A 130,536-nucleotide genomic window follows, 5' to 3' on the forward strand; every position below is an offset into this window, starting at 1 on the left:
GACTGATAACAGTGCATAACAGATAGGTGAGCTATTCCTGCAAGATCTACCACACGTTACTGAGTTCATGGCATCCTCTAAAGGGTTACAAATGTAGTTACAGTTGAGCAGTGTACTGTATCACCATCCAGCACTTTATACTGTGTAAACTGATCCCCGGTGGTTTAACTGGATGGGATTCCCGCCCCACCAGCCTCTTTAATGTGCGTTGTCAGTAGGTTCCAGCAGCACCGCGTGGACACTCCCATATGAAAACAGAATGATCAGGTGGGATAGGTAATTTAAGGATGAAGCCTTTGTGTGTATCCTTGAAAAATACCCTGCAGCAATTTTCTGTGATTTCCTTTAATATTCAGCTCTGAAGGCTACTAATCCAGTCTTGACATTTCGGAAAAGTACTCAAGCAATAATCAACCTTTTCTCTGCAAAACGCATCCATGGTTGGAAAAGCTTATATACAGATCTTCTCTGCAACCCAAGAACGCGTTTGTGAGAGAGGAGGATTTACAGTCAAGTTATGCAAATGATATTCGTATATGATTTTTGCAAGTATTTTGTTAAAATATCTGGTGAATTCTTAGCTTTTTCTCCTTCTTGTTTGAACCCGGCTATTACTACTTGAATTCTGCAAACTGGAGCAGTGGAAGTTTTATTACAGGTGGCCCATAAACAGAGTACTCCTGCAGCGGGTTGTGAATAAAGATGGCAATTGTGTAATGAAGCAATTTGTCACTGACTGCTAAAAGGCCAGAAGTTAAATGAATGGCTGACAAAGTAAGCGTAACTAGTGGACATGTTACTTAGCAAATTCTTGTAGCTGATATCAGGTCCACGTTTGCCTTACGTAAGGGGAACCCCTCTTCATTTCTCGTAAGTGTCACTCATTTCTGATGTGAGAGGGAGGATCTGGTCCTTGAAACAGAACAGATCTGCTAGTGAGCCTAATATTAAGAATAATAAAACTGGAGGAAATGAAGTGATACTGAAGGAAAGCAGAAGACCTAAAGTTATGCAAAATTTTTCCTTGCATTGTTCCTTGTTACCCTTTTTGGTTTATTTACTTTGTGAAAGCATTAGCTGCCATGCACTGTAGCCTTGCATAGGTAAGAGGGAGCCACTTTCTGTCCTTCCATGGGACTCGCTGGAGTGCTGCTGGAGAGAGACAAGTAGGTGCAGAGTGAGACGAGCTCATGTTGTCCTGCTCATTTCCAGGGAATGGAGTTTCACAGGGAATCTTACTATTTGTGCTGATTTGCTCATGGAGGTTTTTCACAGACTGCCAGGTTTTGTCTCAGCCCTTGAATTCTGGGCAGTTGTCTCCAGAAATAGTGTGTGAGGTTTGCTCATTGTGGTCTTACGACTTGTGCTAATCTGGTGTTTTCTGGGTTTTGTTTTTCTCTCTCCCTCTTTATTTAGATGAGAGATCCTTGGAGCAGCAAAATTTTTCCTTTTTCTCAATGGACTCAAAGGTGCACCAAAGCATATCAGGCAGCAGGACACAAATGGCCTTACTAAAAAGTACTTTGGAGTCCCAAGAAAATAATTTCCTTCAAACTGTTCTATCATCAGTTACCACTCCCTTTGATGTGACTTTATTTAACCAAGAAGAAGTGGTCAGGATTTCAGAAGGGAGAAGTACGCCACTGGTAGATGTCTCCGTAACAAGCAATGAGGCATTCCTAAGTGACGATGAATTTATAAGCTCATTTCCAAAGGCACAGTGGACTCCTCCACTGAAGTCTTTTGCAGTTTTAACAGATCATCACTCAGTTAATACAGTAGAGCCACCAAGAGAAACGTTAGAAACTGCGTTTCTAACATCTTCATTATCTGTCCTTTTTTCACCATATGATATCTCAAAAACAGCACAGCAAAAGACTCCGTTAAGCGCTGTCCCTGAACGCAGTAACACACTTACAGAATCAAAGCCTTTTGTACCAGATAGTGAAATGCTAACTGCAAGTAGAGACTTGCTGTTGTACCCTCCAAATACAGCTATTTATTTCACTTCCATTCCTTCAGAGGCGGGAGTTGCAGTGCAGGAAAACATAAATGCAAGTTTAACAGCTCTGCCTTTTGGGGCTGCTTCAGAAGGGTCGCCTCTTCATCTCAAGCTGCTGGATGAAAATAGCCGTGTGACCCCAGATGCCACAGCACAACGTGCAGACCCGTATGGTGACATTTACGCCTACGCGAGTATCAGAGCAGCAGAAACTCTCAGTCTAAGGACCTATCCCACTCCAAGCATTCCCTGGGCTACGCTGGCTTCAGCAGCCAGTGCTGAGCCTGCTTTGTTTCCTATTAGTCTTCCACTTGCATCTTTCCCGCTTCACTCAGCTGCCATTTCCACAGACTCTAATACAGTTCTTAATGCCAGTCTGTTTACGCATGAATTCTCCAGTACAGCACCAAATTTGCCTGCCGGTTCAGAAATATTAAGTCAATCAGAGCTTGTCAGTGAGCTCACGAGTCCAGTGCCTTTCAGGAGATCATACAGTTCTTGTTTGTATTGTGACTCAGTTTCACTTCTGCCAGAAGCAGGCTTTTCCACAGAACATGATGTGGGCTCAGGCGATTATGTTGAAACTTTGTCCATCAAAGCCTCTGAAGTACAAGGCATAACTCCATTTACAACTATAATTACTGATGGGTATGAATTAGAGGAGCCTCCACCTGAGATTTTTGATACTTCTTTTCCATCAAGACCAGTTGTTTCATTTTCTTCAAGATTCGCAGAAATGCCCGATTCAAGCGTGTTTTTATTAAGCGCTATGGTCACTCTCCTTAACAACAGAACACCTACAACAATTTCTCCTTCTTCCCATCAGCTCCCTGGAGGAGCATCGCTGAACATCTCTGTTGCCCAGTTTTCCCTCCCTGTTCTGGAAACAGTTTCGTTGACACCAAGCACTCGTGTAGAACTTCCTGATGCCACCACCGTTCTGTTTGACTCTACCCTCATGCCGAGTGAGCCGGTAGCATCGTTTGCAGTCAGTCGTACGACTTTGCTGGAGTTGCCAGAATTAATGCCATCAGAATCTGTGGTTTTGCTTGACAAGACATCTACAAGGGAAGAACCATCTTTAAATATTTCAGATTTTCCATCCAAACTTCCATCAACACCATTTCTTATTGAACCTAGCTACTTGTCTTTATCATCGGCCATACTAAATTCTTACTCTGTCATGCGAAGGGATTTATCAACACTCTTACCTCAGACCTTGTTGACTGGCACATCGGTACTTTCTGAGGATGTTTCCAGCTGGGAGTTAGCCACCGCTGTCAGCTCTGCCACTGACGCCGAGGTTTCTCACTTCCCTCTTGGTCAAACATCATACTTTTATTCAAATGCATCCTCTCCTCCAGGTGCACATGTTCCTGAAATAACGCTGTCACCAGATTTTCACTCTGAGTCGTCTGTGTTTCTGGAAGCACCCTCAGTATTGCCAGCAGGCTCTGAAGTTGTGTTTACCTCAGCTGTTACAGGAGCTACCTCTCAGTTGGAGCCTTCACTCTCCGCCTCTCGCTCCGTGGTTCCTACCCTGGTGCTGCCTGCTTCTGACACCCAGTCTGTTACCAGCAGCGTCTTGCTCAATGAAACAAATCTGATCTCTTTGTTTACTACCTTTCCGGCAACTCCTGTCTTAAATGTATCTTCATCTCTGCTCTCAACTGCTCCGGCTTCTGATGAGGATATTGGTGCTACAGTTAACCCCACGCTGCTTTTAACGTCTTGCAGCGAGGGCAGTGCCCACACAGCTCTTCCTCCCGCAGACCCTGACAACCTGACGTCACGTGCTGACGCCAGCAGCGTGATGCCCTTTCCTACAGCATCTCTGTCTGCGACCGCGTCGTTTGCTCCCACGCAATTTCCTCCGACTTCTAGCCCTCCCACTGGCCATGAAGTTCCAGCAGGAAGCAGTGTGACTGCTGATGCATCGGCTGCTCCCACCACTGTCCCCACGACCACTGCCACCAGTGCCACGGGCAGCCGTGACATGACTGCTGCAGGCAGCCTGGCGACGTTCTCCACCCCTCTGGCGACCACTACTCCATCTGAATCTGTGGTCATAACCTCTGCCGTGACCACTACCAGGCAACCCTACGTCTGCGACATCACGGTTCCCGATGCTTACTTAGTCACTGCGGGTAAGATATTCCTAATATTTTTATTTTGTTTTCCAGAACCCAGTGTAATGTGACCCCCTAGCTAAATTGCAGGTGTTGAATTAGCTGAGTGAACCTTTCAAAGAACTATGGTGTAAATTTAGACAAACAGCTGTAAAAGCATTGATTTATCATTTACTCTTGAAAATAATAGAACTCACTTGAACAAAGTCCGTTGTGATAGTGCTTTACACTGCACAGAGAATGAAATTGTCTTCTACAAGTGCTGATGCGTATATACAAGTATACTGAATTAGAGGTTGCTTTATCATTTCATGGGTTGTAAATGAATGTTACTGTCATGGTACTGTTCTGCCAAACTATTAAATGTTCTAATTGAGTAAGTTTCTCCTTTCAGTTGTTGCTGCTGTTTGTAAAAAAACCTGCATGTGAGGTAATGTTGTAATATGAAAGAGGAGAGTTGGTTTAAAAAACATTTGGGTTTTGTTACCATTTTTGTAATTTTACTGTACTAGCTTATGTTTTTATTTTCCCTCCTCCCGTACTTACTTCAATTGGATTTGGTGTGTTTGTAACCAGAAAAAGTGACGTTAGTGTGTTTCAAAATTAATTGTCTCAGCATCTGTATTTGCTTTTTTGGTGTTTTCCTACCTCTTCCTAGCTTGTTAACAAAACAATACCAGCGAACTAATCCAGGGCAGCTGCAGAAGTGCTGCATGTTCTGTGGTAAGCAACACATTTTGCCCTTAAGATTTACTTGTAATATGTAAAGCAGAATGAGCATAATCTCATCCTTCCGATATGAAGGTGAGCTGACTATGCTGGTGATGAGGAAGATTCTTTTTAACCTGTAATTTGAGTAGTTTTGTAGGCAAGTTACTGATGGAAAGTAAATGCAGGATGACAACACGACACTTTTCAGTTGTTTCCTTGACCATAGTCACAGTCTCAAGTGTGACTGTAACAGACATGACATCCATAGGGATGTGGGATTTTTAAAGCAGTTTCTTACTCGGTGGATATCTCTTTCAGTAATCAATGTCAGGTTTGTTTACTTTTATTTAAAAGAAAAGTAGATGCATATTTTCTGTGGCTTTTTTCTGACCTCATCTGCATTCCATGCGTTGCCTACAAAACTTTAACTGCGTTATGACAGCAGGCTCGTTGTGCACAGGTCAGACTGAATGTGCTTCGACTTTCAGATCCAATTTGAATGCCTCAGTGGCTCTTTAGAAGATTCTTTTACTAGAATGTTAAAGGCATTATGTATGGAAAAACAAAACAAGAGAGAGAAAGTAAACCTCAAGTTCCTCGAACTGTATGTACAGTCACTTTTTAGGATACAGTCATACCTTTACCCGTTTCCTTGTCCATCATCTTATCCGTTTGATGCAGTTGATCTCATTGCCTGCTTTTTCATGCATTGCACAATTGAAAATGCAGCTTTGCACCAAAGCCCGGGAGATGAAGCTAAAAAGTATTTACTGACTGACATTAATTTCCAGTGCTGGCCCGAAGAGCTGTTCTACAAAATGTCAGTGAATCCATCAGAGAAGTGCTCAGAGTTCAGTTCAGGCGATCAGTAGAGCTAGAGGTAAGTGGTATGAAATGTGTACAAGTACTCTTTGATCAATATAATACAACAGCGGCTTTAGTTCACAGGCTACAACAGTGATTTAAAAACAACCCATGTGGTACTATATCAGAGAGAGGTTTATTCTAACTTAAGTGTTAGTCATGGGTTTTTTTTTTAACGTGAATATGACATCAGCTTTTTTACTTTTAGAATGTCACCATTTTGTAGGACAGACCTTTCTTGGTTTTGCCAGAGGTGAGCAAGCAGTGCCCAACTTCTACTGCTCACCTCCTTTGGCTGGTGAATTGAAACTGAACTGAAAAGCTTTTACCCTTCAAAACACCTATGAAAAACTTTTGTTTCTTCTGCTAGCTGATTATATACTTAGCACCTTAAACAAAACAAAACCTTCTGCACAGCCTTGTGCTATTTTATGTTGTGAGGCCGTCGGCACTTGCAGGGGAAGTGGTGGAATCCCAAATGCAGGATTTGGCAGATGAAAAAGGCAGGGGGGGGAAAAATCAGGTGTGCAATGGTAAGATGTTATTTTTAAGCCTTCAGATAGGTGTGACTCCTGTCCTTCCCTGACTCACAGGGCTAGGAGTTGCTGCGCTCTTGGTTTTTTTTGAAAGCTTCCTCTGCTTTGATGTTCAAGGAATCCTCTTTGAACAATATTTCAGTGTTGTTTCCTAACCTTAAAGTGAGTGGCTGGTTGAGATGAGGTTTAAAGGCTCTATTCCCCCCCTCCATCTCAAACCCTCTGTCTGAGAGAAGACTGTAGAGGTAGTTTGGAGGTACCTTTGTTGTATAATCAGATATTTCAACACTGAGGGCAAAACGAAATGTTTTAATGGAATTGCTGGTATAGGTGCAGGTTCAGCTGCACTTGCAATTTTTCATGTCTGCGTTCATCCAGTTGTGATAGCCCAGCACCACGTTATCTTACTTTTTTGAGTCTATGATCTCATTTTCCTTATGAAGTTTACTCAAGTAGCAGTTTGAATTTTGAACATAGCTTGAGTTTCTCCATGCACAAAATCCGTTGGTGCCTCTAACTTCTGCTTGCCGATCTGTGTGGGGAAGCGGTGTTTTGACAGCTCCTACCACAATCACTGCACTCAGTAGTTAAACCACTCCTGTCTGATGTTTGAGAATATACCTCTCTACTACCCAGTCAAGATAGGAGTGTTACGAATTTCTGCCACACTTCAGCCACAGTGAGCTGCCGCTATAAATTATGATTAGTTTAGGTCCTTTTAGCAATACCTGCCCATAAGTTTTTTTAGGTTTTTTTTGTAAGAAAGAGATTTTTCTTCTGGTTTGTGAATTACACCTTCAGATTGTGCAAACTGGCATAGTCAAGTAGAAGTCAAAAGTTCATGATGATAGAACTACCCTAATTTTCAGTGACCTTATATACCTCAATAATATGGAAGCACTTACCCTCTTAATAGTAACAGCAGTAAGACAAAATCTATTGCTAAATATTTGAAGGTTGATTGGAGCCAACGTTTGATATCTTGCTTCTTTATATTTTTGCCTTTTAAATTCCTTCCTTTCATGCCCACTATTGCCTTGTAAAGCTCTCAATAGGATATTTTGGCCCTAAGGCTGCTCAGAAGCAACTGTTTTTATAAATAAATAGCAGTCCAGCTTCATTCTTTGCAAATTCTTTTTTATCAAAAAGAGCAAACATCTCTGTGGAATCAGTTATGCTTATTTTATGCTAGAATGCTGCTATTGTATGCGTTTTCTTTGTGATGCCTTGGGTGTGGGTTTTGCACTAAAAATAATGACTAGCAAATGTCTTCATCTCTTAACGGTGAAGTACTAACAAAACTGTTATTTTAAATGAAGAGCTGTCTATAGTATCAGCATGTTTAATGGTGATGTAATGCAAAATTTTAAACAGAATTTGTCTATATTGCTAAACTTAATTAATCAAACAGACCTGACTTTTGCTAGTCAAGAGTACCCAGGAACCCTGTGTAGATTTGCAAGTTATGGTAAAGCAGTGCACTTCTCTAAGCTGCTTTTTTACTGTGTCTCCTACTACAGTTCACAGATGTTGTTCCCTTGCTGTGATGTAGTGCGCAGTAAATGAGGAGACAGTCTTGTTAAATTTAACTTAGTAATAATGTATGCTTTAAAAATAAAATCCATGGCAACAATGGATATAACTGCCGCTCACTTTAAGTACAAACCAAGTTTAACACTGAAAGGAGAATGAAAACTTTTTTTTCCCCCAGCTTTTTCAGTTGAAACTTTGATCTCTGCTTATTATTTCAAATATTCTGAGTTGTTGAAGTGGGGGAAAAAAAAAAAAGGAGGCAGGCTTGAATCCTGCCTAATGGAGAAAACTTTTGTCAATTTTTTCCTAGCAAAAGTCCTTACAGCAAAGTGAGAATAACCTAAAATTTTAAAGTTCTTTCCAGTTGGTCTTAATGTATTGCATCTGCAAAAGAGTAAGACCCTATTGTTTGAATAAGAGTAATTTTTGTCAACTTTCTCTAACGTAAACCTTCTGACACTTGGGTAAGATCTGTTATACAATGTTCCCTTGACTTAGCTTTGTTGCACTGGGGTGTGAAATAAAGTAGTGTTGGCAGTGACTTGCTGCCAGGACCCCTGGTGCCATTAAGTTCATGCCAACAGGAAAAAGCTTTTTGACAGCCTCATTTGTGCTTGGAAATTTTATCATGCAGTATAATGTATACCTCAGCTGCTTTGTTGCTGTATTTAATGTGGGTTTTGGGGCCTGTCCTTAGCCTGGTGGTTTCTATAATCCAAAATTAGTAAACCTCTGCCTTCAAAGTGAGATCAGTTCCGTGTCAGGCAGTTAAATACTTCTTTCAAAGATGCCACCTTGTGGACTTGCACTGGCTTCATCACTACCCACTGCTGCTGAAATTCTGGCTGGTACTGTTCAGGTGTGTCAAACTGGTGAGAGAATTGTTGCCTTAGGATCCTAGTGTGTGTAGAAGTAGCAGCTTTGTGTCATTTTTAAGACCTGTGAGCCTTTGTAGCTCATCTTCAGGAAGTTAAATGCTGTCTGCAGGCTCTTTACAGGATGCTTAATAAGGTGGTGGAGAGGAAATCGGTTGTTTATGCTTTCTGCCAGATGTTTACACAGCATAATACAGTAGAGCGTAGGCATGGATTAGATTGTAGCAAAGGTGCATCTTACCAAATATTTTAGCGGACAATAATCAATATCAAATGCTTAGGGAAGATAATAAGGGACAGAGTAAACATACAATGGTGTTTTCCCCAAATACTCTTCTAGCCTCTAGTAAATCGAGGCTTGAAAACTTTCTGTACTAGAAGCGCTCTCTCTTGTAGGTAGTTTTGAATGAGATAGGTTGTGTCCTGGAAATAGCAGAGTTGGATTAGCCGTCGCACTTGGAGAAGCAATAGCTTAACTTGAGGTGGTGTAAGGGTTCTCTGCTCCTACAGAAGGTTTCTGCTTTTGCTGTGGGAATGGCTCCAAAGTGCACATGGAGTTTTGTGTGCTTCTCCAGCTTTCTGGCCCAAAGTGTTAAGATAAGAAATTTGTACTTGTTTAATATAAGAAATTTGTGCTTGTTTACTTTAATAGGTGGCACTCTAAAATGTGGTGGTTCAGCTAGCCAATTCGTTAGCATCTAACTGTCCTGGCAGTAGAGGTGAAACAGCCAAGAGGGGGTTGGATGGATGGCTGCGTTTGTGAACCGTTAGAGCTGCATCAAGAGGAGCTATTCTCATTCTTGAATCAAGAGTCATGAGCTGTGCTCATCTATCCTAGACAACTTTGCAAACTCCTCTGTGAATTAGACAGCATCATGCTGGCATGGCTACATTATTTCTGTCATCTGAATTAGGTTGTAGAGAGCTAACACTAGACAACCCTGCAGTATCTGAAGCAGAAATAGCTATTGTTTTGTCCTGTAGTGATTCTAATCTACCTACCTCAAAATTACACTTCGAAGGTTTTTTTTTAAATTTCCATTCTTCTGGAGTTGCTGTAGCTCTTCTGCTGCAGTGAAGCACAGTGTTAGCTGTTAAGATGAAAAAGTCTGTAAAACTTCAGGGGGTGTTCAGGGTAGGCTGCTTTCATTGCATCTGTGGTGCACTGCAACAGGTCAGAGATGGAGACAGCCAAGTTAGTTGTTATCAGAGGCTTGCTTTCTTTGAAATACCTAACTCTAGTGCATAAGTACATGCTGGCTGCACTAGGCCTCTCTTCCCTAGCATATATTGCTTTAGAAATCACCAGCAAATTGTCACTGAGATTTGTAATTCTAATTCCTCTTTTTCTTGCCTCTTAAGTCGTCTCCTTCGCAAGTAATGGGCAACTTTCTTTTGTCATGTCTTACCCATTATAACTGCTGTTTCCATTTGACAAACTGAAGCTGCAGAGATCATTTCATCCTGAGATAAAAGGATAAAATTTCAGATAAGAGGAACTGAAGAGAGCTGTGCATATTATTCATATCAAACCAATTTGAGTTCTGTGGGTCTAAATCCATTTAAAATAAAAGCTGGATGCTGCATATATTTGTGGGCTAAGAAGGAAGAAAGGAATAATGAGCAGCATAGATTTTTTTTTTTTTTTTTTTTCCCTTCTGCTACTGAGGTTGTTTCTTCTGGTGAAGATAATCTCTTTGAAATGCATGGTTTTTAGAGGACAGGAAAGAGCTGCTTGCTGTCTCATCTAAACAGCAAATGCCATCACTTTACATTGTTGCAGAAATACCAGTAAGGAACATGCGGGTCACAATTTAAGTAGCACTGTGCTTTTCTATAAGGCTGATCCTGAAGTTGAGGATATCTAACATATCCCTTTACCAGCACAAAGCCTGCAAGGTGCTAGCATCTCTTCATCTAAGAGGTGCACATTTTTCAGAACCTTTGAGTCTCTGGTTTAGATTATTTATTTACTTGTGAGGCCATCATGTTGGACGTCTCAAAATATTTTAGTGTGACTGCCTTAGGCAAATAAAGCAAACTGGAGGAGTAAACCAAAGAGGAAAAAAATAATGCTAGGGAAACAGATGTCTTTGATATTGAGAGAGTTTCTCTGAAGGAGAGAAGACACTGCAATATGTTTAAATAAATAAAAGCCTTCAGTTTGTTTTTACTTAGGTGACAGAGAAATGGTGGATAAGAGTGTCTGCTTGGAAACATTCACCTAGGTTTATATTTAACTTACAATCTCATTTCTTTTACACGATGACTAAGGCTCCTCAGGGTTTTTAAGAAGACGCAAAGTCAGGAGACGACTTGGAAGAGGAAAATTGTATTTGTGGTAACTGCTGAAATAAGCAGATAGAAGCGTTCTCTGGAAGAAAGCGTTCTTGAATGTGAAAATTGTATCCATAAAACACAGGTCATGTGTATTTTGCTTCTTGCATATCACATGTGAATGGTATAGGATGTATGCGCTATGCAGTATATGACTAAAGTGCAAAAGCTATGCAGGCAGTTCAGTAAGTAAACAGCAATTTTGTATGGGATCTCTTATGTACTGCAAGGCAAGGCAGGCAAGCAGCTACTGTCCTGGGATGTAATAAATCAAAAAGTATTGAGATTGGTGTGTTACACTGAAGACATTCTGGTAGGTGCACCTAGCACAGGGGAGTTGACTCTGATGCACTGCAGCACAGGCTGCAAGGCACAACACTATCAGAGTGTTTATGCTTCTGCTCTCTCTTTGAAAAATAAAGGTTGCATTTTCCTACCTCTTGATGATGTGGCTTTGAAATGCGTGAGACTATGTAGGTCAAAAGCGTTGCCAAATTTCACATTGAAGATTTTTTTTTAAATTTCTTTTTCTTTTTTTGTAGGTTTATAAAATTTCCCCCAGATTTGCTTTCTTGGTGACGTCAGGTCCTTTTGTTTACACGGCAGTAGCTGTCATAAATGTGCTTGTGAACAGCAGTCTTTTTCGTGGTGAGGCCCCCATGATCCTCTCACTGCATCCTTCTTTCACTGTGCCAGATAACAGATTCCAAGTTCAGACAGGTGAGTTCTTCCTGACGCGAAGAGGAGGAAATGTAGCTTTGTATTGATTCACACTTCTTCACTTGTGATTAAGTACGCAAGGTCAAGTCAAAATCCTGCGTTCTACTGCTGTGAATCTTAATTCTTGCTTGTTAGTGAAATACTTGCCAGATCTGTGGTTGAGAGATGATAAATTGTAAACAGTTAACCCTATAATTTCATGATTTTTTTCAGGAAAATTTTTTTGGCACGTTGCAAAGTAGGTGTGCTCTTTTTCTTGCTTCGAAAGGTGAGAAGAGAAAAAAGTTTCTGTGAAACATTTACTCATAAAATCACAGTGCAGCTACTTTATAATGCTTGAGTCAAGTTTCAAATTATGTTTACCTTAAATACTACTTTTTAGAATTCTCATAATGTAAGGGGATTGGTGAGCAGGAGGATCGATTGCTCGTGTATAATGTGAGCAGGTGAATTGCTCATGTATTCAGCTTTCCATGGCTGCTGTATGGCAGCAGTTTATGTGAAGTCTGTGACTACTAATAATCTAAAGAAAATATTACCCATGTGATAGATTTTAAGAGTCAGTGGTATCATTTAAAATCTTCTTCAGGCACTATTTGCATACATTGACTGCGTAATGAGGTAGTGACAAGGATTGAGTATATAGGCAGAGAGTTAATGAATGTCAAACATGGTGCTTTTTTTCAGGTATGTTTCATGTGTTGTTTCTGCTCTGTTAATAACTGTATGGTAAGACATGACTACTTTAATTGTGCAGGTGTAATGTCTTTTTCCATTGCTTAATGTGGTTATATAGATAGACAGTAGACATATTTTCTGTTCTTGAACCTTGTATAACATTGCTATTAGGGTCTGTAATTTAATCATAGCATTTCTTTGGGTAAGACTACATCAGGAAATCCACGGATGTGCATGTAGTTAAGGTCTGTGTGCCTGCTCACATTCCTCTGCACTCACTCTTCCTCTCCTGTGCTCTTTCTTTCTCTTCTGTGAAAGACTTCAAGGTGTATGTATCTAGATTTAAAAGATTGTGTGCTAATTAAGTGTTTTGAAAGTGTTAGACTGACACTAATGTGTATTAATGGCCCCGATATGTGGTCTTCTAGACAAGCTAAATATTTCAGTCTACAAGAAAGAGAGATTTGTTGCTTTTTTCCTTAAGATTTTCATTGATCTGTTGGGTACTAAGGATTTCAATGTGGCTGATTCAGCGTTCCAGTCCTGAAAATTAGCCACATGTATGTTGTAAAGGTCTTCCAGTATGCAAGAGGAAACAGTGGGTATTTTGTCACTAATATCTTTTGGTAATCTAATTACTGCTGCGGTAGATATTAATGAGTAGAGAATTTAGTGCACCAACACAAAATGTATTTCTACTGTATTTTTACCCAGTGTTTCACTGAATATGTCCTGAATTCCATGAAAAAGTGATAGCCCTGTGGATTCTCTTAATTTTGTTCTCTCTCATGGAAGTACTTGTCTGTAGGAATAACGTGTACCCTTTGCCTTCAGTGCTTCAGTTTGTGCCTCGGAATGTGGATGTTGGGTTCTGCAACTTTAGCCGGCGCATTGAGAAAGGGCTGACAATGGCATTCATGGAAGTGAGCAAACACCAAGAGTTCTACAACTTCACTGTGCAGGTAAGAAGATTAGCATGTTTTGTGTCTGTCCCTTTTTCTCCTCACCTTTGGTGGTCCTGTGTTTCATCCAGCCAGTTAAACGAGTTAGGTGTTCACTGGCTACCACTTGCCATCTAGATCATGTAGAACTATGAGGCTTTGTCATGAAGTCAGGATTTTTTCCCCCTATAAAATAATCCAGCACCACATATCCCTCTGGTTTCAAGACTTTTGTAAAAATGATCCAAGATGATGATTTATATCCAAAAGCATGATTGAATATAATAGAGTTTATACTTTTTCATATAAAGGCTGCCCCAACCCTTATCAAAGTCATTCCCATCAGATTTTACTATTACAGAGTAGGATGTGGTTAGAATATTTTTCTTGGAAGACAACTTTCAGGTCTCATTGCCACTCAGGGGATCCAATTAGGGAATTATAGGACTTAAATGCACTCTGCCATTATGTGAGTAAACAATGCTAGTTACTTCTGAATTCTAGAAATACTTACAGCAGTATATGATGTCCGTGGCAGCTGCTACTGGAACTTCACATACGAAATGTATTGCATATGTGCTGGGAACTGAATCACATAGCAGAGCTTAAAACTCCCTGGAAAGTCAGTAATTCAACTTAATGAGACCAACTCCCTCTTCTGTCTGAATTCTTAAATTTAATCTAGCTTTATTGTAACACCAAAATTAGTAAAAATTTTGTCATGTTATTTAACTGGCACCATAAATGCTCATCTGTGGTACCCTAAAATAAAATCATAGCAGGAAAAATGGCATAAACTTCACAGTACCTAAAGTACTATATAGTATATATAGTAAAGTGCTCAGAACTGTACAACTGAATGACACAATGTGACTGGATAGACTAAAGACCAAACACACAAAACTATTTCTTGAACTATAGCTTAGCAAACTTTTATTTAAAATACTTCCTTACTGTCTGGAAGAGGTTTGTCTACATGAACGCAGTTGCTGTGTACATTGGTGCCAAAATAAGGCTTCTAACCAGTGGTACGGTCTGGGCGTGCATGGTGCAGGAGGTTTTGACCAAGAGAACATCCATTTTCAGAAGGTTTCTTTAACGTGGGTCTCTTCCTGTCTGTTCCACAGTTTGGTATTCATCTAAGATTTCTTTATCAGTAGGTTTATTTTGCTGACTGTCTCTCTAGGTGGGTTTTTTCATCACTTTCTGGACTGTAGCTTTCAGATCATTTTGGATTATGATTGACCTTAAAGGTTAACTCTTAGAAGAGGAATTCACATGTAACTTTGCCTCTTCTGAGACTCAGCAGGCTGAAGGAATCTGGAATAGATGTTCCTCTGTTTTGATGTGAGCTGCCCCTTCTTCATGTTAGGAAAAAAAAATTCTGTCAATGAAGGAATGGAAATGCCAGTGATTTGGTTTTGCTGACCCTGCTTCAATCTTGTCTTTTCAGATACTGAATATAACTCTGAGCAGGCCTGGGCTAGCATTTCGGCAAGGCCCTGTGAGCATTGTTTTTGCCGTCCGAGATAAATACGGTTTTCTAAATGGGTCTGAAGTCAGTGAGCAGCTAAGAAACTTGTCAGTGGTGGAATTCAGCTTCTATCTGGGCTTTCCTGTGCAGCAAATTGCTGAACGTGAGTACTTCCTGTTTGCCAAGAGTGCAAAATACTTTTTTTTAGTATTTTTTCCTCTCTACAATTTTAAAGTAATTTTGTGCATAAGTGGTAATGCAGCTTAAAGTATCTAACCTGTATCATGAATTCTGCAGAGCAAATCCATGCCCCTCTCTGCTCACATACTGCATATCAGTGTTACAGCAACTTGTTGCTTTTGTCATCATCCTTTCCTTTCGCGCTGGGCCAGTTGTGCTTAACCCTGGCTTCATTGGTCTATTGGTCCTAGTCCAGATTAAAAAAAAAAAAAAAGTCGCTTTGATCAATATTGCTGTGAAGTGCAATCCAAGGTGTGTGTGGTGATTTCTACAGGGGCCTTTACTGCTTCTCAGCAGGGTTTACTACCTGGGACTTTGCATGGCATTTAACTGTGGCTCTGACTTCTAGAAAGCCTGGGACACTGGCAACATAAGCTTATATTTGCCCATATAGTCTGTCTGGGTTATCTGTTAGTCAGCAGCAGTGCTTTTTTGAGTACGCTATTATCTTTTAAGGTATTACCTTTTAAGCATATCTCTCGCTTCTTATGTACAACTTGTACTGCAAGTCATCTTTTCCAGTCCGTGGCCATCCTAAACTTAGATTAATGGGAACTGCCTGCATAGCAGAGTTTTCTTGACACTCAGCCTTGACAACTTATGTTTAGTTAGATTTTTCAAATGACCTCAGTCTCATAAATAAGCCAAGTTTCTAAACTCAGCAATTAACCTTGTACACTAATGGGTTGTTCATGACAGAAATGACTCATGAATGTAAGCAAGATCATGAGAGAACAGTACTTGCCTTTCCCCCCTGGTGGGTGTTACTGCTAACTCAGTCCATTTAATTCCCCTTTTCTCCTATCTCACTGTGCTTTCCAATGCAGATTTTTAATTTTCTGAGTTATTTTTGTGAGCTGTGTAGGTGCATAACATCTAACACAGTGATTCTTGCTATACGGTTAAACGTCTAGTGGAAAATCAGGTCTAATGGCAGCTGCTGTTCATTATACAGCTGTGCAATAGTATGTCAGTGAAGATACTGTAAAGAGAGTGATTGTCAACAGAAGTTGTTCTCTACAGCACCTTTAAATCCATGTAAGATGACTGCACAGTGTTCCCAATGACTAGAAGTACTTTAAACGTACTAATTTTTTGAAACTTTGTTTTCATTTTCCAGCATTTTTGAACCCTCTGCTCCCATAGTCAATTAAAAAATGTATGAGATGGTTGTTCTTTAAACATCTCTGCTCTTACTCGGTCTCACACAGACTGTATCTGTGCAGTGGTAGCTGTATTTAATTGAGCCAGGACCAAAAGCCTTGAGAATTCCTATCCATAGAAGACTAGCATTTCTTTTGTTCCTTGTGAGGCCACAGGACTTCTCAGGTTGCGGGCCGTGGTTTTTATCTCTCACTGAATTCAAATTAAATGTTGCTCTTGCCTCTGTTGCTTGAAAGACATTTCTCTACTCTGCATAGTCTCTTTTGCACTTTTGCCCTAGAGTTTATTACTTTTAGTCTCTTGGGTAGTATTTTCGGTGTCGTGGGGCTTTTCTTTCCTGTGATGTATGCACATCTGGTCCTACAGTTTTTAGTTTTGTCCACATATTCTGGAGTGATACTTGTAGTGAATTTGCAGGTTGCCCTTTGCTGAGAATCCATCTTCTGGATTGTGCAATGGAGCTACAGTGCAATTAAACGATAACAGAATTTCTACGAAGGCAGATATATCCTGAAAGACAAGCTGGTCATAGGGGAAAAACATTCCTAGTAAACATGCATGTACACTGTTCTCCTTATTTTCCTTTCCTGATGGTACTTAGGAAATTTGACTGCAATTTCTTCAGTGCTGATAGCAGGAGCTCTCCCTGTGTTATCTGCGTGCTCGTAGTGCCTGGCCAGTGGGGCTGGTTCCTGGCCAATGCCAGTGGAGCTCTGTGACAGCTCACATGTTCATGAGAAAGCCATGCAAGGTAGAATGAGTGAGGAGGTCAGGCAGTGCCTTTGGAAAAAGGTCTCACTAGGATTTCTCCTCTTTTCCTGACTGCTCTGAGGATTTGCAATGAAGTCATGTAGTTGTTGACTGTTACGGCCTGGCAAATTTAGCCTCTGTTAGTACAATGGCATGTCCCAGCCTGTGGGTGAGATACTTCTATAACTTCGTTTCCGAAGCTTCAGGAATTGTTTGTTCCTGTTGGCAATCCTACACAAACATGCCAACAGTGTGGTAATTTAATTCCTGCAAATTCCAGCACAGGCCTCTAGACTTCAAACGCAAAATAATTATTCTTCCTTCCCTCAAATCCACCAAATCTTCCAAACGCTACTGAACCTCGAATCCTCAAATCCTCAATCCTCCCTTAGTGTAGGAAGGTAGAGTATCTCATCCGTGGTAACTAAGACCGTCATGATACACACTTCATTCCCAGACTCTCATATTTGGAGCTCTTGAAAAATGCCATTGCTTTGGTGCACATCCCCAGTAGCAGGAATGATGGCAGTCAAACAAGCTAGGTATACACCCTCCAATGACACCACCTAACTGCTGCCATAGTTTATTGAATGAATGTTGCCAACAGAGCAGAGCACTTGCCTTGGAGATCTCAGCCAGAGTTTGGTGGTGTGGTGTCTCTTAGTTTGTTTGACAGAGAAATTTTGAAGACTACCTTCAAATTTGTCTAGACAGAATTTTCAAAACTTTTAATTTTGAATTAAAATAAATAAAATAAAATACATGCAATAAATCAAATTAGAATAAGTATATTAAATTTCAATTTAGTAATTCAGAATTTTTAAGAAAGATGAGATCTTCCCAAAGTTTGCAATGTAGAAAACATGAGTTTTTGGTGGATATGGTGCCCTAAATCAAGGAGTATCTTGTCAGCATTTGACTTGCATGTGCTAGAGGAACTCATATTTACTGTAGATTGAGCCCGCTGCAGGACAGCTCATTTTGATTTGAACTTGTCTAGTTTGGTCTCAATAGTGTTTTGGCACATTTGTAGTCACTGTTTTGGAACACCAGACATGGTGCCATTTGATAAGTCAGCAAAGTGGGAACACAATTTCTCAGCTTGTTAGAGCTATGGGTCCGTCTGTCAGCAAGCACAAAAACGAATGTAGCTCATACGCTTTTATAAACGAGGCAACCACGCTCGGTTATTTTTAGCTGTTTCTACAGTTTCTTGCACTGTTGCTGTGACTGTATTTTGAGCCAAAGGATTTTAGATCTTCAGTATTCAGAGCCAGAAATCATGTCCAAAGGCTCAGCAGCATTGGGCAGATCCTTCTTGAGACATCTTATTCAGCAGACTGTTGAGGACAACCAACAGCCAGATCCTGAAAGCTACTTTGGCAGGAAGATGCCTAAATGTCTTTGTTTTCTAGGCCTTGAACTCTGCTTTCATGCTGTTCCTCGGTCTACAGAGGAGTCGTAGCAGGGAAGGTGTTGTCAAGATCTTCCTTAGATAGATAGCTGCTTTGGTCTTTGCAAATTGATATGCAACCCGCTGCTTTTCAATTTTTGGATGTTTATATATTTACATATAAATAATTTACGTATGATATTGTTTACATGTAAATTGTTTATATGTAAATATGAAATGTTCCTTGCCGTACTGTTCTATGCCGTTTGTGCCTTAGTTATCAGGCATGGTAACAGTTAATACTCTTGGTGGTGAATTTTTTTTCCCTCTAGGGACGCTGTTTATGATTTTGTAAGTTTTATAGTCTGCATCTGAAGAAAAAGAACTGATTTGTAGGTGAGCTGAGCTGTCAGAGGATTGAAGTTGATTTGTACTGAGCAAAAGCTACTTGCGTAATATCACTGTATCCCAACGCTGTTACGTGAAGTGAGACCTTGCCTTTGATATCCCGAATATGACCCTTGTTTGAAGGAATGTATTTGCTCCCTGCTGCTTGCTAACTTCACATTGCCTTTCACACACAGCCCTTTCACTGGATTTTTCACATAACTAATATGTACTGTTTATACTTTTAACTGTGTGGGTTATCCCTGTGCAGTACGTCATTAACAACAGGAATTTTTTGTCAGCTTTTTCCACTCATTGAGTCAAGGTCAGTAGTGTGAAAGTTGTTAGTTTGACCGAATGGACTGTTCTGTGCAGGGATAGGGCTGTTGGAGTGGTCAAGCCTGGAAACTTACAGCTTTTTTCTTTCCCTCACAGACTTCTAGGTGTCTTCAGCAACATGCTTATTTTCACATGTTCAGTTTACACCTTCCTGCACGCTTATTTTGTGTTGTCCAACTTACAACTCACGTTTTAGATCGTAAACTGGTTAGATGGTCATGAACTACATGTCAGCAGAAAGAAAACCAAGTCTAGTCACAGTTTTTGGGTGCTAGTTTATTAAAAACAATAGGAAAGAATATATTTGATATCTCTTTATGGCTGGAAGATTTCTGTGAGGGACAGGCAAAGGCTAGCTGTGGACTAGGTGAGGAATATCGGCCTTCATGAACTTAGCCCGAAGAAATCTCTTTGGTTTTATTATGGCTTTAAATAGAGAGAGTTGCCTTGGAACTTGCTTTTTTTTTTAGTGCCATAAGTAGCACTTTGATGGGTGGCATCTATTTCAGATATCTTGGAGATGTTGTGAGGCCAATAGCATAATATAAAATCATGTGATACAGTCCAAAGACTGCAAAAATATCTGGCAATTTTTACCTGGGTGGATTTTGGATCAGACTTTTAACAGATACAGTGTGTTACTATTGCCTGCACCCCAATATTTGCATGGAATCTTATTTTTCAGTTGATGCTTTCTCATTCCAAATACTGCATTCCCTCCATGCTTTCTGTTACTGTTCCTCCATTTATCAGAAATAAGAACAATCAGTATGGTACCAGTTCTGTCCTGCATGGTCCCACACGTCTCTGTATGAGAGAGAGGGTCAGAGAGATCCTTGTTGGAGCATCTGGCGAAGGCCTGTTGCCCGAGTGGTGTGCTTCAGACTGTTGTCAAGAGGTTTCTGGGTGACCAGGTGACCCTTCGCCTTTTCAGTCAGCATTGAATCAATGCTGTTACGTGGTGTGGTGCTTCAGGGCTGCGTGTTAGAATCTTCTAACGATAGCATCTACTTCATTAATGCATCTATAGTCATTAGCAGACCAGCTGCAATCTAACTAATAATTGCATTTTGTCTATCCAACTTCCCCCTCAGAATAACAATCAGTTTGTGCTGGTTTTAATCATTAAATCTTGCAAATATGATCTTGCTGCAGTGCTGAGACTCCAGCTGAGCTCAGGATCTGGCCACATGTGTGTTGGTGAGACACTTGAGTGACCTATGGAATAAGAGTTGGAGCCTGGATTTTCTGACTTCTGAGCATGGTCTCAGTTGCAGAAGAGTCCATCATTTCATGCATTCTTCGTCGGGTTTTAGAACCCAATGATCACAGCACTTCTTCCTTTTCAAGGTCAAGTTTTTCTGCTCAAGTTGTTTTATTTTTAAATTTCATTAATTCCGTGAAAAGTTTAAGTGAATAGTCATCCAGCAATTTGCATGAATTAAATCATTTTCAAGTACTAATTAGAAAAAGTGCGAAGAGCACATTAAGTATTGAGGCAAAACATGATTTTAGTTTAAAAGAAGAAAAAACTCACAACTGCCAGCAGTTCAAAGTTTTATGGCCATTGGAAGGTTTTTGATTTTCTTACCTCGGTCTTTCCATGCTTTGGAAAAACAACAGATGCAGTTCAGTTTATGCTTTTTTGTTCAGGTTGTATTTCTAAATTGAAGTAAACAATTGCATGACCAGAGTAAATAGAACTCCAACCTAAAAGCTACGATCAGAAGAATTGTGTAGCAGGATGCCAAAAATAAATGTGTTTGTTTAAATGGACTGTGAGGTGCTTTTTGTGTGTCCGAGAGTTTTGGAAATTTAATGCATCCTGGTCAGTGTATAGAGGGACGATGTTTCCTGTTCAGAATAAAGGACCATATTCTGATACCCTTCGGAATAGTAAGTCAAAAAGTACCTCCCACGTGGTTCTCTTGAAGCTAGCGGTGCTATTATTGAGATAAAGGTGGAATAACAAAACTTTCTTTTTTTTTCCCATAGGACTATTTATAAATCTAGGAAAATAAAAGGTACGATGTAACTAGTAATTCTTTTGCTCTTGCCGTAACAAAAAATTCATAAGTTTTTTACGGGGCAAAAAGAATCAGTTTTTAGGTATACTGACAGAGGTCAGCTACTCTACAAATTATTGCATAATTAAATTAGAAAAATGGTAATTTTCTGTTTCTCTGAAACATGCAATAGTGGCAAACTATTCTACAGCTGAAGACAGGACATCTTTGCTCTAAATTGATCTAGCATGGACCAGGTCATTTAATTGTTATGTGCTGCATTCTTTCTATCCATGAAATGGTTTAAAAATTAACCTTTGTATAATGCTTAGCAAACTGCATCTGGATTAAATATTTTGAGAAAGTTACGACCCTTCCTTTTTCTTACTGCCATAGTGAAGCTTAAGACTTCCCTTAAGGAAACTGTTGGCCCAGCCCCCGTCTTCACTTCTTTCCCAACATGTCTTTACTGCTCTCCAGTGGAAACCTTGGGAAAAATCTTATCCCTACTGAAGTCAGTGGAAATAGACTTTATTTACTTCACTGGGGCAAGGATTTCACTCTAGAGCAGAGCTTTTTTGGAAGAATTGAGAAATTAAGAAAGCTTGGAGCCACGAAGCCAAACACAAAAGCCATGAGATTTGTGTACAGCAATGTTTCTACATGCATTTATTTGCAATTTTTGTAAAAAAAAAAAAAAAGTTATCAAGGTGGTGTTTTTTAAATGCTTCCCCCTGCACAAGTCTGGAACACAAATCAGATATATTTAGTTTTCTGCTTTACATTTAGTGTTTCCGTGTAGCTTCTGCTTCAGAGAAGGTCTTATTTTCATTCTAAGATACTCATGAGTTGCCTCATTGCCCTTTGAGCAAAACATCTGATCCTGCAGCTAGCTCAGCGAGAGTCACAATTCACAGTGAACTTTTAAATTTCTAGGAGCAATGACCTTGGTACAGCAGCTTGAAATCTTTCAGGTAATAAATCTAACTGCTTCAGTTAGCTTCTTTTTGTTCAGAGGCGAACTCGGGAGTGTATGTTCGGAGCACTTTCCTTACCGTTGTGTCTGCATGGCCTCAGGAGTAGCAATATGTCTGTGTAAATAAGATGCTTACTGACAGTATAAATTATGAAGTGGCTTCTTTTCTTGTGTATGTTGTTGAGAATACTGTTCTTACGGATGTTTTTCCTCCATTCTGTTTTTCCCTCAGCCTTTCATTATCCTAAGCTTAATGTGTCTCAGTTGATGAAATCTTCCTGGGTGAGAACAGGTACGTACAGTCTCTGTGAGTAAGAAGGAGCGCAATTTTTTTTGTTAGCAGGATAACTAGCCTAGGTAAATATCGATAGCTTAGGGGTGCCGCATTTTTATGAGGTAATAACGTGCCTGAGCTGAATAAATTCTAAAACCAAAGGCCTAGTGACCTGGAATATCTGGGAAATGTAATTCCCGGGTCTAGAGTGAACTACTGCAAGTCCTTGATAATGTGCACAAAGTAATTTTTGTCTATAAAGCAGTTCATTCTTAGTGAGGCAACTTACACTGTCAGGCGTAAAGTGTCTATTCTGTATGCTGTCAATATACCACACTGTTTTTTAGGTTTTTATTTTACTTTAAGTGAAAATTAAAATTTTATTTTTGTGGCACTTTCTACCAAAATGTGCCAGGAATAAAACAGAATGAAAATAGATACATTCCAAGTACATGAAGGAGTTTCGTCGCATTTCATTGATCTCTTCTGATTCATTCACAGCAGATCGCTCCCACCCAAGACTTCTGGATGTTTTATTCTATAATTCACAGATATGGTTGAGCTGTCACATTCAGGTGCTCAAAGGCTGTTGAGGTTGCCTGCACGCTAGAGGTCCTACCTGCTTCTTTTAAGCAGAAAGCCTGAACGGTGACCAGGCTATGCCTAGCAAACTTGCTGTTAAGGTGCAGATGCCCCACTGGATACACTTTTGTCTTCCCACAACTTTTCCACCTGTAGTTCTCCAGTAGTATAGACTTACTCTTTTTTCAGGTAACTCTGTCTCTACTCACCAGTGACCCAGTTTACTTTCTAAGCAGGAAACCAAGTTGCAGCCTAATCTCCTGAAACCCACACAGTTTGTTTTAGAGAAGAAAAATGAAGAATTTCAGATCCTGTTCAGTAACGTGAGAGAAGCTACATGTGTATCCCACATCCAATGTCATCCTTCCTTAGAGATTCATGTTGGCTTTTTTGGTCACACCCCCACACTCTCTTGCTCAGCCTTAGGTTTGCTTTGTCCGTTGTTGCTGGAAGTTTCCTTAGATCCTGCAGTAAGAAGAGGTTCTTCCAGCTCTGAAATCATGTCCCCTTGGGTTTTTCTAAGCTTCCAGACTGTAAGATTTTGAAAGCCAATTGCAGCACCTTTTTTGCTGTAGAGGATTTTTTTGTAATCCCCGTTCTTGCAGGCAGCCTGGGAAGAGCTAGCAGACTTTGGCTGGGTCAGTACTTTTAGTCTGTATATTGTATTGTAAGGGTAATGACTCATGACATAGGAAAATGAGAGAATTTATGCACATAAAGATGAGGTTTTTAATATTAGATTACCCAGATATATGTGCATATAATCCAGTAGTCATAAAACGTTGGGATATGCAGCGTTCTCTGTAGCTGTCCCTCTCAGTTGTAGAATACAGTTCATGCTATTAAGCATAATTCATTGATACTGAAATTCAATACACAGGCAAGAACGTTCTTCTACTTGCTGTATATAATAGCCTTAGGCCACTGTCTATTTATTTTGCCATTTAATTCTGAGATACTTAGTTTGTGATTGAATTTAGAAGGCAGATGCTGTTGATCTCTGTGAAGAATCATGAAAATGTTTCCTTTTTCTGACATCTGCAGTGAAAATTTTTTAATGGAAAAAGTGGTTTTAGTATTTTTGTTCTAAAAATTAAAACAATTAAAATTATATTTAATTCATTTTATCTAATTGGATGGCTTTTTATTAAGCACCATACTTTAAAAAAAAAAAACATGAAAACACTTACTGAAAAAGGGACTTTTAAAAAATATAAACCATTTAGTGGAGAGCCTTAGGATTGAAAACAGAATTATTTTACTGCAGTCAGGGGTGAGTTGGTTTACTATCCTTTAGGGTTGTTTAATTAGGTCATTTGAATGACTATTGCTCCATTCACTCCACTTCTCTTTTACTGGATGCCATCTTGTTAGTGAAGTTCCACACTTTTTTCATGTTTCCCATGTGTTGTTCCTCAGGGATTCCTCTCAGCATTAGCTGCCCCAGTGACCCGGAGTACCTGGGGTTGGGAAGTGAAGTGGGCAGGGCTACTAACCAGTTTTTTTGTGCTATGATAAAGATTGTTAATCTTTATCTTATCTAGGGAAGATGCACTTGGAAGTTCATGTGCTGCTGGTCTCCTATTTTTTCTCCTTGATTCTGAACCCTTGCCTTGCCCATCTCCACCTCTCTATCACTTCTGAACACAACATTTTGACTGAAAGTAGCTGCAGCAGACAATTTGGACTGAATTTTCTTTTATTTGTTTTTAAACAATCAATTGAATGCTCATAAGTTTATGGGTTTTTAGAATTGAAACTGTTTCTTCAGTATCCTGGGTCTGTCTAGACTGGCTGAGATTCCAAAAATGCCCTCTGCCCTAATTTTTTTTTTTAATTTATTTCTTTTAACCTTTTCCCACCCAATGTCTTCCTTTCCAACATGTAGCCTCCGGATGAACTGGGCAGTATTCCGATATGAATACAGCTGCTCTTGAATTGTCTGTGAGATGTCACAGGGTGACTTAAAGCTTGTAATTGAAGTTGCAGAAGAGACACTGAAAACTTTTACTAATTCATTTGTGTTCTTGGGTTACTTTCTCTGCAATGTAGTTCTCTTGGGTGTCGTCGACCAGCGAATTCAGGAGGAAGTGTTTCAGGCTGAGATGGAGCGGAAACTTGCTCACCTGTTAAACGAGGCTTTGGCCAGAGGGCGGATATGGAGACGAGCCAGTTTTGCAGGCAGCAACGTTGTGCAGGTATTAAGAGCTGAAAGTCAGAGGAAGAAATAAAGGGGAATAAATTATTAAGTTAATATTTTCTAGGTTTTGAGTTGAGAAAGATAACTCAAAAGCATGTATCACATTTAGCTAGATGCTTGTGTTTTGCACCGAAAATATGGTTCTTTTGGATACCTTGTCGTATTTTAAACTAAACATAACAAATGGAAACAGCTGAATATTTTAAGTGGCTACAAAAAAATTCCAATGACTTCTTAAAAACTACATTGAAAATTATTTTACCAACATCCTATTTTAAAAAAATGCTATCTTGTCTGACTTACCTGAGGTGCCTAGCAAAAGGAGACGGGATGGTCATCTGAGTCAAAAAAAGTACTCTGCTGGAACAGCTACTTCACAGTTCTCTGTGGTGTTTTGGTGGTGGTGTAGAAATATGAAATAGAATCATGTGCAGCTTGATGCAGCAGTAGAGTAGTATATTCTATCCCTTAACTCCCTATTTGTCACAGTACTCCTGGTCACAGGAATGGCATTCAAGTAAGAATGATTAATCATGTCAAATTTTGCACACGTGGCAGCTTCTGCTATCTGGATTCCAGTGCTGCTTTATAGTTTTGTCACAGGTGGAATTATTCACATAGTGTCCAGGAAGACTTGGATATTTAATTTTAAGTTTTAAATTCTCACATGTGATCGTTCTAGTCAGTTCAACAAACTGAAAGCCAAAATACTTCTTAGTGACTAACCTTCTCAAAAATTACTTTTTCCAGCTAATTCATCGACAGTTGGTTTACTTCACAGATGCCCTTCTAGTAGTTCAGACCTATTATCTTTATTTAATTTAATCCTACAGTTTCTGCTACCACTTACATGTTCAGATGTTGGGATTTTCTTACTTTTGTTTTCCTGTCTCAGAAACATCTGTTTCAGTAATAGAGATTTTATTTTGTTTTTCTTTTGTGCAGCTTTGAATTGCTGTAAATAGATGCCTGCTTCAGATCTTCTATTCCCAACACCTCTTATTGCACTTTGTTCTTTATGCCTCAGGTCGCCCTTTTGCATATAAATTAAACAAATATTCCTTATGTTGCTAGCAAAGATACCAAAGCCTACAAAATGTGTACGTGTAGATTACGGTTTTATTATTTTACATAATAAAACTCAGGTAATTTATTTTTGCATGCACAAAATTACAAGCAGGTCCTTTCTAGCTAAAGAATAGTATTTCGGAAAGTGAAAATAAAGCGTTTTTCTTACGACTTTGTGTTACTTACTGGGACATAAGATGAGGTCTGCGTCTTATGTTCCAAACAGCAGTGCTGCTTATTTATGCCACTTAATTAGTGCAAAGAGTCTGCAAACTGCTGTCTCTGGGCATTGGAGGATTCTCTTAGTTACGGTCAACACATCCATACCATCCCACATAACACAGGGCTTCTCAGCTGCTCACAGCCGACGCTGTTAGGTAGGGTTAGCACTGTAATAAATGAGATGTGGAAGAAGGAAGGCTGAGGAGATACCTTGCTGCTAGGTGTCTGTGATAGGTGTCCTGCCTTCCTGCACGAGAAGGGTAGGTACCATCAGGCACTATAGCTTCTTGGTAGCTTGCTTTGACAGGTCGTTCAGCTGTGTGGTAGGTGAGACAGCCTTAGAGGCTGTTGTGTGCAGCTGGAGTGATGCACCTGGTAGTGGGCTTCTGAGTGGAGGACAATTTCTTTCAAGGGTGCTCCTCTGTCATTTGAGGATCTGGTCCATAGTCATTTGCAATAAACCTTTCAGTTTTACTGTTGCTAATTCTATTCCTCATAGCCAAGTTTATAAGCTGTGTTTGAAGTGTGTTGTATATATGCATCTGTTTGTGTCTTCAGGGAGAGCTATTAATGTTCTTTGTGCTTTATATTCAAATTTTCCCGTATATATTTCTTGCACACAAACCAGTGACAATGGAAGTAAGAAGAACAGAAGCTGCCAGTAACACCAAAGTGTTAGATACATTTATTAGCAGGACATGCATATATCCCTGAAAGACTAGACACACATTTCACTTGTGCTGAGCCCCTATAGACTGGAGTTTTTCCTGAGGTGAAAGATATTTATAGTGTATTGAAATGTGACATTTCTAAGCTCTGTGGAAAATCAGGACTGTGGGTCAGAAGGTGAAGCAATTAGTGAGTGTTACTGCAGGCATATTAGTTTCCTTTCACATACTAAGAAAATAGAAGTGATACCTTGTGAGGCTTAGATTTCATTTCTAAAGGCATGTGTTAGGATCTAAGAATGCTAAAAATTACTCTTTAAATCTAGACACTTTGAATAAGAACTTTGGAACTACCTAGGGTGCCTGAATAGCATGGTTTCCCCTCCTGTTTGCCTCTCTGTGCTGTTAACAGGTGGCACTCCATGATAAAAGGAAAAAAAAAGCCTATAACCATTATGTACAAAAAAAACTCTGAAGCCTCACACCTGACTGTTTTACATGAGATAGTTCCATTCATTTTTGTGTAACGCTCATATTAGTGTTTCACAGAGCAAGTCATATATGTTTTGAATACGTATCTGCTGTTGCTGCAAATTTAAGACACGTTTAATGCAGTTTGCATTGCATCTGCAGAGGCTAGGCCCTGTGCTATGTTTTGTCAATAGTTTGCCATAATAACTCAATTCTCATTAATTTTTTTGAGGAATTAAATGACTTAATTGTAGTTTAAAAATACACCAGGAGCCAATACAAAAATAATTAATTTTCCTTCATTTCAGCGTGCGTGATCTTTTGAACCTAATAGAAAGCAAAACGGTGATTCTACTAAGCGACAAAAAGAACGATGTTCTGATTTAAAGAGCACGTTAGGCAGCACTGCAGTTGCAATGTGTGTGAGAAAGCAGTAGCTATGAGGGGACATAATGACGGAATTGAGCTTTTCATTAAGGCAGATGTTCGTTCTCTGGGTTTTCTACCGACAGCTTATGTGTCTCTCCCGAGTGTGTAATCTTGAGTAAAGGCCCAGTCTTGTTGGGAGTTTTTAGGTTTTTTAAATAGAGCCTTTGGGGACTGCTGCTGTTTCACCTTCTCCTCAGAGGAAAAAATTTTGCCCTTCTGATGGCCGCCCCGGGCAGAGACTGGCCCCTCCGTCAGGTTGCCGGCAGCCTGTTCCTACCTCTGTTTTGTCAAGCCAGTTGCTTGTCTGGCCAAGCCTCTGCAAGCTAGAAGAGAAAATTTCCTTAACATTGCCTTCAGCACCCTGGCCCTCTCAGTTCACTTACCCGGTCTCCCCAGCTCAGCGCGAGGAGGGCCCGCCGAAGCGGGTAAGTGTTTGGTGCTATGACAAGCGCTGCCCTGTCCAGCCCCCGCCGGAACACTTCGGGAGGAAGCTGGCGGCCCGCAAGCTGCACCGCCATTTCCCGTCCTGACGGGTTCCTGTGAGCTTCCTCAGATCCAGGGCAGGTTACGTGCAACGCCTGCTTCACCTGTTTTATGTTGCGTTGTCTGCTGAACCGTTCAGACTACAGTACAGCTTGATTGAATTGCCTGGACACTAAAATCCTACTTCTAATAAGACAGAAAGCAGAATCTTTTTTTATTTTTTTTTTTTTTCCTAGGGGATGAACGTAGTGAAAACAGAAAAATAATCTTCATACATACATTTTGGAGATTGCATGCCTGCGTGCTTGCTTGTTTCTAAGTAATGCTCGTGCCTTCGAAACCCTGAAGCAGTTCACCCGGGGATTCCTTACTCCTGACGGGGCTGCTGCCTGGGACATCCCACTGGCTGACTGACACTCTGCAAATGCCTTGCGAGCTTGCCCACCACCTGGATTTCCCCACTTTAAATTATGAACTAGATTTGGTTACCAAGGCAACTCTGTTCACTGACCTATAATATTCTCTTGAAAACACTTTTTAAATTAAATTTACTGACACCTGAACACAGTTAAGCCTTTACTCTGTGGAGGTTAAATGTGCATCTAGTATCAACAAAGATGGTATCATTTATGTACACAGAAGTTGAATTAGTCTTTTCTTCTTTTTCTTTCTTTTTTTTCATTTCCTGCCTCCCATGTATTGAAATTCTTGTATCTCCTCCTCCCTATGTCATCCCTCACTGCCAAAGTATAAATGCAAAATGCTTAAATGCTTTCTTACACATGGGCTGCATGGCTGGATGCCTGGAAAGTACCATTTCTGCCTCTGCTTGCATTCTTAGCAGTTTCAAGGATAGAGACACTTCTGTAAAATATGAGACAAAATCAATCTGAAGCTGCACAGTATAATTTGGAGCAGAATGGCACAACTTAGTATACAGAAACTGTGTAAAAATTGGCACAGTGGCGGTGTACCTTAATTTTATAAACAGACTTAAAAACAGTTCAGATCCAGTGTGCCATTTTCTGTGTTGCAGCAAATCCGGAGATCAGTTTAAAATAAAAAAAAGTTTTTTAGTGAACCAGTGTGTCAGAGATGAAAACTGAAGTACAGATACTGTCACAATTCCAGAGTCTACATGCAAGTCCAGTTGTGTCTCATAGTCACGTCAAGCATACCCTGCTCAGCCGTCAGCTTTCCCAGAATAGAAATCCATAACCATCTCCCCTTGGATTTGAAATTTTGTCTGCAGCTTCCCTCAGTATGGTGTGAGTGCTCATAAAATACTGTGTATTCAGAAAGAATTATTTCAGATAAAACTTCTCCTAAAACAGTGAGCTTAGTTGATCAATACCAGCCTGCATTTCCACCCTCCACTGAATTTCTTCGTGCTCATTCCCGTGTTCTCTGTACGGCGCCAAAATAGCTCCAGCTACTTCTTCCTGTGTCGCCTCTGAGTGTTCCTCAGCATAGGGAGCCATACATTGTCGTTTTTAATTCTGTGTTAAAATTGATTGTTTCAGTTGTGGCAACTTGCACTGGAATCTGTCCCCTTCCCCTCCGCCCTTTCTAAAGGCAGCTGTGGAGAAGTTTCTTTTTTAACCCATTCAGCCAGTTTCTGACTGTTACCCTGTGTGTATAACACACATATAATTATAGTACTTTCTGAGTACCCCACAAATCCATAAAATGTATGACGATTCAATTTAAGAATCTTCTAAATTTCTTTGATTCCGTAGCTTTGTTACACACAGAGAGGTTTCATAAAATTAAGCGAAGAACCCATTGGCTTTCAGTCCCGTGTGGCCTTTCCACTCCCTCGCTCTCCATGCGAGTTAAGTGCTACTTAGGAAGGGTTTATCCGTGCTGAAGGCAGATACGAGCCCGTACGCCCTGCTGCTCTGCGCACCGAGGCCAGGCCGTCGTGAAGGCAGCCCAGCTGAAGCAGAAATACAAAGCTGGGGACATTTGTTAACTAATGATATTTCTGGGTTCTGTGAAACCAGATTCAGCCTTACAGCTGCTGAATATGTGTGTTGAAACCTTATTTATTGATACTCTTTTGTTACCTTCAGTCAGGGATTGGTTGCCCCTTAGCTGGTAGAAGAATGAATAGCATTCAGGATGAGAAGCGGCATTGGTTAATGGCTCCTGTTAGCAGGTCTTGCTGTGTTTCAGAAATTTGCACATTTTTCTGCTCTATTTGTAGGCGTTCTGTTTCTGACATCAAATGTGACTGACGTTGAACATTATTCTTTGCTTTCTGTTGATTTGGCCTAGAAGATTGTCATGACAATTGTGCTTTCTCTTTTTTCCTTTCTTCTTCTTTTCTTTTTTTAAATTTATTTTTATTATTTTTATTATTATTATTATTATTATTATTATTATTATTATTATTATTATTATTATTATATACAATATACCTTGCTGTATATAATATATATATTGTGCTATATACCACTCCTGGGAAATGCTTTTTTAGGACATGTTGAGTTGATGTCCCCAAAGACCATTATCCTTGTTGAGCTAGAACATTGCACTACTTTCCTTCAACATGATTGTTTTATTGGAAACTAGGAAAGAAAAAGGTATAAAGCTTTGCTTTTGTAAGCCTCAGACATGCAAACATTTGTGTGTTTGCTTTACTTTAAGCCTATGGGCAGTATTTGAGATTCTAATTTATTAAATACGTACTTCACAGTAAAAGATAATTCTGAAGGAAGCTAAATATATTGCTCTATTTGTAGCAATTCCTTCCAGAGGAACTATTTGTTTGGCCTAATTCTAGGTTGAGCTCACCATTACATGTAAATGGTTAAACAGAGGAGAGTTATTATAAAGATTTAATTTTACAGGAATTCAAAAATGCAATGTAGATGTTTGGTGGTTAGAGAGTATCTACAGGGCTTCCTCATAGCATGCATTCTTTTGATTATTAACATCTTTAGAAGTAGGTAGGAAGAATTGCTTCCCACAGCGTCAAATACATTCCTTCCTGAGGAAAGGTGGATGAAGGTGGCTGTGCAGGTGCTCTCACTGAGGAAGAGCAAACAGTTCTATTTGAAGCTAACAGAATATTTGCCTGTGTAGCTGCTTAACATTTGGAAAAACTGGAACAGAGGTGTGTGTTATGAATAACAAAGCAAAGTCAAAGTAGGTATTTAGAGAAGGAAAAGTGCAATCACACTAATCTCCTCAGTAGCTCCTACTAACCGATGAATGCTAAAGGTAGTAGAGGCTGCCAGGGTGGCGTGCTGTTGGTATCTTTAGAGTGAAAGCAGTTCTCTTACTTCAATACTGGATCTGTATGTTGTCATGAAACAAATAGGAAAAAAAAATGGAAACTTCAGGTTTGCCATAAAAATGTATTATACAAGGGAACGCTTCCCTGGCAGTTTTCCTTTCAGTTACGAAATAGATATTGCTGTAAATTTCCCAGGGTCCTGCAGCACTTCAGTAGTGCCTGTGTAATTAGACACCAATATATTATTCCAGTGACGTTTTCTTCCCCTGGAAGACTTCCGCTCAGAATCTTCTGTGTAAGTACTAGGGGAAAATATCTTGAATTTTAGTTCAGAAGCAAATTATTATTACTGAATATTAGCTCTGTGTGTCTATGCTTGTCAATGTTGACTTAAGCTCTTCTCAGATGAGAGAACTAGCCTGTGTGTGTGTTGCCTTTGCTGCATACTGCGTTTTGGAGCGCTGCACACAGCACGGCTTCCCATCAGACTTCTCTGGATATTGGCAATTTCCAAACTGTACCAGTTCACAGCAGTTACATGGTTAGTATAATATCATATTCTTTGGTGTCACAGGTAGAGGGATTTTCTTTAACAGCAATTGTATTTCTACATCATAATACAAGGCGGAATCTTTTTTATGCAATAGGGATTGCACAGAGTGACAATTAAGACAGACACTGATGCCATCTTGGCAAAGCTGTTCCAAATGTCCAGGCCCTGTGAAGGGAAGGGGGAGTGAGGGTGAGGACTGAAAGACCAAATGTATGGGAGCCCCAAATAAATACAACTTAAAATGTAAAAGCTTTCCAATTTCTTCTCAGATTGTGAACGTGTCACGGTTAGTTGGTGTTGATAACCCTGTGGAGCTGATCTATTTTGTGGAGGACCAAGATGGAGAGAGACTCAGTGCTCTGAAGTGCTCAGACCTGATGAACAGAGTTGATATCCAGCGGGCTGCAATCATCCTCGGATACCGCATTGAAGGCACCGTTGCACAGCGTAAGCCACCCTGATGCCAGCAGAGGGAGGCAGGAAGGGTGACATTAGCTTTGGAGATGATGGCACTGCACAGTGCCCCCTGTTGCAGTGTTTTGTTCTTGGGATGCTGCAATTCTGACACTCCTGAGGAAATAGCAGTCTTGCAGTGACCTGTGTGGTGTTGCGTTGCTTCTTGAAGACTCTGCTGAGCTTGGAATTGCAACAGGGTCTTGAAGTGCAAGCCTCGCTGCATTCACTTTAGTGCTTGTGCTAGAAAAATAGTGTGCTAGCTAGATACCTTTTTGCCGTTTTCATCTCTTTGTGCTAGTCCAGTATTTCTGTACAGCTTATCTTGCCCAGGAGCTTGCACAAAACTCACGATTATGGGATGGGAGGGCATCAGAGTGAAATGGGTGTTTCCTTTAACTGAGTAATGGAAGTGAAGTTTAACCCAAGTCACTATTTTTTGTTTGTCTGAATTATCGTTTCTGTGAGTGAAAGATGTAGGCTAATGCTAGTTGGGGCATTTTGGAGGGTATAAGCGAAAAGAAACAGTTTATTTCCTTCATTGAATATTATTGACCTTATTTTTATTTGTTTTTCCGTCACTAATCTATAAGTAATGTAATCTTTTAATAAAGATAATATAAAAGTAATGTGATCTTTTACTAGATACACATCAGAATAAATATGACAGGTCATATAAAGTCATATAATGACTTTATTCAGGAAGCTTGGTATATAAGTAATTTGCAGTAAGGAGTGAGACAGAAGACCTACTCAAAATTTCATGTTACAATTAGGAAAGAAACTTGAAAATATTTTAAAATAGTAACAGACTTGTATATGATCTACGAAATACCTCACTGATACAAATGTTTACCTTTTCTGTTTTCTGTGCAATATGGAGGCACGAGTTACATTGTACCACTGGGTATTTTGCCAATAGAACTGGCACATGTCTGATTTTTAAAATTCTCTGCAGAAAGAAAACAAAGAAAATAGTAATAATGGGACCATCTGGATGTGTTTCTACATTTTGTCCCTCATTAAAATGGTAGTTTAAAGATAGGTCAGTAGCTCATATACGTCTGCTTAATATCTGTTAATGGACTGTAATACTGGTTAGACAGAAATGCAAAAAAGCTGCAAGAATAAATTCCCTTTACAAAACATGGTAAGTGCTGAACAAACTTCATGAAGTGTTTGTAGCTTATTCTGCATGTTGAAACTTTGGCACATCATTAGAAAGTTCTTTTAAGAGGCATGGAATAGTAGCATTTTTTTAAGTGTTTCTTCTTGTTGGAAGAAACTAGATTAAAAAAAGGTTATTTTTATAACAGAAAATGTAATGTCATAAATGAGCTGTCAGATGTATAAAATATAAGAATTACAATATTTTTCTTTTAATCTCCAGGTTCATCATTAGAATGGCTATTAATAAAAATGATATATAAAAATAAGATTGCCTAGAGATACTGTTTTTAACGTGAAAACGTAATTTTAAGAAAGTGCATCAGTTTGACTAGAAATGTATTACTGCTGTGGTTTTTAGTCCCACACATAACCACTATGCAAAATAGAGCAAATGAAAGTTTTGTTGATTCTTGCAGTTCACTTTTTACATGCATGACTGGTTTGATTACACTTTTCAGTAGTTTTTTCTTTTGTTTGGGGCTAAAGGATCTTACACACTGACAATGAAACAGAAAAAGGAAACACAGTAATAAAAAATGCTGAACCATACACCTTGGGGAGAAGGGTCTTACTGATTTCAAATTGACTGTGGTTATTGGTAGGGAAGGTAACAAAATACATAATGTGTAACTAAAGAGAAGAGGCAGCTGATAATACTGCTTAAAGCAGGATACAGGCAATAAGGTTGGAAAGTCCTTCTCACCTTTGTTAGTGGTAAGTCATTTTTCTGGACCCGTTTCACTATGTCAGCTCAGTTTTGGGTTACAGAATGATGTGGCAGAAGTGTATTTTCATTAGTAATTTAAGCACAGGTCTTCAGAAGGTGGGCCAGGACAGTCGATCATCTGCCCCATGCTTCCTGAGCATGACATACATTAACTTATAAGTGGTATGACATTTCCTGTGATGTGTGGCTGGTTTCTGATAAATTCTTTAACTACCATTTACAAGAACATAAAATTCGTAACCTTGAAGTGTCCTCATTCAAAAATACATAACCACATAAAATTGCTGTCTGCCTTTTAACTTCACAGCTGTGGAGAAGCTGAAGGAGTCCACCTCAGAGTCACAGAATAGCAACCTATGGATTATTGTTGGTGTGGCAGTCCCAGTTGCTGTGGTGCTCCTGATCGTTATTATTTTATACTGGAAACTTTGTCGAACAGACAAACTGGAGTTTCAGCCAGACACGATGAGCAACATTCAGCAGCGACAGAAGGTAAAAGGGGAAGCTGTGCTGAGAGGAGCTTGAGTATTCTGAGCATAAATGAATGTGAGAGTCTAGGGAACACCTAGCGTCCTTAAATAGCATGTGGAAACACAGTTTCAGAGCCTTCCAGTTTAAAAAAGAAAAGAAAAAGGAAAAAAGTCAAATGATATTTGAAGTGAAGAATCCCATAGCGTTTTATTTGTTCTCCTAGGTATATGATACTGCATTAGATAGATACATCTTTCTGAAATGTGGACACTGAGGCTGAAAGGAACCTTTCTTTATCGTTTCATTTTCTGAATAAGAGGAAATATACTGAGTGTTTAATAACTGATCTTGTTTTCTGCAGAGGGCTGAATTTTTCCTTGGAGATCTTCTGCTATAAACTAATTTGACAGCTAAACCGCACCATCCGTTATACCTCATGCTGGAACTAGAATTTGCTAGAGCCTGTTCTTGCTGCTCCACATTCTGCCAGGGCTCTTGTGTTGCTGTTGTGAGAGCCTGTTGCAGGACTAGAACTTTAACTGGTGGATCTGCATGAAACTGCATGGGTGAGCGTGTTGGCTGGAGTGTTGAAGGACTGGGTTAGGATGGTGAGAAATTCAGTAGTCTGTCTCTTTCCTGCCCAAGACTGTAAATTAAAAAATATGTGGTCTAGGATTTTCACAAAGGATGTATTCAGACAAAAGAGTGGAGAAGTGACTAAAGGGTTACAAATCCTACTTTTCCCTTTTACAACTGAAGAGAACTAGTCTGTGTGTCAGAGATGCTTGTTACTGACTATACCTTCAGAGGCATTATTAAAGGCAAAATAATCTGCCTGTGTTAATCCTCTGGTACTGTAGTCATGTTCTTGTACTGTCACCTCATGTTCAGTCATACAGTTTTTTCCGTAACAAGTCTTGTCTGTACACCATGCTCTCTTTCAAGATAATTAATGACGTGAAAGATGAGAGAAGCAGAAAGTGGTTGTACTTCCAAAGCAGCCAGAACAAATCAATAGTAACTTCCACTTGTCTTGAAACTGCAGATTGAGTGTCAGAATCGAGGTCGGCAGCAAGTGGTACCCTTTGATGAACTTCCCCCCCGGTACCTTGTTTCACCTGTGCTGTGGTAATACATAACACAGAAGTTCCCCACAGTAGTTTCAGCTAATTTGAGAAGGGTCATACAAAAAAGGCAAGAGGGGATCATTACCTTTGGTACACTATTTCATCACGTACATTTTCAGTACCGCTCTGCTGTCGCAAGCTTTTTGTAACAAAGCAGTTGGGTTGGCTTGACTGTAAGGCCAGAAACATCTTTCATAGTTCTACTTTCTTTTGGGAAAATGGCTCTGTTGGTTTTCTCCACTGCTTCCGTAGTATTCTTCATTTTAATCATTCGTGAGTCAGAAGCCTTGAACTTGTTTGTATGCAAGTCTCATTTCAGTTCACCTAGGGAGCCTGTCACTTTGCCTTCTTTAGGGAAGTCACTGTAAGCAAATTAGAAAGAACCAGTAAGGACTAGTCCAATCCTTGTGCCAGTGGATGTCTCATACATTAATACTAAATGAGGTAAAGCAATAAAAAGTGTCTTAAATTTTTATCACTTAGCACATTAACAACTGGCAGAACCTACTTTGAAAACCATTTTCCTCCTTTGCCCAAGATCCAGAACAAACGTAGTACTCTGACTTCCTTAGTAGCAGCCTGTCTTTGGGCTTTCTTCATGTCTTCAAACAGTGGGTTGGAATTCCAGGTCAAAATAGGGCATATTTAACAAGCACTGAAGACCCCCACACAGTCACAACAGAGTACAGATGATTAGGTCCTGCCCTTCCAAATTGTTGGTGTTTTTTATACTTTTTATTATAGTAAGTGCAAAGAAATGATCAAAGGAGTGAAATCACGTCGTCAGGGATTTAGGTCTGTAAATAAACTCAATTTAAAAATGGACTCAGGCTCCCCCTTCCTCACCCCAGCCACAATTATTTCCATTCCCTCTTTACAGAGCTTGACTTTGGTACCAAACAAAAGTGAAGCACTGCGTCTGTAAATGGAAGGATATTTAGGTTAAAGATCTGGGTTTTTCTCTTGGAATCAATATTTCATTGGTAAAAACCATAAAGATGCATTTATTGTGCTAGCTCTTCTCACTTCCATTAATCTTTAAAAAAATTTTCTTTTAATGTAAATATAGAAATGGAATGTATAAATATCAAAGTATTTCATTAATATATGCATGGCATATCCATACTGGAAATAGAAGACAATTCTTTTCAACCATGTAATAAGTCTACAAAGTGTTTTGCACTTGAAAATGCGTGTTGGTTGGAAGATAAGAAACTGAGACACCCTTTTCTTGTTCAGATGCAATAGGATATCGTACTGCACTGGTGGATCTCCACAGGTATCATCAGTCTTTTTTTCAATGTGTTTAATTAGCCATTTTAACATAGCAGATCAGTGGGCAGCATAATAATCTGTTAGAATTCACAGTAGCAGCTGATAGCAAATTATGTCACCTGTGTCTTAAAAGCCTGGAACAAGATTGGGAGTAGGGTGAGAGGAAAGCCTGTTTGCTTCATGCTGCTGAGGAAAGACTTTGTCACTAAAAGGCTGGTTCCTTGAAACATCAAGAGAGAAAACTTCTGTAACGTATGGTAATGCAGATTACATAAGTAAGACATAAGTTTTGCAGGAGTTTTTTATTCTCGGTTTAGTTTCTTTTACAAATTTGCATTCTTCTCTTCAGAGAGGTGCTTTAAAGACACTACAAATTTTCCTGGATTCTATAGCCTTATATGTCATTCTAGTACCATCTTTTCTTTCTTCCTTCCTTTCACTTGATCACTTAACTCTGGTTTTAAACTCCTGCTTTTTCCTGAAATATTTTGATATGCACTCAGACAATATAATTATTTAAGTTTTAATTTTAATCTTCTGTATGTAAAGGTTTACTTTTACAGAGTAGGTATGATTTCTGTGTTCCTATGACCACCATTAAAAGTAAGTCATAAGCTGTCTCAGTCTATTTTCTGGTGAAGCAGACCAGAATTATCATCTGTTGATAATAAGACCCTACATGCCTTCTGGGTGTGCCCCGAGGGTACACCTCAGTGAGGTAAAGATCACCAGGTAGTTGTCTTATGCAACAATTCAGTCATACTGGCCAGCATACCATGCCAGCACAGCTAACCTGCTTTGGTCCCTTATCTGACCTGTGGACACCCCTTTAGAATATTTGGGTCGCAGTCCCTTACTTGTGACTGGCAATAATAGCTTATTTCCCACTTCAGCAGGCATAGCTGTGTTGAAAAAATATTCAGATCCTGCGGTGACAACCCATAAAAGTACCCAAGATTTCATCTGTATTTATGTGTCATTGCAGCCTGGAAGCTGGGCTTGAGTCCCGGTTTGCTGCTTGTCCTCACCCTCAAGGCCAGGTCACTCTCAAAGATAATACAGGTAATAGCAAAGATAATGTTTCTTCTAAGGTGATGACATGGGCAGGGTAGAATGTATTCACTGAAGGCCTGTTCTGCAGATTGGGTGTACCATGCCACTCTACCAGTTTTTGTTCTTTCCATCTGGCCTTCTAGTTTCATCACAGGATCAGTATCTTGCAGATAGGATGGCGTAAGGGTCCTTCTTAAAAAGGCTCATAATGTTATCTTCTGCAAAGGATATATGGAGAGCCTGAACTCAAACAATACTTCTGGATAGTCTCAGAAGTCTGCTACTTAAGTGAATATAAACATAAATACATAGGAAAGGAAACTTTGCGGGAACTGATGCTAGCAAAAGAAGGTTTGAAGATAAAATAATAATTAAAAAAAGAGGACCTTGAAGATACTCTGATTAACTAATGCATCCCTCTGCCTCAAAGCAGGATAACAATACCTGAAAAATATTAGGTTACCTTTTTCATTCTGGAGATTAGATGGGAAAACATGCTTAGATCAAAGCTATTCGGACCCTTTTTAAACTGGGAGCTGAGGGAGCAGGTCAGAGCATGAATTTCTATGCAAAATTCATTGGTCTGTGCAAGGATAATTCTTTTCGAGGTGGAACTAAGATACTTAAAGGTCATATCAAGTATTCATGACTTGTTCTGTAAGCCATAGCATCCTACTGGAAATTCACCTTGATGTCATCTGGGTTGTTGCATTGGGTAAAGATGTCTTTGCCTTTGCAAGTAAAAAGATGCATAAGTGGCATTTTTAAATTACAGGATTCTCTCTCTTGCCATTGCATATATTCACCACAACATTGTCCCAACCTGAGCTTTTTTTCTTGCAAAGAAGCTGTACTTTTTTGTGGGCAATTGAATTTTTGCCATGGGTTATTTTTCTTCCTGATGAAAAAATGGATAAATGTCTGTAACGCCCAAACCATCATTCTGCTCTGTACTGGACTACTGAGGTTTTGTGTGCAAAAACACTGTTAACTCCTTTTCTCTTCACCAGAGAGCAAAAAAAAAAAACATCCTACATATTGTCTGTAATGCAAACAGAGTTGGCACTATTATTTCTTTCTCTAGGGACATCCAAAATTTAAGATGGAACCTGGTTCACTAGGGATTTCACTCTCTCTGCTGTGTACAAGCGGTTGGAGAAAAAAAATCAAATCCTTTGCTAGGACTTTTCAGAGGTAGTTTCAGCTCTAGACAGTTATTCATGGAAAGACTCCCTGCCCTAATGACAAGAATCTCACACCTGTGGACAAGCTCATTGATGGTTTATTTAGAGGGTCTTGGATGTTCCCCTGTAAATGCCAGGCATACTGAAGTCATTGCCTTTGCAGTGCTAACTTGGACTGAGTTGCTTACTCAGCTCCTAGTTTTTCCAAGGCTGCATCCTAAAGCCGTAGGGGGAAAAAGCCTACTTCTCCAGCCAGCAGTTGCTCCTCTCTGGGGCCCTCTGCGTGCCACTGTAGTTCTTAAAGGCTGAACACATCTCTCCAGCTCCGTGCCCCTCCTCTGTGTTCACGTGTTGGGAGAGGTGGGGTGGTTCAGTCCCCACGAAGCTTAGGACAAAGCATACAGTACCCCACCTTCTCCTTGAGCAGTAGCACAGGTAGTGTCAGAGCTGGAGGGCTGCCAGTTTGCATCATGTGCCAGCAAACTCCAGCTAATGTGTAATCACCTGGGGACTGTTACCAGTCCTCGCATGTCTGCTCTAATCTGCGCTGCTTCTGACAGCCAGCCAGACCTCCATGTGTTGCTCACGGTTACAGGTAATGAGTCATGTGTTCTGCAAGGTGTCTGAGGGAGGCTTGTGTGGATTTTTATTTTTCCCCCCAAGCAGGGACATCTGATATCTGAATCTCATGTGTCAGGTGTAACTTTACACCTCTGAATTGAGAGTTTTGCTTATTATTGTGTATTCAGTAGACTACTTCTTGGATGTTCCCAGGATGAAAGAGGCCAGCCCTGCTGGAGGCTAAATACTAGGCTTCTGCTCCTGGTATAAAGAATTCTTGTGATGTTTTGACATCCTGTAATGCTTTTGTTCATCTATATAACGTGGAGGCAACAGCTCTGCATTGCAGAATAATTCCAGTCAAAAGAGACTCATGTTAAGAAAGGCAGCTGACACCAATCTTATAAAAACTACTTGAAAACTGACATGAGTTTCTGCAAGAGATTCATGTTCTGTGCCTACTGTTTGCATAACAAATATCATTCATTTCCAGTAGTAACCTTAACTAACTATCCAAAATGTTGTCTTTTTGGAATTGGCATACAGGTTCTGCTGCTTCGGAGTCAATAGCTGGATTCTAACAAGGAAGACAGTATTCAACATCATAATTACTTCTTAACAGTACATTTCTCTGATGGCAATTCCTCTGCAAGAGCTCTTTTGTGGGAACTCTTCTTCTGTAATGAGGATTAACTCTTCACAAATTGTAGAAATAAAATACCACACTTAGAAGGAGACATTTTACTTGTTATATCTGCTTTTTTACAAACATTTGAGTAGCTGTCTTGCGGTCAGACCAAAAGGCCAGCTAGCCCAGGTGCCAAAAGCAAAGCCTATAGAAGGGGAGAACAACAGGGCAAGTAGGTGTGATGCTTTGCCTTGAGTAACTCTTCAGCCTCCAGTTATTTGTGGCTAAGGGACTTTCTCTAGAAGTGGTGATATTTAGCAACTCTCAACAGATTTCTCTTCCATGAACTTGTCTGGTCCTTCCAAACCCATCAGAGCTGCTGACAGGGATTTCCACAGCATGTTATACAAAGAATCACATCATCTTGTTTCATCTTGCTTTTATCCTGCCACCTCCTTGTTTTCTGTGATGCCCTCTAGTCCTTGTATTGGAGGGGACAGTGAACAGCTGATTCCTAGGCACTTGCTCCTTGCCAGTCCTGACCTTACAGATCTCTGTCATATTTCCATCTCCATCATCTCTTTTTCCAGATAGAGGAGTCCCAGTTTTCTTATCCATTCTTTTGAACTGGCCTTTGAACCAACTTCTAGCCTTTGAAAAGGCTAGAACATTTTCTAATTCTTTTCCATCCTTTTTGGAAGTGGGAGACTGCATATGCTATTCAAAACGTAGGTGACCCATGGATTTATAGAGTGACATTTACATAGTCGCTACTTCTGAAAAGCAGTTAACCAAAAAGAAAAAGAATCCGTTTTCAAAATACGGATAAACTTTATACTGTCGTAAACATAATGTTGGGGAAATAAATTCTGTCTTTCCTAACAAAAAATGATAGAGTTTACTGTGGAATTTAGTGATTTTGGGAACAAGGAAATGGGCCAATATCAAATCATTGTTTCCTAAGGTTTTAATGTTGCTGCTCACTTGTAGCTTCATTTCAGCAAGCAGATTATTTCTGCAGTATATATGAATACACTTTTTTTCTGTGTGCATTAAACTCTTTTTAGATATATAAATGTGTTTGAGTCACTGAGCCCAACAAGATACCAGTACAAAAATAAATGAAAATTGCTGACCTATGCTCTACCTTAAAAGTCTGTTAGCACTTTTCTCATCATTTGCGGAGAGGAAGTGTTTCTGGACACTGTTGTGTATGTGCTCTGTCCAGGTGGTGAGAGCCGTGTTATGAATGTATTCTTTTGCTTCACAAGTTGAGAAAAGAGTTTCCTTACTTTATAATTTTTTTGATGTGTTGTGCTACCTGTCTTAGAGGTTGCAGTTGATGTCGGTATTGTGTACATGGCCTTGGAGGAGCAATTGTTTGACATAACTTATGGATGAAAGACTGGTGGAATTGAGACACAGCAGTGACCTGTCTATCCTATAAAGTTGGTGATCTTTTTCTAACTTACTCCTGACACTTTCATCCAACCAGCGTGCAAAGGAACCTCACCAAACCATGATTAAGATAGTGTCCACCCTGCGGCATTTCTGTCTGAGAAGGAAGGCTAAAACTCTGTGTGATTCAGACACAAAATTCTGCCTGTTACAGCAGTTATCCCAGCAGCCTGTGGGCATAGATGTACTCAGAGTTATGGGTTTTCAACAACATGATCCCTCTTGTATTTTGTGAAATTTACTGAGCTGTCACGGTAATATTTGTGTGGCAGGAAGAAATGCACAAAGGAGAAGAGGAGGGATGATGAAAATCTGCGCGAAGAATCTGTCTTAAGAAATATTTCAGAACAGGTGTCTTGAGAATTTCAGGCTTTATAAAGTTTTGTAAGTTTCTTTATTTGTTTTTAATCTTACTCCAGGAGCCAAATTCCTGAGGTGGTATTTTTTGTGGGATTCCTGCTTTACTTACTATTTGTATGGTGGTGAGCGGTAAACCACAGTTTTGACTTTTCAAAGGAGGGAAGGCGGACCAGAGGCTGTACACTAGCCCGTTCTGGTTTTCCGTGCCAGCAGTGGCTATACCGTGCGCTACTTTTCCCCAACTTGATGATAGAAACTCGTGCAACCATAAGCATGTTTCTTCTCCGCTAGGACATGTTTGGTCAACTGCCTTACCTATTCCCAGTAACTGTGATAGTTGACATGCAGTTGACAGACAGTGATGACAAACATGAGGCGTAATTTGTATGAAGAGGTACTTGGTCCAAGATGAGAAAATGGGCAGTATTTTGTATATACAACCCCTTTTTTGGCCCTCAGATCTCAAAATCCTGCTTCTTTTTGAGATGGGGCTTGTCATAGAGGGTACAGGCTGTAACACAGCTGTAACAGGAGGTGATGGCATCCCACCCAAGAGGCAATATAGTGAACTGCCATTGCACATACACTTCTTTTTACGTATATACACAGTTATCAAGTGAAGGTATTTAAATTGAATTAGAGACCTTTTTTGGTTTGGTGCTTAAAAACATTTCCTAAATCAGCAGCAGTGAAGGATCCCTCTACACATTTCTCAGTGATGCTTGGTATTTTTTTTTAAAGTAGGCCAGGAAAGAGTTTGTGCTGATGGCACGAGTTGGTTGCATCATATCCCATTTCATAGGGAAATTGTGTCAATGGCACAAAAAGACCTTGAGAAATACAAATGGGTCTTCTTTCAGTATTTTGAGGGAGGCTATGGAAATGGAACTCTGCTTCTGTGATCTTCTAATAAGCTTTTTTCATCCACAAAGGTTTCTTGTGTCTTAACTCAGATATGCGCTATCGTTATTGAATCGCATGCATAATTTGTATGCATACTTTACAGGCAGTTCCTGGCTATGATCCCAAAGTGTTTTATGTTGAAGGATAGCAATGTAAACAAAAATACAGAGGGTGTACTTATGTGTATAAAGGATGGGAATGATATTAGAAGAATGAGCTGAATAAGAAAATGAGACTGAGAAAGGTGAACATGCCTCAGTACTTCTAAATTCTTATTTATTGGTAGATTGGTAGATGTTTTAAATATCTCACGGAACAGTCACTGCAAACAGTATGGATGAATGATCCTTGTGGGAGGAAGAAATAGATGGCATCTTGCATGGGATAGTAGAAGCATGGTAAAAAAATGAATTAAAATTAAGGAGACCCTAGCAAGCACACTAGCAGCTGCAAATAATTGTCCTTACTGGTGCATCATGAGAGTAACGTAGTGAATTCACACTACCTATGCTCTAATGCCCTGGGAATATGGAGAAGGGTTTGGTGGTGTGAATCTCAGATTGTGGAAGACAGTTTGCAATGTTTAATAGCTTTAAGCCGTCCTAAATCAGACTGACTTACATCTTCAACCCACATTAATTCTAAGAACAGTGATTCTCATTGCCTTGCTGCATTTAAACTAGTAGACTTGAAAACATTTTTTTTCCTGTAAAGTTTCTTTACTCTGTCATTTTTTTAGCATTCCATGTGCTAGCATGTTAGTAAGGTCATAAGTCAGCAGGACTTCTTTAAAGAGATTCCTGTCCTGTTCATCGATTAGGTACCAACACTAAAATTTTTTTTTTTAAATCATGCTTAGCTGCTTTGTTTCCTTAGAAATGTATTTTAACAGCCTCTGCTCAATGTATCTAGCTCTACAAGGAACAAGGCAACACTGTGGTATAAAATCAATAAAAAATTGTCTTAATACATACAGTATTCTTCATATTATGTCCAAATTCAAATGCCGCTTGTAGGAACTGCAGGAAGAATACTGAGTAAGTGTATTTTTTCTCTTCTGCTTTCTGCTGAAATTATTCACTGACCTGTATGTGCAGCATTTGCTTTCTTGAGAAAACAGATTGTTGACATTCCTGGTGTGTGTCTGCATCTAGCAAAACAATATATTGGCAACCATGTTGTATTTCTGTGACTTGAACAGTACTGAAACTGTTAGCTGCTTTCATGGAGTAAGTCTTGACCAAGGTGCACAGACTTTGTAAGCTTCTGCAAAAATTATTTGATTTTTCTACAAATTGAGCTTCAAATACTTTTTTTCATTCAGTGTGTAACAACAGAATTAAAGCACTGTATTGACTTACCAATCTGAAATCATCTTCCCCTTAGATTTCAGCAGGTTCTACATTTGTATAATAATAAAACGCCTTATGAATGCGGTAGTTTAGACATGTTCATTTTGGTGGTAAGCTTCAGAGTAGTTTGTCTTTTCCCTTTCACAAATATATAAAGATAAAACAAATTAAAACCTTCTCTAACAACTTTACGTTTAAAACAAGAAATCTTTGCTAAAACTGGTTTTGTGCAGTCTTAGGTAAAAGAATTTGAGGCTGATAAAAAGAGGCTCAGTTTCAGCATCTGAACAGGTAGCGGTATCAGCACAAATGTGCTCTTAAAAAGAGATTGTATTCTTTCCTTGGTGATGCTTAATTTATGAGTAGTAGATGACAGATCCACACATGGTATTCTGACTACCTGTCCGAAGATGAGCAGAGGTCATCCAATCTGTTACATTACATAGCTTGATATAAAGAAAAGGAAGAATGCGGCAGGTGGCACACAGAAATTCTTAAGAAAATGTAGGAAACCTCTTCAGTCTGGAACAACACTATTCATTCGTTCCACTGAGTCTCAGTGATTTGACCATCTAGTCCTGCAGAAAGCAGAATTGTGTTTGTGTCCTTCAGACACTTTTCACTGAAAATGTAGATTTTTGGTTAGTATCAGTTCTCAGTTAAAGTCATAAAGTTGCCATGGTCTAAGAGGTGAGGTGTCAGAAGTGCAGATTTTTTTTTTTTTTTTAAGAAAACGAAGTGGGTTTCTGTCAGCGTTGTTTCTGCAGTAGTAATTATATTAGTATTTCTGTTTCTCAAATAAGTCGTTTTATCAGTTTTTTCGTTGAGGACCATCTTTTCATATTCAGTCAGGTATCATGTTTTATATATATGTATTTTCACATTATATTTTTCTATCATGTTTTTTCATTCAGATGCGCAAACATGCGTATACACACATGTATACAGTCTCTCATACTGTTCATATATTGGCTGGAGCTGGTAGTGCCAACTTAAGCTTTTTTTAGCAGGAGATATCTGGAAATGTTATTATTTGGCTGTACAGAACTCTGCAAGATTTGAATCATTCAGGCTGAAGTTTTCCATTCAAGTATCAGTTTCATATTGAATCTTTTTTTTAAGATAAGAGCCTGTTCTTTCAAAGATCAAGGTTAAGAGAAAATAGAGTGCTCTGTCCAAATTTTAAAAATCGTTTTGGAGAAGCTCTAGTGCGTATTCTTAGCCTTTGGGGGTGCAGGGTGGGGAAGGAAAGGGAACAAGACCAGAAGGTTTTTTGTGTGAGGGAAATGCTTTTGCTGATTTTGTGGGGAATTGCCCATTTCTGACTAAGTTTTAAACCTTTGGGAAAATGTTTGCATGTGATTGACAGACTTGTTAGAGGTTTACCAGGTGAATTCTCATAGGATTACACCTGTTCCACGCATATAAGCTCTGTAGAGCTGTACCTTAAAAGCTGAGAGGGTTTTTTCTCTGTTGCTGTACACAGAGGTTGTTACAAGGCCAGGTAAAGGAACAAGGAGCAATGAGCCTCAGGTTCTTGGATAATGTAAACTGGAACTGGCAACTGGCAGGCAGAGGGAGAGGGGCGCGAGAGGGCGGGATGGAGAGACTGGTTCTGCCTGGCAAGGAAGAGTAAGACCAGATGAGGAGTTTAACTGGCTGCAACTTTAGGAAAATGGAGCCACAGGTTCTGTGGTGCCTGGGGTGAATGCTTCTTGAGGCCTGGGATGGTGATACCTGAGGCTTGCCAGTCCTCTGTTGCCAGCAAGTGTCCATGAATCCATTGGCAAAGTCTCAGCCATCTAGCTGCAGATGTGCATAAAAGAACACATCCTTTCTCTTCTTACATCTCATCCTTCTTTCACTACGTGTTTGCCAGCTTCTGCATGAAATGTTATTCCACTAATTAATTAGTTCCACAAATAACATTCTTATATTCTACCCAACTTTGACTAATAGCAGAAGGCCCAGCTTGTGCCAAGGATCCAGCAGGGTGGGAGAGAGCAAGAGGGATCCTGTGGAAGAAACTAAATTATGATTTTGTAACTCAAGACTCTATTGCAATGCCTATGCATGAGAGGATCCAGCTGTGATTGTTCAGACAATCTTAACTATGCCATTTCTTATAGTGTGAGTGTTTGTTTTTGCAATACTAACGTCTTTTAATTCAGCTTCTGTGTGGTCTATCTGCAGATAAACATTTGTGCATAGGTATGCTGTGGTGTACATACATGTACACGTAAATATATCTGTTTCCATAACTGTGCTTAGATGAAAGGTTATGTTAGACTGCAGCTAGGAATAAGACTATTCAAAGTTAAAAGATTAAAAATTTATATTTTTGCATGTTGCTTTATTCCCCAGAGGGTTTACAAACCCAGCATACTAGAGTTAACTCTAAGGTGTGTTGAAATGCATGCTTCAGACATGCAGCAATCTTAATAAAACCATACTAGTAATTCCAATATTACTAGAATGTTTGTCTCTTTAGTTGTCCTTGCCAACCCACCCATCACACTATTCAAAAAGGAGTAGTAATTTTGCAGGTTAAGTCAAGGGTGCTTAGGAAAGGGTATAGTACCACCAAATTTTTTTTCATCCTTCACCCAGCACATGGTGAAGACTGTCATCATCTTTGGAGCAAAGGGGGCTGGAGGCAAGGGAGGGGAATATAGTGAAGTAGAGGAAGTGATCATCAGGGATCAGCAGCAGGGCTGTATAGGCATGAGGGTGGAGAACGAAAGGGTTAGAAGAAAGGAAGCCACTGAAGGGGTTCAAAGGAAGAGCGTCACACACAGGAATGTCTTCGAAGAGAATGGACGTAATGACAAACAGATCAGAGGTGGAGGTGGGGTAACTAAGAGGTGCCCTCAGGAGTATTGACGGGCGGGGGGAAGCATGAAGGTTTGGGCTGTTTTTTTAAAGTGAGCAAGATCCTGAAGACAATGTTTCAACTCTGAAGGGGAGGAAGTTTCAGGAAGGGGTCACTAGGTGGCTGTGACTCAAAAAACAGAGAAACAGTTACACCTTCCCTTGTTCTAGCTCAGCAGTGCCTTTCTGAATCAATGGTTACAGTCATTTACATAAATTCAATAATTGAATCACCCATAATGATGAATTGAAGGGACTGTTGTAAAGCCCAAGAAAAATGGAGTATAGTGGAAGACATCCAGATCTGTTCAAATAATAAGCTTACTCATTTTGTGAGAAATGAACTCTGAAACCTCAACCATTCAGATAGTTGTTGGATTTTACAGGAGAGCTTTTATTGCCATCTACTGGTCTAAATAGGCAGTTTGCTCTACTACAACATCCTTTCTAAGAACCATTTGGAAAATGTTTGCTTACTGAGAAAATATTTTGAAGAGATTGTTTCAGCGTATTCCTTAGGCAAGCTTATCTTTGGCATGACATCAGACAAGTCTGTTTGTAGTTAGCTGCGTTGGCATGCCAAGCGTTATGAAAGGGGGTTCATTTAAACATCTGGAACCTGACGCACCCATAAACACACTCCAACACATGCTTCACTTTGCAGGAAATCAGCTCTAGGAACACACAGAAGGTTTTGTACGTGTGCTGTGCAGTGGGTATGTGTGCATGCACTTTGAAAACTGGAGTTGTCAACATTTCTTTCTGCTTTCAACTTCCAAACTACATAAAATTGAGCAGGACTTGAAGAAAAACTTTTCTTAATTAGTTCTTCAGAATTTCTAATTACTCCAAAGCCCCAAAAAATCAGCAGGAGAGCTTGAAACTTGGAGGCTTGATTAAATTAAGTCTGAATCAAGTCATTGACATTTATAAATACAGTTTTGAAAATGAAAGGCCCAGTTCTATCTTTCTCAAGCGAGGTGCCCATTGAATCCATAATCCCTTAATAAGATCTCTAGGATAAGTATCTATTTTCTCTAAACTCCAAAGTGTTTTATATATTTTTCTGTCTCTTCAGTACGAAATTTCTAAGAGCTAGATTTTCCGTTCTTTTCTGGAGGCATCCATGCTGTCTGAAAAGTCATTGCCAGGCTGCCGTATAACTCAGATCTGCAGAATATTTATCTTTCATCAGATGAACTAGGTGTTTGTACAAGCACTCACAGGCTTCTGCAGACTTGGGGATCTCAAATGAGGAAGATCAGCAGTGACATTATTGAAATTATTTCAACTCGTTTCACTCATTTTGACTGGAAGAAATTGATAGATGACCTGGCAGTGGTAACATTTCAGTCAGTACGCAGGTGTCTACGGCCCTGCACGCACAAGTACACAAAAAGCTCCTCACACAATGAATAAATCTGAAGAAATAGCTGGAAAAAAATGTAGCAGCAACAGAAGGCTATTTTTTTTAACTAGATTTGCTGATTTGGAGTTTTAAACTGTGTATCATATACTGAAGAAAGATGAACAGACTTGTGGGGTTTTTATTTTTCTTTTCCCTGCAGCGCTCATGTTCATTCCTGAGACTACCATAGCCTGACCATCCTCCTAGTGGCCATTGTTTGCAGATCTTAACCAAAGCCTTTGTACTCATTGTCACTCATGGTTCCTGTTTTTTGTCTTTGTTCTTCTCTCACAGCTACAAGCCCCCAGTGTGAAAGGCTTTGATTTTGCTAAGCAGCATCTGGGCCAGCACAACAAAGATGATGTCCTGATTATCCATGAGCCAGCTCCTTTACCAGGACCTATTAAGGATACCACCCCATCTGAAAATGGAGATGTGCCCAGCCCCAAATCCAAGACTTCTTCAAAGCCTTCAAAGACCGTTCGACACAGAGGGAGGTCAGTTCACAGAGATAAAACAAATTGTAGTAGATGACAGTTTATTAATGGCTGGCGATTACTGTATTTTTAGGACAATTTCAGTGGAAAGAACTGTTCCAGAGCTCTGGGACTTGCGTTTTCAGTGGGCTGTCAGAGTTATGCCTCACTACTCATTAGTTCAAGGTTGTGAGAATTTAAGGTTCATTTTTCTCTTAAAGGCAACATGCCCATTTAAGAGGGGTATTTAAGACGCTACTAGGTTGGCTTGTTTAGTGGAAACACCAAGCGTATGTTTTCTGATGCATTCTCTTTGTAGTGATCTCTAGCTACTAAGGCAATGGGTGGTCAAAAACAAATGAAAACCATTGACGAATAGCAGTGTGTTTCAATAATATTAATAGTGATCAATACATGATAAGTTGGAATTTCCAGAAATAAGCAGTATCTCCAAAATTCAAGGAAGATGCATGAGTGTTTTTATTTGTGGTTATCTGGTTGCTTTCATGGCAAACCGGCTTTGGTCAGGAAAAGGAATGATAATTTACAGCTGTGTAAGTGGAGAAGTGTCCATCAGTCTTCAGTGGTAATTTCCTAACCTTTTCCAATAATCAAATGTTGTGAATGTGTCTTGCTGGAAAGGATTGTGTTTGTAGGATAGGCACTGAAAATGCAATAAAGAAGGCTCTGTACATTTTTTTAAAAAAAAAAAGAAGGGATAAGTGGGAAGGTAATAGGTAGGGAAAAAATGGAGCCCTGAGGAGAAGAGTGCTATGATGAGTCACAAACAGCTCCTCACTGCGGAGCTCCTCTGTGTTCCACTTTCCAGTAATTCTTCTTCCTCTCCTTCCCTCCCTCTCATATTTTTGCACTCCTTTGTCTCCAGCTCTGCATCCCCTGTGCTTACCTATGTGCTATTGCACAGTGGGAGAAAAAACCAAGAACCAAGGGCAGAGTTGAATGAGCTTAGAAAGAAACTAACGGTGCTTCTTCCTGAGCTGCAGGTCTCTGTGACACAGCTTGCTCCTCTGCTCAACCTTCTGTGCTTCCTCTAAAGCCCCAGTTGTCCTAAGATCCTTGCTTCATCTTCCCCACGTGGGCTTCGTACAGCTGAGTTTTCACCTTCCCAGATGCTAAGCCTGTCTTCCTAACTTCCTAAGGCCTTGCAAGTAGTAGACTACCAGTGGTACAGTGGAAGGTGGGCAAAATTGAAAAATAATGGTAGAAAAACTAGCTAACTCAGTTTGGTGTAGCTTAAACAAATTAAAACAAATTAATATAAATCAGAAGGACAAGCGTTTCTGTGTTTCTTTTAAAAAGTTCCAAAGTGGCCTAAGGTGGAGATGATACTTAGGGCGAGGGGAAGGTATCTATATTCGCATGCACATAAGTATAAGAAGAAATTTAAACTGGAGGCTGTTACTGTATTGCATCTAGAATAATTCAGAAAATGAAGCAGGGAAGATTTTCAGAAGCCCACATGTTGTCCCTTGAAGGCAATAATGAATCATTGATCAAATTTGGAACAAAGATATTTCTTTTTTTAATAGCATCTAAATTCAAACACTTCAAAATGTTTTCAAGAAAGAATTTCCCTCCTCTCCCTCATCCTCCCTTAAGAGCAAATCTCCCTTTAGGCTTAACTATGGAGATATTACCATCATCTCCCTAACATGCTGACGTGCCCATGTCAGCTTGAGATTTAAAACATTTATTCCCTGAGGCAGAAGTTGAAATGTGAAATGATAGCATAGTGTGTTATGTTGGCTTTAACTGTTTTCTGTTTTGTGAGGAAATACAGAACTCAGTTCATCACAATGCAATTCAGGACTGTATGTTCCATGCCAGGAAATATAGTGGTGATATGAGTACATGTTCTGTATCTGTAAAAAACAACAAACAAGAAAAACAACTGAGTTCTGAAAGCACAGCAGCTCTAGGCTCCAGCTGGGAGTTGGACCTGTTATTTTGGCTTGAGAGGATACAACTGCATATTCCTCAGCACTTACAAAGGATGACTGATGTTGACTCAGCATTTTTTAGTGTTCCTATAATTTACTTAATGATAATTTAGGTAGGCTGAGGACAGAGTATGAAAGAATACAAAGCACAGTGAGGTGAAACAGAAAGTCAGCAGCAGATCTGGAAACAGAACTCCAGCCTTATACTCTGCTGAACCAACACACAGGTGATGGAGACGATAGCTCTGCCCACTCTCTCCACCTTAGAAAAGAGGAAAAGATGCAATGGTGCAGATCTGTAAGCTGATTGAGAACCATTTCTCCTTTTTTCCATGCTATTTTTTTTTTTTAATTGGGATGTGACTTACTAGTATCACAGTCCTGCAGAAAAGAATGAAAGACAGAGTTCAATTAATAGTGCATTATTCAGGGAGAAGAAAAAGGGGAGTTGAATTTGGAGCATTGGCTGCTGCAAGGAGTAGGTTTAACTTTCAATGAACTTGTCTGGCTGGGTATAGTTATCTTACTCTGTGTACTCTAGGCGGGTTGATGTTTAGCCAAGAGCCTCAGCAACTAGTTCAGATATCCATCTAGCCCAAGCAACTCTTTCACTTAAGAAGGTTAATGCACAGACACGTGCACATGTTCAGTGATTAACTGCCTGCAGGAAATAGAATATGAATGTTCACAAGACAAAATGGTCACTAGAGACACTACCACAAAGGCTGATCCCATATGAAAAGACAGGCTTTGGTGTCAGCTGGGCAGTGGTGTTTGCCCTATATTTTTGCTATTTTTATACTATCTGAAAAATTTTACTGCTGAAGTATTCTGTTGGGGAAAATCACAGTATCTGTAATCGCCCGCAAAAATTATGAACACTGAGATTGTAATTTGCAGGTAACAAATGTTTTTAAGAATCTCATGACTGCATGGGATAAATACATAAAAGTAGCATTTTTGAATGGCCCTACATTTAACTAGTCAGGAAAATATTCACATGGACTTGTGTTAGCAAGAGAACACCAAGTCAGCAAGTCTGAATATTAGACAAATTACCTTTATGGGTTTCTAATTTCTAATATAATTCTTTTCTGTCTGAAAAGTAAACTGCTACTTATGAATGCAGAGTTTTTTCTTGAAGTGTATTTTAAAGGAAAGATTAGTTAATAATCTTGTCACATGTGAATCCTGTTGCAGTCAGTTTTCACACGCAACAACAGTAACATCATGGCGATGAATATCTAACTATGCTAATTTATTATAAATTTACTTATAAACAGAGGAAAATATTAGCAGTCTTCACAAGATACTTTAGCACAGGATTCTTTGCGTGTGAGAACTGTGCCCCTCTGCAAACTTATGTTGCATGTTGGTTTGTTTGTTTGTTTTTCAATGTTTGTGGCAGAGTTTCGCCATCAGATGCTGACTCCACAGCAAGTGAACAATCCAGTGGGAGAGAGACAGGAGAAGAAACTGCAAGACCATCAACTGTGGCAAACGAGGGCAAACCACGCAGAGCAGTGAAGAAGGGTTTGTTACTTTTTGTTTTTTCTTGTGTGCACTAGCAGTGCTTTACTCAGGTTGAAGAGTTACTCTAGTGCTGTAACTTTTGTAAACTTATCTTTGGCTGTTAATTTACTGGTTTGTGTTGCAGAAAATTTTCTTTCTCTCCTTTTTGGTTTAGTTTCTTCTGTTGACACTGAAGATCTGCACGTTCCTTTCATTCCAGCAAGCTTTTGAAACTAATGGCTTAGCAGGAATGAATCTTCCCCCCTTTTCTCTCCCACACCCCCCCAGCAAGCCTATTTCCATTTAGGCCTAATTGTGGCTCTCGTGGTAGCAATCTTGCAGACAGTTACATGGGCAGCAGAGGTCACAGCAGGACTTGGTACAGCATGGGTATATGTCTGTAACTGTAACTTCGAAAAAGTGAGATTAAAAAAAAGAGACCAGAGAGATAAAAGTTCTACAGATAAGTTCTAATTCAGACATCAAAATGCCTTCATGATTGTGCTTTAGAAAGATTAAAATCCAGTGCTAATACGTTAATAACAGTGAAATTTTTTTTTAAAGAACCATCTTCCTTCCAGTTAAAGTGCCACCATTTGTCTTGGAGGCACCCTAAGATATTTTTTTTTCCTCATGAAAACTCTGCAAACCCACTTTCATTTTTTAATGAAAACATTCTTTTAAATTCTTTTCCTGTTTAAAAGTGTGTGGATAGCTGTGCCTACACAGCCACTAAGTGTTTTTTCTGAGAGGCTTTTAAATTTAGATGGCTTGCTCCTTGCTTGAGGTTTTCATTACCAGATCTTTGCCTTAAATCACAGTAGTCTTCCTACTGAATATCTGGTAAAGGAGTTTGTGATATCCCCATCTGTTCTCAATACACATGGTCTTGACGGCAGCAGAAACTGAGAAGAAGAAAATATTGACCACGTTGTGAGCAGTCTCTTTGGTATATTGAATGTTTTTCCCCATGCTCCGTGAAATACCAGCTGAGATGTAAAGATGACTACTGAGAAGTGCAATGCCAGTGAAATTCAGATCATAGCAGACAATCTTCAGTTTTTGCTTATGTTGAAATGAGATTGAGGAATACGTAAGATAGTTTATATAAACTTCTAGATCTTGGGTGGCTAAACAGCAAGTTAAATAATGTATGATTCTTAAACTTTCATAATGTGAACTACTCCTGGAAGAGTAAGGGTGATGGAGCAGGCTTTCCTCTGTAATGAACATTTAAGAAAACACAGCACAGGATCTGCTAATGTGACTAGGAAGTTATACTTCCTAATAATTCAGCAGGCAGTGTATGCTGTAGGTACTTTACACAATTTACAAAAATAAGATACTGTACTGGTGCTATATACGTTTTCAGTGCCTTAGGTTTGCTCTAAGGACCAGAAATCATGCCCAACTAAATATATAGGAAACAAATTACGCTATGACAGAGCTCATCTCAGTATGGTTTCTGAGTTGCTCCAACCTATCTGACTTCAATTCTGTTGCCCTGATTTAGTGCTCTCCCATTTCTTCTTACCTGGGAATTCCATTTTTGTCTCTTCATTTTCCATCTGGCTTAAAACGTTATGCAAGGTTTAACATTTCCTTTTGGTGTAGAAGTGTTCGGTATTACCGCATCTGAATTACCTGGCAAAGGCAGCAAAGATATTGTGTAAAATGTGTCCTTTTTACCTGTCATGCCCTTACTGGATCAAATATACTATTTTTTCAGCATTTGGTGCCTCCAGTTTGGTAATCATAGGGACTATTTTTAGCATTCAGAATTGGAGGCGCTGTCTGCAGAGAGCTTTCTGTCCGTTAAATGGCAGATTCAGCTCCCTTTTTGTGCAGCTGAGGCTTGGCAGTTTGATCCAAGTTCATGCATTTCATTCAAAAGTAAATGGAATTATCTTACTGCTGTGGTTTTTTCAAGTTGCTATTCCAGCTGATTGTAATAATTACTGTGTTGTCTCTTCTTTTTCCTTTATGTTGTCAGGAGCAAACAGAGTGGGTAAGTAACCAGAGCTGGTAGCTGAGTACAAATATGAATAGAGGTGCTGGGGTAGCTGCAATTATATCTTAAGGGTGGAAGGATTTGTCTTCTAAGTCTAAAAAACCAAAATTGCTTTTGATCTATTGAAGTATAAAAAATTCTCAGTAACACAAATTAGTCATCCAAATTAGGCACATTTTTCTAATTTCCTCCCAATTCTTTCAAATTGAGGAAAACATCACTGTGAAAGAAGCAAAACTGAGGCAGCTGTTGGTCCGAAACTAGCTTTGTATAAACAGGTTAGAGATATTGTTAGAGTTAGTGTCTTTACTGGAAGCCCGAGACAAACGCAAGCTACCTGCAAAGAAGCACAAATATTTTTTCATGAGCTAGTGTTTTTCAGGTCAGGACTGAGACTTAGCAAAGTTGGGGCAGGAGAAAGCTGACACTGTCTTTGATAATGCATACCATATCTAGTGATAAATTAAGGAGTGTGTCCTCGGATAGCAGTTTCCATCTTATAATAGTAGAGAAGGATGGATATCAGGCTGGCTATGATGCTTTCCATTGTTGGGTTTGTACAAGTAACTGAGAGTCGTCAGCTGCATCCTGTAGCCATAACCTACTGGGATACGAAGAAACTGTGTGAAATTTATCTGAAACTGCATACTCTGGCATGATCCAAATACCAGTAGATCAGTGGAAGATTCACATGGACTTTACTGGATTTTGGATTAGGCTTTATGCACCTTGGTTGCTGTGCCTCTTGTTTTTATTTCAAGAGGATGCAGGAAGCAATAGCCTTCCTCTATCTCCAACTGTATTGGTTTTCATAGGAAATCATAGCTTCCTGCAGAGCAATTCGTTTTCCTGACATTTCAGTTCAATTAATAGTTTCAACCCAGGGAGCAGTGATGAACATTGATCCTGACATGTGACCTATATGGACTAGTTGTTTAAACGTGTTCTGTCCAGTATTTGGTTATTAATTCCTCTCCATTAGTTTTTAGCTTCAGCTGTGTAGTCTGAGATCAAAATTTCATTCATACAGTGTCATCTGATAGCTTTACAAGGAAGATTTTCTAACCATGGACAATAGTGTAATATAAGAACTTTCAAATGAGAAACTATTCTTACTCACTCTGTCAAAACTTCTAAAGGAGCTCATTCATGTGTTGAGTTAGAAACCATTTCTCGTTTTCTTGTACGTGTACAGCACTCTGCAGTTCCCAGCTTTCTTATCTACTTTACTATACTTCTGTCTTGGTTTGTATTTATAGACACATTCAGTGTATGCACACAGAGAGGGTTTAAAGGTCAGATGCAGCTAATAGGGTTTTTGTGTGTGTGTGTGCATCTTTTCTGCAAAAGAGGGTAACGTATGATGTTACTGTAGAGCCTTACCAGAATTTGATAGTGGGACTATTGGACAGTTTTACAAAATGAGTTTAAGAACCGTTTCAGCTAAGAGGCCTCTGCCAAGCACTTGTTTATGTGTGCAAAAGGAAGGGTTATAGATGAAATTACAAAGATTCAGAGTGAATGCTCAGCATAATTGAGTATATTGGACCTTGCTAACCAAGTAAGATGAAAATACTTACAATTTTATGTTGGAGGTCAGTGAGCTTTGAGAACTGCTGTTAGACTGGAAAGGTTGGAAAAAATGTCTACTGTGTGGGGGAAACAGGAAAGATGGATGCAGAAGTTCAGGTTTCCATTGCGCTACAGGATCACTCTGAGGGATTCATACTAACTACTTAATATATCTTGTGCCCCTCTCTGTGAGAGGCAATACTTGCATGCTTCTAACAAATGCATGAAGATGGGGCTGTGAAGATGACAAATGGTAAAGATCATATAAATAGCTACAGAAGAGAGATGGATATATTTCATTTAGGCTTTCTGTCTTGCATAACATTTGGGACACAGAGATCTTGACTGGAACTGTTTACCTTCTTTTTAAGGACACTTATACAGTGTCACTTATACAGAAAGTCACATTTATAAATGATGCATACTATTTATAAATGTGTACATTTGACAATGCATTGATCAAGTTTGAGAAATATGAAAAATAAGAATTTTGCTTAGCTTGTAGTCACATTGCTTTCCAGCCCAAAAGTAATGTGCTGTGAATATAATAAACTGTGCCCTTCCTTCTCTCACCTGCTCCCTTTTTGTGCTAGAAGAGGAAAGCAAAGGAGCAAGTAATGTACTGTGATCTTCTACAGAAGATAGCATTCACTCCTCTTCTGAACCCTATACTTCATTACATGTGTCATAAATGGATCAGAGCAGTGGCTGTTTTCTTTTCCTTCCTGTCTATTGGAGTTGGATCAGATTGATCAATAATTGATTCTGTATCGGAATCAAATCAGATTCTCCTTCTGATTTGAATCTGAGAACCACAGCCCATTATTAGAAGTCTGTGCAAGGATGTGGGACTATGTCGCTCTACTCTGTTTTGTTCCTCCATAAGAAGAGTCACAAATCTTAATCTCTTATCGCTTATATTTCATGGTGAAAAGCAGTTTGAGAATTTGTGGTGTTACCATGTGGACAAGACAAAAGATTATTTTGCAAGTCTTCAGTAGTTTTTGCAAGCCTAATAAACATAACAGTTCCTATTGTAGGCCTAGCTCCATCAAAAAAATAATTAAATATGTGCTTAACTGCAAACCACTGGGGTAATCCTACAGATTTCAAGTCTTTGATGGAGATTAACTATTTCTGTTGAAGTGATTAACTGTTGGCAAGACCAGGGCTGCAACCTTCATGTGTATTGGTTTCCATAATGTCTTTTGCTGACCGTATTTGAGTTGATTTAACCTCTTCAACAAATTACAACATGGGAGTATTTGTGCATCTTGCTTATTACTATGCGAACTGTTTATCAGATCACAGAGAGGAGAACAGTGCTTTAAAAGTGTTAGTCAGTAAAATATCTGTAAAAATTCTTCGTGTTTTGTGTGGATTTCTAAGAGGCTTTTTGTTTAGTTCATATAACTTCTTCTGTCACTGAAGAACTGCATTTTGCAGTGAGACATCTTTTATTGCTCTTTGAACCTCCGTTTGAGGAATTTGCATCTCCTTAAGTACTGATAAGAGGAAACATTAGCAGTATGTACTTAAACAGCTTTTTATGGAGTAAAGTAGATTGAGATTTTGGGGGTTTGCAAATGCCAAGAGCTTGATTTACAGAAATAAAGAATGACAGCTCACCTTCTGGAAATATAATGGAAAAATGTTTATAATTTGCAAACCACTGGGTAAACTTGTTGTACACTAAATGTGAATCAGCTGGAAGGTCTACAGGGCAAATTAAACACAGATGGAAAACATGGCATAGTCTTGTAGCATAGCATCTGTAGAGCTTAACATTTGACTGAGATAACCCTAGCAGCACTACTTTACTCTGTTTTTGTTCTGGTGATTTAGGACCTCCTCAGACCAGCAGTGGAAACGAGCAGCACTCCTCAGCCTCTATCTTCGAACATGTGGATAGGATGTCGCGTTCCTCAGATGCCAGTAGACGGGTCCCAAGCAAGATCCAGCTGATTGCTATGCAACCGATGGCAGCACCTCCAGTTCAGAACTCAGTGCTTTCTGATCGAGTAGCAGAGACCAACAAAATTAATAAAGAGGTATTTTTAAAGTGCTTTGAATGTTTGTGGAGGACTGTACGCCCAGCCAAGACGAAAGTGAAAAGTATCCAGTTTCTTGTTCAGGAGTTCCCTGTTAGTTCCTGAGGAGTTGAATTTTGACAAGTTACAGGAATAATCCTGTTTCCATCCAGAGAGATAATCTGACCTGATTTTAAGAGATACCTAAACCAAAACTGAAACACTGAGAAAGGAGCAAATTTGATGGTCAGGGTACCTTGTGTTACCATCCTTTTGCTAGTCAGCAGGACATGACTTACAAGAGTTGGGTTAATTAATGTGTGAGAATTGGAATGTTTGGCCCACTTTGGTTTTCATTCTACACCATTCTTTTGACTTTTCAGCAACTCAGGATATGAGTTATACAAACAAGTTATCTCAAGACATTCTGGGGTGTGAATTTGCAGCACATTCATTGCTTCCAACTTCTGATGTGTTTATCTGACAGTAAACATACAGAAACTTCCTGCTTTCTCTGAGGCTCACGTTACTGTAAGCAGAATATGAGCATGCCTGGGGCATTAGGAGAGAAGGTAATGCGCTGTAAAACCGCATCATACACTGCCTGACAGTACCATGTACCTGCATCCTGGTTTTGTACTGGGTATAAGATGGCATCTTCTCATAATTCAGAGTGGAGGATTACCGAAACCTTTAACTTAACTGTGATACTGTGTTTCTGAGTACCTTACGAAGAGAGGTAAATACATACATCTAGTATACATAGGCAAGAGGGGCCACAAAGCAGAAATCTGATTATATGGGCAAAAGACATAATTCTAACTATAAATGTAAAGACTAAGTCTGGCTTGTGTCCCTTTTATGGGTTTTTGGGGATTTTCACGAGAGAATACACAAAAATCAATTTTTATTCGGTTTTTAATTCGCTGCTGCAGATGTGTTCCAGAACTAATCCAGCACAGGCAGAGCAGTTGTTGCTACCTGATCTGATGCCCAACTGTTTTCCATTGATAAGAATTATTTCAGTGAGTGTTGGGCCAGGACTTAAAAGTGTGGTGTTACGATACCTTTCCCCAGATGATGAGATGCACTCATAGGAATTTGAAAAAAAGGTGGGAGAGAAGGGTGAAAACTCAGCCTGCAAGAAGAGGTAGAGCTGATAATGCCATGTTCATCTAGGGACCTGGGCCCTTGTATTGCTGCTGCGTTTCTACATAGCTTATGGCAGCCTCTACTGCTCAGCAGAGGCACCGAGTTATGAGCTCAATTAGCTCTTTAAGTTCTTGCTTCTTACGTGATGAAGGTCATTAAAGGGAATGGGTGACAGACTTCAACACTATTGATCAAATGTATCTCTGTTTGACAAGCAAAGGTAAATATAGCCTGTACTGGTTAGTCTTATTTTTTCAGAGCAGTGTCACTTCTGGCAGACAGCAGGAGTTCTTTGTGTTCCTCCTGCCTTTTGTTAACAAACTGCCACCTCTTTCTAATTGCACCTGCTCTGCTGTCAATCGTATTGTGTATAATAGTACATCTACCTGGGGAGACAATGGGGATACTGCAAAATATCAAAGAAAGAAAGTTTGTTTACGAATTGTGTGACTTATTTTAATCCTTCAGAGATTTGGGGGAGGGAGGGGCAGGCAGGGAGGAGAGGTTTATGGAAAAGCAGCAAAAAGTTCTGTTTGCAAAAACTACAAATGAAGAATGCAGTTGATTTTTTTCCCTCCTTCTTTAAGATACAAACAGCCCTGAGGCATAAATCTGAGATTGAGCATCACCGCAATAAGATTCGTCTTCGCGCCAAGCGCAAAGGGCACTATGAATTCCCAGTGGTGGATGATGTGGTGGTGGTTGACTCCAAAGAACAGCACAGAATATATCGCAAGGCACAGATGCAGATTGACAAGATCTTGGACCCTGGAGGCAGTGTGCCTACTGTCTTCATAGAGCCCAGGAAAAGGTAGGATTTCAGAGATGGGAAAGAACAATTTTCTTTTAGATTCAGCGTCCAAACTATGTCAAATCTGTACTTCTGAACTTTTAGAGTTAAAAATCATTTTGATCCCTAGTTGAATTTGAGTTATCTAGGTGAAAATGTTTGGGTTGTTGTAAACATTTTTATTTGTTTCAGTATATGCCAGTATGTTTTCTTTTCAAATTATTCTCTTACAAGTTCTCAGGGGTGAATTCTCAATAAATAAACCCAAATGTATGAAAACTGTCTTAAAACAATTTCCTCTGCCATTTGTTTGAATAAATCTTATGAGGTGTAAAAGGATCAAAATTGTAATATAAATATATATTTATAATATATAAATATGTATATAATCAAAATTGTAATAAAAAAAAGAAACATGGAAAATATAAACTGCAAGAAATAGTATTTTTATAAAGGGGGAAAAGATGCAAAATAAGGAAACAACTTGAACAACTTACAAAGCATGAAGATTCTGAATTTTAAAGGCAAATTCACAAATCAATGAGAGAACCTTTTACATAGTCCCTCCAGGTAATGAGGCAACATGCCTTCCTGGCGTTCTGTTTCCAGAGAAGGTCTTCCCTGGGCTCTGTTTAGGGCTTACGAATACTGGCACTTTGTTCCTGAAGCACTGGTACCCTGTGACTGCTTCTGCAGTGACAGAAAGTAGCTTTTCCCCAGCCACGTGGGTTCCTCAGCTGGTTTGCCTGGTAGGGTTAAGCCCAACATGCCAAGTGTAAAGCCTTGTTGGCAGTGTGGTCTGTTCTGCTACTGCAAATGTGTCAGGCATTGGTCTGGCAGGGCACTGGCAGGGGCTGTAGCACAGACAGCTTTGAAAGATGAGTGTAGAAGGGAAGTGACACTGGAGAGAGTTTGAGGGAGAAAGGGGACAGTTTGGAGAGCTGTCAATGAGAGTGGTGTTAGGAGAAGCTTGAGGAGAGAGGTTCAAGGCTAATTAATGGGACTGGCATGAAAAACTGGGAAAGGGAAGAGAAACAGGGCTGAGGCAAGGATGACTTGGAGGGAATGGGCAGAAGAGTTCAACCTTGAGTGGGAAGAGAAGAAAAATTATAAAAAGAAATGTAATTATCTTTGTCTTGTTTGGTTTTTCTCTCTCTCTGCTTTTTGTTTTCTTCCTGTTAAGTTCTCGTGCAAAACGTTCTCCCAAGCAGCGCCGGCGACATCAGATAAATGGTAGTCCTATCGATGCGGAAAAGGACAGGTTAATCACAACTGACAGTGATGGGACATACAAAAGGCCTCCAGGAGTCAATAACTCTGCATATATTGTATGTATGTCTCTTGAATGACAGGAGTGCTCTGATAATTGTGATGACAGTTGTGACATGGAGAGGTTTTTGGCCTTCTGACTATGGTCTGTAATAGCTAATTTCAGTCACATGTAGTTAGCATGTAATCAAAGTGAAACAAGGATTTCATTGGCAGTCTGTCAGTATTAAGCAGTAAAATTCTGCCAAGTATTCTTTGATAATAAAGAGGCCAAAAACCAAAACCTTGTTTTCATTAATGCCACTGTATTATGCACATGAAAGTGTGCTTGGCGTGTTCCACAATATGTTGAACATAGTTTCACTCTAGTCCAATTTGCTGGATGTTATGTACTCATATGTTACAGAAAATTTCATCCTTTGCTCTCACAGAGTGGAAGATTCAGTTCCTTTCATGAGAAATTTTCTCATCTTTAAAATGTGGGAATTAATTATTAATGAAAGAGAAACACATCTTTGTACTGCAGTAACTTGAAACAATTGTAATACAATGTCTTGAAAATTAATTTTGTTTCCTATCTAAAAAAGGAACAAAGACACTGGAGAGTGCTTCTGTTCAATCATATCCATGTCACAAACTGTATTCAGGCAACTTAACCACTTCTAAGCAGACTTTACAAAGCCTCATGCTAATATTGGAGTTTTCATCTTGAAAGATGGTTTAATAATTTTAGGAATTTCACCATTAGCTGCGTTTGCAGTCAAGTGACTACAATGTCGATTTCTGCAGTTTCCCTCTGCCTTCAAACAAGAGTGTGATGATTTTAATGTCATGCTGCAGCAGAATAAATTATCATCTGAAGCTGTTTTATTAAGACATGTCACACAACAAGCTCAGCCCCTTTGGCATCTGTAGCGAGACAGTACTCAGAATGCTAAGTTCCTGGTGAAGTAGAGGCTTTTGCATCTTGATGACTGATTTTGCAGTCTGCATGCAGTGGTAAGAATGAGCTTTGATAATAAGTCTGCTGCTGCAAAGCTTGTTTAATTTCCTGTTACTGATGAACAATAAGCCCATGTGGTAAGATCCCAGGTAATAATTGCGATGCATGCCTCAGGTATTGCTGCTCTGAAGCGCTTATATGAATCTCATTCAGGTGATGCACCCAAGTTCAAGTTCCATGCAGCTAACCACTTAGTTGCTTAACAGCTCCCTTTGTGTGTTTTTCTAGGAGGTAATAATTGTTTAATATTACTGCTGATGTGGTCAGTTGTAAGCTAAAGACTAAATTAATTTCTTGGAATTGCAAAAGCTGCAGAGAAGTCAAAGATGTAGACAGAGCTGATTGTCTTTTTCTGGGTGGAGTAAACGCTCTCTGCATGACTCCATTACACGCTTGCAAACTGCAAGATTTCTGTTATAGCTGAGTAACTCCTGCACAAAGCTCCTCTGCCTTACCTGAGATCAGAGCATTTCAGATCACACTGAATGAAGTATTTGAATGGCTGGTGTCATGTATGTGCATGCATACATGCATGCAGAAGTGGGGAGGGTAAGGGGCAGGTTTTGTCCAGCACCAGCACTTCTGCCATTTATCTCATTGTGGTTCTGGCAAAGAAAATGTTGCTCAGACTTAAGGCCCGCAGGGGCTTGGAAACTGGCTGGTTAGATCTTCTCTCTGGCTGTCCTTCACCTTCTTTCCGTTTCCTCCAGTCTGATCCAGACTTGCCTCCTGAACCTCAGACAACATCTTCAGCTGATCTGGGGAAGTTCCCTGGCTTGCCTTCCCACCCAGTCTCCCAGTACGTCCCACCGCAGCCATCCATTGAAGAGGCTCGGCAAACCATGCACTCGCTGCTGGATGATGCTTTTGCGCTGGTGGCTCCCAGCAGCCAAGCAGCCAATTCCACGGCCGTCACACCACCTGGGGTCTCTGCAGGACAGCCGGTAAACAACACTCCTGCTCGAGCAGGGAGGGGAACCACATGCACCCAGTGGGGAACACCTTATGGTCCAACTCAGGCAGTAAACAACCCATCTAATGTGAGCGATGCAATTTAAAAGGCTTTTCTGGGCAGGTAGTTAGCACCAGTTGAGCCATGGTCACTGTTACTGTGCCCGTGCTGTCAGGACTTATCACAAATGTGGAACAGTTTCTGGAACCTGGAGAATTCAGAAATGACCGTCACAAAATGGTGAAGTTGCTTTTTAAGCCATTTGGATTCTTTTCCCTTTTCCCATCCCAACCACAAGAGAAGATAGGAGTTCTCCTCCTTTAGGATGACTTTTCTGTTCTTCTCAGTTATGATCTTTCACAGATCAGTCTTGTTATGTCCAAGCGTAAAACTTCATTTTTTTAAAAAATATATGTGCTAGTTTGTATTTTGACAATGAAAAATGGTCTTAGGTCATATTTTTCAGCAGGGCATCCAAATGCTTTCAGGAGGTGAGGGATAGGGAAGCAGTATTTCTCTGTATGATTTTTTGCATTCTATGGAGCACTGAGACACATGGATAATCTTTTAGGTCATCTCAGGTTCCACAACAATTCAGTAGAAGTTTCATAATGCCATTGGACTGTTGAGTCTGAGCCCTGTGGTTTCGCTGATTGAGGTATAAAGAGATTTCCAAATGCAAAGCTTGATTTGCTGAAAGTTTTAAGCTAAGTAGACATTGGAGCAACCCTTGATCTTCTGCAAGTGAGGGAAAGTATTTTTGAAAGGTTAAGTTAAGTAAAGACTCTAATCAGGCAGGAGAGACTGCTAGCCTACTGTAGCAGTGGTTCCCAGATCTTCTTGTGCTGCTGGGTTTGTAAAACTAAGCTCTTATGGTCGCAATCAAGTCACACATACAGGCCTCGTGATCTCTGCCATTCATCACTTAAAAGGCTGACAGTGGACTTCCCAGGGTACACATTTTGATTTTAATTTGGTTTTTTTCATTCTTCTGACAGAGATACGTGGAATTTGGAATGACTCCACCAACAGCACCAGGTCTCCTACCAAGGTAGCCTTTCACCAAATTATCATTTATTATTTTCCTTGCAATTCCTCCAGAGTTCTTACTGGCACTGGTATATTATTATGCAAAGTACTGTATAAATGAGAAGTAACAGGAGTTCAGATCCAGCCTGTGTAATTTATTTATGTAGCATGAATGACATATGCATGCTGTATGGAATCCAAGCCTCCATTTAAAAGAAATGTGTTTCTGGCCCCTTGGCTATAGAGATATCCCTCCAAATACTGAGTAAACCGCTGAGTTTCAGCTTTTAGAGAGCCTGAAACAGTTACTCAGATGCATGTAATTCTCCCAGTACTCCAGCTTTCATCTTGTTTCTGTAGCCCCAGGGCAACACTCACTTGCAAAAGCTTGCAGATGACTAACAGATTCATTCTATTTTTAACCAAGTTGAGAACAAATTACAGAGCATGGTGACCCTCACAGAGAAAGTCTGCCTTGCAGGCCTATTATTATAAAATGAGGGGGGAAGAACAAATTTTCCATCTTGTCCTAGCCTTGCTATGGGAGAATCATGTAAAGAGAAGATGACAGTTGTCCAGGTGACTGTTAATTCTGCGTTTGGTGTCTGTGTTTTAACTACACGTGAAGTTGGACTCGAGTCGTAGTACCCATTGTGGTCAGACTTGTCTCACCCTCTCCAAGCTGCTGCAGCCAAGGTGGTAAAAAGGTAGCCTCGTGCTGCTGTCTTATTACCTTCTTAGAGCTCACCATATGAGATGAAATCCCGCTGGTATCAGTGTAATTCATTAGATTTCACCTAAAGTCTTCACCGCCTTGGAAACTTGATAGTAAAATGGATATGAAGAACTTTCCTTTATCCATTGTTCTGCAACCTGATTTTGAAAGGACCAACTAGAAAAGGAGGAGTCTCTAAGCACATTTTCTTACTTGGTCTTGGCTGAAGGTGACAGTTTCAGTGTGCGTGGAGCATACATGAAATGGCACACAGTATGACATGCAGTGTATTTTTTGTAATTTAGGTTACCTTGAAGATTATGAGCTTTGAGACTGCCAACAGGAAGCATAACTAATTGTTTGTTATTGAGGATTTTCTCTTTGTTGGCCTGTTACACATTCAGGGAAGATGTGATAAATTAATCATGAAAGTGCCGCAGCCCATGTTAGTGGGTGCTGTTAGAAAGTGCTGTAACCTGAGCAAGACGGTGTCTTTGCATCATATTTTTTGTTCAAAAGTTTATCAACCTTTGGCATAGACACTCTGTAAGTTACAAATTAATAGCATCATTATTAATAGTTCAAGTGCTGGCTCTGCCAGTGCTGGCAAATTAAGTTAACAATTTGCAAGGTCGTTGGCCTTAACAGGAAGAATTCCTTTAAATTTTCATTAAAATAGAAGGTTTCCTACAGCTTGGTCAATAGAAAACAAGGAAAGAGTTGGCATGGTTGTGGAGTGGGGGTTATGCTCAAATTCAGAAGATAATGATAAACAAATTGATAGAGAAGTGCACCAATTAGAGGAAGGAAAAATAACTTGAGGTCAGTATGATTAGGTGCCATGTATCAATGTCATAGTCCATTGGCTTAAGTATCCAATACATGGAATAATATTTGGGTGACCGTACTGTTCCCTTCTCTGTACAAATGCAGTCAGCATCTTTAATGGGGTGGAACCAACCTGGGTAAAAAAAATTAAGTATAAAAGACCTAGGTCACATAACAGCTAGGCAAACATAAAGGCACAATGAACAGCTTTTACCAGAAAATGAATATTGCATCATGCAGCAGAGATAGATACTTAGCCATAGTGGATTAGTGGTGTAAAATTGATTTTTGGGGCGGTATTTCCCCACTTAATTAAATAACTGGAGATTAATGATTTTTTTGAATGTGCAAAGATAAATTGAAGGCTGGGTCTCAGCCTGGAAATAGGAAGGAGCACTAGAAAGCTTGTATGATATAGATTCAGAGCTGTATCCCGTTTTTATACTCTTCTGTTGATCTTTGACTTAAAAGAGTAGCTATATCTATCTATTAGATACCTATCTATCTAAAGCAGATTGAGAAGAGTGAGTGATGGGTTAATAAACGTGCACCTTTTAAGTACAAACCCATCAGCAATAAAGGATATACTTCCTGACTTCTGCAAAATTGGCACAAAAATAATACATTTGCAGTAGTGTTGAGAAAATACTTTCTTTAGACAACATCAGAAAATTGTAGTAATTTTTCCACTACAAGATTCCAGCTCAGCGTTGCAGGCATAAAAGGCCAGATGATCACATGCTTTACTGGTTACAGTGATTAACATAACAGAAGTGACATTGTTAAACATTACCTACCCATTCAGGTATTTTAACTAGCTTGTAAGTCTGGTTGGAAATGGTTTCCTCTGGATCTGCTGAGTGGACAGGTGGGATTGTATGCAAGGGAGCTGGGGAAATTCTGGCACTTCCACAATGGGATTGTTGCAGCTTGAACCCCTTACACCTCCTCCATTTAATACTGTATGCCAAGTAGCTAGTACTTTAATTTACAATTACTTGTTTGTGCTTTATTGGGCTCTTACTTGGCTTTATTAGGCTATTTATTATTATGTCAGCTTTCTTTGCTATCTGGCTGTCATACAAAGGTGATTAGTTTTCCAAATAAAGCACAAATCAAGAAAAGTTTGAATTAGATGCAGTCATGGGATTTTCCTGTAAAACAAAAGGGTGTAAAACTGAGGTCTTGAGAATGGGATAGGTCGCAATCCATCGCCTAGAAGGGCTTAGGTGCCGTTGTGGTAAAAGGCATATAAAACTCGTCCCTGGTCCTCACTTTGTGTGATTTCATGTGCCTGACTTAGGATGTTTGTCTCACTTTGCTTCCTTTATACTCACCAGTGAGAGACTCCTGCAGAAAATGATTTAGTGAACCTAATCTTTTGCTTTGAACGCCTCTTGAGGAGTGTGTCTCTCTTCTTTAATCATACCTGGAGTCTAAGAGAGACTGGCCTAGTAACCTAAGCACCTGAAGTTCAGGCATCCACACCTCCACCATATTGACAGGAATCAATAATCCTTGAAAACTCAGCTGCCATCAGCCTTTTAAAATAAAATCTTTCCATGCCAGGGTTAAGATGTGTTAATAGGAAGCACAGGAAAAGCAGCATTTCCATCACCTTCTCTACTCCTGTGAATGAATTACAGGGTTTCTTTTACAAGTCCCATGAACCCAGTGAAGTTAGATTGATGACAGTTTCTGTTGTTAACTCTTTTCAGTAAATATGGAACAATGACTACCATCACCAGCCTGAATTATAGGAAGCATTAATTTTAGTATACATTGCATCTCTTCATACGTGCTTAATGACAGCTTTGAGTTTGATGAATCTTAAAGAGCAAAGTTTTGAAAATGTCCTGAAAAATGATCAGAATGCTTGATGAAGTAATAATTGTTCATGAAATACACATGTAATGCAGTTTGTATGGTTTGATTTAGACCAAAACTGTGTGCCCAGAAACTCTTGAGTAAGAGTCAGATTTGTTGCTAAGGCAAGCAGCTATGTCACTACTGAAGTCTTATTTTTCTTTTTTTTTTTTTCATTGAAGATGCTTTATTCCCCAAGGGGAAAACAAGATCTGTGGACTTTTTTCACTGCATTGGGAGACTGCAACATGTGAAAAACACTTGTGTGAAATTTTGTCAGAGTTTCTAACTCCTGTTCCTGTGCAGTGCAGGTCATGAAGGAGGAATATATTCCTCTGATGTCATTATTTTCTTTAACATTTAAGGTTGAAATGTACATGAAAAGGCATCATAAAGAGTTGTTGTATGAGGTACACCTGCATTACTGCTTCTAATTAGGCAATTCACTTATTGTAATCTTGAGTCCTTACTTTTCCACAGGCAGAACTTTGGGCCAGGTTTTCTTCAACCTGCAGAGTTAATGCACCCAGAGCAGCAGCCACCTGAGGTTCAGTATTCCTCCAGAGGGATATACTCAGAGGAAATGCCATCAGTGGCACGGCCACGACCAGTTGGAAGCACTGCAGGTACACTTCACTTAAGTTGAATATGCACTAAAATAACTGATCCTTTTCCACATCTACTCTTACACTGAGGTCACCATTGAGACGTCATTCTCCTTCAGCTACTACACTTGAAATGTGGTCCTTGTCTTCACTGCCAAAAAAAAAGCGATCGCAAAGTGAGGTTAACTGTACATCCATAGGACCGTGCAGAAAAAGGCAGTGCTTTGCCACCTTTTTAGTATCTTACAAGCATTGGTTATCACACAGCGTATTTTCGAAAAAACCCATTCTCTAAGAATGAAAAATTACTTAATTGTTTTAGAGCATACGGTGTATGCTAACTTTCCACTGCTGACTATCTCTTTTGTGCTAAAAGAGCTAACTGATGCATCCCAAATCAGCTTGCCAAATAACAATTTTTTTAATACTTTTCTGCATCTTTATTTCTCATTTCTCTTCCTAGAAATGTATGCATAAAAGCAGGATCTTTTAGCTTCTGATGATATTATCTATTGCTGTTGTCCCATATGAAATCATCTTCCCTGATTTGGTTGTGAGATAATTTCTGTAGCACTCATCAATACTATCATGAATAAGATTCTAACATCACATGGCAATTAAGCAGCAAACACTGATTCTGAGAATAAAGGATTCTTACGCAAACGCCTCAGTTAATTTTCTCCCAGAGAAATGTTTTCTTCCTGGGGAGTTGAAAAAGACTGGAAATACGATCATATGCTCATGTCAGAGTCCTAGTTTTGATAGCTGCTATCCTCTCCCTGTAAATGTTAAATGAATGAGAATGACAGGGATGTGTAGTGACTGTTACAGTTTAATAATGATTATTTTATTGTCTGATTCACAGTATTCTCTAAATGCATATGTATATTCTGCTTTAAAGTTTGGAGGCAGTTCAGATGATTAGTTCCTGTCCTTCAGCATAATTATGTGCAAACATCATACTTCTCAAATACTGGGGGTTTTTTGAGATGAAAATACGAAAGCGACCTAACTGTCCATCATGTAAATCATACTGTTGTTTTTGTCTTTTCCTCCCTTTTTGTACATACACACACACACAGAGACACAGTTTTCTCTTATGTATCTGTGGATTTATTAAATGTGTTTCATTTCTAATGAATAATAAAATATAATAATAAAATAAATTTTGTTTCCCTGCGGGAGGAAATTCAGGAAAAAGGAAAGCTAGCATGTTGTTACATGTCTCTTGCAATTAATGGTGGTGGCTACCCTTGCATGTGTTTGAAAGCAGCGGGAGGGGAGGGAAGGGAGGGGAGAAAGGAGGAGGTTAGCTTTCAGGCTGAAAGGAGATACAGTGTGTTCTGACCTTCTTGTTAGTCAACGACAGCATCGTTTAATATTTAACCACAAAGCAAAGCTGAAAGAACCATACTCTTATATAGTCATGTATTTTGTTCTTCTGAGAGACGGAACAGAAAGCAGTCTGGAGGGTTAGGGTCTTGCCAGTGTGATGCAAATAAGGTGTACCACAGGAGCAAATGTCTTCTCTTTGCTGCTAAGTAATTTACATGAAAGCATTGCCAGGGCTTTCAGTAAACACTGTTTGGAAAAGGCTGGCATATTTTTGGAACGAAGTGTAGTCCATGTCTGAGATGCATGTATCTCAACCTCTTTTTTCAGTGCAGTGGCAATGAAAAGCATCACACTCAAATGAACTGCGCAAAATGCACATAACTTTTCCTTCTTTATTCTACACTGACAGCCTTCTTTCTGCTGATTTTTTTTTTTAATTGCACAGAAACAGAGCTCCACTTTCTTGTCTCCTGCTTCCAACAAAGTTTTATGTTGTCATTTGTCTGCCCTACAAACTTGACTGTGTTATAAAGATGAAAAAACAATATTTGCTTTTAAGGTTCTCAGATACAGCACCTCACTCAGGTGGGAATTGCTAGCAGGATCGGAGGTCAACAAGTGGAGATCCCCTCAGGCAGAGCAGGGCATGGCCAGCCGGGGGGGCCAGGGTGGCCCCAGTACCGTGGAGAGGATGAATATGCTAGGCGAGATGCAGTGAGTACTGTGTTACACATTTGCATAGTTTCCAAAGTAGTGATATGTTCGGGTTTTTTTTTCTTGCATTACTGTTTGGAACTTTTTCCCCCTGGAATACTTTCAGTTGCTTCTCTGACATTCTTTGCTTTGCTCTTCGAACCCTCGTTAGCTCTTCTAACTTTTGCTTGCTGTTCTTTCGCCTTTGCTTCTCTCTAACTGCTTTCCCTCACTTTACCCTAACCTTTTTTTTTTCTCACTTGAGGCCTTTACCCATCAATTGCAGTTCACCCAGTTCCGCTTCTGAGCTCCAGCAGAGGTGGATACTGCTTTCCATTTCCTTCTTTGAAATATGCCTCTGTATTTTGAGATCGTTGTAAGTAGAAAACATTGAATTAAATTGTCCTAGACTACCGTCCTACTTTGTATTGGTATAGTTCTTTTGTCTTCTGTATCAGTGCGCAACAGCAGGAGGCAGGGCAATGGAATAAGGTACATACTTGCACATAACAATAGAGGTGTTTCTGAACAAGTTATTTTCCTAGCCTCAGTCAGTAGGATGTGGTAAATTAATATGTATTTGTTTACCAGTGTTAGCAGTGAGCAGTCAGCAGGCAGCCATCGTGATTTCATGTTCTTGGCAGTGGTGCTTCTAGACGTTGACATTTCTGATGCAACCAGAAGTGTGAGGTTGAAGATAGTATATGGCCTTTCCAGGAAAGATACAGTTGCCTGCTACCAGTCCGCGTTTGATGTACTTGCATCCTGAAGCAGACTGACCTGTGACAGCTTTATTGTAGTACTCTTGAGCGTGACAACTTTATGCTCCTTCTTTTGCTCCTTTGCTTAAACTATCATTTTTCTGGTTTCTTCCTTGAGGGAGGAAGGAAGAATCTCCTTCTTTTGCGTACTTAGGGCAGTGTGTGTTCACACTGCTTGAAATTGCTTTGCAGTACTGCATGATCTCGCAATGGCTTTACATAAAGAAAATGCAACAGGATGGGCCTCATCTTTAGATTTTGATGAAACTGAGCTGAACTTGAGAGGAGCAGCATAAAGCTTTTGAGAACTGGGCACTAGAGACAAACTCTACTGATACTATTCAAAAACTTTTAACTGTCAAAGCTGAAAGATGTTATTTGCCTAATTTAACTTGCCACCTGTGCTTGGAACTGTGGTATTTGAGTGCAAGAACATCATAATTTCAGTTTACATCTAGAAGAGCACTTGCATGAGAGATGTTAGTGTCTCTTCTGTTCTGTTTTCAGAGGCATCTCTAGGTTACCATTCATTGCCCCTTCTTATCATTTGTCTTCCTTTTCCGAAAATGACTTTACTTGATCTGTGGGCCTTGCCCTTCTGTCCCCCAAGTGTGTTCAGCCATTACTTTCTTAATATTTTAATACTTGAATTGCTAACATATTACTGAAAATTGAGTTACGGACCCATTAGCTGAGATGCTGTGCTAACAGTTGGTTTTGACATCAGTTGCCTGCACAACTTTCGAAGATTCGTGGCCCAATACAGTATGATTTGGTTGCAGTCTGCACCTTCAGTCACCATTTCAGATGGGTACATGTCACCTCAATCCAGGTTGACTTTCTTTTAATTAATCAGTTTAAACACTTCCTCAGCTTTGACAGAACTTTTTGCTCATTGTTTTGTTTGTTTGTTTGTTTTTTGTTGTTTTGTTTTTTTTTTAAAAAAAGCAAAAGGAGGAGATCGTGGACTAAAACTATGAGAGTATGGTGTCATTTAGTTGTAGGAGAGCTCATCTAGTGCCTGCACTTTCCTTTTCCTATGAGGAATTCTTTCTTTTTTTGCAAAGGATTATTCCCATTTAAAAAAAAAAAAACATTATTAGATGAGCCCTAGCCTTGTAGTTTTCTGTAGTTAAATAATTACCTTCAGCGTTTGGATTCCTTCACTAGGACGGAGCTCTAAATTTGTCTTTCCTTCTTTCGGAAAGGAGGATTTACTTAATGACAGTTATGTTCCTTATGGTGCAGTATTCAGCTGATCCTTTGCAAACAGTCTTACTGTTCCCTCATTCTGAGCAAGTTTCTAAAATTAAACTCTGCATTTAGGAAGATTAGATCTAGATCACTCTTCTCATCTGCAGACTCAAGAGGGATCTGCATTTGTGTTCCTGCAATGGCCCTTTTCATCACAGTATCCTCACCTATTATTCCTGCAGTCAACACCTGATTTTCCGCTGGAATATGACCTCTCACTTGTATCTCCTGACCCAAAGCCAGTGTGCAAGTTACCATCAATTCGCCTTAATTCTCCATCTAGAAGGCCTAGGCAGCCAGGATAATTACAGCATTTCCTTAGCTGACACAAAATACATTACTGAGCAAGCGGTCATTTGAGCAGCAGAACAAATGAAGCCTGGTTTCTTACAGATGTGTGTAGTGTCTTGCATATCTCTACCTCCCTACCACCACCTGGCATCACCTCCTATCCATCTACAATCCCCTATAGCTCTCCACTGTTCTCCCAAGTCTTCTCCAGGTTTCCAGTGTTTCCCCCAAGCCACCCTTATCCTTTTACTCTATTTTTATATTTCGGCTGCCCACCGTAGTGTCACTAAACCATCTCACCATACTTCAAGTCTCTACCTCTCGTGTCCCCTAGCTATCTATCCACTGTGGATCTACCCACATGCTGGCTGACGGGTCCAGCTGAGCACAGTCTAACCTGGCCTTTCTGCCACTCAGAAGGAGATTCAATGATAGCATAAATCCGGTTGTGTCTAATTAGCTGCCTGTTTTTGTGAATTTTATAATGTATATCTCTTCATACGTATATATATACGTGCGCGTGTGTGTGTATATTTATACATACAATTCAGGGAAATTGGCTACAGAGTTCAACAATTATTAAATGGAGAGGAACAAATTCACAATGTGATCTCATAAATCTTCATTCTTTAAGAGTGAAGATTCAATAAAGATATTTTTGTCAATTATTTTGTATTGCTGTTAATTATACAGAAGTTTCTATATAAAAATATATAATTTATAGATACTGTATAAAACTATATATTGTTACATCGATAATATTATACAATATATCGATGTGTATTTCTGCTAGTAAAGAAATTTAAAAGTAAAAAAAAAAAACCCAGCAAAAATTCTACCAACCTCTTTATTCTCCTTATTTTGGTGTTGTAGTTTAGTATAGGTTAGGTTTCTAAACCAATCTGGTTTTGAAAGTTCTCAAACCTGTTTAATTCTGATGTTATAGATGAGATCACAGAAATACACACTTTTGCTTTTCTGAGATATTTAAGAGAACCTTGTTAGCCTTAATGTTAAAAAACAGCCACTGTGGTCATCAGATGTTCTTCCTAACTTCCCTTAAGAAACCATTCTTATGGTGCTAATTCAGTGCAGTATGAGATAGGAGCTGAATCATAATGCATTTTAATGTGAAAGTAACCTGAACATAATTTAGGTTGCTGTTAAGACTCATGTGTCAAGGAATGTTTGCTTTTAATATTTTTTTATGTCATCTCTTTTCTATAAACCCACAGAGTAATTGTCAGGTTTGCTAACTCTAGACTGCACATATGAATTAGTTTCAGGTTTCACTGCCAAATGAATAATTCTGAACAATCAAAAGACCCATTCATTCCTTTCTGATACTAAAATCGCCTCCCTTTTATAAGAAGTAAGACAGGGTATTACTTGGAAAACCTTCTTTACCTATCATTCTTCTATTAAAGCCTCTTTTCCTCTTAATCTCTCTCCCCAAATTAACTGTGTAAATGATCAGTGCTGTACATGAGCTATGTGCAAGAGAGTCAGAATCTATTATTAGTTCTACTTTGTACAAAATGGCTTAGATTTTATTCATTTATATTATGAGAGATGTTAAGGAACATACTCTGGTGCATTTTTCTGTTCCTTGCACCCTGCTGCGACAGTCACTCTAGGTCCCCCATATCCTTCCCAGGCTCTGCTTTGCAATCCCTTCATTCCCCTCCCCTTCACCCCCAAATCCTCTTCTAGCTGACCTTGCTGCCCTTTCTTCCCTCATCAGATTGCTCTTTCTGCTACTACTTAAGGCTCATCCACAGAGAAAGAGTGCTTACTAAATTGTGGTACCTGTGATCTGAACTTGCTGCAGCTAGCTGCTCCTCATCCCCAGCACAGACCCTTTGAAAGGGGATTATGCTGCTTTGCTCCCAGCTGTGTGCTCAGCAGGGTGCGTTCCAGTCCTTTGTGTCCAGGGTTTTCTTCTGGCTGTCTCTCAGCCTTCAGCAATACAAGGCAAGAGGAAACGCTTGCTTTAGGGATGTAAGTTGGAACTTACATTTTCGAATTGTACCTCGTTTGTGTCCATACTGGGAGTCAGTGCACTCGCCTAGTGTACTGTAAATTCATGCTTTGTTTTAGTGTAAGCAGATTTTTTTCCAGATAGACAAGCCCATAAACTCAGGCTTCTGTTTTGTTTCTATCTTAATTTGTTAGAAAATATATGTTACTGAACAAATGCAGAATTAACCCCTTTCTACCCTGAAAGAATGATTGTCCTGAAACTGGGATAGTGTTTCTTAGATATGTAAAACAGCTATTAGTATAGAAAAATCCAATCTTTCCAATTTGAATAATTTTCTCCTGCCACTTCTTCTGTTGACTGTGTTTTCCTGGGCACTGGTCAGTCACAGGGTCCTCACAGGTGTACGATCTGAACAGGCAAGCCAGGCAGAGAAGGGGAAGGTTAAAGTAGTAGTATCTCTATTTATAGATAGTAGGGGAAAATGACAGCCGGGAAGAGAGTGATTTGCCTGTTGTCTTTTAGGCAGCTGATGGAAAGACAAGGAAAGAGAAACCAATTCTATTGAATTCCAGTTCTGTGGTTTTTCTTCCTGCCTCCTTCCACTTCAGTTTCTAAACGTACCATAGATTAGAAAGGGGGTCAGACTTTTTAATGGATGCTCAAAGAGATTTGGAAAATCCCTGAACGTGAGGCAGTCCAGCAATTTTGTGTACACTTGTTGTTTTGTGCTCCATAAGAGGAATCACTCATTCATACAACAGAAGAACAGTGGCAGCAAATAGAAGCATCTCCATGCTGCTTTCCCTCTGTTCTTTGCCTTTTTGCTTTCTTGTCTTTTTGGGGATTATCATGTTTGTTCAGAAAGTGCAATAATGCTTTCTACCTTTTTCCAGACGCATATGCATGGACACCAAGAATATTCCTCCTCACCAGTATTCCAGATGCCGAGGACTTCAGCCAGGCAGCCTTCGGCCCCCCCTGCTCAGCTTCCACACAACAGCCTTCAGGGCCAGGGCCTTTGCTACACCACCAGTTCCACTGAGGACCTCCAGCCAGGTCACTCTTCAGCCTCTCTTATCAAAGCAATTAGAGAAGAACTTCTACGACTTTCTCAGAAACAGACAACAGTGCAGAACTTCCATAGTTGATTTAGCATTCCCTTGCAAATCTGCCAGCTATCTGCTTCCTATGGAAGCAAAGACTTAGAGGAAATCAGCAATGTTGTTCTCTCAAAAGAATGAACTTTCACAGCTCTGTTGACAACACTCTGGAAAAAATGAAAAAGGAAGCAAAATGAGGATAGTAAGGAGAGATGGGGGACAAACAGGGAAAATCATCAGTGTCATCACAAGTAATATTAATTAATCTGCTAATATGACGGTGCTCCTCTTCTCTCCTTACCCTCATTCAGCCTAACAAATAAATAAAACCTTAGGTCAAGAAGTCAACACTCCAGCAACAAAAAATCACAGGAACAAGCTCCGAGTATGATAGACTCCTTTTTCTAAGGAAGTAGGCGAAGGTTTGAATAAACTGAGATGACGTTTTGCAAGATATTACAAGTATTCTGATCTCTCCAGTGCTTATGGGCAACTGTTTGTGTTGCTGTTCTGCAAGATTATGAACTGTATCAGCTGAAGGGTGTTGAAGGTGTGATCCCACATAAGAATCACTTTGGTTGTCAGGAACAATGGGACTACTTAGAATAAAAGTCTTTATGAGCTACTTGTAACAAACTGGAACAATAATTGTTATAGCTCTGTGCTTCCGAATGGAGCTACCCTCTGCACTCTTCCTTGTTTTCCTTCTGGTGCTGAAGCTTCAAGTGTTCCTTCATCTTCAATGTTTGCAAAGTGAAACATTGGCCTTGTATAACTAAGAAAATATCCGTAGACTCATTCAGGCTGGAAAAACAAAGCAAAGCATCCAAACAGAAAGGGCTTGGTATTTATTTTGTTTCAAAATTATTGAAAACTATGAGAGGAATACTCAGCCACTCAGTTGAATTTGGGGAAACGTGTATGTATGTCTTTAAAAAATATATTTACATACTATATGCTCTTGCAAGACCAGCGATAAAATATTGCCACTCTGTACTTTGCTTTGTGGACAGAAACCAATCCAGCCTGACTGGTACAGGGTCACCAGCATTACGTTATAAATTGATGTCCTAAATCATTGCTTATGTTTGGATCTAAATAATTTTAGTGAAAGTCAGTGACAGTTTAGAGCATTAACATAGGCTTAGATTTGCGGTTTTGAGACAGTTTCTATATTTATACTTGTTTCCACTGTCCCTTTGGACAAAGGGTAAGCATTATCCCCATGGTAAGAATGGTACGTGCCATGGAACTGTTTGTTGCTGTTTTTTCCAGAGTTTTAATTTAATATTAGCTACGAATTTACTAATATTTGGCCATTGCATAACTGTAACTGACATAATACATACGGAAATTTTACTTAAGTCATGATTTGTTGGAGTGTTTTTATTTTCAGATCAGACTGAACTAAAGTTAACAAACTGGCACAGAGATAGAGGGTAAGCTCAGTGTTTGTGAGGAGGCTTGGGAGCCCTGCCCTAGAAAAATGAAAAGTAAAACTATTTGGTGCTACGGTGTGGGTATTTCAAACACTAGTAGATGGTAGTCATAAAAGGTCTAAGGAACAGTAGACTGCCAAAAACATCATTGGGCAGTTGATCAGGGTAGGGCTGCATTTTCCTCACCTACTGGGGTAGAAATGGCATTGGTAAAATATAGGTATATAACACTGGTATGGTGTGGTGGTCTTTGACTACCAAATCTCTTTCTGGTTCCAGTGCACAGTCCAGTAACTGTGACAGGACTAACTCAGACTGAAATGAAAACAGGTGGGAGGACACCATGGAAGAACCCTACGTACATTGTTCATGAAGTATGTACATAATATTCATTGCCAAAGCCAAAACGAGGAAGCAACTGGGTGCTCACTGATGTGGAAAAAAAGGTGCTATGTTTCTCCTCTTTATTAGGAAGCTCAGTTATTTTTCTGTTTACCCATGATCATCAAAAGGCTGTATGAAATTTTTTTGAGGGACTTACTGGAGCAAAGCAGGCTACATTAATTTCCGGTTCCCTGGCCAATATTTAAAGTCCTCATGGGCACTGGTTGAAGTATGAATGGAGTCAGAACACAGCATGATTGTGAACAGCAGTACCAACAGGTTGTTATGTTTTGAATTTTTTAAGCTTTTTGTGTGATAATCGCTTCTAGGATAAAAATGAAAAAGCATTTATTTTCTGCCAAGTTTGTAAACATGAATGTTGCCAATACTTCTGCAAAATGTCAGATTTTGCAGAATGAAGAGTGTATCAGGCAATGTTCATTTGGTCTTTCTGACAGTGCTGAAGACTGACTGTTCCTAAGTGTTCCCATTAAAACCATCTCTTTCATAGTCCACGTCCTTCTCCAGGTTAATTCTGCAGTGAGGTCAGAAGCCTGTGCTTATAATATTACCATACTGTGACTTCACTGTTACTGTGACTTCACTGCAAGAAAATGTGGGCTTCTAGAAAGTAAGTTCGTTGTTTGGCTGCTGATTCCACCTATTTAAGAAAGAATATGAAATCAGCACTTTGAAAGTTAGAGGTACTTAAGCCATTTCTCATTCATTTTTGCTAGTGATGGTGATACGATTATGATATTCCATCTTTCTATGTTTGGAAGAATATCCTTTTTCTTTTCAGTCCCAAATCTTATGAAGAACGTGTACAGGACAAATATGTACTGGTAAATAAAAGAGGCTTTCTGATGCAAAAAATCCCTCTTTAAAACCTTACAAGTTCACAGGGAAGGACAGTAAAATGTAAGAAGTCGGAAAGCTGTTTTTGGAAGTTATGTTTTCAAACTGGCTGTAGACCTGATCCACTGTTCACAAAAAATGGTATGGCATAGTCTGTATCTTCATATAGTAAGAAAAGTAACACATAAGGCACCAGTTCCAAGGATGGTCTTAACAAGGGAGACCCCCACTTTACTTTCTGCAGCTACAGGAAAAGCTGAGTTTTTCATGTGCTATGAAAGAACTCTATGGAATGCATGTGCCAAAGTGTGTGTTTCCGCTTGGGAATTCAGGGAAAAAAATCTCAAGCTCCATGTGCTTGAGCTCTTTTGCCAATTTTTTTTATTGCCCTATTAAAAGGGGGCGGGGGGGGAACCCAAACCTTTTTTTCTGAAACTTTAAGTATCCTGAATTTAAGTATCTGTTAATGAACCTACCAGTTTCTGTAAACAGTGATCAGATGAGCAGTTGGTACAGGCACAGAAAGCTGTTACCAACAGTTACATCCATTTCCATGACGAAACCATCTGGTTCATGGAATCCTCAGGCTCTTTTCTTTCTTCACAATTTTCCTTGGCATTTGTGTTTAGTCTGTGTTTAGTTTGGCATATAGAAGAACTTGGCGAGATGAGCGCTACGTAATTTAGCTTGGTTGCTTTGCTTTTCCTTTCCGTGGCCAAAATATTGACCTCTAGCTTGCTTCTTGATTATCTTTGGAGCTAAGTGAAATTTTACAATTATTTTTCCTACACTCTATTTGAAAGGCAGGGCACACTTCAGTACCATAAAATATTCTCTGCCAGGATGTAACACGTGGTCCTGTCAGTGACTGTGGGCATGTGACTCAAGAAAGAAAACCTTGCTTTTAGGAGGAGTGAATTGCATAGATCCTGGACTCATAATGTTAAATATGTGTACTTTGGAACGGTAAGTGGAATTTCACTGACCCTTTGCAATGCACTGTACTTGAAATGGTTTGGAACAGACCTCATATATAGTAGTTGGAGAGCAGCAGCATCACACGAGGTCTATATATCACCTCTGCACCCAAAGGCATGGTTGGCAAGATCTTGACTACCCCAATATCATGCATCTTTATGCACACACGTAAATAGGTAAATAGGTTGATCACCTAAAAGTGCATGTTCCCTACCAAGTGCTGAAGCCAGTGCCTTTAAATTAGACCACTGACAGCAGGGTTACAGCGTTACCTTAGAGGCTGCTTACAGGGATCGTAACTTCCCAAGAACCAAAAGAACTGACGCTTGTGTGCGTTTACTCACAGCTTGAAAACACATTAGATGGATTACACAAGGAAGCTAGTATGTATTCGAGCCCAAGTGAAGTCACCAGTTGTGTGATGTGGATAGCAGTAGGCAGTTCAACTCATTTTTTAACTCTTACCCTCGCTACATTCTCCCTTTTTCCAGCTTTAATAATTTTTCAGCTCAAGGAAGAAATGGGCATTTCCCATTCCATGCCTTATTTAGCAGTTCTTTGTTAACAGGTGCCAGTCCTTGAAAAAAACGTATCTTGGCCAAGAGCTTTGAAGTCACAGGATGAAGAACATTTGTGACTTTGAGGTGAGAACATGTTGTGGGCCATATTTTTGCAGCAGCAAATAAATAAATGGATTAAAAAAAAAACAAAAACCTCTTTGGTGTTTTCTGAATATGAACATAAAACTGAAAATGGATTAAAAGAAAAAGGATGACATCTGATTGTCAGAAGGCAAAGGACAGCAACCAGGTCTCCAGGACCACCTGTGACAGTGCACTGAGAGAGAGAAAATCTTGGGGACTCCCCCTGCCCCCACTCAAGCTGATTCCATAACACAACCCCTCTCCTGTGCAGTCCTTCACCGCTTGCAGTGCTGGTCTGTACCAGCGAGGAACATCTCTCATCAGTGAGACTCCAAAAAGCAGTTCATTGTGGCTGTAGAGTTTCTCCAGGACTGTTTAGATGTGCCTAGAGAAAAGTAGCAGCTTTGAAGTGCTCAAATGTGGAAATAAAAATCCAGTACCCTTTTGTGGTGGGCATCTTTTCCCTCTTCCTGTTACCTTTTATTTTAAAATGGGGGGGAACCCTGGAGATGTATTCTACTGTCACCAGGCTGCTGTCATTCATGTATTCCAATATCTCTAGGTCCTAAATACTGAAGAAGCAGAAATCAGGAATGAAAGTTTTTGGCAATGCTGATGAAGATTCACTGTAGTTATGCAGTATTTTGGTGTGAGTGCACTTGAGTGCTTGAGAAGTCTGGTATCTCTCTTGTAGTCAGTGTCCCTTGAAATGCAGGTTATGTCAGAAGGAGGACTGTAAAAATTTTCTTCTGTATCTCTGACACTAATTCAATGAGGGCAGAACAAGCTCAGCTTGTGACAGCTCATACCAACAGGATTGGTAGTTTAGATCCAAGTGTTGGTCTGCATATCATCCCTGGTCGCATCTGCATGACTTCCACTGAAAACCATTTAGTCACATGTATGCTTTGGAAGGAGAATTTATCCTACAAATTCTTTAGTACAGTTTGGGATGCACTTGGCAAGATGTGTCGAGCTTTGACATACAAGTCCCAGGGTGAGTTTACTCGTCCTGACAGTAAGAAACTTGAGAAGCATCAAAGATCCTGTGGTGTTGCACTGCTTTTTTAAAGAGACTCTTCCGGAGTAGAGCTGCAGTCCTGTGAATCCCACTGAAGACTGATAGATGAAAAAAAAGTTAACGTTAGTACTAGAAAAATACAAGGTTTTTTGCACTTCATAGTTTGTAGAGCTGGAATGTTTTATCTTGATTTTGTGTTACTTTTTCTTGATACTTTTTACATTTAAAGTACGTGTTTTCCTTTGTAATGGCCACTCCTGTTTAGTTCTGAGTAGTTCTTACTCCGTAAGTGGAAGTTTATGTTTAGGCTGTTACATCTTGCCTTAATCAGAATAAAATGTTGGCACATTTGAACAAATGCTCTGAAGATTCTTTTGAAATGAATGCTAAACCTCTGTGAATCCCTGACATGGTGGTTTTCAGGTTCATTTACAGTAATCCTCTTATTGCCACATGTGGAGCAGGCGAAGTCAAATGAGAATTAAGAGAGCAGAAAAGAGACTGAAAGATGAAAATTATTGTTTTGCATTTCCAATTATATTCTAATGTACACACTTCTTAAGAGCTCTGTCATGTTCCCATGAAAACTTCTCTAAGATTTCTGTCCCAAGGCTTCTCAGAAGTTGGTTTTCTCATCCAGGCTGTTTGAACGTTTAGTGCTGTGTGTGATTTAAAAGCAGTAGCTGGATAATGTTTTATATTCAAGGAAAATTAAGGCGGTGTTATATTTGGCAATGTGCTGCGCTCTTTTGGTCCTGAAATGCAGATCTGAAAGAAACTTGACTAAAGAAATAGGAATTTAAAAAATACTGCAATAATAAAAAATCAGGAAGCTTTTATCCTTGGACTTAAGGAAACAGGAGAAAGAATTGTGGATTAGCCACTATCAGTAGTACTTCAGCATAGTTGCCAAATACGAAATTGTTCAAATTCATTGTGATCTGTGCAGCCACAAACTCATGAACCAATCGCTGGACTTCTTATCCAGGATTGCATGGGCTAACATGGTTTTGGCTAAGTCGCCTTGCATTTTGCATGGAACACCTCTTGTCAAGCATTTCCATGGATGAGTTTGATCCTTATGAGAGTTTCTGTCTTTGGGCTTGATGATGGCAGCTTTAAACACGAACACTTCAAAAATTCATGATTAAAGGTGAGGAATCTCCCATTTAGAGGATTTATAGATGTGCAGTCAAGTATTTACGTTATTGCTACATCCTCCTATACTTACTGCCAGGTGGAAGAAAATTTGCTAGGACGCTGGAAACCGCATTCTTACTTCTGCAGAGTAGAACCGCAAAGAAGTTAAGAGAAGTTGTTTGTCACTTCCAGCAGACAGCATACTGACACAATATTGCCTACAATATTCTCACTTCTGCCTGGGAGCGGAGAGCGCTGTTTCCTGCAGCTTGGCACTTAAGAAGCACTCAACACTAGTGCCAACGAGCATTATTTAGTCCTCTTTATTTAAGGATGAACTAACGTCTCTTACCTAACATTATCACACATCTGTACTAGACGTTAGTACAGCTCAGCTAAAGCATGGTGATTTCTTCATATATTTGAGCCCAGAGGGTTGCCACATTAGAATTGAATGTTGTTGGACTGATCTGGTTTAAATATATGGTAAGTTGAAATGCCACGAAAGGGCAACAGCCTAGCGGAGATTGCTTTGCAGATGTCTCCCTTCTCTTCCCCCATTGAGACAAAGCAGACAGAGCTGTAGAGGACCTGAACAAGTACTGTAACCTTTGCTCCTTCAGTCACACTGAAAAACGAATTTGGCTGCATGTTCGATTGTGTGATCTGGAAACTACAAGCTGGGAAAGGTGGTTCTGGTTCTCCCAGTGACTCACCAACCATAGCTCTGTACGTTGGTACCGCTTGTTTTGTCTTCATGATTAGATAAAGAGATTGGCAAAGCCACTGATAGAAAAGGTATTAATAAAAAGAACTTGGTGAAGAGAAGTCATCAGAAAAGAGGCAGAGCTTACAGAAATATCATCAGTTGGGGGTCGATTTGATTTCCAGTTCCCCACTGGAAAAAGAAGAGAAGGAAAGGACAAGTTTGGGTTGTTGGCAACCAACATCGGGCACAGCTGTGGGCAGGGAATGAAGGGAAGAAACCTCGTGTATTGAGTAAATAACGAATAATAAACGTAAAGCTGAAATGGGCGAATATTTTGGAAGATAAAGCCACCAAAGAGCACAGAGGCAGCAGAAAGTTTAACTAGGACTCAGGGATTAGAGAAAATGTCTTCTATATGCTTGTTTTAAAAAATAAACATATGAAATGGTTGAAGGGTGACACACTGTGTAAGTTAGTGCACAAACTCTCAGTAGTGAATATGTGAAGTTTACGGAAAATAAGATCAATGGGAGAGAGAAGAGTGGGGGGAAATCAGAGTGATTGTAATCACAAGGGAAAAGTTGGAAAGAAAAACTCATGGAACGGTATTATTGCATGAAACTATCTACAGTCCTCAAAGGATTTATTTCGAAACGCTGGGGGGAAGAGCTGCTGCAAGAGAGCTCAGTTCTGTGTCAGAAGGGTGCTGTGCTTCACCTGTGAGCTGGGCGGAGGGGAGGGGAGGGGAGGATTGCTGTATGCAGCGCGCTTTTACCTTCTTCCCCAAATACCTGCTGCTGGGAGACAGAACTGGACTAGATGGTCCCACTTTGCTGTTGCAACAGCATCCGAAAGGTCTGTACAGCCTGTGGTATCTTTGTCTAAATTAGGTTATAAATTGCCCCAGGCTCTTTTGGTTCCCTCAAGTGGCAAACTACATTGGGGAGGGGCGGGCGAGGGGGGACACACACCTTTGGAGAGACAGAGGAATGGAGGGTTTGGGAACTGACACAACGTGAGTGGTGTTTAGTTCACGCTGTCCCCAAAATATGCGTCTGGCAGGTTTACAGATAAAAGATGTGACACTGTCACTCATAGCGGCAGAGGAAGAAAATGCAAACTTTTACAATTAGTTTAGTTCTTCAGCGCTTAGAGCGAAGGACCCCACGACAAGCAGAGTGCGGGGTTTGGAACAGAGCTTCGTTTGCTGGTCACTGAGACTGGACACTTTTCCCCTGTGAATGCAGAGAGGCTTTCTTTTTGGAGGGAGAAGTCAATTCTTGGGGAGTTTTATGTCAGCAAGACATAGGGGCTCGTAAACCATTATTTCTGATAGGCGAGCAAAATGGTTAAATGGTTATCTGAATGTGTCTCTAGACTTCGTACCATCAAATTGGACAGGAAAAGTCTGCATGTCTCTTAGAGCTGTAATTTTTTCCAAGCTGTTTGCAGTCCTGGGAGACAATACTGCATTGTTTACCCCGTGTTTATTTCTGGGAGGTTATTATGAAATAGGAGTTGGAAATAAGCTCTTTGAAAAGTGCATGTTTGATTCTGGGACAGAAACCTGAAGCGAAGTTTGAATTCCACAACAGATGCTGGTACTACTGATACCATAAAATAAGTGGGATCTGGAGTGTAAGAATGAGAGAGGGTGGTTGCTTCCCAAGAATGTCTGTATTTCATTCTTTGGCTGTAATTAATTACAATAATTTTCTGAAATCCTAGTTTTTGGAATGGCTTTATCAAAATTCCTACAAAGTCCCAGTACAGAGCACCTTTTCTTATGAATTTAACCTCTGTCTTTTCTCTGTGTTTCATGCAAGTAGGAAGCTCTGGTGCTTGCCAGTTTTCATCCCTCTAGTGAATTTGCAAAGTGTAATCATTGTAAAGTGCAATTGCTTAATACGTAGCTCATTCACTAAAACCCCAAGGATAGAGACAGTGAGTAATGTGAGTCATTACCAGAGCAATGGTATCGAAAAAGATGAAGAGTCATGCATCAAGTACCAATCCATTTAGTCTGGAATTAAGAATTTAAAAAATCACTAGTCAGATGTGATTGATATTATCTCCAAGCAAATTACGTAGTTACCCTGGAATGCTATGCTGCTACTAATGTTTTTTGGTATTAGAAGTGCTGATCGGTTACGCGTTCCCTACTGCTCTGTTTGTCTATCAAGACACTTGTAGACCAGCAGCTTTCCCAGGTGCCATCTGCGTGTCTCTTTCTTTTCCAGGCACTGCATACTGTAAAGTCTGAAATTCAGAAACTTTGTCCAGAAAATATGAAGAAGTGTTCTGGCTTGATCAGCAATGCCAGGCTTCAAACTCATGTTTTTCAGTCATGTGTACTTTTGTTCAGCCATCCACGTTTCAACCATTTTTTGCTTTTCTTTGTACTAAATCATATGAGTTGGAACAGATTTCTTCCCCATCTCATTCCAGCGAGGAACTTTTTGGTCCAAGGACATAGAATTTGACTGGATAATGTACTATAAATGACCGGAGCGTTAACATTTCCATCATCGTTCTGAGAAGGTAGTTTGCAGCTTAATAGGTGATATGAGCTGTCAAATTATTTTTTGCATGCTTTGAGGTGCATGAGAGCCTAAACCAGCGCAGTGCTACAGCATGACATTGTATGTAGCAGTCTGAAGGGGCACCAAGGTTTAACACCGGTGAAATTTTTTATGCACACTGATAAATCGGGAGTTATGTTTTGCTTCCAAGGTTTCCTGTGGGAACAAAAATGACAGGCTTCCTGAATTACAATTAAAAAAACCCCAAACAACAAAACAAGGCATGTGCTGGATGTATGTGTAGCTCCCTTGAAGTCAACAGGACTTGGGCAGCATTGCACTAGTTGGGGATCTACTATTAGAGGTATTATAATGTCAGTGATATTATTAGGAACATGAGATAATACACAATAAATGACTACACCAGTCTATGACATTGCTTGTGTACCACATTTATAAGGCATTGTTCTATAGAGTCTGAGTCAGAGACCACAGCCTTCAACTGTGACTTGATTGGCCGTAAAATAGGGGTTATAACCCACAAGCTGTGCTGCTGTGTGTTCCCTAGCTCAAAATATTCCAGGAAATGTAGCAGCAGACCACAGATAATCTTTAGATTATATTTACTGTAAATTAAGTATGTATAATCCATTTCTGCCTACTAATTTTTTGTCTTTATATCAATTTCTCAAGTCTTTTGGATGCAACTTTTTTATTCTGCACTTTCTCTAACTATTGACAAGCCCCTGCAACACTGACAGTGCTGTGAGGGCTTTTCTCCTCCTTTTGCACGGTGTGTTGCTTTGCATTGTACTTGTGATTGCCCACCATGCCTAGAATCAGTACAACACATAGCGTGTACCTCAGAGAGTCTCTTTAAAATAATATTTTATTGTTATAACCTTTTATTGTTATGTATCTTATCCTATATTGCATAGGAACAGATAAGATGTTGGTAGCCTTTGAGCTTTCGGGATACTGCCACTTTCTTTAGGGAACCCAGAACACACTGGGAGTAGTAGTATGTTCATGAAATTCATTGCAGGACTACATTTTTCTAATCCCACTTCATAGGAAGTCAAATGACTTGAAAAGAAGAGGCTATAGATCAAACCTGGCAATGTCAGATGTCAAAGCAGGTGATGCAATAAGGAAACAAAACTGTTATACGAGATCAGAGGTTTACAGGTCACTGGTCTAGAAAAAGTGTACATTTCACAGAAGAAATGATCTGTAGGATATTCCATTTGTATACCTGATTTTGTTGAGACTTGGGTGTCACCCTTGAGCATGAAAATCTACGGGTTCTTCCCTTTTTTCCCCAGTTTGTTTGAGCTGGGAATCCTCAACAAAAGCTGCGAGAAGCAGAACTTGAGGTTTAAGTCTACTACCTCCCTTGAAGGTAGCTGCACACAGCAGACTATTTTGGGGAATGTGAAAAACAAACAAGCTGTGCTTTTAAAGGCAGGCTTTAGGAAGCCCCGCAGAATTATTATGAAGCTAGTTTGCGGGTGTAGTGCTGGGCTGTAGGACATTTAGAGCTTGCGTCATGTGCTTACATCTCTTTAGACTGGAATAGATTTATTTCCGTGACTGGCTGCATCCATGCACTCATAGCCTTAGCCAAGGAAATGCGAAAGCTATGAAACATGTCCCCTCAAAGATGAAAACCAGTGCCATATCCAGCAGGCACTTCTGTGTTCCCAACCAGGAGAACAATCTCCATGAGACTGGAGGACTGTAGGAAGAGGACTGCAGAAGGTAGACACTAAGGCAATGCATGGAGATTTTTTTCACAGTATCTATCACATTGCTTTCAGGCCAATGCACATTTTCCACTATTAAAACTAATGAATCAGGGAAAAAATGATGTATGTAGCTAGAAGATTTGTTGTCCATCAGTGATTGCCATCACATGTCCATCAGTGGTTATTGACTGTTTGTGGTTGACTCACTGTTCCTTCAGTCAACACAAACAATAAGAGGTGGAGTCCTTCATTTCTGTATACAAGTTTTGTTTGGGGTTTTTTGTGGAAGGAAGTAGTTGGTTGGTCCAACACAGAGATTTGTCTTGTGAAAACTACTTTTGTTTTAATTGTTGTATCTTGAAATGTTGAGATTTTTTTCTTAATCGAGCAATATTTTGTGATTGTTTACTACTAGTAGTATGGCGCATGTAAAAAGAAAAAAACAAAACCAAAACCAAAAACAAAACAACCAAACAAAACACAGTAAAAAAGCCACAAAAGGATTAAGTCCTTCCCTTTCAAAACTTTCTTTCCTGACACTAGGATCTCTGCTCAGCATTTCAGCCCAGGAGACTTTTTGTGTTAAGTGATACTAATGATAGGGAAGGATGTCTTTTCCTCAGTGTCTAACTTGTACCCGTTCCTGTGGATGGTGGATCGTTGACAAGGGACGACTGCCCATCACTGTGAAGTGGCACAGCGTGGTCCTGATCAAGGGTCTGGTTGAGCCAGAATCAATCTGGAGAGTCTTAAACTGATTTGTATCTTTTCTGACTGGAAAAGTTATGCATTGATAAGCTGAAGGGAGGCTTTAATGATACTTAATTGATACAAATCTCCAGTGGAGCTTTCTTTGGTTTAAGAGTAACTTTTTATGTTTCATTTCAGTTGGTCTCTAGCAGGTTTGCTAATCCTATGTATGTCTAGATGGGTTTAACACTGATTCATTGTTTTAATAATAGATAGAAATCAAGCTGGTGCAACTGTCCCAAAGCAGACAGTTTGACTGCTGTGAGGCAGACCCTCTTGCATGAATATTTCTTGTTAGAATCATGTTTCTAACAATTTGGGTTGGGTAATTCCTTGCCAATATAAGCTTTACCAATACAAACCAGTCAGTGAGAATCTTTCCATCAATAAGAGCGTTTATTATCATCTTGCATAAATAGGAACAGTTTTGTGCATGAATTGGATAAGCTGGTTTAAACCTGCTTGCCACAGTTCAGCTTGGCTTAGTTACTCGGGCAGGTGCAAGCTGAATAAATAAAAACAGTTCACATATAAACTGCACTGGAAAAACTAGTTTTAATTTCAAACCAGCCCAAACAATCCTTAAGTTTCCATAACAGAGTTTTCACTGGTATCAGTTAATAGACTTTAAAATACCGCAGGTTAGTGAGTGAAAAGGACTCGGTGTAATCAATGAGTTACATCCGCTTACTGATGTATCCTGGCCTGTAGCTTAGTAAGGGATCTGGTAACATTGACCCTCCAGAAAATAGCCTTATTTGCCCACTTTCTGTTTCAAAGTGAAAGGGTATGTACTGGGTTGTCTTAAGGCAGTGTGCTATAAACTGGTAACTGGTCCTTCAGCGTCTCCCTGCTGCTGGCGCACTCACAGCAAGCACGAAAGGGCTCAGGGAAAAGGTTTTCTGTGCACTGTGGGACATACGAGGTGGCTTGCAGGGACTTGCCTGCTCCGCACCTTGGCTGGCAGCTCTGACCTGCCGGGGAGGATGAAGGCCCAGCAGGTGCCCTGCTCAGATCTGGCCTTTTTTGGCTGAAGGTACGTTCCCTTTCTTTTTTGTTTCTTAGGAAGTGATTGAAATGCTTTGTCAGTCTGTCTGCACCTCGCTGCTCCCGGGTGCTGCTGCTTGCTGGCTTGCCCTGCTTCAGGCCACCAAATACTTGGGTTCGTCAGGCCGCAGTTTCATGGCCTTGTCCACGCAGAGTAGGATGAGAGTCAGAAACCAGAGGCTCCAGCCGACGGCCGCTGCAATCCATCCATAATCGTCCACCCCCGTCGGGCAGCACATGGCCGCTTGCGTGCAGAAGTTCACGCCTGGTGGCGAAGAAATGAAGTGAGCTGATGGGAGGGTAAGTACGGAGAGGGTTTCCTTTGCTAGAAGGCAGATGAGACAGTGACTTCACTGTCTGCCCTGTGGCCTGTCGGTCTGCCTTGGCATCTTTCCCCTAAGCCTGGCTCTTAACCTGGGGGCTGGCAATACTCAGTTTCGTCCGTATGTCTTCAAGACTCAGTCGTCCCTGTCTGGCCAAACACCTGAGCTGCTCCTCTTACCACTGTGCCCACCATTATGGAAATCTCTTAAAACACCTACTTAGCATCTCCTCAGTCAGTTTTAGGAATGGAGTATGATAAAAGTAGCTAGTTAAAAATGAAATAATTTTTAACAATTCCATGTATTTTTTCTTGCACTTTTTCATCTTTTTTTGTTTAAATCAGTCCAATTTCCTAAAGTCAGTTAAGGAATATGTCATTAGTTGTTTCATTTTTACTGTTATTTAAAGGCATCTGCCATACTTTTTCCATCACAAGGGCACAGTGAAGATACCCAGCTCTGCATCCTGGGTGGTAATGTGGAGAAATCGAAGGGAGCCTGGAGGACCATGGTATCTCGACCCCTTGGGCTGGAATAGAAGCTGAGCGTTGAAACCCCAGCACCCAGAAGAGTTAAGGCAGCCAAAACTACCTTGCAGCTACATGCATTGCATGTTGATGCGCACGAAGCTTGTCAGCTGCGAAAAGTGAACGCCTTCTGAGCTTGGTGCAGGGCAGCCAGCCTCTTGCACCGTTCCAGGGAAAAGGCAAGTGCAGGTGCTGCTCAGTTCCTCTCATTCACGTGTGTCAGGCAGGACCATGCTCCTGTGCATTGGCCTTCAGTGCGCACAGCACAGTTGTCCTGCACAGTAGAGAGGAGCACTTCCCACCACAAGAGAGACGTGTTTTGTATGTGCCTAGAGAAGGGGGAGGGATGCCTGACCCCATACCCATGTCATGCTTTGAAGGCGCATACCTCTATTGGTACACGTGCTATATTTTGGGAAGTGCAGGACTGTGGGGATGTTTGGGATGGAGGATGACTCTGGGACGACTGGTGGGATCTCAGGTTGCCTGGGACTGGCTGTTTCGGGAAGGCCTGCTGGGGTGGGGGGAAGGAGGTGTTCCCGGGAGTCCACATTGTGCCTACAGGCAGTCAGTCTGGCAGGGAGCTTTAGGACACACAAATTGAATTAGCTATGAATTAGTCTGTCCAAAGCTATGAGTCCATCTGAATGTACTTTAGATATACTGGACATGCCAATGGAGGAGTCTTAGAAATGTGTCCTAGGGTTTCACCCACAACGGAAACCTTGACAACAGAAAAATCCTTTTCCAGGACAGCCTCTCAGTCACCTGTGTAGTCTCATCACCTGGCTTTGTCATGGTAGTAATGATTTATGAAGACTTACTAAGACATGGTGCTTCGTACTCAGTTGTGAGCATGGAGCTTGTTGAAACATTGGAGACGTCTTCAGCTGCTGCCAGAAGGAAAGCACAGGAGAAAAGGCAAGTTGGATTAGAAAAGCAATACTGGGCATCAAGCATGAAAATGTGAAAACCATTCGTCTTGCAGAGGTCTGTAGGATGGAAAAAACTTGGAGAAAATAAGTTCCTGCCCCTAAACACTGCTGCATCAGGGTATGCTTTCACACCCCACCACTGTCAACACAGGCTTAGAGACCTGCTGTAGCACCAGCCATAAGGAGCAGTTAGATCACTGTGCCTCTACCTGAGTAAGACCCTGGTGTGAGCCATTCACTCAGAGCTCAAACTGGCCACTCTCCCCAGCTACAGGGGCAGAACAAGCAAGGACTGAAATGAGAGAAAGCATTCAGTGGCACAGGGAGATCCATGGCCAGCAAGCTGTACATCTACCTCCTTTTGCCCTTAGAAAAATCCCCGTAACTCCGGGATACAAAGGAGTCTGGCAGAGCCGAGAGCTGAGCCCATCGGTGCAGAGCCTCAGCGGGAAGCTTTGGCTTTGCTGCAATTCAGGCACAGCTGTGTCTGAAACTGTTCTGGCTGGGCTCCCGTTCAGGCCAGTATGAGCTCATTAACCAGCTCAGGTTGGAAAATACAACATACAGAAATAAGTAAGGGAGGAAGGGGCCAGGGGCTTCAATGAAGAAGGTTTTGACCCTTTATCCTGCTTCCTGCCCAGAATCAGAGCACATTTGCACTCCAGCACAGTGCTGCGGCTGGTCTCCAGCCCTCCAAATCTGTATATGGTGTCACAGACCAAAGCCTCCTTAGACCTCCTAACACCCCCTGTGCCCCTCAGCTTCAGCATGCACCTCGCAGCACTGCAGGATCAGATGCAAAGACAACTGCAGGAATTCTGTATGGGAGAAGCACAGGCTGCTGTGGTCCCTGTGCATTAACACCAGCCTGTCCCCTGCTGCAGAAGGAAGGGAGTCAAAGAGATATCTCCTCCCGTGTCACTATGAGCAGTACAGTTTGAGTCAGCCAGGTGAAGTATCCCATGCTGATATGGTCCCCTGCAGAGATACATGAAAAACACAGCCTGGAGAGACTACAGGAGTAAGGACTCCTGCCACATGCCGATGGAGGGGCTCCAACGTGCTCTTGGTCTACAGACCAAGCAGAGGCTGTGAGAGAGCTATTTCCAGTCAAACCACCACTCTGAGCTGATAATTTGGAGTGTCACAGAACGAGAAAATCAGTTCCAATTTGATTTCACTGAAGACTTCAAAATAATGGCTCAGCTTTAGTTTCAGCTCAAGAAAACATACCAGAACAAGACCTTTGACCAAACCTTTGCTTTGAGTTTGGTATTTTCCAAGTAACAGCAAGTAAACTGAGGTGTCCTGCAGGAGATGTTCCCCTTGGGGTCACCTGCTATTGTCGTCCAGCTTTGCATTTTGAGCTGACTGACCATCAGCAAGACCAGAGCTTTCCTTACGGCCGCTGCCATGCTGGGAGCGGGTCCCCAGGCAGCGGGCTCCAGGGAAGGGTCTGAGTACTCCCCGTTCCTCTTTCTGACTCTGCTAGGACTTGCTGAATGACCTTGGCCAAGCCCATAATTTGTTTTCTAAGTTAATAAGTACCTCACAGGAGCACTGGGAAGAAGCATTAAAAACCATGTATGACCTGTGGAAGAAAGTACTGCAGAATGCCGAGTGTTCGTTCATGTTTACAGACTTTGCAGCCAAAGGACAGGCTGTCAAAGCTAACCCATCTTTAAACATCTGGCAGGTCTCAATTGGTGCTGATATACAAATGCAAGCAATAGCCCGATGGGAAAGGAGCAGCTCACAGGTCTCATTTACATTTTGTTTTTAGGCAACTTCTCCAAGTAAGGGGGCACCAAAGGCAAATTTCCTGAAAAAAGCACCCAATAAGAGCTAAACTGGACTACAGTGACCCTCTTGGGTGGTATTTCAAATTGTCCCTTGCCTCAGCAACTACACAAAGGCAAAGTAACTGTGGTCCCCTAGCTCCTTGCCATTCAGTGGAGCAACCTGCAGCTCAGTCCCATTTACAGTGGATCTGTAAATAGCTGGGAAAAGCACATCTCTTCAGAAAGATGCTGTGATCAATTGTGTCAAGTAATTCTCATTAGCATTAATCAATTCCAGCTCTTTACACTTTTTAGGTGAGACAAGGGAGCTCACCTTGTTTTTAAAGAACAGATTACTGTCAGTGGGCAATATATTTAGATATTAAGAGGAGTGGGGGAAAAAGCAGGTTATAGAAATTGGAGCATAAGAGAAGAGAAATACCTGCTGAGCAGGAATACCGGAGCGCGGCGGCGAAGAAGAGCACAGCGAAGGCTGCCCAGGGCTCACCGGAGAAGTGCTTCATGCCGGGGGTCCAGCTCCCACCCGAGCGGCCGCACGGATCAGGTCACCGTCGCCGGCAGCTCTCGTTCAGCAAATCCTCGATAATCTCAGCGAGCCGGTGTGCAGGGCAGAGGGTGGAGCAAAGGAGCTTCCTGCTGCCAGGACACCTTGAACTTTCCTGCCACAACGGGGTGAGGAAAGACAAGGGCTCGGACCAAAACAGCTCCGGCAGGAGGTGGATACCAGCGCCGAGGCAGGTGGAGGGCCCCTGAAGGTCAAGCCTGAAGGTTTCTCTCCCAGGATCTGTTGCAGCTGGAGGGAGGAAAGGCCTCTGGAGCCAGCCCTTCCCCACGGGGTTCCAGGCAGCTTCTGTCTTCTGAGTCTCCTTTTGGTCCTACGAAGATGGTCTAATAGATTTGGAAAGGAGCGTAGGATCAGGATAGAGAATTTGTCTCCCTGTTTGGCTTTGATTTTGCATGTTTGTTGGCTTGACACCCCCCCACAAAACTGCCCAGCAGTGACGATTTTTTGGAAGGACTGCGTGGAAGCCTGAAAAAAAAGAGTCTTTGGTCACGCTGATACAGTAGCCATTGGGTTAACACAGGCTATGGGCATGTTTCCACTGAGAAATGGGATGAAACCAGTTGCTGTGTGTAGGTTACTGACAGCTATTACACGGTAACAATGGCCTTCCCTTAAGGACCTGTGTTGGGTTATGGGTTGGGATCAGTTCAAGCTTGGGGCCTCTCTGCACAGGAGAAGCTGCTGCCATTCTTGCCGCGTGAGCACAGCTCTGCCACTGCCTCCATCGCCCGTGTGCAATGTGCTGCTGAAAGAGCATTTTTTTCTTCTCCTGTGCTTAGGCTACCTCCTCCATGACACAGGCAAAGCCAAGAGCTGCTCCCTCCACCAGCACAGCTCTATCTGCAGACCAGGAGGGTTGCTGGCAAAATGATATCGGCTGGAGGGCGAGATATTTTCTACAATCCTCGCTGGAAAAGCCACACCGTTGAAGTGCTGGTGGTGTTGTCCTGGTCTGACGAGCACCGCACATTGCTGCTGATCCCAGGCTGTTGGCTCTGCTTGCTCCTATCTTTGACCCACCATGATGTCCTGGTTGAAGAAAACTTCAGGCATTAAATTGGGCAGGAAGGCGCTGGGAGAGGTTGCTGGTGCTCTTCAGCGGTGGTCATTCATGGCTTTGGGTGCTCACGTGAGAACAAAGCTGTCTGGGGCCTGTTTGGGATGTGCAGCCATCCCATGGGAGGCCAGCAGGAAGGTGCCTTGGGCAGCAATCCTAGTAGGAGGGATAGTATCTAAAAATTTTCTCTTTTTTTCCCTCTACAGTGCTGAAACCTGCAGGGACGGGCGTAATAGACTTCCCACAGGAACAGCAGTGAGCTCAAGAGGGTGCTCCTGTGCAAAACTATGAGATTTGTTTGGTTTCCCTTTGTTTAAGAAAAGCAAGAGAGCAAAACCCACGTAGGCTTAGCCCTGCCTGGCATTTCTGTGGCGTGAACCCGCTTGTCCTCCCCACTGGCCACCCCCCCGCCTCCGAAATCACTCTGCTCCCCTCCAGCTGCGAGTATTTCCACGACGGAGCAGGACACAGGCAGCCGGAGGTTCCCCCAGAGAGAGGGCACACCGAGCCGCGGATGAAGGCAGGCCAGCTGGAACAGGCGCGTTTACCCGCCTTGTCTCCCTGTTTTCATGTCAACGCGTTGCCGGGGCTGGCGGAGTTTGGGCTGTGCCGGCCGGTCTGCGACAGCCACCTCCCACGCCGTGTGCGCGGACCCGTCCTTCGGCTGGCACCCGAGGGGTGGCCGGAGGTAGTCGTGCTCGGCTGGCAGCTGCGTGACCCCAGCGGCCATCGCTCTTGGCCTTGGTAAACATGAGTCGCTGCAGGAGAGATGCTGTAAAAATGCTGTGACTGCTCAGGGTTGCTTGAAATTAGCCTGTAGGATAATCTTCATCTCTGCCTCATTTCAGCGTCTCAGTCCTTTCATGCTAGTTGTCTTTAATTCGTGTTTTTATCTGAGCGCTCTGTTGCATCAAAACTAAAACTCAACTCTTTACTGGGGAAAGGCCCTCCGCTTTCTTCCAGCTTCACCTGTCCCTCCTGAATTTCTCACCCGTGATTCCTGCTGAAAGTTGACCTGGCAGTTAATTTTGCAAAAATAATGAGTACAAAATTGTTCTGTGCAGCACAAAATGTTTGAGGGGAAATGAAAAGACAAAACTGCTCTGCTATTGCATGAATGATTCCATTTATAACGAAATGTCTTTTGAATTTTAACTATTACCTAAATGTTCTTTGTCAGCTTGCAGGTAAATGTGCCCATTTCTAGGGATGCTGAAAATGTTTTGCACAATTAACATAATGTATTTCTTTTCCTTTCCAAAATGTGTTCCCTCCGCGGTTCAGAAAGGGCCTGCTCCAAAGTCTCCTGAAGCAGTGAACAGGCTGCGCTTGGCTTCAGTGATTTTTGGATGGGATTGGAAATGAAGGCTTTGCTTGATAAGTTCAGACACAATGGGACCCCTATAAAATCATCTCCTGACACCGATTTGGATTTGTTTCATTTCTTCTGTGTAACGCAGTCATATTTCAGTGCTGTGACTGCCCGAAGGACGATAAGCCTCTCCAAAGCCTTCCCCTAGCTTGGTTTCTACGCATGGCATCAACGCTTGTCTCCGCGGGGATGCCCTGGCACGCCGGGCACGACTGCAGCACCAGCAGCGACGGGGGCTTCCCTTCTCAAGGCAGGACTCCGTTCACTCTAAAATTAGGTACTTCCCCACCCCTCGCCTTGGAGACTCCTCCGCAGTGTGCAGGGCTGCTGGTCAGGTTTTCCTGATGATTATGAAGGAGGTGATACCCACCGTTCAGTGTATTTTGTGCCACAGAGAGAGCTTCACAGTTGAAGTTCTCTGATGGCCCCTGACACATCACCACCAGGCGTGGCTCTCAGAAAGTTCTTACCTTTACCACATGAGTACACGCTCACTCTGTTTATATATATGTATTTTCTGTTTACATAGGCAACATGTTTGTATTTTTAATTCCAAATGAAAGCTGATTGCTGCTGCAATCCTGTTCCATCCCAGCAGGGACCAGCACGATGGTAATTGAGCCATAGCACGGTATTCAACTCAGGGCAAAACACACAACCCATGAGAGCACAGCAGAGCAGGTACATCATCTCTGGGCATATCAGTGATAAGAGGACAAATCCCTTTTTTCTGTATGACACTTGAGGTCAATTTAACTACACCCCTACTCTTGTTTCAGCACACCTGAGGTGCTACTTTGCTTAGCTGCTGCAACAGGAGGGAGCTTTGGTGAAAGAGAGCTCACACATTAACATCACATGTAGCCACACTAAACCTTCTGCACGGTGGAGCTAAGCACGGAGTGATTATGGCTGAGATACTGATCCCAGAGCCACCTAAGCTGCATGAAACTTCCCCGTGCTGCTGAAAGTGATGATGGCCCGGCTGGAGGGCTTGCATGTTTGGGACCCCCCTGAGCTCTGTGCGTTGGCACACTGAAGTTGATGATTAGTTGACAATTCCCGGTTACTATTCACAAGGGCTCTGTGCAACCTTTGAGGTCGTGGCCCTAAACACCAGGGAGGATGCTGGGTGGTCTGTGCTATCGGTGAGACCACAGGAGTGGATCTATCATCTCCTACGCTTGCTTCGTAGGTAGCAAAATCTCCAAGTGCAGCTCTAGAAAAAGTGTCTCTTGGGAGGGCAGGTCTGTCTGTTAGCAACCCACTGCCTTTGTACTGCAGGGTGAGCTCCCCCCCAGGTGGCCTTTATAAAGCTCAGAGAAGCTTAAGGGCCTTTATAAAGCCTTCAAAATGGCTTTTAAAAGCTCAAAACCTTAAGCCTGATGCCAATAATGTGTCCATCGGGGAGGAGGCCATTTTGTCTGGTATCTTCATTGATGTGAAAAATAGCCATCCAAGATAAAGCTACCTGCGAACAGGGGATTTAATTTTTAAAACTAGGCAAACGGTGGAAAAAAAATCAAAACCACAAAGGTTTTACTCTTTAAATGAAAGAAGGGGAGAGGGGACTGCTTTCTGTCGCACAGAAGAAAGCAGCTCTAGCATTTCGCATAACTCCGCAACCGTTCCCTTTGTGTTTTCCAGTCTAGGCTGGGTTTGCTATTAGACAAATGTTGAGCCCGTGGCCCTGCTGTGACCCCACGCTGCCCCTCTGGAGACCCCAGCGAGGGAGCCCGAGAGCAGCGCGGGGCTGCCCGAGGAGGGCTGCCTTCAGCTCGCCCAGGCAGAGCTGCTGGTGCCGACAATGAGCCCACTGACGGGGCTCCTCCGAACAGCGCCTCGTCATCAGCCATCGTCATCTGATCTTTAATAATAAGATTATTATAAAATAATGTTCTTACTTCCACATGCCAGAGGCATGAAATAGGATATGCTTTCTGCTTCTCTCTTCTGCCTGGGAAGGGGGGGAGGGAAGGGCAGGAGAGACGGCTTTATCCCCGCGCTCCATGTTCCCTCGCTCCTCGGTTACCGGGATGGAGTGGCCGGCACAGCATGGCTTGCTTTGGTGATGAAGTGTGCGCTGGGGGCCCCTTCTGCTCCCCCCGCCCCGACAGCTTGTAGGGGAGTAGCTGAGTGCAATTGTGGGGCTGAATAAGAGCAGCATAGGTGCAAAACAGAAGCAAATCCTGGTACCATTAAATGAACACAACAGCTTTGCCGGGGGAAGATATGTTGCGGGCTCAGAGGTGGGGGCAGTAGCCTGAGAAGCTGTTCTATTTTGTTGTGTCAGTATATCTGGGTCAAGAACTGAATGATGGCTCCTGTTATTTAGCATTATAGCACAGGCTGCAAGGCAATGCCCTTCCTTTCCCACACCAGCTTCTTCTCAGCCCTGCCTGGCAGACGTGCTGCTTTTGCACGTGACGAGCGGCAGCCAGCAACGATTTCACTTCTGCCTTACCTACAGAAAGTGCTGAATTTCATCAGCTTTTGCTCTCTTTCCTTGGTAGCGCCAATGGAGAAAGCAGAGCTGGCCGGCGGCTGGTGCGGGAGGAGCACGGGTGCAGCCAAAGCGGGTGGGAGGTCAGGGAGCCCCGTGGCCAGCTCAGCTGAGCAAAATGAAAGTTTTAGGCCCACCTGCTACAATTGGTTTATAATTTTTAATACCTCCTTTTTGGGTCGCGCCACTTGAGGCAGCTGGATTTCAGAACGCGGCGGGGGCTCTCTCACTAGCTGAGCTGGCGAAGCAGAGCCACCCTTCATTGCTTTTGAATAGAAGACTCCGTGCTGGGAAACTCTCTGCTGTTACTCACCTTTCGGCATTGTTCCCTTGGACAAGCTATACCCTTTGGCTTGTCGGGTCAGGGCTCCTGGGCACCTCTGAAGAAACAGGTCTGAGAAAGCATTTCTTTAAGGGGTACTTTACAATTTACATATAGCCATGCATTTTCATCAGCTCTTCTTTTGAGATAAAGCTTCTTACAGATGCTAGATTTAATAGTGACCCAGCCAGCCTTATTTAGCAGGATGAAACCCTGCCTCCTCTGACCTCAGTGGGAGCTAAGCCATTGGTTTTAGGAGGGGCTGAATTTCTCTCTGCAGCCTTTGCTTTAGCAGCTGAAGTGGGAGAAAGTCTATAAAGCCACTTTTTCCCACAGCATTTGTTATTTCAAGGGGTGAGAATCAAGTTCCCATGTCCCTGCCTTGCCCCAGGCTAGCGCAGCTCTCCTGACTGAGCCCCTGCCCTCCCAGCCCTCTCTTTGCTGGAGAGCTCTGCCCGTCCCCCGGCTGCAGGAGAATCATTAATCTCCCATTGTTTCCCTGTCCTCTCCCCGGCTGCCTTTGGTAGGAAAAACTAGCAAGAAACAGCGCAGAAGTTTTCCATCTCCCTGGTGACTGATCCTCCGTCCAGGGCTTGCAAAGGGGTTTTTATGGGTTTATAGCTCTCTGGGTACAGCAGGTTTCAAAGGCTCTCGCTCGTTTTCGGGTGGCCGGGGCGGTGTGAGCCAGCATGCCCCATCTGTTATTAGTCTCAACAAGCCGCGTGCTGCCGCAACACGGCTCGTGCTTGTCACAGACCTGACACAGAGGTTGTGACCGAGCCAGAAAGCGCTGGGTCCAGACCACCCCGGGGTTGTTTTGGGACAGAAGAAGTTTCCCTTCTCTGGTCCAGACCAGTTCTGACCTTAAAAGAAAAGGTTTGCTGTGCCCCGCGCGAGACAGGACAGTTGGCCGGGGCGCTTCGCTCGCCGCCCTCCTCGCCCGGCGCGGTGCCTGCAGCCATGCCAAGGCACAACCCTGCTGTCGTCGCCTGACGGGACTGCTGACCAGCCCAGGGGAGAGCTCGCCCCTTCCCCGGGGAGGGGGCCTGCCGGAAAGGAGCGCGGCGGCTGAGAGGTAAACCTGAGTAACACCTTCACCCAAGCGATTTGCAGCACCGGGATTTACCTTGCCCAAAACCTGGTGCGTTTTAATGCAGTGCAATACTGCTGGAAAATAGCGACGGGGGAACAGCGTGAGTGGTTTCCCAGTTAACTGTTCTTTTGCCAAAGAAAAAAAATGGGGAGGGGTGGAGGGGGGTGTTGATAGAGGCATGGCTGGCAGCAGGTGGCTTTGGGCAAGGCTCCTGTAGCTGCAGGAATGGATGAAGGGCGAACGCTCTGCCTTCCTCGGAATGGGGCTGGGAAGGGTTTCCTGGCTGGAAAGAGGTTTCTCTTTTTGGTTTTCATTTTTCCCTCATTCCAAATCAAGATGAAAGTGAGCCTTTGGGGCTTTTCACTGACTGATTACGGAGGAAAAATAGAACCGTGGGTTTGGATGCTTTGAAGCAGTTTAACTAAGACATTTCCAATTACTTCATTTGGGTTTTGTTCTTTTAATTCTAAGCTTTTAACATTTTTTATGGAAGTTAACCGCAGGTTTAGAAATACAAACTGCTTTAAATTGTAGTCTCTTCACACTTTTCAGTCTAAAGAAGTTAAAATGGGACATTTTGATGATCTTTTAAACTTTTTGAAAATCTTTTAAGCTTTTTAAAAATCAGAGCTAGGGAATTTTTTTACTTTCTTGCATGAGTAGTGGGGGTCTCTTGCAGCTTTTGTGTCTTTTTCCTGTGAAGAATATAGTTTGCTGAAAAATATCCAACCAACTTCAAAGACTATATCCTTACTCAACCCCCTAGAGCTGGCACATGATATGTTTTATTTTAACAAGCTACTAGTTGTCATATATTATATTTTTAACATCTTAAATAATTTAGTGAACGGGTAAAGAGAGTAAGACAAGGAAAACTCACAGGACAATTGAGCAAATACAGACTTGTGACTACGGTGATCCCACTAAACAAGGCTTTAATATCTTGTAAAGTGTTTCTCTCACATTTAAGATAAATCTTTCATATGTTATAAAGATAATTATTAGAATCTACACTAAAAAAAGTGTTGTAAGACAAGGTTCATGGAGAGAGAGAGAGGGTTAAGGACAACTGACTTCCCATCCCTGTCTACAAGTAGAAGTGAGGATATAAAGGGATTTTTTTTTGCTATTTATAAAATGTAGGCTTGCTACAAAATTAAATGCATGCAAGAAGTGTATCTACTTGCATGTTTTTCTCTGGGTAATAATAATTACTGTGTTTGTGCACGTAAATCAGTTAATTTTGGCAATTTGTATGTTCAGGTTACTCAAACTAAATAATAAGAAGCATATAGACAAAAGGAACTTTCATGAAATGCATGATATTTCATGTATCTCATTTTGAAAACAGACCGTTATGGGGAGAAAATGCTTTTTAAATCTTAAAGTTTGTTTTAATTTAAATAAAATAGTCATCTTCTCCCCATCCCCATCCAACATGCTCCAGATGTGTTTGCAGTGTTGTGTTCACACTACCAATGAAAGTGATAAAAACCAGTCAGGCCCCTTTCCCCCATCTAATTGCAAGGTGAAATTAATGGTTTTTCCTCTCTGTCTTGTGGAAGACAAAGATAAATTGAGTCCTTCACAGGCTCAGCATCCAAAACCCAAATAAAGGGCCTGAGTGCAGTGGCCTGAAGCATCTTTGGTCCAGCAGAGGACAGGGCAGGGTATTTGCTCATCATCTGTCCTAGGGGCCCGGTGGCTCCCCTTTTTCCCTGTGTCACATGCACACCTTAGCATCCATCACCACGCTGGTGGGATACAACCTCGTGTGGGTCTGAGGAGGCTTTTAGGAGGTGAAGAAACCCTTTTGAAGCACATGATGGGCAGCGTTGGGTTAGCTTCCAGCACCTTGACACAGTGATCCCAATGTTCCCACAGCGCTCAGCACCTTCTGGCACCTCCCTGGGTGAGGAAGACTGCGCTGCTGCCACCAAGGCCCCCACGGACGCCAAGGTCGGAGGAGGGCAGACGAAATGGCCTCGGTCTTCCGGAGTGAGGAGATGACTCTGATGCAGCTCTTTCTGCAGGTGGAGGCTGCCTACTGCTGCGTGGCTGAGCTCGGGGAGCTGGGTCTGGTCCAGTTCAGAGATGTGAGTAGTGCCCAGCCTGCACGCCGAGCTGAGGGAGATGTGCCCCGGGGTGTGCTTCTCCTTCCCCCAAAGCACTTGGGCAAGGTGCACCTGCAGGGTGGTCAAAAAGCCCATGGAGAGAGCAGGACTTCCCCAAAGCTGATCTGAAAGCCGATCACCATGCTGAGACCCAGCCTGTTCCTGAGTCCCCATCCAGTGCTCCGCACTCTTTATGCACAACCTTAGGACGATTCCCTCCACCACCAGAAAACAGGGGGTCTCTCCACGAGAGTCCATCTATGACTGTCACAGCAAGGCTGGGTGGAAATGAGCCTGGTAAGGCCACAATGTCCTTGACCCTAAGGAAACCCACGGTATTGCCCTGCCTCTAGGAGTCTGTAAGATGCAGCGGCGTTGGCCGTTTGCATCGAAGGCGTTTGTTCTGTGCTGATGTTAAAAATGAGCGCGGCAGCGTGCAGCCTCCAGCCCCAGGCTTGTTTTCCCTCCTGTTTTTAGCTGAATGCGAATGTGAACAGCTTCCAGAGAAAGTTTGTGAATGAAGTGAGAAGGTGTGAATCCTTGGAGAGGATCCTGCGTAAGTAAACGCTTGTCAAATGTAATCGGCTTTCTGCCAACTGCTGGTGTGGGATTTATTTCTTTGTTAAGTGCTCTCACACTGTGGAGCAGAATTAGCGGCAAAATGGTGATGTTTTCACCTGAGCCCCTGGAAATGTTTTGCATGCGTCAGCTAATTACTGCTTCACCCCAAATGGGCAATAAATTGTTGCCCCTGTTTTGAAAACTGAACTGAAAGGAGGTTAATTAGCTTATATAAAATCACAAGATAAATCTGGGACTGGGCAGGAGGCTAATCCAGATAACCAGACTCTTACACCAGTGTGCCAGCTGTGGGCATACGCTTCCCGTGGCCAAGTGCTTCAGCCTGGGGACAAATCCTTAAAACCTGAGCAACAGAGCTCGTGGGGCCTGCTGTCCTATGGACATGTGTCCTGTGAGCTCTGCGCTCCCCCCACCACGACACTGGTGCCCACCATAGCCACTGTGGCAAGGACAGCACTTGCCATTTCTAGAGCGGAGGAGCAAAGCCTGAGCTTGCTGTGTGCCTTATTCACTGCCCCAAGCAAGGGGTGCCGTGCTGGCTATTTGTGCCAGGGATGAGGGGTGTCCAGGGCAAGGGGATGGGAGCGGCCACCACAACTTCAGGAGAAACAGCGTCCTCACTGAGAAAAGAGGCTGCTGGGTGTCCAGTTCTTGATGCTTGTGTATATGCAGTGGGATGATGGCCCTTGTGCCTCTTGTCACACCTCCATGTGATGCCTCAGTCCTGACAGGGGGTTTAGCAGCAGCTGGTGACCAGGGTGATGCAGCAGGGATGACTCTGTATCAAGACTTCTGTGTCCTTTCCTTGCAGGTTTTCTGGAAAATGAGATGGAAGACAATGTTGAGATAATCAAACTAGAAAAGTACCCAGAGACCCCCCTGCCTCGGGAAATGATTGATATGGAGGTACAGAATTTGGAGCGGGCCAAGGAGAGAGCGAAGGGGATGTGCACTGGGATGTCTGTGTAATGTGCTCGATACAGCCCTCCCCTGCAAGGAAGGACCTGGTAGCTGAGGCTGGCACAGCTCTCCCTGCCTCTGGAGGTGCTCCCTGAGTCGCTGCCTCCGCAGTTGGGTTAAGGCTAGTCTTACTGCATGTTCCTAAAGGAACCCAGTCTTTTTACCATCCCCTGTGAAACATCCCTCTGGTCCCACATATTAATGGGAAGGTATCATTATCACAGAATGCCCCCATCATCCTGTAGGAGAGAATAAGAAGGTTTTTGATGATTAACCAGGAGAGCTGATGTTAGAACCAGCTTCAATGCATAAAAAACCCAGGGCTGTCTGTCCTGGTGGGAGTATGGTTCTGATATAGTAATATTGGGGCCTGACACAAATATTTGTGCCTTGCTTTTGGATGTGCAAGGGATGCTTTATTCTAGCCCAGGTGGAAGCTAAGTTTACCGATGGGGTAATTTTTAAATGCTGCATATGTAGGTGACTAGGAAGAAAAATGATGCTTTCCAAAGGCTTCAGCTTCACGAGCAAGGTAGTTGCCTGGTGTGTTCCTGGACCCACATCCTCACCTAATTTTTGGCCTATAGCTAATGAACCTAAGCTAATGGCCTTGTAGGCTGCTTTTATAGTCATTAGACTGACAGCCAGTCCACCTGGGGTCTGAGATGTCCTGCAGGGAACCACAGAGGTGCCAAGACAGGCTGAGACACCTACACCAGGCACCCACTTATCTGCCTGAGCTTCAGTCAGGTGAGTCAGGACTCTGATGCCAGAAGAGGATAAAGCACCCAGTAGGGAATGTGGCAATGGGAAAATGAGGCATTGGCATAAAGCACCCAGTAGGGAATGTGGCAATGGGAAAATGAGGCATTGGCATTGATTAATATCTTCCTACAAACTCAGTGTTTATTGAAGTGCTCATTGAATATTTCTGTATTGCCCCTTGAAAAAAACCAACCATCTATTGTTTGAGATTTGGTATCAGCTTGGTAAAGGGCCATTGGTCTGCTTCAGAGCTTTTCTGGATGTGCTTGGACCCTAAACAGACAGTGCTGGAGAAACTTGAAGCCGAGCTGCTGGAAGCCAACCAGAACCAGCAAACACTGAAGCAGAACTTCCTCGAGTTGACGGAGCTCAAACATCTGCTGAAGAAAACCCAGGACTTCTTTGAGGTGAGAGGCCTCTTTGCTTTTCCAACAGAGATGTGGACAGTTCCTAAAAATACTGACATTTTCATTTGGTGTGTGTTGCTGTTATTGATTTTTAATGAAAACCCAGCGGTCTTTACCACAAGCCAGTAAGATATGTTTGCAAAAGCACCTCAGTCACTGTGGAGCACATATTGCTTCGTAAGTCAGTGGCTCTCAAGAACTTGGTTCCCAGATCTCTTTGAAAATGGCATTTATGCTTTTCAGTTGCTAAGATACAGTTTACCTCTATTTTTCCCCCTCTTCGGTCTAAATCTCTGTGGAAAGCTACCTTTGGGGGAAAAATGTCAGGAGAAAAATGTGAAAATAGTTTTCAAACTGGCAATGCTGAATAGTTTTTAAAACTAATGTTTTCCAGGCAGAAACCAATCTGCCAGATGATTTCTTCAGTGAAGACACATCTGGACTGCTGGAGCTGAGAAGCACTCCTGCCGCTGCAGCTGCCAAGCTGGGGTGTGTATTGGTGATGGCCCCAGCTTGGCCAGGCTTCCCACCTGTACTGCATTGCTGTGACACTGCTACACTTCCTTCAGCTTCTTAGCAGAGGTTGCTCACCACAGCTCTTCAGCGTAGCTGTTTAATGATGATGAAAGAGTGACTGCTCTCTGAAGTTATCATCAAAACTATGGTCAGGTTATGGGTCAGTGGGACAAATGGACTTTAACTTCCAGTGACCCCTTAGTAGGTACTGACTGAACATTGTTATCTTACGGCATCTCACCTGTGGCTTCTGGACTCAGGCATCTGGCTACCAGGCTGGTCATAAAATCATAGAATCATAGAATCATTAAGGTTGGAAAAGACCTCTAAGATCATTGAGTCCAACCGTCAACCCAACACCACCATGTCCACTACGCCATGTCCCTAAGCGCCTCATCTACACGTCTTTTAAATACTTCCAGGGATGGTGACTCAACCACTTCCCTGGGCAGCCTGTTCCAAGGCCTGACCACTCTTGCACCCTTGGCGCAACTTGAGGCCATTTCCTCTCGTTCTATCGCTTGTTACTTGGGAGAAGAGACCAACACCCACCTCGCTACAACCTCCTTTCAGGTAGTTGTAGAGCGCGATGAGATCTCCCCTCAGCCTCCTCTTCTCCAGGCTAAACAGTCCCAGTTCCCTCAGCTGCTCCTCATAAGGCTTGTGCTCCAGGCCCTTCACCAGCTTCGTTGCCCTCCTCTGGACACGCTCCAGCACCTCCATGTCCTTCTTGTAGTGAGGGGCCCAAAACTGAACACAGGATTTGAGGTGCGGCCTCACCAGTGCCGAGTACAGGGGCACGATCACCTCCCTGCTCCTGCTGGCCACGCTATTTCTGATACAGGCCAGGATGCCATTGGCCTTCTTGGCCACCTGGGCACACTGCCGGCTCATATTCAGCCAGCTGTCAATCAGTACCCCCAGGTCCTTTTCCTCTGGGCAGCTTTCCAGCCACTCTGCCCCAAGCCTGTAGCGTTGCATGGGGTTGTTGTGGCCCAAGTGCAGGACCCGGCACTTGGCCTTGTTGAACCTCATACAGTTGGCCTCGGCCCATCGATCCAGCCTGTCCAGGTCCCTCTGCAGAGCCTTCCTACCCTCGAGTAGATCAACACACCCACCCAGCTTGGTGTCATCTGCAAAGTCACTGAGGGAGCACTCGATCCCCTCATCCAGATTGTTGATAAAGATATTGAACAGGACCAGCCCCAAAACTGAGCCCTGGGGAACACCGCCTGTGACCAGCTGCCAACTGGTCCTCAGGGATGGATGTCTAACCACAGCAAAAAGCCATGGGATTGCTTGCACTGGGCTTTGTCTGCAACAGAAAACGGCACTGAGGGTGAGAGTTAGGGGAGCTGAGACACCACCATGCGTATTGCTGATGGTAATTCGGTGGACAGCATAGACTCAAACAGCTTTCCCTTGTGTTTACATCAGCTAGGTGTGGTAAAACGTGTGGTAAAACTCGCTGATGGTGTTCTTCCAGGCTGGTGTTTGTAGCTGCTTATGCTGGTATTTCTGAAGTCCTGTTCAACACTTTTACGAGGAAAGCATATGCCTGCAGGGGGTTTGCCTTGGTGGGTGTACACCAGCACGTCATGCTGCACTTCAAAAGTGCAGTCGGATACTTTCTGGGAAAAGGAAAACAGGAGGGAGTACAGATAAACCACCACTTCAAAATTGCTACCTCCTACCTCTGTCATTCAGGCACTCTCTGTTCATGTGACTTTAAGCATCTCTCTGTTCTTCCATTTCTAGCCAGAATTGTCTCTTCTTTTTCTGTTGATCTGGGGAGGACTTACAATGTTTTACAGAAAGAACAACAGGATAAAGTCAGTAGATTGAGATAAGAGCCAGGCTTAAGCAAGGAGGTCTTTCCTAGAAGTGCCTACAGCAGCAGCAGTCCTGGCTATCACGGACTAGAAAACAAAAGATTGTAAAATCATGTGTGTTACAGGTCTTAAAAGACTTAGAATGGGCTTGTAATTTATTTATCTTTTAACTCTGCTCAGATTCACAGCAGGGGTAATAAAGAGGGAAAGGATGATACCCTTTGAGCGTTTACTGTGGCGAGCCTGCAGGGGAAACATCTACCTGAGGTACACTGAAATGGACACCCCCCTGGAGGACCCTGTGACGGTAGGTACAGACCTGTTTTTGCTTCACACTGCTCCTCGTGCATGCCTACGACCTGCAGAAACCGAACTGGTGCCCTGGCCATGCTGCAGCACCGGCTGCCTCACCAGAGTTGGGTGTCTGAAGGCAGCCTGTAGAAGAAAGGTGGGGAAGTCTGACAATGGGAGAAGTTCTTTTGACATTGCTTTCCCTTTTTGCCATTATCAAGGTGGCTTCTTTGTCCTCCCTAGCGCGTGTGAGTCCTAGCCGGGTGGCTGTGTTATGGGGACCACCAGGGAGGTGGGCTGTGGCTGTCCTCACCTGGGGCTGGCCACAGAGCGTTGATTCCCTTTGGTGTCTCTGGGGTGAGCCCTATGCCCCGGCGGACCTCCTGTCCCCTATCTCTCCGCTCCACATTGCTCCTTCCCCCATAATCCAGAGCTGCTGCCCATGCCTGGTCCCTGAAGTAGCACCTAGGGAAAACATTGCTGCTGGAAAACTGGGGCTGGGGGAAAGGAACAACCCAGTGAAGAGGCTACTGAAAAAAACCCACCACCTTTTCCACGCTGGACTCTTCCCCTGGGTGCTTTAAATTCTGCTTGAATTGCGTTGCAGAGAGAAGAGGTGAAGAAGAACGTGTTTATTATCTTCTATCAAGGAGAGCAGCTTAAACAAAAAATCAAGAAGATTTGTGATGGGTAAGGCAGGCTGGTGGGCAAGCCACAGTGACTCCTGCAGAGGTGTTTACCTGTCAGCCTGGGCTGGCTGAATTTGGAGCCGGAGATTAGATCTCCGTGCCCCGGCTGTCAGCTCTGCCACCAAGCTCTCTTTCGCTCCTCAGCTCTGCTGCTCCTAATCATGAAAGTTATCCGTCACCTTGGCACTTGGAAATTGAGGTCCTAAATTTTCCAAAGTGACTTAAAGTTCTTGGGAGCTTCAGTTGCTAGGATTTTAACTTGGGACATCTTAAAGGGGACTGTTTTTTAAGAAATAATCAGCCTTTCCCCTGAAAACCAGGGGCCCTAACTTGGGCACTCAGAACATGGTAATCCCCGAAGTGGTCTCAAGCCTTCCTGCATTTCAGTGTAAAAAGATGATGCTGTAGTTTATTCAACCCTTTCCCAAAGCCTCTGGGCAATATCTGTGTAATCAGAGACAGAGCCCAGAAGAGAAATGAAAGCTTCATACAGCCTGACTTGTTTCCACCCTGTTAAGCATCTTGAAAAGATAATTCAGGTCGAATATTTTGTTACTCTTTCATAACACTGATGACCGATGGGCTTTGTTGCAGTGTAAATCAGGTTTGATGAGGGGATCTGTCGGCTGTCACCGAATCCATTTCAGGTATAGCCCCTCGGCCAAGCGGGGCCAGCCAAGCGCCGACAGGCTGCAGAAGGTCGCAGGGACGGGGTGAGCAATTGCTCTTACCTGACATGTGCACTCAGGGCAGGTTTTTCCTTACATCCTGCCTTTAACCAGAATAAAAGCAGGAAGGTCAGTTCCTCCAGCTGGGAGAACCGACTTCAGTCCCATGAAGCGATAGACCCCTGGGGACTGTTAGCAATTCCTGCACTGGAAATGGGGCCCTCCAAGATGCTTTCTATAGGCAGTGGAGGACAACGTTCGTGCTGAGAGCAATTCAGCCCTCCTGAGGTGGACATCTCTTTCTATAAAGCAGCCAAGGGGGCATGGAAGGCTGGGGGAAGACTCCCAGGTCTCAGTCACTCATTTCTGATCCTGAACCTCAGACATGGAGGGAGTTTTGCCATCACCACTGTGCAGGATCAGTCTGCTGCTGGTGGTGGTCTTTGAGCTTTTGGCGAGTCTCGTTCTCTTTCTGGATTACAATTTCCTGCTTATGTCCCATTTCTTTGCCTGCTTTATAGGCGCTGTTCAGTACCCTTCTCCCCTTCCTCACTCATGGGCAGTTGCTGGCGGTGAACGCTTCCCATTGCATTTTCCCCTGTGCTGATGGCCTTGGAAGTTGCCAGGTCGCACACCTAGAGTTGGCTGCGGCTGCCCACAGAGTGCTGCAGGCGCCTCATTTTGGAGGATTTTTTTTTTCCCCTGCAGCATTTTAAATTCCCTGCAATCAAAAGCCTAATACTTTTTTTCCGGGATGGGAGTAAAAGAACAGGCAATGTGATGCCTGTCAGCATTTCTGTTATTGATTGAACCCAGAATCTTCCAAATTGGAGGCACGACCTTCTGCAGCGGCGTGCAGCCGGGAGCGTGGGACCAGGCAGCACTGGAAGTGTGAGCAGATCCCTGCAGGGTGGGCCATGATGTGCAAAGTTGTTATAAGCTGGTGGCATGTATGTGGTGGTAGGTTTATAGAAAGGAATTTAGGCTGGTTTCTCTCAGCCTCATGTAACTGAAAGAGAACATACCTACCTAAGACAAATTTACAGGATGGCCTTTGCGGTGCTAGCACACTGGCTTTTGTTTGTGGCCAGCTAATCAGGCTACATTTGAAATTGTCCTTTACGTCTTTTCTTCCTCTCTTTCAAATTTTTTGCTTGCTAATATACACATATATTCAGATGTTTTGCTGAGTGGCAGTTTTTTAAATGTATTAATCCCATGACTCTCCTTCTGTGCTCTGTGGGCCATCAGCCATCCCTGGTATGCGAGTGAAGACATTTTGGTCTGGTCCATCTTTAAGGCAGGGTTAACTATACCTAAAGCAGATGGCAGTGTCATTCCAGCCCCAGCAGGACATTTCTGCTTAGCACTAAGTCATCATTCATGACAAGTAAACATCCTGCAAAAATCATGGGACTGGTATAAGCCCGTCTCCTGCAAGACAGGCTAAGATTTGTTTGCAGAGCAGCGTGCCTCAGGTTACGCTTGTAGTCCCTGCTTGACTCTAATTGGTAACATTAGTCTGCCAATTTCATAAGCATTAAGTCCATGCACAAATTTATTAGTGAAAGGTGTAGAGGGAGCAGGGAGGAGGAAAATGTAAGAATTTTTCTTTTCCTCCTTTTCTTGCGGCTGCCTCAGTGCTAATGTGAATACTAAACTGGGTTTATCAATGTAAGGATTCCCTGCTGAATTCTCCTGGAGCTTTCAGAGATGTCTGTGCCATTAGGGCAAAGCTGATACTCAGTATGCAAAATGGCTGTTAAAAGATCAAAGCAACACTGCTGCAATAACGTTATTGGAAACGGGGGAACTGTACAGCATGGAGGAATAAGCTTTCATGTTTGATTAAAAATCCTTATTAAAGATGAACTAAGAGCTGTGAAGAATAAGAAGATGGAAATAATTAGGTAGGGTGAATAACCTTTGGAAACGAATACCAGGTGTTGAGTGAGGAGAGATTCAATTCTGGAAAGAGAAGTTTAGCTGACGAGCGCGTGCTGTCATTACACACAGCTCTGGGCTGATCTCTAGGAAACTGCTGCGTGTTTTGTTCAATTTGCAACTGTCCTCACTCCTGTGTGTGCTGGAACCGATTTTGGAGAGCAGGTGGTGATATATTCTGTGCTCAGACAAAGCCAGAACTTACGGATGCTTATCTGTACACAGAGCATGCATTTGTTTGTCTCTTAAACAGGGGTAGACCCTTATGACCCTGTTAAATCTTCTTTTAATTCATCTCACGTGCAGAAGGGCAGCCCTTCGGCAACCCTAACTCAGTGTAACTCCACTGCGGAATGTTGGAAGTTTGTTGCCTTATGTGGGCAGAAGATCTCCACTCTGCAAGGAGGAGTGATCTCTTCCGACAGACCTGTTGGGGCAATATCGAAGGACAACATTTATAATGCCCTTGTAGGGGCAGGGCTACAAGCTCTAGATACCACTGAACAAACCACGTAGGAAAAAATGGAGGGGGCTGTTTTAGTTACTGCAGCACCTCAGCTCAGTTAAAGCTTGTAGGCGCAGAGCCTTGCAGCAGTGCACCTTGTGATCTGCGAGGTCCCAATGGGAACTCCTTGTGCCTGCTCTTTGTGCATGAAGTACACTCTGGGACTTGTTTTGCAGGCAGGACAGGTAGCTGTGTGCTTTTTCAGAGAGACATGCAACTTATTTATTTCTAATTGGCTGTATTGGTTTCGTATAGCGGCTTTACAACACCTCAGTGGAGAAGATCATGTTGTATACTATAGATGAAGCAGTATACAACACCTGCATGGAGATAAGACCTTCACTCACATATTAGAAGCCCACATGAGTCCTTATTATACCATATTAAACAAACCAGCTGAATCTCCCAACTACAGCCTTGGGGGTAAGCTTATAAAAGTATTTATACTGGCCTGGCTACATGTAAGCTGACAGAACAGATACCACTTTCAGGTGTTTAAAAAACTTCACCCATCCTTCCCTTGCTCCCAAACTGTCTAGCCAAACAGATGGACCAGAAGCCAAGAGCTGGCTGTATGGTCATTCTCCTTTTGTTTTATTCTGGAAATACAGTCCTTTCCTCCCTCTCCCCCCCCCCCGGGTATTTACTTACATAGCCTGCACGCACGAAGGGTGTTTGCTTGCTGTGCAGCAGTAGCTCAGCTGATGGCTTCCCCCAGTGACTGCGTGAGGGTAGTGCAGCGACAGGGACACGGTATTTTTCCAGCCTCGGTGCAAGAGGGACATCTGTTGGCTACCGTGTTAATGGGGCTGCCCTGGCCAGGGTGCGTGTTTTGTGGCTTTTTGCAGTTCAAGCAGCTTCCCCAGACCTTCGCAGGGCATCCGTACTGTGGGCGTAAGGGAGGTGCCTGTGTATAAGTGCTGACCTCTGTATAATATCACGTACCTTGTAGCACCTCAGACAGGGAGTGGTTTTTTCAGCTAGAACAGGCGAAGAGATCCTTTTTCTCATGAAGACATAAATGTTCCTTTTTGTACCTTTCTGGGAGACCAGGCACAACTTTCTAGTATGTAGGAAGTGTATACTACCAGGTGAGGAATAGTGTCCGGTTTCCCCACCTTTGAGCTGAGAAGTCCAGAAGAAGAAAAAGTCAGTCAAAGAAATGGTGTTTCTCACTTCTCTCTTACTGAGGCTAGATTTCGTGCCACAGTCTATCCCTGTCCAGAGTCTGCCACGGAGCGCCGAGAAATGCTTGATGGAGTCAACACAAGGATCGAAGATTTAAACACAGTAAGTGGCAGTGGCTTTACTGGGGTCTGAACCCTCTAAGTGGGACCTGCCCAGACATTTGTCCTATCTGAAACCCTGTGGCCATGGCCAGATCCCAGGCTTGTTTTGGGAGCTGGCTGTGCAGAGCTGGCTGGGGGCTGGGGATGAAGCCACCAGCCCAGGAGCGGTCCCCCCACCTGTTGCAGAGGTCAGTGCCTGTGCTCTGCTCTGCCCATTTACACCCCCCAGGGGCTGCTGGAGCTCAGCCTCCCATGTGAGGGGCTCAAAAACTACTTGCTTCTGTTGGCTGTGCAGAGGTCAGAGGTTTAGACCTTATGATATGGGACTACAGGGTGGGATCTAAGGTTATCAGCAGGCTACAGGTGTTATAATCAAATTGCACATTGTCCAAAATGGTTTCATCTAGCTCTTACAGTGTGGTTTCCTTCAGCAGCTCACAAAGTTGCTCAGTCACAAGTGTAGTACAACTATACTAGGCTCAGAGAGGACTCTAAAGATTTATTTTATATTTAAATTAGGTTTTCTTCACCGAGGAAATCTTGGGGCACTTGTCACACTACAATGGAAAGCCAAGACTGCTGTTATAGAAGTACAAGTCTCCAACATTTTTACTCCAACATTTAACACAGGGCTGAAAATTACAAGTTCAGTTGCTATGGCTGCTCAGTAGCTTGTAGATCCATATACTGTATCAGGACTTCACACCTCTTGGAGGGATTCCTGTCTGTGACCTCTGTATTGCCACACATGACAGTCAGTGGGTCCCGAGACAGGAGGGAATGGACACCCTGTTTGCCTGAGGTGGCCCATGTGGCAGTTGACATCCTGCTGTCACCCCCTCTGTGGACGCCTGTGACTGCCAAGCCTGCACGCAAGACTGCTTCCAAACTGACTTTCACTCCTGAGCACCGTGAGCAGCTAGGCTTCTTCAGTGCTTGTAGACCACACAGGTTATCTTCCTAACACGTTATCTCTGTTGCTCATTTGTGCAGCAGCACTCTGGTGGGCACAGGAATGCATGGACGTCCCACCAGGGCCATGAGCTGTAGCTCTAGCAGCGCAGGCATGCTCGTGGATGTGATGTGCACCAAGTTCGTGGCACAGAGCTGCTTACAGAGGATGACAGGGTGGAAGTGCATGGGGAGATGTGACCAGTCTGTAAGCAACTGGATAGGAGCGAAGCCCACAGCTCAGTAACTCCCGACGGTCTCCTCTGCACTTACAGAGGCTCAGGGCCATGCGGGGAGATTCCTTATTGAACAGCATTGTGCAGCTGGGGTCAAGTGCTCCTGTGTCCAGACCTGCACACACTGCCCTCCAGGGTACCCTACACATTCATATGAATCGCTCCCTTTCCCCTCCCTCTTCCACCTGCCTTCCCCAAACAACCGCTGAGTAGACCATGCCACCTATGCCTTTCTATCTCAGGCGCTGTCTGTGCTGTGCTTCCAGGTGATAACTCAAACCGAGTCCCACCGCCAGCGACTGCTGCATGAGGCAGCAGCCAACTTGTGGTCCTGGGGGATCAAGGTGAAGAAAATCAAGGCCATCTACCACATCCTGAATTGCTGCAACATTGACGTCACCCAGCAGTGCGTCATCGCAGAGATCTGGTTCCCAGTGGCTGATGCTGGCCGGATAAAAAGAGCTCTCCATCAGGGAATGGTAAGAGACCAACATTTTGGGTCCCTGAAGCTGTCACCCAAACATTGTTTATATGTTGAGCATATGTTCAGACTTCTGACTGTTACTGTAATGCTGGGCTCCCTTTTCTGTTTTAATTAAAGCTGAGGTTGTCGCATGATCGCTTGGCCTCGGGGAGTTTAAGGTCAGCATTAAATCTTAGCAGGTTTGTGATCGACCCACAGGAGTCAGCACTGCTGGCAGCTTTCCTTGAACAAATCAATAGCACAGAAAATGGAAAAATCTGGATATTAGTAAAAGGGTTGAGATATAACACTTTTGAGCCCAGCTTTCATGTTGCTGCCTGTGCATGTTTGGACACAGACCTTGGTGCTGTGGGACTGATTCCTCTCTGCTACCCACCCTGTGTCTGTCCTTGTCACTGGGTTTGCAGGAGCGCAGTGGCTCTACTATCGCTCCTATCCTGACCGCCATACACACCAGGATGGCACCGCCCACCTTCAACAGGACCAACAAGTTCACAGCTGGATTTCAGAACATTGTGGATGCGTATGGTGTGGGCAACTACAGGGAGATGAACCCAGGTGAGAAACACTCAGCGATCTGCACCTGGTTTGCCAGGGCCAAAGTGAAGCCTTTGAGCTCCATCACTATTCTAAAACATGCACTCATTGCTGATTGAGAAATGTGAACCATATTTTCTGCTGGTAAAAATTGGTACTGTGCATAGGCATAGATTTTTCTCAGGCAAAGAATTTGACCAGCAGTCTTCAGTGGTTGATTGCGGCAGGAATAATGAACTACACAAATACAGGATGGGGAACAAGTGGTGAGGTAGTAGCACTGAAGAAAAGACCTCAGCTCACAAGGCAAATATAAGTTGAGCTTATCGTGCTGAGGCAAAAAAAAAGCCAAAAGAACCTGAGAAAAGTGTGAAACATTCATCTCAAGGAGAGCACTGAGAGTGAACAGAAACCTAGAGTCTTTCTGGTGGTAAAGCTAGTTCTGCACTAGATCGGATTGCCTGGGAGTAGGGGAGGGGTCACGGAGGCCTTTAAGGGCAGCACCTGTGAGGAATGGTCCAGTGGGGTGGACTGCTTCTCTACTGAGGTCTTTTTGTTTAGGAGGAGCTGAGCTTCTTGTTCTTTCCTTCCTGCAGCTCCATACACTATCATTACCTTTCCCTTCTTGTTTGCGGTGATGTTTGGGGATTGTGGCCATGGCGCTGTCATGCTGGGCTTTGCACTCTGGATGGTCATTAACGAGAAGAGCCTTCTTGCCCAGAAAAGTACTAATGAGGTGAGTACCAGGGAGCTGGTGCACCCTATCAGCATAGGAAAAGGCTCATCGTCCCCATTTGATAAAGTGGGGCATCCAGCCTCCCAAAGGAGAGGAGACCTTCGAAGATGCTCGCGAGGCAGAGATTTGGCAAGTAATTCTGCCCACTTCTACACAGAGACCTGGATGGGCCCAAGGGGCCTGGAATTTCCCATGAATAATTGTATATGCATAGATTAGTACAATCATGTCTCCTGTTCGCTGAGGCCCACCGTTTGTTGGGACTGCAGGTACTTTGGTCACTGGCGCTGCCTTCTCCCCCTGCAGATCTGGAACACCTTTTTCAGCGGGCGCTACCTGATCCTGCTCATGGGCATATTCTCCATGTACACTGGCTTCATCTACAATGACTGCTTCTCCAAGTCGTTCAACATCTTTGGCTCTTCCTGGCATATCATCCCCATGTTTAAAAATAGCACTTGGAAGTAAGTGGCTAAATGTGGGAAACAACTGAAAACACACCAAATGGAGCACGTAGGCTTTGAAAGAAAGACACAGTGGCCGCCTGTGTGGGGAAGGAAGAACTCTCTGCTGTGGATGCAGTCATGAATGAATCAGAGGTTTTGTCTGACACATGCAGACGAACTCACTATTGAAATGGAAATGTAGAGTCCCTGGGAACACGCCTGTTTTTTCAGGCACGGATGTGCATAAAAATCTGCAGGCGTCCAGGACTGATGCATAGAGAATTATCACTGTGATGGAGACTGTCATTGTGTAGGACCCATTTACACACACACACACACACACACACGTGTGCGCACAAGCCCCAGGTTAACAGTTCACAGAAAGGCTGCAGTCGATGTCAGCTGTCATGTGGTAGTCCTCAGCACATCTCACATAAATGTACCGTAGGCTTATGTGGTGAGATTAAGCTGCAAAGGCCATTTCACTTTTCTTTTGTAGTAAGGATGTGCTTCTGGACAATACGGTGCTGCAGTTGGATCCAGCGGTCCCAGGAGTCTACTCTGGAAATCCATATCCGTTTGGAATAGATCCGGTAATTAAATCAAATTGCTCTAGGATAATTTGTATTTCAATCCTGTGTCTACATATCAGGTACATCAGTAGCTCCCTGCTCTCTCTCCTGAAGCTGTGCTCTTCCCTTCTTACTCTTTGCGTGTTCTTTACATGGTAGTTGTGATGCTTTTCTTTATCAATCAAGGATATATATTGCTGACAGTTTTGGACAGGCAGCAGCAAAGTGGTGAGCAGGAAGGAACTTTGATTTCACTGGAGAGTGGTCTTGTGCTGCAGTCTCCGCTCTGTCACCAGGCTGCTAGACTCAGTTTCCTTACTTGAGTACTTAACCCATTCCAAAGCTACTTCACAAGTTTGAGGGCAAAGTGTTAAATTCTATGCAATGTATTTATTGTATGAAGTGTGAAGTAAATGCCAGTATTAGTTAATGGATCCACATTTTCTTCTCTGTGTCCTATTTCCCTTTTCTTGCTGTTCTCTCTTTATCACGTACTGAAACGCAGTTGTTAACATCAACCTTTCCTGTTTCAATCTTCATATCAGCCAATTAACCTCTGTTCTGCTGCATGCGCTCTCATTTCAGTTGGTCACACAAAGAAACGCTGGTGTCCCCTGGTTTGCAGAGAGATTGACCTTGTAGTAAGTTTTTCACAAACCAGGCTCTAAAGATCTGCCCAGGACATAGGCAGTGCAGTTCAACAAGTCACAACTTCTTGAAGGAGGAGGAAGATGAATTTTCTGTACATTGCCCAACACATCCCTAATTTAAGTTAACCCAAGCTAGCCCCTCTTCCGCCCTGGCTGCTGCTTGCTCGAGAGGCTGGGAGCCCTGATTTGGAGGGGGGAACAGCTGAACAAGTGCTGGCAGGGTAGGGGCGGACTGGAAAGTACCAGCCCCTGCGTGGCCCTCACTGTGGATATTATCCCTGTCATCTGCCCAGAAGGATGGATGGCTCTTTCATTTTGCAAATCCTGGCAGGATGGCTGAGGTATATCTTGGAAGAGAAAGAGTCAACCTGAGCTGAGGAGGCCAGGCAGTCTCTTCCATAACCATGGAAGAGGCAAAGCATGCCAGACAAAGGCACATAAGCTAACCTTTTGCCTTCCAAATAATCCTGTCCTCCCTCCTTTCTGTTCAGGTACTATACTTAGTGTCTGAAAAGAGGTATCTACTTACCATCTTTGGGGTCAGAAGGCTTCGGTGTCTAGGAATTTTTAGAAGAAAGGAGAAGGAGCCCCAGAGCTCTGTAATGTAACGAAGGCAGGACTGAGAAGAGGCACGTGGTTACTGTCGTAACACAGCTGAAAAGTCACTGCAGAGAGGCAGGCAATAGTCTGATCTCCATGGTCAAAGAGCTGGAATGAGCTGGTTTTTTTGTTGCCCTTGGTACTTCTCTGGTGAAGGTGGAACAAATTTCCATAGAAGCAGGGGGGATTTTCTCACGCCCTTCCACCTCTGCTAAAGGAGATGACTCAGCCTAAGGGCAAGGAATGACACTGAAAAGATCTAGGTTCTGCTACCAGCCTTTGCATCAGTTTCTGGAGGACTGAAGCAAAGTCACTACATCATTTTAAATCCTTGTTATTATTTCCTCTGTTAAACAAGGATAATACTTTATACCTTTTAGATGAGGAACTGGGCAGAGTGAAAAGTATTATAAGGAACTCCTAGATTTCTGTCGCTTGTTTTCTTCTTACTAGAACTGGTAGGATTAAACAGGTGTCAAAGCAACAACTTCCACAAATCTGTTATTGAGCAAACATCTGAAAACCTTGTTCTTCTGTCTCTCTCTGCTCCTTTTCCCAAAGATCTGGAATGTTGCATCAAACAAGCTGACTTTCCTGAACTCCTACAAAATGAAGATGTCAGTTGTCATAGGGATTGTGCACATGATTTTTGGGGTGATACTCAGTCTCTTCAACCACATGTAAGTTTGTTTCACCAAGCCCACTGCTGCAGCACACAAGTCTTCATCTCTAAACTAGTGTCCTTCGTTCAGAGAAAGTCTCATATCTTGGACCGATTACTTGGATTTTGCCCTTTCCCCCATGCGAGTAGAAATGCCCCGTACACTGACTGACTCACGCCACTGTTGGTGCAGAGTGCTGAGTCCAAAGGCCAGAGGACAGCTGTCACATTGCAGATATTCTCTTGGATAAACCCTTTTTCGCTCTCTTATTTTCGTTGATTTTGCAGAAATACTAAGGTACACTAAATTAAAAACATATAGCACCTCCCACTATTGATAACTTTTGTCTTGAAAGACAAACTCTTTTGGTCTAAACCAAAGCACACTGAAATCTTGCACAGTGTGCGTGCGTGTCTTTCTCCTGACTTAGTGGGCCTTCGGTCAGGATCTGTGGGTATGCGTATCTATACCTCTGCCTCTATATTTTGGAACAAAAAATAAGAAATGGTGATAGAGTGGAGAGGCTGACACTGCTGTCTTGAGAGACTCTCCAAAGCTGAAAGGTGTGTAGTGACCTTCAAGGACGGAAGGTGTTTGCAGATGACAGAGAGGAGGACTGCCCCTACAAAATTGATTCTTCATCTGGTTCTGACCTTCCTCAGCATATAATGCCTAACTTCATAAATTAACCATTTTTTTTAAAATTGGCTTTTATTTCAATTTATTAATCTTTTGAGGTGCTGAGATACTGGTGGGTCAAGTACAAAAACCTGACAAGAATCACTATGATAAAGCTTTTGTATTTAAATAATAGCTTTCATTTGTAAGGACTGCAATTACAGACTTCTTTCTTGGCTAGTGATAGTTGTATGTTTCTTACGTTATTTTCCGTAGACTAAATGGTGTACAATACTGCCATACTTGGATGCAACCTTGTATTAATACCCCACTGTATTAATTGTAATTATCTTTCCTGATTCTTTCCAGCTACTTCAAGAAATACATAAACATTATCCTTCAGTTCATTCCAGAAATGATTTTTATTATCTCTCTTTTTGGCTACCTGGTCTTCATGATTATTTTCAAATGGTGTCATTTTGATGTCCACTCATCCCAGAGTGCACCAAGCATCCTCATCCACTTCATCAATATGTTTCTGTTCAATTATGGTGACACTTCAAATGCTCCATTATATCTGCATCAGGTATGGATCAAGCAGCTCAAATCCACTGTAGCTGGTTTTGGATTCGCAGTGGGTGTTGTGGAAAGCGGGCATAAAGATGGGCAACCAGCTCAGAAGCTCAATCACAAGTGCCAGTCAAATAAGAGAAGTTTGTTCTTCAGGTATTCATGTTGGCCCTGTAGACAGGTAGGACAGAGAAGCTATCAATCAGTGATGCAGAAGAAACCTCATTCTTAGTGTCATTCTTACAAGAATGATGATGCAATTTAAAATACTTTTGGGGAAAAAAGGGAAGAAGGGTGATTAGAGATGCAAAGCTGGATATTGCAGATGTGCTGTCCTGAAGTCTTGGCACGATGCTAGAGAAAAGCAAGCCTCTCCTTTCCTTGATAATTTCTTATTTCCTCTTTGGAAAACTTGAAAACTTTATATTTTAAGCTAAAAAGTAGAAGTAGCTAGAGGATTTTCTGGCAGCTTTTTGTCAGAAATATCTCCTTTGGGGAGTTCTCTTTAAAAAACCAAAAAAGCAAAATTCTCCCGTAAGAGAGAACTTCTTTTAAAGTCATCTCTATTTATTTGCTCAGAACATGGATTATTTTTTTTTCTTGCTTGACTTTACATCAGCAGCATCAATGAAGAATCTGCAAGCAAATACTGCCTCCCGCCACATGTATGCATCTACATCTATACAGTTGCACACTCTAGCACTTTGACGTGAGCTCAGTTTTAGAGCTGCTGGTGAGTCAGAGTTAGTAAAAGCCCCGATCAGCTCCAAGTAACTGCATTAAGGCTTCAGGGGAGTGTGTTTTCCCAGCCTTCAAAAAGTCATTAGATAACTTTTTGCTTTGTAACAATCCAAAGCCTTTCCAGGATGGTAATTTTTTTCTCGTATTCCTATCCCCCTACCCCACCAGTAACTATCTATGCCATCCACCTGAGTAGTCTGAATGCAAAGATTGTATGAGACCAACCATAAGGTGATCAGAGATCTGAGCCAGCTTTAAAAAAATGCAGAAGTTGTAGTTTGGGGTTTTCTTTGGGTTTTTTTTGTTGTTGTTTTTCTTAAAGTACGAACAGTTATATTAGGACAGCAATAGGGGTGGCATACCGCAACAAGAACACCTTATAGTGTGGGGGCAATGTGTTATCAAGTCTAAGCTATGGGGATTCAATTCCCTCCCAGAATTGCAAATGTAGAGCAAATCCTGGATTCCCCGCTTTCCAGGGGAAGACTTGAATGACTTGGCTCTTACTGCAGCATTTCTACTTTGATCAAAGCAAGGCAGACTGACTGGCTCACCCAGTGGTTAGGACATTCACTTGGGACACTGGAAAGCCAGGTTCAAGTCAGTAACATTGGGTTTTGGCAAGTTAACCCTTTCCAACATGAAAGCCTTTCATCTCTGAGTCTCCAACCATCTCTAGCTGGCAGTGCTTTCTTGAGCCTTAAACAGTATACATTTATTTTCATGTCCTTACAAGCAGAGGAGACTCAACCAATACAGGGAGTATATCTGTTGTATAAAAAAAATACCATTTTATAGAATCAGGTTTCTAACTGTAAGGGCTAAAGGAAGTAAAGTAACTTTTTGCTCTTCTTGTTGTTTTATCTTTTAAGAAAGAAGTGCAGAGTTTCTTGGTCATATTTGCTCTGATTGCTGTTCCCTGGATGCTCCTAATTAAACCTTTCATCCTCCGAGCCAACCACCAGAAAGCGCAGCGCATGGTAAGGGATGTGGATCAGGCGAGGGGGTTCAGTACAGCAAAGGCTAAGCTGAGGAGACAGACCCCAAAAAGTGTTTGCAGTGATCTAATTCTGCTTTTCTCTGATCTCAGAGTTTCTCCAGTGATTTCAAACTGTGCTTTATGGCACATGTGCCAAGAGCATGTGTATGGACATTTGGTTGAGCCATCTAAACGGGAAGTAGGAGCTTTGCTCACAATGCCATACCCTATTTGTTGGGAGAGGAGTTAGGCTGACACTGAGCTCTTTCAAGTGTTGTATTCAAAACCAGAGAAGGTTTAGAAAGACTGAAGTTCTGCTAAAGCCAAGACAGGGCAATGACCTCAGTCCCAGTCCACAACCACCACTAACAACTGGTTGGCTGCTCTGCAGTAACAGGGCATCTGTGATACTCCTGGCCTTGGAGACATCAACACTGCTTGGAGGAGAGGCTTGATTTAAAAGCTGTTGCCTGCTTTCCAGCAGTGCTTTCTTCCCTAAGTGATTGCCTTCACATTGACAGAGCTGTCCTTCCCATGGGCTTTGCGGTTTGCCCAGCTCTTCAGCACGTAACCGCGGCAGCTGCAGTTTCCCAGTTGTTCATTAATTCTCTCATTTGTTATGCTAAGAGGACTTGACTTTGTCTGTCAGGATTTACTTCTCTTTATAGTCGGAGTTAGTGCCTGGAGTACCTTTTATAGGGCACAGATGTTTCCATTTGAAGAAAGAGATGCTGGTTGTGCTGCATGACCTTTTCCAACCCAGTCACTTCTGACCTATAACTGAAAGCCAGGTCCCTGGGAGGCCTTTGCAGCCCTGCCTCTGCGCTGTAATTTCTTATTTTGTCATTCTTCTGGGATTTGGATGAAAGCTTGACATGGCTGACTCCATCTCCTGCTTTTATGCTAGTAACATCTGACAGCTTTTCCCCACCTCCTATTATGTCCCTGTATTTCTGTTCCTAATTTTCATATGTTGGCTGTCTGATCACATCTTACATTTACCCAGATTTATACGTTTGCAACAAAGTCTGTTCTCTATGCTGACATTCAGGTAAAGCAAAGATAAAGTGGGTGTGACAATGATTACTGCTGCAGTAGGAAACAATATGTTATCATGAGATCTTGCCCATGAAACCTGCTGGAAGCTATAAAGAGTGACAGGACAGAACCTGACAGAAGCTGTGAGGTCCATATTCGGTTATGCTGTATAATAGGACTGTTACAGGCATATAATGTAGGGCTATTCTTATAACTGTGCTGTTATTCTGTACAGCTGTGCTGTAATTTCTGGAGCAATGCTCAGATCAGGTTGTTCAGGCCTCTGGAAAAGCTCTGTAAAGAATGATTACGGAGAGAAGATGGGTTGTCATGAAGTTTTTGTCAATTTAAAATGAATCAAGAAACCTGAACTGTATTTCTGTCTGTATCCCAGGAACTGTGTGACCTTCATCAAGTCACCTGATCCTTTCAGGCTCCATTTCCCTTTCATTTGATGCTAATTCCTTTGATTTGCACCTGCCTAATTGACATCATCGGCTTTAATGTGCCTCAGTTTTCTCATTTGCCAAAAGTGATGGATCTTCTCATGGTGGGTATAAAGGGTGCATTGTGAGACTAGAAACTAGCTCCAAATTAGTTGGAATCACTGGAAAATGCTCTAGGATGGAAAATATTTAAGTATTATTAGCCATTTGGCAGGAATACTCAGTTTCTGTGGTCCATGATGACTGATCATTGTTAAAATTGTCTTCATGTTCATGATATAGTCCTTCATATGTTACCCATCATGAGGTTATTGATGGAGTTTTGTGCCATGGTCTGCTTCATTTTGGTATCAACCTGTAGCATGACACAAAAGACATATTACATTTTGTTTCTGAAAGATTCGGTCTCAAGCCATCTCAGGAAACCCTGGAGGTGAAAATGAGGTAGATGTCCCAGAGACCAATCACTCCAAGAAAGCTTCACAGGGAGACCACAGTGGTGGCCATGGAGGACATGAGGATGATGATGAAGAGGTAAGAAAATGTGGGCAGAAAATTATTCAGACACACACAATAGTAAAAGACACAAAGTCAAGCAGAAGGCTTTTGCGGAGTTGCCAGCCTCTCTTTTTAACAAGATACCAAGACACACTGTTGCAACAGTTTGTGTTTCCAAACAGTAAGCTTTGAATTTTCATAGAATGAATTCTTCTAATTTTTTCCTTTAGTTTTGCCTAGCGAGGGCAGGCATTCTTACAAACCTCAAGCTTTTACAAACCTCAAGCTTTTGTTTCCCAGGGGGGTGTTTCACTTCCACATTGCACCCAGAGAAGGTCAAGCCTTCCCCAAGAGTCAGTGAGTTTTCCTTCCTTTAAATTGCAAAGGAGCATTGAAAAGTTGGCAGCCTGCAGTGTTGGCTAGGGGGAAAAGTCTTCCTTTGGCAGATATTGTCAAGGGCTTCCGCAGTATGCAGCAACACAGTTAAAAAAGTGACAAAAGTGTTTGTGGCAGTTGGAAGTACCAACAATATTGAGTGTGGATATGGCTGACTCTTCCCAGTCACAGGGAATCTTCACAGTCTTAGAAAATATGCTTATTCAGTGATATCTCCCAAAACACATATACCAATAGGCAGATAGTCTGAAAAACCCTATTTTATATAAGAATTTCTATCTCTACAAGAAATCATAAAGATTGGTAGCAATTGGATTGCCATCTTATTCCATATTTGAAATTATAAGACTGGAATATGAGCTGGTTTCTGAACATTTGCTTTTCACTGGAATTGTATTTCTCGGGGGAGAATGTATGGGACGATCACAGAGAACTGACAATTTTCAAAGCAGTCTTTTTATCTGGCAACTATCTGTGTGTTGCTCAGGACATATCAAGGAAAAGGGAGGAGTATGAAAAGCCTTTGGTGGAGTGTTGCTCTGTTAACCAGGAAGCCCTGAACTGAGAACTAATAAAATGTGTTTGGTTTTATGTTGTTTCAGTTCAATTTTGGAGACACATTTGTCCACCAGGCTATCCATACCATTGAATACTGCCTTGGCTGCATCTCCAACACAGCATCCTACTTGCGGCTCTGGGCGCTGAGTTTAGCCCATGCACGTGAGTGATTGATTACCTGTGAGTTACCTCACTAGCAACTCCATGCCGATCGCTGCTTCTGCTGGTGTTTGATTATTGCTGTGAATTCCTCCATGAAATCAAAGTTCTCCTTGTGGACATTTGTGTCTCGGAATGTTTTGCTTCAGGTCAGATCAATCCAAGCGTTTCGTGGTGGCCATCTAATTTTTTAGTGGTGATCTGTGGCAGCTATATATCAGGCAGCTCCTGACTGCATTTGCTGGCTGGGAGCATTTCCCACGCTGCTCTGTAGCTGCCCCTCTGGAATAGTCCTCATGGCATCTGGCATGGTGGGAGGTGCAGTCCAAATGGGTAGTCCAGTCCACAGAATATGGGAACCATAACTTCATTTCCCAGGAGGCACTTGCTATAGCCTTAGGGTATGCAGATAAATGTCAAAATGACTTGAAACAGTTATTTTGATTGGGTTCAGCAAACTAGAAAGAAAAGTTTTGGTTCAAAAAATCCTGGAACTTGTCATTTTCACTGGAATTTTTCCCAGCAACATTTAGTGGAACCTCATATTCCGTGAGAAATGTACAGCATTTCAATGTCTTTTGTCTTGATTTAAGATAAAAACAAATGCTCAAATACTAGAAATTGCCTCAGGCTGGAACTTCAGATTTTCAACGACTCTAATTTTTCTGAAATGTTTTTTATTAATATTATTGTACTGCCTCTGGCTAGCAGTTGTGCCTGCCCTAAAGAATTGGGCACACAAAAAAGGAAAACAAAAGGGGGGGGTGTGCCATGGATTGACAGGGGTGAGCTGTACTTCATGGCACAGATATGAGCTTAGTAGGAGTCGAGTGGAAGCTAATACACATTAGCTTTACATAGAGGACAGGTATCTAAATAAAATAAAATAAACCAACTAAAAAGCTTAGCTAAGGACAGTCCTATGTGTAATGTCAGAATTCTGCCTGGAAAACCACCATATTCCTTTGCAGCCTTACAAACTGGCATTGACAGGAGTATTTTTTCCTGACGGCAGCTGTTGCAAGGGATCCCTTGCATCTCTTGTCACCTAAAGTAACAGGTCACTGAATCTATAGTCTGAATATGGCTCGAGGAGCAATGACTGGCAAAATGGAAAATAAGGCTGAACTGGTGGCTGGAGCATCTGGATGGGGAAGAGCTGAGCTAAGTCCTTGCTTTGCCTGTATCACAAGAGGAAAACTGCTCAGTCCTGAATCTATCCAATGTGACTGGGGTAGTTAGGTGAGGAGTATGGTCTTGCATTGACAGGATGTGTCAGATATACCAGTGCTGTGAATGTTGAGATAAAACTGTGCAGGAAAAAAAATCTTTAAAAGCATGCAAGCAAACTAAATATTAACACAGCCTGCCTTGAGTGGGACCCACCAGTTGTCCTTTTTTTTTCCACCACAGCTTCTCCATGACACCCTAAGAGAAGTGGTTTGGAGAACAAATGGGAATTACACATCTCCTGTGGGTTTTAGCTAGCATCAATCAGTACAGCTTGTAACATAATCTACACATGTATTGACTATGTCAATCAATCATGTTCACTGGGATTTAGCAGCAGGTAGTCCCAGAAGGCTCGGCGTACTGCCTAGCTACCATGTTAAAGAGGTGCAATTTAAACTGATGACTCTACCAGCAGTGCTGGTAGTGTGCTCACATGGACTTGTGATACAAAGCCAAGCCAAAACAGCACCATCAGCTTCTAACACAGTGAAGAGGAGCAATGGAAAACAACCTGCATCCACTTTCCTTCCCCCGTCGTCATGGAGAGGCAGGGTGGTCATACATGATCACTGTCATGTACTTTTTATCCTAGGCCAGCTCATTTAACCGGGAAAAATGGGCGAGCTGCCAGACTGCACGCTGTGTCTGTCCATGGCTGTTGCACAGCACTGTTTTCCCTTTATTTCCTTTTGCAGAACTGTCAGAGGTCCTTTGGACCATGGTGATGCACAACGGGTTCAACAACAGCGGCTGGGCAGGCCTCATTGTCATCTTTATCATCTTTGCGGCATTTGCAGTGCTGACAGTAGCCATCCTGCTTGTCATGGAGGGGCTCTCAGCCTTTCTGCACGCCTTGCGTCTGCACTGGTAGGTGGTGTGGTCTTTGGGAGCTTTTCCCAGAGCAGTCGTTGGGAGGCATCAGGCTGTGGAAACAGATGGCCACACCAGCCGGCATCAGACATGCCATGCTGGTACCTATGCATTAGGACATCAGTCCCCCTTGCCAAATGAAGTGAAGGAGACTCCTGCAAAGGGAGGTCAGAGCCCCCTACTCCATCTGTGAGCTGCTCCTTGGAGCACCCTGCCTGTCCTCCTGAGCCCGTGGGGGCTGTGGGCACATGTGGCAAATGGCAACCTACAGCTCTACCCCAGTAAACACGCAGAGCCACTGTGGCCACCTTGACCTGCACAGCCACACCACTGGTTGTGTATCCCACCCAGGGTTACCGTCAAACAAGCCAGCTGGGGACTACCTACTGCAGCAAGAGTTCAGCCAGGGCTGCAAAAGCTGCTGAAAACCTGGGTCAGCACTTGTGCCATTAGGCCAGGTTGAGCTCCGGGTTGTTTTGGCTTTGTGGCAAACCAGTTTCAAGTTAGCTCGTGTCTGCCTTAACCAGACGTCAGTCCAGGCAAGGACAGCAGTGTGGACGCACCATCAGGCGAGTACATAAAGCAAGACCAAGGTAACAAATCACCCCTCATCTCCACCATAACTTGGCATCCTGCCTGAGCACCCAAGCTGTGGCCTTTTTCACCATCTAACGTCCACCAAAACCCACAAACGCTGCCAAGGCAAACCGTGGTGCAGTTGCTTGTCATTGTGCAGGGAGGGGGAGATGTCTGTCTTCCACCAGAGTGTGCAACCAGCAGGTGGTTGTCCCAGCTCTCAGAGCTACTAGAAGCAGTTTAGCGGGCAGGCAAGGCCCTGCTGACTGGCCTCACGAGGAGCATTTCCAGGCTGACTGATGGAAAGTCAAAGCTGACGGGTGCTGGGTTGCTCACTGGGCTGCCTGTGTCTCACTGCTGGCTCCAGAAGGAGCCTACGTTCCCGGCTCAGAGGCCACCATCTCTCATGGCTTCCCTTTTCCTGTGGGTGCCACGTTTTGGCTTCTCGGCTGGCCGTAGGTCCTGCCTGCGGGCAGCACTGACACCCCCCTCTGCTCCTCCCCAGGGTGGAGTTCCAGAACAAGTTCTACGTAGGAGCCGGGTACAAATTTTCTCCGTTCTCCTTCAAGCACATCATCGATGGCACCGCAGAAGAGTGAAGCCAGTGCATCGCTGCTTCGCTCCTCAGACCAGGCTCTGTTTTCTTGAGGTCGCTCACCCACAGAGTGGGGTATATGGGATGAAACAGAATGGGATGTGGCCCTTGAAAGAAGAGCAGCTGTAGATGAAAATGTCCTAGCTGCATTCACATATACTGCTGTATCAGCTGAGAGCTGAACTACATCGGCTGGGCTGGCTGGACCCTTGGCTGAGTATCTCCATTGATGTCTTTGCCAAGTACCTGGTCCTCAGCTTTTGATCGGGTCATCTGCCTACTGCTTGGTTGAAAAGAGATGCAGCTTTTGAATTAAATTGGTTATTAATAATCAACTCGCATGTGTTTTGCTCCATTTACTGCCTTGTCTTTGTGGCATATTTTTTTCCAAGGAAAATACGTTTCGGCTGTTGTTTCAAGCTGTGGTTGATCATATGACAACGATTAAGTCCCTTATAAGATTGCAGCCCTTCATTTAGCACACAATGCAAACCAGCTTAAAGACAGATCATATTGCAGGCTAGCAATTTTCTACATGCTTTACTACAACAACCCTCTTTTTATCTGATTTGCTCAAGGGCTTGACAGCACTGGATTATAGATGTTTGCACACGTCATCACTTAACAAAAGTGTTAGTTTTGAGCTGTGTAAACAAAAGAGCGTGCCAGTTTCCACATTGGCAGCCAATTTATTTCTCTCTATTGACTTGTTTTTCACTGGAGACTTAAGATGACTCCCCCTGTGCTGTATTTTTCAAGATGGGTTGTTAAAGCAGACTGTGTAGAAATGCTGATACCTAATGAACAGAAAGAAGAGAGGAATCAAAACACCTGAGATGAATTTGCAGTATTGATGTGCTGTGATCTTTCCTAAATATTCATTAATTACTAATCTTTCAAACTGAATAGTGTTAATCATGACAGGTTATTTTTTTTAAACATGAAGGATGTAAAATCCCCACACAGATTTGGAGGTGACCGTGTTTTCTTCCATGGGGTGTGACCAAACAAGCCTCATTTTCAAACCTCGCACCCGTGATATCCAGCTCCACCAAAGAAACCCACTCGAGAGTGTTCCCAGCAGGACACACAGTGGAATAGTCATCACGGGCCGTGAGTCTGCAGTAGTCAGGCTTGAGAGCCACCTTCCTGCTACAGTGACCGGGGAGAAAATAGAGCCCCAGGCAAAGCAGTTGTTCCACTTTTTCCCTTGCGGTGCCAAGAAGCCACCCCGGCTTTGGGCACTGGTTACCAACAGAGTCAGGAGCCTGTTTCCCTCTTAACAACAGCTTGCGTTTGAAGCAGCAGCTGGAGTTGAGAAGAGGTGGGCATAGGAGCATGTCCATGACCCACGCGTGGCCTCGTGCCACCAGTTCTTTGGGCATGGGTAACCTACGGTACAGAGAAAAAACACATGGACATGAATGCAGCTGGTGTCACAGTTGTCCAGCGTATGCACGTCCCCTTTGTTTCTTCCTTCCAGCCTATTTTGTTTATTCCTATTCAGGAGAAAAGGTGTCTTGAAGCAAGAAAGGCCAAACTAGTTTGATGCATTACCAAATGCAGAGAAAACAATTTGCTTTATGAAACAGCGGGCGGATTTTCTGCAAACACATATTTTATCTTTATTGCATCTTTCCATGTGATCACAATGTAACTGAGAAGGTGATTACCTGAAACAGAATACCATTCCTTTTAGAGCTTCTTGGTGTTTTGCTTTTTGTCTGAGGTTTACATTTTAATCAAGAAAAACAAGTTATCCTGTGAATACTGCAGGTGGCAAGATGGTCTGTTGTTTACTGTACTGAACAGTGATTCAAACATTTGGCTTAATTCTATATTCAGATCTCCCTTTCTGTGCACAACTGAATAACGCAGCAGAGCCTGTGGCTCACTTGTGCATTCGTGATACGGGGACGGCACTTCCCCACTCCGCATGAAGACCAAGCCCACTAATAATCAGGGAGCATTCAGATGAAAAATTGCTGAGAGACAGGGCTGTTCTTATACACTTTGAGGAGAGCCCTGGCTTTCATCTGGGTTGTTTTTAAGACTTATTGAAAAACTCAGAAATATTCCAGAGAATGCCTTGTTTTTAAAATGTTTTCCTGCAGAAGATGAGGGGGATTTTGGAGCAGAGCAGTGACTGCCCCTTCCCCAGCACAGCTGCTGGGCTGAACGGGACCGTGTTTTCTAGCTGATGCTGAGAATGTGGCCACCAGATGTGGTCAGATCCAGCAGAGATCACCGTCACAGACTAGTAGACCTTGGTACAACACCTTATCTGGACTTTACTCATTGCTGGAGGAGATATGACTTCCAATTACCTGACTGGGAACTCTTCCCAAGTCAGTATCTCAGTGTGCCCCTCTGGGGTGGACTCACGATCGGTGCCTAGGGATGAATGGGTGCCTCTGGATCCAAAGCTCATCCCATTGCTAGGAAGGTGTCTGGTTCTGAGAGCTGGTGACATGGTTTATATCATTTGGAGAAAATTAATATAGCAAAACTCAGTGAGTGACCATGTAGGAAGGGAAAGGGATAACAAAGCCAATCAAATGGGTTTGCTCACGCTCATTCTCTCCTGGATTTTTTATACCTTCTTACGAGAGCCATTGCTCTGTGTGGCCAGGCCCTCCTGCCAG

At 42.2% G+C, this 130,536-nt stretch overlaps 3 protein-coding genes across 4 annotated transcripts; 2 read left to right on the forward strand and 1 right to left on the reverse strand.

Moving 5' to 3' along the window:
- Positions 1 to 437: 437 nt before the first annotated feature.
- KIAA1549 (KIAA1549 ortholog) lies at positions 438 to 76,610 on the forward strand. Its single transcript, XM_075140626.1, has 21 exons — positions 438 to 489; positions 1,417 to 4,149; positions 5,634 to 5,722; positions 11,530 to 11,707; positions 13,220 to 13,347; positions 14,780 to 14,963; positions 22,288 to 22,347; positions 24,964 to 25,109; positions 32,519 to 32,696; positions 34,907 to 35,091; positions 49,545 to 49,747; positions 53,096 to 53,220; positions 55,193 to 55,207; positions 58,628 to 58,833; positions 60,552 to 60,775; positions 61,938 to 62,082; positions 63,737 to 63,970; positions 64,977 to 65,029; positions 68,897 to 69,042; positions 70,916 to 71,070; positions 76,233 to 76,610. The coding sequence occupies exons 1-21, from the start codon at positions 438 to 440 to the stop codon at positions 76,485 to 76,487; spliced, it is 5,694 nt and encodes a 1,897-aa protein (XP_074996727.1). The 3' UTR covers positions 76,488 to 76,610.
- Positions 76,611 to 89,774: 13,164 nt separating this feature from the next.
- Positions 89,775 to 93,769, reverse strand: TMEM213 (transmembrane protein 213). Its single transcript, XM_075162130.1, has 3 exons — positions 93,688 to 93,769; positions 91,354 to 91,422; positions 89,775 to 89,944 (listed from the first exon to the last, which is right to left on the reverse strand). Exons 1-3 carry the CDS (start codon positions 93,767 to 93,769, stop codon positions 89,775 to 89,777), a joined length of 321 nt encoding a protein of 106 aa, XP_075018231.1.
- Positions 93,770 to 102,142: 8,373 nt separating this feature from the next.
- Positions 102,143 to 128,172, forward strand: ATP6V0A4 (ATPase H+ transporting V0 subunit a4). Of its 2 annotated transcripts, XM_075162347.1 has the most exons (20): positions 102,143 to 102,274; positions 102,770 to 102,848; positions 103,686 to 103,780; positions 104,881 to 105,006; positions 105,401 to 105,495; positions 107,535 to 107,661; positions 108,253 to 108,335; positions 112,648 to 112,741; positions 114,194 to 114,406; positions 114,819 to 114,969; positions 115,545 to 115,684; positions 115,991 to 116,148; positions 116,630 to 116,723; positions 118,514 to 118,632; positions 119,602 to 119,818; positions 121,416 to 121,523; positions 123,406 to 123,540; positions 124,503 to 124,620; positions 126,546 to 126,717; positions 127,802 to 128,172. In XM_075162347.1, the coding sequence occupies exons 1-20, from the start codon at positions 102,158 to 102,160 to the stop codon at positions 127,893 to 127,895; spliced, it is 2,535 nt and encodes an 844-aa protein (XP_075018448.1). In that variant the 5' UTR covers positions 102,143 to 102,157; the 3' UTR covers positions 127,896 to 128,172. The 2 variants fall into 2 exon arrangements, with proteins under 2 accessions (XP_075018448.1, XP_075018361.1); XM_075162260.1 differs by lacking the exon at positions 123,406 to 123,540 and having other exon boundaries at positions 102,158 to 102,274.
- Positions 128,173 to 130,536: the final 2,364 nt, after the last annotated feature.

The sequence above is a fragment of the Calonectris borealis genome, chromosome 1 (assembly GCF_964195595.1).
Source record: "Calonectris borealis chromosome 1, bCalBor7.hap1.2, whole genome shotgun sequence".
Taxonomy (NCBI): Eukaryota; Metazoa; Chordata; class Aves; order Procellariiformes; family Procellariidae; genus Calonectris; species Calonectris borealis.

Coding starts and splice junctions, on each gene's coding strand:
- KIAA1549 (XM_075140626.1), top strand. CDS start 438: ATGGTTGGAAAAGCTTATATACAGATCTTCTCTGCAACCCAAGAACGC. Junction 13,348..14,779: donor TCTACAACTTCACTGTGCAG/GTAAGAAGATTA, acceptor TTGTCTTTTCAG/ATACTGAATATAACTCTGAG. Junction 63,971..64,976: donor GGGTCTCTGCAGGACAGCCG/GTAAACAACACT, acceptor TTCTTCTGACAG/AGATACGTGGAATTTGGAAT.
- ATP6V0A4 (XM_075162347.1), top strand. CDS start 102,158: ATGGCCTCGGTCTTCCGGAGTGAGGAGATGACTCTGATGCAGCTCTTT. Junction 102,275..102,769: donor GTCTGGTCCAGTTCAGAGAT/GTGAGTAGTGCC, acceptor TCCTGTTTTTAG/CTGAATGCGAATGTGAACAG. Junction 114,970..115,544: donor CTACAGGGAGATGAACCCAG/GTGAGAAACACT, acceptor TCCTTCCTGCAG/CTCCATACACTATCATTACC.
- TMEM213 (XM_075162130.1), bottom strand. CDS start 93,769: ATGAAGCACTTCTCCGGTGAGCCCTGGGCAGCCTTCGCTGTGCTCTTC. Junction 91,423..93,687: donor CCGGTATTCCTGCTCAGCAG/GTATTTCTCTTC, acceptor TCCTTCTGGCAG/CAGCTGAAGACGTCTCCAAT. Junction 89,945..91,353: donor GTACGAAGCACCATGTCTTA/GTAAGTCTTCAT, acceptor CTTCGCCACCAG/GCGTGAACTTCTGCACGCAA.